The sequence below is a fragment of the Platalea leucorodia genome, assembly GCF_965183815.1.
Source record: "Platalea leucorodia genome assembly, chromosome: 4".
Lineage (NCBI taxonomy): Eukaryota > Metazoa > Chordata > Aves > Pelecaniformes > Threskiornithidae > Platalea > Platalea leucorodia.
The window spans coordinates 71022006-71160583 of record NC_138826.1 but is presented as its reverse complement, the minus strand read 5'-3'; the positions used below and the strand labels follow the sequence as shown (position 1 = coordinate 71160583).

The 138578-nt window shown below is 52.6% G+C and overlaps 7 protein-coding genes across 13 annotated transcripts in view; 1 reads left to right on the top strand and 6 right to left on the bottom strand.

The window, feature by feature from the left end:
* Positions 1–567, bottom strand: part of ATF4 (activating transcription factor 4) — a 3449-nt gene extending 2882 nt beyond the window's left edge. The window contains exon 1 of the mRNA XM_082309096.1: positions 84–567. The gene's annotated coding sequence lies outside the window, so the exon portion shown is untranslated. The remainder of the gene's footprint in view (positions 1–83) is intronic.
* A 9755-nt stretch (positions 568–10322) lies between these two features.
* On the bottom strand, positions 10323–20582 carry MIEF1 (mitochondrial elongation factor 1). 2 transcript variants are annotated; one of them, XM_082309821.1, is made up of 5 exons: positions 20448–20582; positions 19114–19262; positions 18130–18310; positions 15848–16110; positions 10323–14743 (listed from the first exon to the last, which is right to left on the bottom strand). In XM_082309821.1, the coding sequence occupies exons 2-5, from the start codon at positions 19255–19257 to the stop codon at positions 13937–13939; spliced, it is 1395 nt and encodes a 464-aa protein (XP_082165947.1). In that variant the 5' UTR covers positions 19258–19262; positions 20448–20582; the 3' UTR covers positions 10323–13936. The 2 variants fall into 2 exon arrangements, with proteins under 2 accessions (XP_082165947.1, XP_082165948.1); XM_082309822.1 differs by lacking the exon at positions 20448–20582 and adding an exon at positions 19462–19576.
* Positions 20583–20626: 44 nt separating this feature from the next.
* Positions 20627–21263, bottom strand: MIURF (mitochondrial elongation factor 1 upstream open reading frame). Its single transcript, XM_082309823.1, has 2 exons — positions 21125–21263; positions 20627–20867 (listed from the first exon to the last, which is right to left on the bottom strand). The coding sequence occupies exon 2, from the start codon at positions 20839–20841 to the stop codon at positions 20629–20631; it is 213 nt and encodes a 70-aa protein (XP_082165949.1). The 5' UTR covers positions 20842–20867; positions 21125–21263; the 3' UTR covers positions 20627–20628.
* Positions 21264–32460: 11197 nt separating this feature from the next.
* Positions 32461–53166, bottom strand: MGAT3 (beta-1,4-mannosyl-glycoprotein 4-beta-N-acetylglucosaminyltransferase). Of its 3 annotated transcripts, none has more exons than XM_082310046.1 (2): positions 52929–53166; positions 32461–36094 (listed from the first exon to the last, which is right to left on the bottom strand). In XM_082310046.1, exon 2 carries the CDS (start codon positions 36091–36093, stop codon positions 34585–34587), a length of 1509 nt encoding a protein of 502 aa, XP_082166172.1. In that variant the 5' UTR covers position 36094; positions 52929–53166; the 3' UTR covers positions 32461–34584. The 3 variants fall into 3 exon arrangements, with proteins under 3 accessions (XP_082166172.1, XP_082166171.1, XP_082166173.1); XM_082310045.1 differs by lacking the exon at positions 52929–53166 and adding an exon at positions 47360–47533; XM_082310047.1 differs by lacking the exon at positions 52929–53166 and adding an exon at positions 37133–37956.
* Positions 53167–69872: 16706 nt separating this feature from the next.
* Positions 69873–85662, bottom strand: TAB1 (TGF-beta activated kinase 1 (MAP3K7) binding protein 1). 2 transcript variants are annotated; one of them, XR_014228077.1, is made up of 12 exons: positions 85555–85662; positions 84571–84707; positions 84228–84381; positions 83514–83600; positions 82833–82971; positions 82237–82350; positions 79788–79899; positions 79535–79679; positions 78904–79126; positions 78441–78597; positions 77089–77378; positions 69873–72390 (listed from the first exon to the last, which is right to left on the bottom strand). XR_014228077.1 is itself a non-coding variant. In XM_082310834.1 (11 exons), the coding sequence occupies exons 1-11, from the start codon at positions 85585–85587 to the stop codon at positions 77171–77173; spliced, it is 1509 nt and encodes a 502-aa protein (XP_082166960.1). In that variant the 5' UTR covers positions 85588–85662; the 3' UTR covers positions 72759–77170. The 2 variants fall into 2 exon arrangements, 1 of the variants encoding a protein (XP_082166960.1); XM_082310834.1 differs by lacking the exon at positions 69873–72390 and having other exon boundaries at positions 72759–77378.
* Positions 85663–90992: 5330 nt separating this feature from the next.
* On the bottom strand, positions 90993–111480 carry SYNGR1 (synaptogyrin 1; the record flags this gene model as incomplete). Of its 2 annotated transcripts, none has more annotated exons than XM_082310553.1 (4): positions 90993–95356; positions 97816–97961; positions 99453–99690; positions 111382–111480. In XM_082310553.1, 4 exons carry the CDS (start codon positions 111478–111480, stop codon positions 95138–95140), a joined length of 702 nt encoding a protein of 233 aa, XP_082166679.1. In that variant the 3' UTR covers positions 90993–95137. The 2 variants fall into 2 exon arrangements, with proteins under 2 accessions (XP_082166679.1, XP_082166680.1); XM_082310554.1 differs by having other exon boundaries at positions 95268–96638.
* A 3455-nt stretch (positions 111481–114935) lies between these two features.
* RPL3 (ribosomal protein L3) lies at positions 114936–123165 on the top strand. 2 transcript variants are annotated; one of them, XM_082310354.1, is made up of 10 exons: positions 114936–115005; positions 116357–116549; positions 117172–117340; positions 118238–118373; positions 119625–119811; positions 120222–120382; positions 120674–120775; positions 121279–121374; positions 122205–122324; positions 123055–123165. In XM_082310354.1, the coding sequence occupies exons 1-10, from the start codon at positions 115003–115005 to the stop codon at positions 123097–123099; spliced, it is 1212 nt and encodes a 403-aa protein (XP_082166480.1). In that variant the 5' UTR covers positions 114936–115002; the 3' UTR covers positions 123100–123165. The 2 variants fall into 2 exon arrangements, with proteins under 2 accessions (XP_082166480.1, XP_082166479.1); XM_082310353.1 differs by having other exon boundaries at positions 114994–115060.
* Positions 123166–138578: the final 15413 nt, after the last annotated feature.

Sequence of the window (138578 nt, the reverse complement as noted above, 5' to 3'; positions counted from 1 at the left end):
CCCGAAACCCACCTGAAGGGGAGAAGAGGGCGACTAGCAACACACGGGAGAGGGAATACCCCTCCCTCACAGACAATACTCACGCCATGGTTGCAGATGCCGGGGATGTGCTGAGGCCGCCGCCGCTGCTGCTGCGCCTGCTGCACTGGCCGATGCCGCCGCTGGCCCTGCCGCCCTTAAAGAGCCATGGCGGCCAGGGGTGGGGAGGCTGCTCCGGTCCGCGCCGCGCGGGAAAGTGCTGCGCTCACAAACACTCGCACTACACCAGCTCTCATCCACAGACACACAATGAGGTGGCACCGCCCGCGCGCCGCCCTTATATAGGGTGCGCCTGAAGCGAAACAGGATCCGGCCGCGAGGTGTCCTTCCGCCAAGCGTCACCTGCCTCTCACCAGCGCCCGCCGGCCCGTAGCCTAACCTTCTGGGCTTCTCTCCTGCCATTCTGCTCCGCGTTAATCGCAGGAGCCACCGACAAAAGCCACCAGTCCGTGACGGAGCGGAGGAGGGGGGACTATATGGTGTACGTCCGCCTCGGCCGTTTCCCCGCCAGGCGAGGCCGCGTCACGTGACCGGAGCAGCCGAGGACGCGGGGGGAGGACGGGGGACGGGACGGTTTAACCGCCGACAAAGACGGGGAGCTCGCATCAGAGGCGTCACGCAGATCGCCACGTGGGAAGGCGGTCGCTCATTGGCTGGAGGGGAGTTGTTCACGTGCACTGTGAGCTGCCATTGGCCAGGGCGCGAAGGCGGCCAGATGCGGGGGCGCGGGGGGGGGGGACGGATGAGAAGGAGCACCTGGGCAGGGAAATGGCGCCCGGGGGCGGGGGGTGGCTGCGCCTCTCATCGCAGCCCTGCGCCTTCGCTGACTTGTCCCTCTCGAGGCAACGTGTCTTCCTCCCTTTAATTTCCAACGGCCTCTTTTGTTCTCGACACACAGTCCTGCTGAGGTCAGGCGCGGAGCTAGTGGCTGCTGCTGGGGCCGAGGTGCTGGCATGGCTTCCCTGAAGCGCAGAGGCAGCGGGCCGCCATTGCCTCCTGCTCCCTCAGATAACGTGTCGGCCCAAGGCAGCGTCACCTCTCCTCCCCGCCTGGCCCACACGTGCAGCGCTTAGATTATGGCTGCTTTGGGGCACGGGCTCTTGCGTTGGCGTGCATGAGGGCGCCTGCATCTCTGACCTGAGCCTGCCGGCCTTGCAGCAGCCGTGGCGCAGTATCGACCTGGAGTGGTTCGTGCGGAGCTTCACTGGAGAGCCGCGCTGCTGAGCAGCCGAGAGCATGAGTCTAATTAGTGCCTTTAACCTACACAAGAGCTGAAAATGAAGTTGGTTATTCCCCAGCTGAGGGCCGAGAACTTCCTCTCCTGCTATGCAGTTTCACACTGACACAGTTGCTTCTCTGTTTTCTGTGCAGACATTACTCAGACTGATGCGAGCATTAATGGATCACCTACATAGCCTCACAGCTGTGAAGGGCAGCGTCACCTTGGAAAGTTTTTAAAGCGCAGTTTCACGTTATGTTTTATCTGATCTAAACCAATTTGTTGGTAGGAAAGAAGGCAGCCCTCTTCCGCCACCCTGTTCCTGGCTATACAGTCCCACCAGCTGGTCTGGCCCTCAGTGAGCCAGCTCAGCCAGCTAACCCAGCAGGAAACTCACAGGGGTCAACAGTTTCTGCTGGTTTCAGTCCCTTCATCGCTTCACTTGGGTCAGGCAAGCATCAGCCAGCTCCAGCGAGCTGGGAGGATCGGTGCCTGTGTGCCTCCTGACTGTGCCAGAGCTATCCAGCTTCAAACGGTTGCTTTTCCACGTTGCCAACCTCGCAGCGCACCAGCAGCTCTGAGGGCTGCAGTGAGTCCTTGCTTGTTCAAACATCATCATCCTGTAGGTCAAATTGCTCTCGGCTACTTCTGCAAAAGCCTCCACTGTTTTCCAGTTATGGCCTCAGTAGTATTTGTGTAAAGCCACAGCCTTCGCTGAATTTGCTCTGGTGTAACTGCCTGGAACTTATTAAACGACTGATAAATGACGGGTGTGACCCAGTTTCTACTTTTAGCAGTCTGATGTTACCATCATCAGTACAAAGCAGAGGATGTCACTTCACATCTGTAAACTGAACACTAGCTGCTGAATGAAAAAGGTAATTTTTCCTCCATATTGGTTTGTTGGGGTTGTTTTGTTTGTTTTGTTTTGTTTTTTTGTCTAGAAGCAAGCACAGATTTTGGAATGACTCATTAAAATGGAGGAGGCAGAGAAAAATGTCTTCCAATGCCAGAAAACACCACAGTAGCAACTGAGCGATCTAAGATGACTGTTCTGATAAATACACCACCACGGAGCAGGCAGATCTTGCGTCAAAGCAAAATTTAGAGGATGCGACAGCTTTTAAAGAAGCCAAGTGGGTGATTGTCTGGGTGGATGGGTGGACAGCATCTACATGTCCTCACTGGCTAAGGGAGAGCTCTCACATCCCCTGCTGTGCCTGCTTGCCCCTCCTTTAAGTGAAAAGGGTGATTGTACAACCGTAATCGTAGCTAAATAAACAGAAATGCTATACACACCCCATCCTTCATCTTGAAAAGATAATTATAGATTTCACTGAAAGGACTCTGGGTATGTGTGAGCAAGAATCACGCAAGCAAAAATGAAATATGCAATGAGGAACTTAACCCAGATCTGCCTGTTTCCTAGCTGCCTGGTTTCCATTTTGTGTATAAACTTCTGTTGAAATTTGTCTGCGTTATGAGCTCCAGACAGAAGTTTTTTAACAATCCCCAATCCAAAAAGTGAAATCAAGTAACCAGAAGCCAGCCATTTAGTGAACAGCATATTTTTCCCTGTTTCCTGAAGGACTGCAGAATTACTGTTGTTACATAATTTCATGAGCTACATCCCCAGTTCCTTTATAAATCATCTCTGCATTTGCACATATTATGTCAGAGGTTTCTCCTTTGTGGCTAGAGTTTTTGACTGAGGTAGAAGACTCTTCTTTAAGCCCAAGTAACAATTCCTTGGGACTTTTTGTGCAAAAAAAATTAGAAGTATTTTGTAAGCAGAGAGCTACTGGCTACCCACTACTCACTCAAAAATGTCTAAAAAGCATTCCTTTCCAGTATTATAGAATATGTTTGTGGCTCGGAGATTGAGAAGTCTGGCAGCTCTGAAGAAAATTGAATTTACAGCGCAAAAAGGTGGCTTCTGAATGAGTATTAATTTGTGTGCATGCTCGCTGAACTCCTGCTGACACGTTAACAGCTTTAGCACTGTGGATGTTATTTTTGTGCCCTGGGTACTGTACCTCGGCAAAGAGAGCTGCTAAGTAAGATCCATCCTGACCCAGAAGCGAGGGGCCAGCTGCAGGCGAAAGGAGCTGCTCGTGCAGAGCTCGCTGCGGGATAGAGGCCAAAGTGACCTTGCTGGGGAGTGATGAACTGCCCTGATAAATACAGCACTGCAGAAAGCCACCTCTGGCCAAACAGCAGCACCAGGAGGTGGAAAACTAATACTTCTCCATTCACCCTCCTCTGTCATTAAGATGGAAGGTCAATACATGGGCTTTATTTCCTTTTTTTTATTTTTTTAAGTTAACGTTGCAAAGGAAAAGAGGTTTTCTTCTCCGACCAGCAAGTATACAGGAGATAAACATGCTGAAAGCTGTGTTATTAAGCACACAAAAGACAGGGAGGACGTAAATGTTTCCATAGTAACATCTCCTGGCACAGTCTAGACCGTCTGTATAGGATGCTCTCAGGGACTGTCAGTGGGGGGGAAGTACCCGTGGGCCTCTGTAGCAGGGGAGCGAGGTGGGGGGAGCGGGTATTGCTGGGGCCAGGAGGGCAACCAGCAAAAGGAACGGAGATGGAGATGTTTGCGCTTTCCTGGAGTGCTGGGAAAGCCGCAGCCAGGGAGAAGGGCTGGCAGACGCTGCATCAGGAGGGTGGACGACCCCCATGGTGGCACTGGGCAGGCTGCTTTGGGCCCCCGCTGAGCCTCAGTGCCCCGGAGAAGGGGCTTTTGGCTGGCCCTGGGCCCTGCTGGGGTGGCTGGGGAGGAGAGGGCATTGCCTGCTTTGCAGAAGGATGAGTGTGAGGGCAAGTCCCCGAGGAGATTCTTGTGATAATTTTTGTCCTTTGAAGCTTCCATCAGAAGGGACAGGAAGCCTTACCCCGCACTTCAATGAGCAGAGCATTTCCAGAGACCGGCAGGAATTTTTCCTGGAGACAGAGTGCCGAGGGAAACACAACAGAGGAATGAGGCAAAGCAGCTAGACATTTTGAGCGATTTCGAGGGAGAATTACCTACAACCTCTACGGCACAGGCTAATTTGCAGTGCTTGGTTGCTTCTCTCCTCATGCGGCACAAACAGATATCTGAAGGATCTTTTCTGCCAGATTCTCATCGTAAGCTCTTTAGGGATTGCTTTATAGACCTTCCATTTTAAAACTAGATTGAAAAGCAAATATATGTGATTAAAGATCAGGCTGGGAGGTATTAGCATCCATCTTTTATTACATACAAACAGAAAATAAGTTAGGCATATGGTCTGCCTCGTTTGTTTTGGACTAGTACACCAAATGGAATCTCTAATAAATCATTCATTGCTTACCCACCCCCTCACTGTCTTCTGTTTCCATCCTGTTATGTAAATATCACTGACATTTGAAATGAGACTAATAAAGAAAAGGATTAAATCTGCAATTTACATTTGCAACTTACAGTTCAATTATTTTAGACAGATATGGAAACAATCCTGGTTGTCCACCTACATTTTTCTTACTGAACAAACGTGGGCATGCCAAGCACATGCTGGTAGCTTGCAAAATATGGCTCTCCAGAGGCTTAGTTACTCAGAATCAGCCAGGCTGTGGCCAGCTGCCACAAGTAAAAACATTGTGCAAATCTGGTAAGAGGGAGGTGAGTTTTAACTTGTAACTTGCCCAAGCATGAATTTCCTGAGCAAAGCTACAACTGGTTGAAAATGATGTTTAGCAAAAAATATGTGTGAAGGGGGGAGGAAGGGGTGCTGACATTTGTTCAGACCATCGGGGGATTTTTTTTTGTTTTCTCATTGTCCAGCCTTGTTGTATTATGATGAAAGGACTTGGGGGTCAAGAATAATCCCTCGTGTGTATTAGCACATGTGGGAGCCGTTTCGCACACAGACAAAAGCCTTCCAGTTGTCCAAGCAATAAAAGAACAGAACCATATCTCATGGCAACTGTTGTTCTTCACGGGGCTGTAGTTAATGTGACCCCCGCTGCAGACTGTGTGTTCAGTGCCTATCAAAACGTATGTATCTGTACGTTATCAGCATCTGCTGGAGTCACACGTGCCAGGTGCCTGGTGCCTTTCTGTGCAAAAGGATGAAGAGGAGAGTGGCAATGCACATTCCTTCTTTTCTAGCAGTGTGAAGTGAGCAAGAGCTGAGGCCTGACAAGCAGGTACAGATTATGAGACTGCAGCGTCTCAGCCAGCCACAGACACCAGTGGGTGAGTTAACAGCCCGTCGCCACTTCAGTGGATTTGTCTTTCACTGTCTCGGTGCCCCTTAGACTTGTCAGAATGAGGACTCCTTGCCGTATCAGTCCAGCAGCAATTATGCTGCACTCGTGGCATCTAAACTCGCAGCTTCGTCTGAAGCAAGTGGAAAAGTTATTTGAGCTTGAGTTATTTCAGCCTCCTTGTTCAGTCAGGGGGGATGCACAATGAAAGGCCGATAATACCAGACTATGCTCTGTGTCCTCTATCTGGGGATTTGTTTTTAACTTCACCTAACTTCAGAGTGTCTTGATAGGGCCAGGAAGAGAGACTGTGAATGGGTACGCCTTATTAATGAAATAAAACAGAATCCCAGAGATATCTTGTGTGTGTGTGAGATCTCTTTGTCTCTGATGCTGGCAGGCAGCTTCAGCGGGAACACTGACGAACCAGGTAGTTCAGATGAAGCTCTGAAACTCATTTGGGGATAAATCACCATTAAGGCTGTAGCTCCCCAGGTACCTGGGGAGGAACACGGCAAGCATTATTCAGTAATATTTCTTTACTCTTTGTAGGCAGCAGCTGCTCGGTGGCTGGAATTTACCAGCAGACTTTGATCCATTTTAATATGTACTTGTTTACAGAGGAGGAGAGAGAAATTCCTGGTGGATGTTGATGCAGTTGTGATATCATTGAGTTTACAGCTTTTTCCTGAATGACTGTCATTTTCCCTCCTAAGGTGTCTGTGTTAGGAGCTTTGGCAAACGATGTCAGAAAGAAGATTCTTTCAGAAGACTTTGAGGCTGCTCTGCTCCCTGCACTTGCGCATGGCTCGTGGGTGGCCTCAGCAGAGCCTCCTCAGATGCGTTACAGGGGGACTGGCCATGGGCAAGCTGGGTAATAGTCCCCAAAGAAGACTTTGTGGCCGAAGTATTGTCTTGAGTAGATGCTGTGGCTTCTCAGCCCGCTGCCCCTCTTACTGGTATCAGTGTGGCGCTTGGTGAGGGAGGTTCTCTTAACAGGAGGAGGTTTCTGTGCTTGACTGCTGAGAGAGCTGGTTTGAGACTAAAGCCAGGTCTGCCTGAGGAACCAGCCACAGCAACCCACCTCTGCTGGGGAGGTACTGCTCTTTGGGCACTCAGAGGGTGAGACTTTGCTGAGGCCTTGTCCTGGGATCGGGATGATGGTAGGCATCTCCTCAGGGTCTGAGGTAACTGTACAGGAGGGTAAGATTGGAGCTATTCCCCTTAGTCGTGCAGTCTCAGTGAGACTGATTTGGGTGCTGAGCGCTTATCAGGAATACAGGCCTCCCCTAGGCAGGGCAGGCTCTGTCCCACCACAAAAGGGTGAAGTCTGTCCCAGGCCACAGGGCTTGGGAGTCCGGTCTGCCGGGGACACCAAGCGTCTTCCTTTGCAGCGCAAAGTGATGGTCTGAAGACGGACCACTCTTCTTTTTACTAACTTTCTCTACTTACATAAGAAAGAAATGACAAAATTAAAAAAAGAAAAATCCAAATCACTAGCTCATTGTTCAAGAAAAGGCACCGGACTAGATGCTTTCTACTGTCTCACTCACGGCCACAGGTGGTGAAGAGAAGGTTTGTGCCTTGGTCCCACGCTTGCCTCAGCACAAACCAACCTCCACTCGAATGCCAGGAAGCTGGGACCCCTGCCAACACGCTCTCTAACAAGCAACGTGGGAGCTGCGGCTCTGTGGCCTGTGGGATTACTGCGTCTTGTACTACCTTTGCTTCAGCGTATCTCAGGCCCTCTGACAGCGTATCACCACTGCTATAAACAACCAGGAGTTAAACATAATTCAGATTATATTATCTATATAAGTGGCGGTAGTTATTATGTCCAAGGCTGTAACTATCCTCCATGCTAAATAAATTCAAGAATTTGAAGGCAAAAATGTCTCTCTGCCATAGTGCTTCCAGGAATGATCGCTTCTTGCCTTTCAAAGGGGGTAAGGAGCCTGCCAAGGCATTATGAATTTTGAAGTAATGTCTGTCGTGGGACAGGTAAAGAGCCAACACCGTCCATCATTTGCCATCTATGCCCTTGTGTCTGTTGCCTGTTAGGTCTCTGTCATTTGCAATGCTGAGCAGAATGAGACAAGAGTCTTATAGGACTGGGATCATTGTGGTGGGATGTCTGATGGGACAGTATATCACCCCTGTGCTTCTGCGGAGCAGTGACAATTCTACCACAGAGAGGCAGGCAGGGGAAGGGGTGGGCTTGCGCTAAACCGAGGGAGCTGTTGCCTAAAAAACAGAAAATCCAAAACAAAACCGAAAACTCAAGCAAACAACTTTTGCCTGTTATTTGTATGAAGAAAGCTTTTCATGAAGAATGTGGTTAGAATTGATATATATATATTTCCCCTGGGAAGCTTAGCACTGAGTGTTAATAGACAGATCAAAGAGCTACTTAGCCACTGGAGCCAGGGAAATTGAACCAGGGCAGCAAAATAAAAATCAATCTGACTTTTAGTGTGTTTAAAGTGATTTTGTTCAGAACTGACTTCTGTGTGAGTACTTAGGAAAGCTTAAGATCATGAAAAGTTTGAGTTCCGTGACCCAAACTCTGTCTCTCGCTCTCCTGCTATTTGTAAAATGACAGGAACACTGAATCTGAAATTATTTCAGATTTTACCCGTTGGTCTGACCACCCTCTTTTGCCTTACCATTTGCAAGGTTATTCCACAGGATCTATAAAGATATTATTAGCCTGCTCACCACCACATTTCTGGCTCTGCGACTTGTGAATAATGCTGTCCTTCTCAGAGTATGCTAGTAAAACTTTTACACTGTGCTGTCTCTGATTGTGTAGGGGACACATTTGTTACATGAGAGCTATTTTAAGAAGGTGTTGAATCTTAAAAAAAAAAAAAAAAAGAAAAGAAAGAAGGGAGGGGGAGGATATTTCTTGAATCCCTCAGATCACAAACTCGGATCATAACTCAGCCTGACAAGGATAAAGATGATAAAATCCAGATACTTCCAACAGTTCCCCAAGTGTCTAGGCTGCAGCAGTCCTCCTGAGGCTGGAAGCCAATACTGGGTTTCGCTGGCAGGAGTGAGAATCTCCCATTTCTTGCTTGCTGCATCTGTGAGTAAAGCCCAAATTTTCAAGATCCAGTCCCAGATTCAGTGAGCCATGCTGGAGCCATTGAATCATACCTAGTGCGGGTAGTGGGCCAACATACTTTATCTTATCTGGAAGAGAAACTCCTCGTTTGGAAGAGGCTCCTCTTTTTTCCATGAGACTAAATTTAAAAAGCTGCAGCTGCTTGCAGCTTTTCTGACTTTAGAATATTAAAATAAACCTTAGAAAACCACAGAGGTGATTAAGTATTTGGGGAAAAAAAAGAAACATTCATCATACAGTTCAACACTTTAGCATGATCATCTCAAATTTGGGGTACAGTCATCCTCTCTCCCCCAGCCTAAGATTAGTTACAGAATGGTCAGGATGCAATGTATTTATGTATTTTTAAAATGAGGAGATGCAAAAATAAATAAGTAAAATGTAAGCTCCTTCATTTCCAGGACAGGACTGTGGTTATATAACAAAGCGCATGAAATATTTTGCTTTTTCCAAAATTCACCTTCTTCCTAAGGTGTTTGTTCGTTAGGCTAAGAACAAAAGAGATGCTGAGTCTTTGCAGCCTGGAGAACTATTTATGCTCTCTTCTTTATGGCAACCTTTTCCATACTTGAAATAATTATCATGACTCCCCTCAATTATTTCTCCTCTACATTAGACGAACCGATATCTTTTGATCTTTCCTCCGTATTCATGCCGGGACAGCTTTTATGCAAAGGTGCAAACCGCTGCATACATTCAACGTATTGCAAGCTCTAGGCTTTCCAGGCGCAGTAACTGGAGGGGGTCATACCTGGCACAGATTCCACAGAGCGGCTTGTTTTAGCTGTTCCCGTAAGATTCCATCTGACATGAAATGTGCTTGATCTCATGTGATCCGTTTCTACCACAGAAGAGATTAAAGGACAGAAACAAAACAACACAACACAGGCAACGGCTCTCAGAAAAAAAAAATGTTAGAGATGTAGACTCCCTTTGTACCATAACACGTCCTCCAAAATAGTTAAATGTTAATTGCCGAGTCCTCATTAAAACAAGTCTCACAGGACAATGCTGTCACTGTAGCATGTCTTCCCAGAATTAAGGAGCCTGGGATCCATCAAAAGCGGCATCACTTCATGCTTTACTTGTCCCACGCTTCCGCCCCACCTTCCCAAGCAGGCAGATGAAATGGGGTCTTACTGCGAAGAGCTCCAGTACACCAGCCCCAGGCCCCTGGCACAGCTGCTTCCTCGCTGCCTGGAGGCTGATGCTTGGATAAGAGAGGAGTGCATTTGGCAGGGGGGAGGATTGGCACCTAGAAACCAACGTGCGGCTGAGCAAGGGCGGGGGAGTCTGCACAGGAAAGTTTTTAATATTAAAGAGAGGCACGGAAGCCTGTGAAGTCGGGGAGCCACATGAAAGGCAGGTGCCTGTCTGGGCACGCGGGCTATCAGAGAAAGGATGGGAGGCACAGCGCCATAATTACGCATTGTCTTGTGACTGGTGCGAACGCTGCCAGGGGCCGGCGCGCTGCAGTACCGAGCTGATTGCTCTCTCAAGGCAAGTTGCAGAGCGCTGAGCACCCAGCGCCGCAAAGGGGAAGCAGTGAATCAGCAAGGGGCATGTCGGTCCCCAAGCACTGGTGTGGTGCAGAATTATATCAGCATAAAGGCGATGCACTGAGGCAAAAGCAGAGACGCTCCTTTGTTTATAAACACACCAGAGACAACCAGGTTACTGTGGAAAGTCGTTTTATTTCAGAATTTCACACACTCTGTCGCAGACCATGCACTTAAGACTTTCCCCTTTGCAAATCCACAGCCTCCAGGCCTGGGAGAGATGGGGCATCATCTCGCGAGTACCCACATGCTAAGAGTGAGGGCCCTGATGGCAGCTCACCAGGAGGCAGAAAGCAGCCTCTCATTTCCATAATTACTTTTAAACACTGGAAAATAAATCCATCTGACTTGAAGGATTAGTGGCGGAGCTTGGCAGCAATGAAACCCCACTGCTGAGCAAGTTGGTCCTCGCCCTGTGGTTACAGGGAACAAGACGACGATCTCGCGGGAAGCTCGCTTGAGCTAAGCTATAGCAGAACGCACCGAGGCATTCTTGGAGCCCAGGCAGCGACCAACCAAAAGCACGCTCTGGGCCTCTTACAATCAATTTGTCTCTGAGCTGCTCTGCCAGGAAGGTGGCCAGGAGCTGCCCTTTTCACATTCAGCTTTAGGTCCTCCTGCTCTGTGCTACAGCTTTGACTCGGAAGGAGCCTGCCTCTAGGTAAGACAGCCCTTCAGGCTGTACGTCAACATGTGTACTCCATTTAATACTGAAAGGTGCCAGTTCGAAAGACTCTGCAACAGTCTGTTTGACCCACAGGCTGGGTACAGCATTAGTGTTAAGTGCCCTGCATACTTACCCTACTCCTCCTTCCCTGCCTCTGTTGCCTGTTATGCCTGACCCTGCTCTTGAAATACTCCTAGTTGCAGTGTCCCTGTGACCCATTACATCTTTGGCCTTTGCTGAGACTGCCACTGCCAGGGCAGCTATTGCCCACTGTGGTGGCTGCCTGTAGGAAGTGAGCATCTGCCTCCCGAGAATGGGCTTGTGGCTAGTTCAGCAGAGGGAAAAAACTGAAAGGAAGAAATGATGGAAGTGAGTCAAGTGAAGTGGAGCAAAGTCTATAAAGAAGGCAAAAAGGCAGCTTCAGTCTCCATTTGATACACAAATTGAGCTCAATAGCAGCAAGAAATGGCCATAAAATATTAATTCATTAGGTTGCCAGGAAGAAGTAAAAGCATTCATGTAAAAAATCCTATATACAGATATGTATGGGACAACTGTTCTCAAGCCAGCTCAGACAGTGGCCTCCTCCTGCTCATGTCTCACCTTTTTTCTACCTATAGTTTTGATCATTCCAAACCATGTTGCTGCTCAGTTCTGTGTGAAGACCATGGTACTGGAGTCAGCACTGAGTGAGGGTGAGATCACAACGAAGACATGAACGTATGGGGAACTCCTGACAACCCCGATATTTTAATATTTTTGTTGACCTTCAAGTAATTAGAATAAAGGGGAATTTTCCCCAATAGCCTATAGGCTCCAAAGTCTCATCTGTCTGCTTTTAGGGTAGGAAGGCTGACATTAGAAAGGCAGTGGAGGGCAGGGAAAGGAAGAGGGGGAAAAAATCTGGGAAACAGAGTGAAGAGCAATCAACAGCTGACCAACACTGACTGCTTCTAAACTTACAAAACACAAAATCAAACAAACGGAATTTCAGTTAACTTTTTGTAGACTACAGACTTTATATACACACACAAACTTCAAGGTATGCATCTGGCAGTCTAGAAAATACCAGTACCCTAAGGATTAAATAATTTAAAATGCAACGTTGCGTTATCGCTGTATACGGAATACTATCTGACACATTGGCTAAAATGGACGGATTGTCCGAGAAAGATGCTCCCTCCCTCATCTCACCGGCACTGCCTCTAAAAAGAAAAAAAGGGCTAAAGACTCCCCTCCGTGATTCCACTGCTGAAACTCACCTCAAAACTTCTCTGACAAAGGGGAGTAAGTCCTGAGAGGAAAGGAGGATAAAAGGATTCCTGCTCCCTGCATACTCTGCTGCCGCAGTACCCCTCTCCATTGGCTAGGGAGGCTGGACAGCAAGAGGGGGAAGAAAAAAAAAAAAAAGGTGCTAAAGCCAGGGAAAGGCAAGTATGTTTCTATAACGATAGCTGCGCTGGTCTTTTGAGAGACAGACAGCCCCAGACTCGGGAGGATACCCTCCCTCTCCTTTTTGAAGACAGGAGGCCAGAAGGCTGAATGCAGAGTATACAGAGTCCACATGGCTAGTGTAGGAGATACCAACAGTGCAGCAGCTGCCCCCGGAAACCCATACCGCAGTCCAGCAGCGGATGGGAGGGCAGCTAAGGGAGAACGCCCTGACAGCAGCCATAAACTAGAGTGGGCAGAACTGCATTACCAACAGGTCCAAACAGACTGAATGGGAAGGTGTGCCCTCACCAGCTTTCTAAGAGTAATTGTAAACTGGGAGCACTGGAAAGTCAGTGCATGGGAATGAGGAAGGGGACAGACAGCCTCAGTTCTGAGGTGGCTGGGGAGGGGACTAAAACACATAGTGAGAACAGATGGCAAAGCCAACATATCTCTAAATGCCAGCTCTGCATATGTACCCTAGTATCAGTGTATGGGACAGAACCTTGCTGATGACACCAGTTCAGTCCTATCGCCTTCACAGACTTATAGCTGGTGAGAATCTGGCTTACGTGTGCTTATTACAAGGCCCTTTGAGGCATGCAGTCTTGCTTCCACCTCCTATAAACCAGAACAGCCATAAGCTCTTGGGGAAAAGATGAAAAAAAAAAAAAATCCCCGTTCCCATGTGTGTCTCCCACCACTCCCTCATAATCAGCCTCTTCCTCCGGGCCAGAGAGAGACCTCTAAGGAGCCGCCCTGTTCTCTATTCCCAGGGCCATTCCCACCAGCAACACCCTGCAGATCTGGCTAGGCAGGAATGGCAAGCCCTGCTCCTTCGGCCTCATCATATAGCCAGACCACAAAGGTTTCTTCCTCCCCTCCAACAGCTTCAATGAGAACTGCCTATACTGGAGGTTGTCTTGCAGCAGACTGGAGAAACCTCAGCCCTTACTCCTGAACCCAGCTTGCAAAGGATGACAAGGCTCCGCAGGAGCAGGAGCCACGGGCATGAGCATTCTCCTATTCCAAGCTCTACAGCCCTAAATACTGCCAGTGTAATCATTAGCCACACAGAAATACAAAATCCAACCCAAAACATCTCACTCAGTCTGCCCTGCACAACTGGGTCAAAGGGACAACAAAAAAAAAAAAAAAAAAGAAAAAAGAAAAAGAGAAAAGTGAGACAGTGTGGTACAGCAGAGAAAAACAAACATGGGGCAAGTCAGACTGGAGGAAAGGACCTCAATGCAAGTCTGCTAAAATCATCACTGGATTTACCAGCCCACTTCCACCTTCTTCAGACCAAAATGGACTCACTGCAGTAAGTGTACTACAGGAGAAAGAAGTGCATAGTTTGGTTTATTTTTTTTGGTAGACACTTAAACATCAGCAGAATTTATGTGAAGATCTTAGAGCTGCAGTTTTAGCCTCTCTTCCCTAGCCAATGGGTACCTGTTGGGGCAAAGATGGTGGAAATGGACCAGTAGCACCAAGAAATTCAGTGGGAGCACCAACTCCACAGCAGGAAATAATAATGAACCAAAAGGAGACAGAGGGAGAGAGAGAGAAGTGGAGGAGACATATTTCGCAGTAATCAAAGTCCACCTTGGCTGAACCCTATCAAGATTTCCCTAGGTAAGGCCCCATTACGTCTGCAGCAAGACCTCTGGCTCTGACAGAGAGCTGTAAAGGGTATAGCCCAACTCATCCACTTCTTCAGGGGTGAGCTCTGAAAATAAGTTCACCTTGGGGTTCAGAGCACTAGGGAGGACACCTGCCTCCAAGTAGCGGATCAACCCCTTCAGCGCCTGCAAGAAGCGATCAGCCAGCATGTCCTGGGACCAGTCGGACTCTTCTTGGGATAGGTGCAGGATGACATTGGTGAGCTGGCTGGCAGTGAGGTGGCCCAGGGCTGGGTTTGACTTGCATACTGCTTTGAAGATCTTCAGGCACAAGCAACGGCAGCCAGAATCACACTGGTCCAGGGCTCGGAGGCGAGCCGTTTCTGCTGGCCGCAGGCTCAGTCGCCACAGATTGTCATTCTGGGCCAATCGATGGGGTCTGGCCACAAGGATGATGTCACCCAGTGTCAGGGATGGTAGGAAGTCAATAAAAAGATGCCGTTCTGGATCATACTGGACTTCCAGTGTCAAATCTGCTGGGGGAGCTGCTGGACGGATCACATAATCCAAGAGAGTCCCAATTGCTGGCCAGTTGATGGAGCCAGCTACAACTTTCTCAAAGGTGTCTGCTACAGCTTTGGGGGAAAGGTAACCTCCCACCACACAGCGGTCCCAGTAGCTGCTCCCACGGGGAAAGTACTCTGGGTTTTCTCGACGCACCAAGTAGAAGCCAGGAATGTTCATGATGGTGTCCTCCCCGGGGATGCACGACCACAGGTTCTGCTCCAGCATCAGAGGCACAATGAGCTGGATGTGGTCAGCTGTCACTACCTTTCACAAGAGAGAAAAGTCGGTAAGAACAAGGTTTCTCTCCTCACACTCAGTTTTATTCACCACCTTTAGACAGCCTTGGGTTCAAAGGAAAGTGGAATAAGGATTCAGCTGTCTCACTCTCCTCTCTGCGTGGGATTCACAGCCTTCCTTTGTCAAAAGACATTCTTAAGGACTATTTCCCATTGTCAATGGGATAACTCCAAGGTATAACCCAAGCTAGTGCTTATACAGTATGTACTATTTAGAGATCTTTAAATACTTCAGGACCCAACATGGACCGCATATAGACAAACCGTTTTGCCTCCTATTGCTCTGCGTCCACTCCTCAGATGTAAGATGCAGCTGGCCCTGGGCACAGCAACACCACATGATAATTTAAAACAGGAGGCAGAGTATTAAGTTTCTAGACAAACTTAAGTTGCCATGGTTTAATTATTCCATGCTACAACTAGTTACTGCCCTCACCCGGTCTGCCACATTGTTTGGAAAAAGGTCATTAAAAGATCCCTTTTCACCAATGTGATTAAGACCTCAGATCTAAGTTTCACTGGACACTCGACACTCCATTCCAGAGCTCTGACTCAAGCAAAAAAGTGTGCCTCTGAATCACTCACTATAGCCATGGGCATCTTGCCATCAGGGAGATATGCAGCAGGGACTGCTGTCCAATCCAGGTCTGACGTGCATTAAAAAAAAAAAGAGTAGGGAAGACCTACATGAATACACAGGAGTTCTAAGGGAATGTCATTTATTTGGAAGGAGATAGAAGGGACAGAGAGAAAACAGAGGTCTACCAGAAGAACAGCAAGAAACACAGCTACAGAGAGAGACAGAGGGGAAGGAAAGAAGGGCTGAGATAATCCAGAGCAATAAAACAGCAAAAAGCAAATTCTTTGCAGACAAAGCCAGAGCAGCCTGGTCACGCCTGTTCAAACAGTATTGCAGAAATCAACGCCTGGCTCCACGGTGGGAAAGGCGACACCAAGAGCCTTATTACAGAGGAATGTTGTGCTGAGCCAGCGCTGCCAACAAGGAAGCCTGAAATGCCCCTGCCTAGTCAGCCTTCTGAATAATGACCCGTCACGCGGTCCCAGGAATTACCTGCAGATCATCATACAGGCTGCCGCTGAGGTACATGTCACGCAGGGGCATGTCCGGCAGCTTGGCACGTAGGAAGCTGCGCAGCTCAGCACAGATATCCACAGCTGCTTGCTTGGCCCGGGCCTGCTCATCCGCTGGGATAGCTACCTTCCTCCGATAATAAGCAAAGAGCTTCTCTTGCAGAGACAGACGAAGGCGGGATTTTTTCAGCTCCACTTGACTCCTCTTGGCAGATGGCTTGGGCTTTGTGGGTCGGAAAAAGTCTGTGAGACAGAAGGAAAACTGTTGATCGTCTGCAGTGTTTCACTGTGAACTCATCTGCAGAAGAAAATCTGCAGCGCCGAAGTGCAGCCTCCTAGGTCTCAAAAAGCTTTCAGCAGACATTTTGCATGCTTTAAACAGGTACCAGTCAAAAGGGAGGTGCTGAGAAACTTCAAAAAATAATGCTCCAAGAATCAAACCGGATGAAAACAAGTTACTACATTTGGAATTTAGCCGGAACAAGACTAACATTGTGTACAAGGAAGTAATTTTAATGGCTACGTGGGCAGTACCTCAGTTCAATTTCATCAAAAATTCAGCACCGTTACCAGTCCAGAAGCTTTTAACATGATGTCAGACCAGTGGATAAAACACTCTTGAACAACCATCACTATCTCATTATGTTTTTAACATTATAACGGATTTTTACAAATTATCAGCAAAACCTAGTCCTGACTAGGGTATGAGATATAAGAAGATCATGCCACTTGGAAATGAAATAGTTGTCAGGACTCTGATCAATCTTTATCAGGATAGTGAGCTGACAGATCTTGGGGCCAGCAGAGTTCAGGCAGTCATAGCCCCAGTGAAAACCTCCCTCAAGCTTTCACTGGCCAAAGAGCAGAGAGAACACTCTTAGGCACGTATCAGCAATACAACGCTTTACGCTGCCATCTGCGTTATTAAGCGATGTCTAATCTGCACAGATTCTCTAAGCCCCTTTTTTTCTGACTGGTTTCCTAAAGAAATAAGTCAACGCTTCCCATCTATCTTTTAGACTTCTCTTAATATGGACCAAGAGTTTCAGAAGTCATCAACAAGAATTAAGGAAGAATTACAGATCTAAGAGATCTTTGGAAGGGCTGTGGTACTTAACGGGTGCAGGAGAAACCCCCAAGTCAGTGGCCCCATTACGGCAATCAGCTGTTGCACATTTGTTTGGCAACAGGCATTTGGCCAAGCAGCACGTACAGAACGGCTGACCAAGCTGCGCACGGACCCATCTTGCCCAACCTCAGCAGCTGCTGTCTCTTGTCCTACTGGGGTCTTTTGGACAGATTTGAGGGTTTGTGTGAAAAGGAAATAGCCTGCAAAACCACAGGGAACCAGACTTCATTGCCTGTCCATGAAAAAACTTATTTTTCCATCTTAAGTTTTAATTTATTTTTAAGTCAAGAATGCAAGTCACCATCATCAATGGTTTTATTCCTCAATCCTCATTTTTGGAGACTCCAATCAAATTACCTAAACCCCATTTAACACAGATGTCTAGTTATTTAACGTTTCCTCAGCAAAAAATCCATTGCCATCCTGAAGCTGACTTTCTTGCAGAGAATCTGGAAATCAAGTTAAAAGCTTCATTCTGATTTTTATTTTAAATCTCCAAGTGTAAATCTCCCAAAGTGACCAGGGAGAGAAAGTAAAATCAGTGAGAAAAACCAAGCAAACATATAACAAACACTGACAGACTCTAAATTACTTATTATCCCACTCAGAAAGAAGACTGCAGGTCACTTCTTATAGCCTGATGAAGACTAACTCAGTGATAAACAGCACTAAACAGGCAAACGTTATATAAATTATTAGGAAAATAGGAGAAATAATATAGGAAATCCTGTTATAAATTGCCAGTACATTCACAATTTGAATATTCTGCTCTTAAAAAGACACAAACAAACTGGAATGGTCCAAAGAAAGGCAACAAAGAGCTTGAAAGGAATGGCTTTTTATCAGGAAAGATTACACAGATAAGTATTCAGCTGAAAGAGAAAAGACTGAGGGAGAATAAAGCTTAAGACCATGAAGTCATGAGAGGAACGAAGAATGCAAATAGATAGCTATTTTTCACTAGTTCCCAATCTGACTTCTAATTCTTGCAGTTTCCAGTAGACCTGCTTAAAGGAAAAACATCAAAATCCTGGCCTAGCCACAGTATTCTCTTTCCTGCGTTCCTTTAAATGAATACTGGGTTTATGAGCCTGGATGATTCTGCAGTGCAGGAGTATCACCCTGCTCCTTACCTGCGTCTGCGGCTGAAGGATCAGTGGGAAGGGTCTGCAGGGAGCGGCTGAGGTTAGTCTTCATGTCCTGGGTCAGTAAGCGTGAGGAGCCGCCCAGCCAGTTTGGCTCTTCCCAGCTTCTCTTCCCCGACTGACTCAAGCGAGTGGGGCTGCTGGGAGCACTGATTGCCCGGTCGTACATCTAAAGCAACATCACCAGGCACAGTTTGACTCATTAAGGTCCCTGTCGTGGTTTAACCCCAGCCAGCAACTAAGCACCACGCAGCCGCTCGCTCACTCCCCACCAGTGGGATGGGGGGAGAATCAGAAGGGTAAAAGGGAGAAAACTCGTGGGTTGAGATAAGAACAGTTTAATAATTGAAGTAAAATAAATTAGAACAGTTAAATAGGCAAAGCAAAAACCGTGCACGCAAACAAAACAGAACAAGGAATTCATTCACTACTTCCCATCGGCAGGCAGGTGTTCAGCCTTCGCCAGGAAAGCAGGGCTCCATCACGCGTAACGGTTACTTGGGAAGACAAACGCCATCATGCCCAATGTCCCCCTCCTTCCTTCTTCTTCCCCCAGCTTATATATACTGAGCATGATGTCATATGGTATGGAATAGCCCTTGGGCCAGTCTGGGCCAGCTGTCCTGGCTGTGCCCCCTCCCAGCTTCTTGTGCATCCGGTAGAGCATGGGCAGTTGAAAAGTCCTTTACCACTGTGAGCACCACTTAGCACCTATTTAGAGACAGCTTAGCACTACTTAGCAAGAACCAAAGCATCAGTGTATCATCGACATTGTTCTCATCCTAAACCCAAAACACAGCCCCCATACCAGCTACCAAGACGAAAGTTAACTCTATCCCAGCTGAAACCAGGACAGTCCCGATATTTGCATTTTACCCAGCCTAGTTCCAGCATCCCCAGTCTTTTTGTCTCCCACTCCTTCTCGCCAGTGCCCCCGTGCTCAGGTCCCACCCCGCTGTCCCGCACACTCACCCGTTTAACAGCCAGTGTGGCGATGCCCAGCATAGCTGCCCCACCCACGCCCAGCACCAGCCGGGCGTTGGACAGCACGAAGTCGATGGCCGTGCCGATGCCGTTGTCATCTTTTTTCCCTTTGCGGTGCCCAGCGCCTGCCATCTCACCTGGAAGGAGCGGGAGCATGAAACAAACGGGTCAAAATATGCAACCCTAACGCTTCACTTCCTCCTCCTCCACCCCACACTCACAGCTCTTGGGGTCTTAGCACGGAGCCATAGGAAGGGACCACCTAACCCTGCAGCCTTTTTAATTATCTTCCCTCAAGGGGCTGCTTATTCCCAAACATGCCAGAACAGTACTGACCAAGCTCTGCAATGACAGCATTTCTTTGGTTCCAGCTCCGTTTATGACCTGAAGAAAAACATCCTGAATTTGATGTAGGGCTTCTAATCACTGAAGCGGGTTTAATTGGGCAATCACCTAATGCTTTTTAAAAAAGAAAGTAAGATTTACTTCAGCAATATTTTGCAATGAAATTCTGTATGTTGCATAAAACTCTATGACCATTCAGGTATTTTCTTTTTAATTTAAGCTTCTCAACCAAAGCAGGGCTTTTTTAATGCCAATTTATTTTCTTATTTTCAATCTAATGCGTGTAATTTTGCTCACAGACAACGCAATGCAGGGATGGTCAACTGCTTGTCCGTAACAAATCAGGATCTTCCCAAGAGCTGACAGGCAGTCTCGGAACATCCACTCCCAGACTCATTTCTGGACACTGGCTGGTCCCAGATACTTCAAAGACACCCAAGAATCAACAGTAGAGACCACAATGCACCACAAAGGGAACAGCTCCCTTGCTTTCCCTGGACGTTTATTCCTGCCCTCAAGGCTAGTGGGTTTGACTCTCATACAAGTCATGTATAAACTTTAATCTTTTCTTACACATGTACTTTTGTTTCCTCCAATTCCCATTTAACCTGATCTTGCTATTTAAATTTCAAGAGTCTCCCTGGCCAACTACACGTGTAAAACACACTTTGCCACCACTGTACCCATAGGCGGATCCTCAGTGAACCTACATGAAAACACCAGGAAACTCTGCCAGCCTGACTTGAGATCTGTTTTCTACGTCAGTTTCAAAGGTTCAGCGCCTGCCTGACTTGGGTAGCTTAACACTGTCCTTAGGTTTTTCTAAGGCCAAGTTACAATCTCAGGAGGAATGTTCCTGCCTTGATGAAGCAGGAATCCAGTCACTCATCATCCCTGGGCAGAAAAAACTGCACTTTCACAAAGCTAACTGTAATTGTAGCACGAAGAACATGGTTATATCATTGTAAATGACCTACCTGTGACCTAATGCATTTGTAAAGAGAACAGGAGAACCCTCCTGGTGTGCCTGTGGAAGCACCTTCCAGACTTCTTCAAGACAGCGGTGGGCAGGGAGCATTAATCATCTCTTTTGGTTAGCGAGGGGACTTTGGAAAGAAGAGGGAAGTAAGTGGAGCCGAAAGGAGCTACAGGGAATCTCTAAACCAGGCCCCCGAGTTTGCTCTGCAGGAAAGCTTGCCCCTTCTCCAGCTGTCTTTCCTTGTCCTCCAGCCGCTGCAGCCCCCGGTTCTTGCGGAACTCGCGGCGGATGAAAGCGAGGTAGAAATCCCGGTCGGTGTAGCGCAGCCCACGGCCCTGGCGCAGCAGGGCCCGGTAGAGGGTCAGGACAGCCTCCCGGGACCACGCTGCCATGGGGGACGGGTGCGGGGACGGGCGACCTAGAGAGAGGGGACGAACAGCCGGATCCAAATCAGCTTTTCCCTCCCCCGAGGGACGCACCGGCCGCCGCCTGCCCCCCCCGCCCAGACCGCCGCTCTCCGCGGCCCAGGAAGGGACGGGACAGGCTCTCTAACGGCGCCCCGCGGATAACGGGCTCTCTGAGGGCGAAAGGCCGCACTCCCCGCTGCGGGGGAACCGGCGGGCCCCGCGGCCTGGCCCTTCCCGTGGGGGGCCGCCCCAGGGCGGGGACGCTCACCGGGAAGCTCCGGGTCCCTCACGGCAGCCGTTTCCCTTCGGCGGACCCGCCCGCAGCCGCCGCCGGCGCCACCACCTCCCCCCCGGCACCGCTCCCGGGGTCACCCGGCAACATGGCCGATCCGCTTCCGGGTCGTGACCTCGGCCCCGCCAATCACAGAGCGAGCTCGCCGGGGCCCAAACGTCCCTTCGACGGAGGACTTCCGGCCGGCGCGCGCCCGCGCGGGGGCGGCGGCGGCGCAGCGCTGTCTCCCCCTGCCGGCGGGGCGGGGCCCTCCGCCGCGCCCGCCGCCCTACGGCGAGCGAGAGGGGACGCTCCGCTCCGCTGCGCGCCGCCCGCGCCGGGAGGCTGCCCCCTGCCGGCGGGGAGGGGGACCGCCGCCCCCCCGTCGCTCCCCGCTGGGGCCGGGCCGGGCCGGGCCGGGGCAGGGCAGGCTGGGCCCGGCGCCGGCCTGGTTTGAGGAGGCCGTGCCCCGCGGGGGTGCCTCAGCGCGGGTGGAAGGGGCCGGGGACAGCCTGACAGGCTGTGGGGAAGGGCTGAGGGGCGCAGGGGGCGAGTGGGACCCCCAGGGCGCGGCCCGGCGGGGCGCGGCCTGCGCCGGGACAGCCCAGGGTGGGGCAGCCGCTTCCCAGCTCGGCTGAGCCGTCACCGCGGCGGGGGCAGGAGCCTCCCCTTCCCCCTCCGGCTCGCAGCTGGCTGGCGGCCGGGGTGGGCGCCCGGCTCCGTGTTCCCGCCGCCCGGAACTGCTGGAGCGCTAATGGGTTGTTTCCTTTTGTCGCCCTGGCTTTGACAGGGCTAAGTGCCATCCAGCGGCTGCGTGCGAGGCAGGGGAGGGTGCAGGACGCTGCAGCGAGGCCGCATCCACAGCACAGGCTGCCACGGTCGTCTCCGGCTGTGCGTCCTGGCTGCCCAGGGTGATGCGGGGGTACATAGAGAAGGTTTTTTTCAGTGCTTCAGGGTAGGCAGAGAGCAGTGGGTTAATGCTGCGTGTCTGAAGGTGCCTCCGACTACCCTGGTGCTTTTTACAGAATAACTTATCAAATTCAAGCTCCTTGTCTTTATCTCCAGGGAAGCCCAGGGCCTGGTCTGGAACCCTTGAGGGCCCTGGGAGAAGGGCAGTAGCTGGCAGCCTCTGAGGAGATGGAAGGAGCCTCCCAAAGCCAGGACCTTCCACTCCTCTGTCCAGGTGCAAATTCCCCTTTTCCATTCTCCCCTTCTCTACTATATGCCTACTCCGGGTAGTAATTATTCCTCCTTAGCCATCTCCTCCTCCCCAGATCCTACCAAAATATAAAACATAACCGCATGTGCCGTGCCTCCCACGGGGGAGAGGGGGAGAGAAAGAGCAAACCGTGTGTGACAGAGGAGAGCCACATCACTTCACGCACTTCTCAGCGACACCAGATATGACAGTGATAGAATTGAGCAGGAAGAAAACCAGAAGCTCTGGACTGCCTCGCTCCGTGCCAATCTCCTCTTGTTCATTTCCTTTCTGAGATAAACAACCCCAATCGTTTCGATCTCTCTTTGTGAGCGAGTTTGCCGTGCCCCTAATCAGCCCTTTCTGAGAAAGGCTTACTTGAACTGCAGACAGTATTCCCAGAGAGGCCATGCTACTGATTTACATAATAGCATTATCATATTTTCCATATTATTCTCCCCTTCTTCCTTCTGCATGCTAATATTTTGTGTGTGCTTTTCTTTTTAACCTGCAGCTACTCACAGAGCCAGGGTTTCTGTGACGTCCAGATCCTTTTCTGAGTTGCTAGAGACTGTCTGGAGCTTTGTAATTCTGATGTGCAATTTGTTTTCTCTTTTCTGACTTTGCACGTGCCCAATTAAGCCTTGGCAAATGCGTGTTGTTGCCCATTTGCCACATTTGCATTTTACTTACAATCCTCCTCAAGAGTCAATAGCTTTGAGTCATCTCCTAAAAATGTTTGGTATATTGCTCATCTTTGTTTCCAGATCATCAGTTCATATACTGAGCTCTCCAGGACCTCGGAGGCAGCAGTCATATTCCCTACCCTTAACCTTCTGCCAGAATGAAAATCGATCTTTGAACCTTCCTCCCGGCTTCCTGCCTCCTCCTCAGGTTGTTGATCCACAGAAATACTTCACTCCTCACAACAGGGCTCTGTCACTTCTGGGCAGGTGCACTCGTGAGCCCAGTCCCCAAAACTCCCAACTCTGGATCAACACTTGCACAGCTACGTGCGGCAGACCCCTGATGCGCTACGAACGGGATCTGCCGGATCAGGCTGCGCAACGACGGGCTTTCCTTGCTGCCCTCTCACCACGGCAGCCAAGGACTGGGGGCTTCTCTAAGTGCCCCCTCCCCAGCCTGGCCCCCTTGGGTTGTGCCTGTTTTAGTGTTTCTTTCTGTTTTTTTTCCCCCGGGCTTGACGCCAGCTCCCAGGCCCCTCGCCAGCAGCTGTGTGTGTGTGTGTTGTGAACTCCTCCAGCCACGCCATGCAGCGTGCCTCCAAACTGCCTCAGCCCCTCCGGGGAGGCCACTCGCCGGCTCGCCGTGCCTGCTGCTTGCCGTGGGCTCCCCACACCTGTGCCACGCGGGCACGGGTGTTCAAACTGCCCCTTCTGTCTTGCAACGAGAAGGGCGAGCGCAATGGCAGAGTGACCTGTGACGACGTCGTCCCAGCTGCCGTGCAAGTGCCGCTGGACCTCTGGTGACGTGCCAGCGGTTGTAAGCTTGAACTCTGCCTTGAGACAGTGAAGCAACGTCCCCCCTCTTCCCAGCGTTTCCCAACCTGGCTGGCTCCTCTGCTGACTCCTCTGCTGGCCCGCCGCATGCAGCCACCCCAGCAGGGAGCCAGCCAGCAGCCCCAAAGACTTGCGCTGCCCTGATGGGATGCTGGCCCTGGCGCCCTGGCGCCTGCAAAGCCCCGTTGCCTGGTGGCTTCTTTCCCCATGGACCCAGTGGGAATGGGATGCCCCCCGTGCCTCCAGCCTGCGTCCCTGCGAGAAAGGGAATTTACCTGCCCCAAGGACAGGACGGGGCAAGGTGCAGGTGGAGAGGAGGGAGCACACCTTAGCTGTGCTCCTGGAGAACAATAACAACCTTTGTTTCCCCAAATGACTAAGTGAGCTTGTGAAATATCAAAGGCAGCATGGGTGATGGGGCACAACAACCCATGCTGTTACCGGGGATAAGGCACACACATCCCCCCATCCCCTGCCTCCCTCGGAGTCTCCGGAGCCACCACTCCTCTGCCGCTCTTCTCATGCTTGCAGCCAGTCCTCCCACTGAAGTGGCCACTGCCGCAGGCTCTGATGGCCACCAAAAGCAGCAAACTGCTGCCTCTGAGCCTGGCTTGCAGCCTCTGCTCCTGGGAGTCAAGTGCCATCGCCAGGGCTTCCCATCACCCATTTTGCAAGGGCAGCACCTTTCCCAGCCCGGGAGACACCCCTGTGCTGCCTGCCACCAGCCAGCAAACCCTCCCTGGGCAGCAGGGAGGTGAACATGACCTGCAGAGCTGCAAATGGCATCTTGGAGGGTCTCTGCAGGGTCAGGAACAAAACTGCGCTTGGAAAGAGAAGGCTGGCCTCTTACAGGAGCCAGAAAGCAATCCCAAAACGCAAGAGGGAAGATGGGTGGTGACCTATCAATGCCATCTGAGCTTGGGCTTAATATCCTTAATATCTTCCTGTAAAAGGACCTTGCAAGAGGCCTTTTGGCAGTCTAACTGTTCAACAGCTCTCTTTCGTTGCAGCCCTACTTCTTTACTTTTCTCAAGCCTTTGGGCTCCTGCTCTCCGTCTGCAATGAGCCAGGAGGGGCGGAGGGCCAAGGGTGTGGCGCAGGTGGCTTCTTTCCCTGAAGCCCCAGCAGCTTTGATGTTGAGCGCATGTGGGAAGGAAGACAGGTGCTGAGGGAGGAGAGACCACTGGTGCACAGCTTGTCTTTCAAGGGGCATTCCCGATTTACAGCCGAGACCTAGATTTTAGTGACAGAGAGTAACTAGCCACTCTGGGGAGCGGCACTCAGGGTATGTTTTTGCCAGGGAGGAAGAAAAGTTCCCAGCCCAGCTGTTGGTGAAGTGGGGCTTTTCAGCTCCTCAACCTCCAGCCCTGCAGCCTGGGGGGCTGCAAACGCTGGCAGCGGCGAGTGATCTCCTGTGCGACGCAGAGCTGCTGCCGCTGTGAGGGTCTGCACTGACGGTTGCTGAGGAAGCTCAGTTTTATTACCTAAAAAAATTGAAAATGCTGCTGTAGTGTTTTTGCAATTGGTCTCTGCGCACCTTCATTCTCAGCATGACTCATGTTTCTTCAACCAAATTTCCCTGTGGCTGGGTTTAGTTGGGGACTTTTTTTTTATTCCCTGGCTAGTAAGATCCTCCCCCTCATTTTTCACTTTGCACCACTGCATGCTGCAGGTTTCCAGACCCATTCAGAGACCTTGCTTTTCTGAGTGCTGTTATCCTTGCAATTTTGCATCACTCCGACAGCCTCGTGGGCTTTCTATGCTGGAAGCGTCTGCGGAGAGCTGAGAGCTCGTAGCCGGTGGCACCAGCCCCCCGAGCAGGGCTGCGCAGGCTGACCCCAGGCTTTTTGCATGCCTCTGCCCACTGCATGCTGCTGGTGAGGTCCTACCAGCATGAACATGGGATTTTGGCTTGTGGAAGGGGTGTCTGGACTCCCAGCATTGTGTGGGGTTTGGTCCCATGTACATGTATACAACCTGAGAAGGGCAGAGCTGCTATATCCTGCTGCTTTTCTTTTTCTAGGTGAAGGCATCTATTGCACATCTTGTCCCATTAACTCACGGGTCCTTAAGATAGATTTATTTCTGTCCCATTTGGGAAAAGTTGTCTGGTTTTGGTTTTGCAGTATTGACATTCATTGCTGGGTAACAGTTTGAGTCAAATACTTTAAAAACACTGGGAACCAAACAGAAGTGGGTAGATGTTGTCTACATTCTTTTATTTTTGCGTGTGTGCCTGGTTCTTAGTAAGTCTCTGAGGGGGGGGAAAAAAAAAGATATGACTGATGATTTGTTGCTCTCTCTTTGGAAAAGGTCCAGACTGTAAAACAGGGCTAAAATGCCAGGAAAGAGTTTGCTGCGTAGAGGGAGGCTTATAATATTTGATTTTATACACTCTCTGGGCAACATATTTTCTTTAATTTGAGGTCCTGGAGAAGTCATTTTAGATCTTTATTCAGCACAGCTTAGTTGCTCTTCTTCTCAGTTTTCCTTATTTTTAGAAAGGTGAAGTGTGGTTCCCAAATTAAATCGTTACTGGGATGGACTTCAGCCAAGAGGATCCACGGTTCAAGCCGTAAGGCACAGGAAACATAAGGGTAAAACAATGGAGTTTTATTTTGTATTTCATTTGGCAGGGTGAGGAGAGACATGGCTTCGAAAGATTTGTATTCTTACATAGCTATAATGTATTTCTAGGACGGTAAGGACTATTTTCTCTTCTCACTTTGCTTAAAAAAACAAGCACACCCAGAAACGCTCGAAATGTCAGGATTGCCAAATTTTCCTTAGTTCCAAGTAAGGGTTTGTGTCTGAAGTTCTCGGAGATGCTTACAGTAACTTCCCAAACATTGGCTGAAGCTAATCCTTTAACCTTTTGCTGACATGCTTGTCCCTGCTGCAGCCACAGCTTGTAGCAGCCTGACCCCAAGCCAAGCTCTTCTCCCAAGCATCCATGGGTTATATCCCCCATGTCAGCCCTCCACTTCAGTGACCCGGAGCCCTTTCTCCAGATGGTGCAGTTTTGCATGGCTCCTCTGAGGCTGTTTTGCAGCGACAGAGCAAAGCCCTGCTAAACTTGCTCCCAGGTGAAGGTTTGACACAGCTGGGGTACGAGCGTGCCTGTGAGCCACAGAAACACGTGCCACTGCCAGGAGCAAGAATATGCCTCCCTTCTGCCATGGCTGCGGCCAAATCCTCTCCGTTGCGGTGCTCTGGAAAGCAGGGCAGCTGGCGCCGGCAGCTGGGAGCACGTGAGCAAGAAGCCATTTGCTGGTGACGCTCTCCGGGGCTGGGGCGACTCCCTCCCTGCCTGCTGGCCAGCTGAGACCTCACTGCTTCCCCAGCTGAGCTGCTAAAGCAGCGAGATTTAAAAAAAAAAATATATGAAATTGGACTAATAATTAAAAATTAACTGTCCCTTCTAAACAGCATATTAAGCTGTGCCCTTACACGGGGAACAAATGTATCCAAGCAACAAAAACAAACAGCCAGCAAGCCAGGCTCTTGGTATCCCCCTTCCAGCTTTCTAAATGGTGCTCTAAGTTTATATTGAAGTCGCTTTGTTTCCAAGCACCCCGGTGTTTGGAAACAGCATGTCCGTCCCCTGATCAGCAAACCTGCTGCAGGCATGGATCAGGAACCAGCTGGAGCAACCCCTCCGCGAGCCAGAGACGGAGGGGCTGCCTCAGCCTCGGTCCCCACCGAGCAGCGTTGCACGGTGCCCACGATGAGCGCTGCCATACAGCGGGAGTTTGGGGAGAAGCAGCTCATTTCCAGGCAGGTCGTGCCAGAGCCCCTCCATGGTGCATCTCCCTGTATACCGCCTGTTGGGATACTGAAACTCTGCAAAACACATGGGGTTTACTTGGCGTCGGATGGCTTGCACGCTCCTGGTTCAATATGGTGCTTAAGGCTTCATATCCATATCCAGGATGCACGCTGCACATACCAAGATCCCTTCTGGTGTCTTGAGGGACCCTCTGAGAGATGGTATACAAGGCTTGTGGTGGAGCCACGTGCCCCCCACACTCAGCCGACCGTCAGTGCTGCTGCTGCAAACGAGGGTCTCCACCGCAGACTGGTTTGTGGAAGAGTCAACCCCTCGCTCACAGGGGCACTTCGAGCTCCCGCAGCAGGAGCTTGTGCTTTCTGGGGAAAAAGGTGCTGGATTCTGTCAATGCCTTCTTTTAAAACCTCGTAAGAAACTGAAGAAATGCCATTTACATTACTTCTTAAAATAATATAAATGTCAGTATAAGATTTCATGTTGGAGGCAAGAAAAACACATGGGAGAACCTTTGACCTAGTCAACTCTCATTTCTTAAACTGTCTGGCTAAAATGCCATTGGCCTAAGCTTATGTGCTTATCTTCCCCTTCTGAAAAATGGAAAGTTCATGCATTCTGGCGATCATCTATTTTTAGATTATCCCCTCTTCAGGCACAAAAATACAACGATCACTAAGAATACTAAAAATTCTTAATGGAAAATTTTAGTTGTTAATTTTGAGTGGCACGTTTATTCCAGGCCCTTTGCTCCAGAGACAGAAGCAGCAGAAAGGCATTAAGCAGTGCACAACGCAAGTCTCCAGTCTGATGGAGACCCTTCCACAAGAGGAGAATTGAAATCATTAGACTGATGTGGAAGAGAGAAAGAAGAGGGAATGTGCCAGATATAACCATTATAAGGAAACTAACCTAGGATGTTTACAGTCACTCTCTCCAAATGGGATCAGGAATGAACCTGAAGCGCAAGACCCTTAAAAAGGTAAAAAGTGAAATAGCTGTAGATGGCACATGAGCATGTGAAAGGCCCTTGCCAAAGGCACTGCTGAGGCCAGATGCTTAGGAGGATTCAGAGCACGACCATGCTTTGATACCAAATAATGGGAACAGCCAAAATTACATGAGACAGGTTTAAAAATAAGCTAAAACAAGGAGGTCACGTTCTCTCACACAGCATGCCGAAAGTCAGCCACCAGAGAGAGATTTCTGCAGTAGGGAGGTTTAATTTGGGGCTCCAGGGTTTCCACAGCTTTACTTGATAAAGTGGATGCATCCAAGGGAGGGGAGATGGCAACAAGGGACCATTTCACGAGCAGTGATGCTGGTTCTCACATGCACCAGCTCTTCTGAGAGCTCCTTGGCAGCCACCGTCCCCTGCTCATGTGCCTGGACGTGCTCATACTTACCCAACACGCAGAAGATCAGGTCTGACCTGGGCCCACAAAATCAGGAATCATTCCCCGAAACAGCTGGGCTCCCCCTCAATCTCTCTCTTCGGGAACACAGTCCTGCCAAGGTGGGAAGCAGCAACTTCCCTTGCTCTGTTTTCCAGCAGCCCCTCTGCCAAGCAATCAGGAATAAAAGCTGCTACACACACACATCTTGGTTTCCTTTCATACTTTGTAAATTTTTTTTAATTTTTATTATTATCTCCTCCTTTTAAGCATCCCTTTAAGGGTGAAATGAAATCCAACCATTTACAGAGAAAATGATTTCAGAATGTACATTTGATTTATTCTTACAAAAAGTTCATTATTACTTGCTGTTTATAAATTACAGAGTGGAAAGGAACTTTGCAGACACTCTTATTTTCTCTTTTTTTTTTTTTTTCTTTTATTTTATTTTTGGCAAGCCCACGCATTCTTTTGCCAAAGCAGGGTGTTCTGGGGCCACCTCAGGGGCAACACCACCAGCAGGTCCAGGTGGACCCCAGGCTGAGAAGTGCTGCTGGACCACCTCCAGGATGATACTGCATCATCATCCGCACAGGAAGGAAAAAACAGTGGTTTGAATTCTTAGCCTCAGAGTATTTCGGATCCCTTCTTAAGCCATTATCTGTAGTCCCCAAAGCTTTAAATGTCAGTGTATTGCATTAGAAACAGCTCTCCTTTCTTGGTGCCAGATCTGAGCCCCTCCTGCCACCCCCTTACCCCCAGCTCCCCCTCTGTTTCCGTAAGAGCAAGTTTGTCCAATATCTCAGAAATCAGAAGGAAGTTTGGGGGAGAGGGGGGGGCGTGGGGAGAACACAACGATGGAGGGATTCGGGATCCATTCTCCCACTCACCTCCCTCCTTTCTCACCAAGGTTTTAGGTCAGTGAAGCCAAGACAAGCCGTCCCTTCCCTCCTCACCACCAGCGTTCACTAACCGGACCAGGGGTGACCCCGGACACATGTCTTCACAGCGCAGAGGCACAGCAGCCACGGAGATTGCTGTCAGGAGCTGGGAGACAGCGACAGAGCCCAGGGGACGTTTGGGAGGGGAAAAGACACTACCATCCCACAAGGATACACCAAAGGAGGGCAGAGGGGAACAAATACCCATTCTGCTCTGACACTCTCCCCCCCACCCCAACTCATACATTCCCTGGAGGCCAGAAGGTCCCCTCATTTACCTACCACAGAGACATGAAGAGCAGGCTGGCCTGAGCTGCACGACGGCAAACACCTCAGCAGGACACAGGGATCAGAGAAAGCAACAGCAAGAGCGGATTGGAGCACGTCATCCTTCATACCAAACACACAGGCACAAAACCACCCCATCTTTTCTGTCCGTCACTTGGGTACAGCATTACCCCCAGTCCTCCGAAGGGCAAAGACGGCTGACCTGCCCTGTTCCCTCTGCTTTAGCAAGCTCACCTGCTGCGGGTCCACCAAAGCCCACATCCTTCCCTTCACTTGGGGCAAAGGAGGAAGATGAGTTCCCCACCCCAAAGCCACGCATGGGCACACAATCCCTTTTCTAGGTGGAAAGCACAGAGAAAAGCAAGAACAGAGACGGGCAGAGAGAAAGAAGCACAGGGCTTGGGGTTGCCACACACTGCTTCACCTACTACCTGGCCCTCCTTTGCACCAATTAATTTGAAGGTGGAAACGTTTTGAGCAAGAAAAAGCACAGAGCTGAAGAAGGCTGCAGGGAAAGGCTGGCGATGCTTTCCTGCCCTTCACCAGACGGCTTCGCTCCCAGAGAAGCCGCGTGCCTGCTGCTTCGCTGCTCAGGGCTGCAACAACCAACAGACATCAGGCTCTGGGGGTCTGATCCCAGTCCAGCCCAGGACGAGGTTTTTTTCAGTCCTTCCCTTCTCAAACCTCAGCACCTGGTTCAGACAAGATCAAGGAGCTGCAACGCTCACCTCAAAGAGTTCAGCGTTGGGAAATGAGGATCTGATACAAACCTGCCTCCTCCTTTGCCTCTCTCACCACCCCACACGCCCACATGCTTCTGGGTTCCCTCTTGCGGAGGTTGTCTGGGAGGGTGGCTGTCCCCCCTGCACGCTGGCCACAGGTCGCGGCGCAGCAGTACAGGCAAGGCTGGACAGAGGGCAAGCCACCACCTTGGGAAATCACTGTGCAAAAGTCAGCTTGCTAGTCCCTGTCCCCTCCAGGGACAAGAAGGAAGATTTTTACTGACAAGCACTTACTCCCTAGGGATAATAAACACAGGGTTAGCCAGACAAATTAGACAGAAACATTGACTGGTTTGGCCTTAAATCAAAAAATGTTTAAACGATTCTTAAGGGGGGGGGGGGAATGTGTTTCATCTGTAAAGTCCCTTCCTCCCACCACAACAGAAGTCTGTTTTAAATTTAATTTTCTAAGAATAAGGAAGTGACTAAGTCCAGGAAGAGGACAGGGCCAGAGTCCTGCAGAAGAGCCCTGGTGCTGCTCTTCCAGCAGGACCTTCTCCTCCTGCCCAAGGGGGCAGAAGGGAGAGGCAATTCGGAAGGAGAGGCAGAGAATGATGGAGCAAATAATGGAGGAGAGGGGAGAGAAGGCAACAGGCTGTACTTCAGGAGTAGGAGATCCAGATGTTGCAGCTGTGGACTCATCTGAAACTCCCAAGAGACAAGGGCTATACCTCAGCGATGAAAACGTGACTTGCAGTGCACTAAAAATCCCCAAGGATGCCCATGCACAGGAAGGGCTGGTATAAGGGGAGAGGCTGGTCCCACTGTAGAATACAATGAGGTTCAGCCTCAGCACACATGCACTTTATCCCCTGCTTCACAGGGCTCTGGTGCTGCCAAAGCACCCATGCAAAGACTGACTTCTCTTTCCTGTCTTCAGCAAGGCCTGGCACGGGGCTTGTGTTGTTGTCACTGAGATAAGGCAAAGCCAAAGGTCTGAGAGTAGATCTCAGGCTCCCTTCCAAGAGTAAAAATGAAAAATAGCTTCTTCCTTCCATATTTTCTGCTACTGAATCCCATGAGCTAACACACCTGCTCTCCTCCAGCTGCCCCTGGGGAAAGCACGTTCCCCTCGTGCTGCAGCCTTAGTGCTACTGCTCTTATCTTGCTCAACGCAGGCTCTTCCTTTCTCAGCTGGGTCCCCATTTCTCTACAGTCTCTCTATGCCCTAGATCTCCATGCATCTGCTTGGCACAAGGACTCCATGACTGTGACAAGAGTCCCTCCTGCTGCATCAACAAGTCTGGACTTAGAAGAGCCACGGCTTCCCTTGGGGGGAAGAGCATTCTGCCTACCAAAGCTTCTCCCTCTGTTCAGTTCCCAAAAGCTTTTCTACCTGTGGGGAAGACACAGCAGAAGTGAGAACAGTGATTTAAAAAAACAAACAAACAAACAAGAACAAACAACAAAAAAAAGAGTTCCTTCAGTTCTTCTAAGCAGGCATTATGGCACATAAGATGTGGAAGGAGCCAAGATAGATAAACTCCATCTCAGTTTGATCAGAAAAACACGTTCATCTTCATTCTGTTCCAGTCTCAGACTTATTAGGCAATCGAGTTATTTTTCTTATGTTTTTCACTTCTTTAGAGAGGGGAATAGGAGGGTGAAAGAGAGATACAGAGATAGGAATGAGGCACAAGGGTGGGAATGGGCTGGACAACACAGGAATATGGAGCCCCAATGGAGTGAGTTAATGGCAATGGAAACCCTCCTGCTTCAGCACAGCTGGCCTCATGTCAGAGTCACTCTTCCTTATGCCAGCGTTTTCCTCCTCCACATGATCCTCACTTTTCTGCTTGGAACATGAGCCAGTCTTTCCACTGCAAGGCTCACAGAGCAAGTTCATCATGTTTTTCACCCTCTGCCCACTACAGCCTAGGCTCTGGGCACCACATCAAGCCATCTGCTAAGGAAGGGTGGTAAGGGTGGTGACATGGATCTGCCTCCTCAATGAGCTGAAACAATCCAATACAGCAACAGGCCAGATCCTGACTATCCATCACTGGCAAACTCTGAGCAGACACTGGCCCAACCAGCTGCAACTAATGTCCTCCTAGATCCCCTCTCCTCTTCATGGCCTTGTCTGCATGGCCTAAGCTGCACATGTGGGCTGCACATGCTCTCTGGATTGCACGATGGTCCCCAAACAGTCTCTTGGCCCCAGGGGGAGTCTGCCCATGGCCCCTTTTTCCACGAGCTCCCTCATACCCTAAGAACAGACAGATGGATCCTGTGCCTTGACAGGTTTTGTGTTCCCCCACAACACCCATCGCTGACTCGGAGCTTTGCCCTTCTCCTCTCCCTTTTACCCCACAGCAAGAAGGAATAGCCAGCACATGTAAGCAGCAGCCCTGCAACAGGCACAGCCCACAGGGTTGCAGAGGCAGCCAGAGAGGCACGCAATGGTCCCACGTGTATAGCACTGCTATGCAGAGCCAATTGTCCCTGGCCCTCTCCTGTGAATTCCCCAAAAAGTCATCCATGTCGAGACAGAGATCATAGCTTCTGGATCCCATCATTTCCTGAAAGCACGCCTACCCAAGCCCAACTATGTCCCATTCCCCCCCCAAAACTGGTAACGAACGCCCACGTGCATACCAAAACCATGCATGTTAGCACTCATGCACATCAGAAACCATGCACTTGTAAACATACACTCCCACCATCTGATTAAGTCCCCTGCAGCTTATCCCAGCCCCAACAGAAGCATGTACTGCAGGGAAGATGCTTCAGCTTCTGTGGGCCAAGCCAGTGCAGTGTTGTGAGGGCAGGGGTGAAAAAGGAGTTTAAAAAAAAAAAAAACACCAAAAAAACCCCAGCTCTCTCCTCTGCTTCCCATCTGCCTGCTCCAGGATTGGTAGAGCATCAGGGCAAGATACAGCCCAGGACAGACACATTAAGCCTGTGGGAGGAGGCCACATCTTGGGGAGAACGCCTTGGAAGCAAAGTATTTCCCTTCCCCAAAATACTCTGAATATAGAGGTATACAAAAAATAAAGGCATACTGAGATGCTTTTGCACATTCAGTCATCCAAAAAACGCCTGTGACACACATCTGCACACGTGACCACTCGCATCGTTTTGTGCCTGCTGACTCACACGCTCACTGAATAGCCCAGGCTCGCATCTGTGCTTGCTCCGTTCCACAAAGGACGAGGGTGGACAGGAACAGCTGCCCTCTCTCCCCACGGGACCCTCCCAGCCTCCCCCAGAGTAAAATCTGCCAGCTGGCTGCAGAGATTCTCTCCAGCCAGCAGGAGAGGTCCGGGAGATGCAGGAGAGTCTTTACACTACTGCCAGAGTAGGTCCCCAACATCTCTCCTCCTCCTGCCCAGGCCTCCCTTCACGTGACTGAAGAATCCGTGTCCCCAGGCATGGGACATCCCCTGGGATGAAGGGAAGGAGGAAGGGAGGGAGGGCATAGGCCCTGGAGAAATGGCACACCCCACCCAGAACCAAATAAGACAAAAAAAAGAAAGGAACAGACAAAAACACCCGACTCTTTCCCTTTGTCATGAAGTTCTGATTTCCCACGTGAGCCCTGGTGGCCTCACCCAGTGCCCTCCGCTTTTCGGTATGGGTTCTCCAACAAGTAGCGGAACCGCTGGTAGTTCTTGAGCAGGTACTTGGGAGCATACATATGCTCCTTGGGGTCGGCAGGGGGATACTCCTGCGTAGTACCATCAAACCAGCCACCAGTCCGGATCAGTTCCCGGATATAATTGAGGTCTCGTTTATCCTCGTAGTCACCCCAGCGGGGGAAGTCCCCATTCTGAGCTGACACCAGTTTGAAGTAGATCCCCTCTGGGGTGAAACACCAGGAGCAGTGCCAGCCAGCAAAGTGGAGGGGGCTGCCCAGCGACCACTGCACCAGGATGTGTCCTGTGCTGTTCTCATACTGCCGAAAGCCAGGCATGGTGTAGTATTCGCGGCGCCGTAGACGGATCCCGTCGGTAGCATAGACAGCCTGGAGCATCCCCATGGTGCAGCCCGAGACCACCTCCAAAGTGCCTGGCTGCTTCCAGAAGAAACCGTAGAGCGACTTACGCATGTGAAAGGCGAAGGGCTCCGTCCAGCCATCATAGAGCTTGAGGAAGAGCACGCCGTCACGGGCTGGGATCTCATCAGCATCATCGATGATGAAGACGTCATCCGGGCGCAGGTTGCGGAGGCGAGAGATGCCGTCCCGGGTGAGAAAGGTGCGCAGGTAATCATCAGCAATCCAACCGTCCTGGCGGCCGCCTTGGGGGAAGTGGTCCAGGAAGACGTAGAGCACCTTGTGGCGGATGTAGTCGAAGGAGCCGTTGAGGAGCATCTCGCGGAACTTGAGAGTCCGCGGCTCTCCGTAGGCCGTGAAGTTCGACTCGCACACCACAAAGGCGTCCACCACGTCTCCCAGCTCGTGGAAGCGGACGTCCAGCAGGTCAAACTCATGGTTGACGTTGATAGCGTTGATGACCCGTCGGGGGGTCTCCCGCGGCACGAGGCGGTCCTTGGTGGGCAGGTTGGAGTACTGGACCACAGTGGGGACCCCGCAGCTGGGGCCGTGCCAGCCCGGCAAGCACACGCACTCCACCCACTTGCGCCGCTTGGTCCCACTGGCGCTCAGCGGCTTGCGAGCCGGCCGCCCCGAGGCTGCGCCATCTGCTCGCTCCTCCGGCCGCCCTCCCACAGGTGGCTTCTCCAACACCTTGGTGCCTGGTTTAAAGCAAACGCCGCCAGCTTTGGTACGGACAAAATATTCTGTTGTGTCTTCCGGCAGCACAAACTCGACTTTGTGCAGCTCTTCGCTGGCTCTGCTGGGAGGCAGGGGCTGGAGCAAGGGGGAGTGGGAGTACAGGGGTGTGCGGAGGAACTCTGCACCCCCTGGCTCAGGGCTGACCTGAGGTGTGACAGGGGCATTGTTCCAGAAGAAGCTGGAGACAAGGTTGGGACTAAGCGAAGCCAGCTCCCGGGGGAAGGTGACATAGGAAAGGGCCTTGAGGAAGTGCAAGAAGGAGATGAGGCAGAGACCAGCCATGCAGAGAGTCAGAAAGAGCTTATGGCGTCTCATCTTCATCCTGTGGAAAAGCCATGAAAAGGAAAGTCACATTCAATAGTTACTGAGGTGCAAAAAGTTTACCACTGGTAGGAAAACAGGTCAGGGATGGCAGAAAGCTGGTCCAAATTCAGCATGCATCTTTTGAGACTTGAATCCAAGAACTACTCTCCCCCCCACCCTCTGCCATCTTCACTGGGCCTTTTGCCTGGGCTAGGTTACACCAAGCTGAAGCTCTTCTAGATCGGTGAGCCTTACAAACTCACAAAGACAAGAAAGGCACTGGTGACAGAGTAAAAAGACAGGAAATCCAGAATAACAGGAATTCATGATCTAGTGAACTCACTGCACTTGGCAGAATTGTTCCTATGCATGGATAGAAAGAAAATCAATGTAGGCCTCCTCATGCCCTGCATCACCAGAGGATTGGGGGAAGATGGAGAGCAGAGAGCAGGAGGGACGAGAGGGAGAAGGGGGTACACGGTTGAAACATGACCGGTGTAAGAGAGGCAGTTTTAAAGGACCGAGATCGTTAGCCAGGCTGCCAGAGCCAGGAAAACACCTACGCTCCCCAGATCTTTTCAATGTTTGCTCAACACACGCCCTAAAAACCACCCTTGTTCCTAGGCAATGCTACCCAAGTTCACATGGGGAACAGGAAAAGAGAAATAAAATCAAGATTCTGTCACTTTTACTGTTCTCCCATCCTTCTCAAGTCCACTGTATCTCCAAATATTGCCCTTTGCTTTTCATTTTCTGTGGACCAGATGCTGAGGGTTTTTTGCATCTGGATAAAGGCAGCTAAAATAAACACCTAGCTGTCTGCACTGGTACTACTGTGCCACCATGACAGATCCACATCAGGCCAGCAAGACACCAGCACTGTAGAGCCCTTCCCTCCAAACAACACGAAATATTGTCTTCATCCTCTCCCTACACCACCTCCCCTCCTCCAGCCCAGGCAGGGAGCACAGAGCTGCTGTCAGGCAGAGAAGTGATTGAAGACTACAATCCAGAAAAAGGGGGGGAGGGGGGAAGGAAGAAAAAAAATTAAGCTCACCCAATGTTTCGCCAAGGAATAGGAGAAAAGGCACTCGCCTTCTGCAGTTTAGGGAAGGGAAGGTTTGGGCGAAGGCGGGCAGGGGAACAAGGTCATCCAAAAGCCCTTTGCAACGTGGAGGCCGTCCTCTCCTCCCTGGAGCATGAAACCCTCCATGCAGCAGTAGGTTAAGAGGCAGAGACCCCCTCCGAGCCCCATGCACCGCTATGCCCTCTCCACGACATGCTCCCCACCCCAGCACCGTCGCCCTCCCAGGGCCAAAGTTCCTGAGAGGCACCACACACCCTACGCCATCACTTATAAACCCTCCCGCCGACACCTTTGCAGGAGGCGGTCCCCCATCCTGGGGAGCACAGGCAGCCGCCACACGCCACCAGCCCCAGGCAGGGGCTGTCCCGGGGCTCCTCGGAGCCGACACGTGTCCTGGGGCAGGAGCGGAGGGAAGAAGCACCTGGCCCGCTCCCACTGCTTCAGAGGGTATTAACTAAAATACAGCAAAGCGTGTTTACTGATTAACTTGGAGAGAATTTAATACTGAAGTGAAAAGCTATAAAGCATTTAGACAGATGGCAACTGCCCAAAGGAAAACATATCTGGCTCTCTACAGATGCCTCCGGTACGGACTTTAGTAGAGGGGTTGTCTGCAGTTATACCTTACAGCTCAGCAACAAGCATTTCTGGACACTTTATGGTCATCTTTTAGTGAGAACCACTGTCCACCAATGCCATCTCCCATGCTTGGGGGGCAGCATGAGAAGTCCCATGCCAAGCTCTGAAAGGGGGGGCTGCAGTCCTGAAGCTGGCAGAAAAGTTACAGCATTGCCATGGGAGGGAGCGGGGGGGGGGGGGGCGGAAAAATCAAAAGAAAAAAAAAAGGGAGAGCATGATCCTATTCGTTAATATTTATTATGGGTTTTGATATACTTTGACATGACACAGGTCAGCGGAGGGGCAAGGTCCCGGCTTTGTGCACCTCCAGGAGGCCATCTTGTCAGGCAGGCTGGGAAAGAGGAAATGGCGGCTCTCCTCAGGGGACCACACTGGGGCAGGCCCTTGCCTCCTGCACCCACCTGCCATGGCCTGGCTGGTGGGAGGCCATCTCCATAGTAGTCCAGCCATGAAGGGGCTGGATGCTATCCTGTTCAAAGCCATAAAGGACCATCCTGGGGCTTGCTGTCAACCTTTCTTCATGGGGAGAAAACAAGGGGCCCCCTGAGAAGCATTTTTTTTTTGAGGCTCCATTAATGTCTTGCTGGAGCAGCGAGATCACTTGCAAGGTCGAGAAGCATCCAGTGCCTTTTCCTTGCATGTCACCAGTTTTTGCTCTGTCTTGAAGTGTGGGGAAGAAAAGGGCACAAGGAAGCTGAAAATACTGAGTTAGCAGTGACTGGCTGTCAGGAGAAAATGTCCCTCACTGGTAAATTAGTACAGCTTTCTCTGATCAGGTGTCCTGCATTTTCTCCAAGGCATTACCTCCAGACATCAGGTCACTCTCTCAGACACCGAAACCTAGGCGAGATGATCGGCTGGGCTGCGCCAATAAGGCAATCCCAATGGCTGCCAGGTAATGCTGGTTTCACTCCAGTTCCTACAGGACACACAAATGCAGGGCAGCCAGCTTCCTCTGGGCCAGCCCAGGACAGAGGACAGGTGCTGAAGGAGTCACACAAGGCACATCATCTTCTTCCCAGATGGCTGTGATCCTCCACATGCCATGGTAAATTCCCAGACAAAAGGTCGTAACTCTTGACATTCAACGAACTGCTTCACTTTCTGGGATGTGGTGTGCCATGTCAACATAGCAGGACACATAGTTTTAGGAAGTAAAGCATATTTTCCTCACCTGACATTTGCATACGTCCGTGTCTGCCAGGCTCAGCACACAGCTCTGCACCCACTGGAAAAACTCAGCCCGTGCACAGCTGCGTTGCCTCCCTGTTATTGCAGTCTGTGCCTGGGAGAGCCGGGCTGGTGCGCACAGCCCCCCCCAGCAGCTCTGCCAAAGCAAGCTGGCCCTGCAGTACCCTCTGCTGTTTCGCTGCTGACATGTCCCAGGAGGCAATTTTCACTGCTCAGTTGCCTTTGTTAGGGAGTGGGAACATGAACACATTTCCTATCCCCTCCTAAAAGGAGGGACGCAAAGCAGCAAGCTGTGCCCTCTTCAAAACCTCTTCCCTGGGAACCGCCTCCATTCTCACATGCCAGGGACTCCTCTGCCAGGGAGTGGAGAGCACTCATGCACCCTTGGGTGGGCTGAGATGCTAAAAACCATCAGTCACGTATCCCTTCCCTTATCCTCTGATCAGCACTGCAGTGAAAGATGTGCCTTTGAGTGGTAGCTAATTGGAGACAAAGGCCAGCAGGGGAGGAAGATGTTATTACCCACCTTCCCCATCCAGAACATTTACGTAGGGTAGAAATGAGAAAGGAGGTACCAGTCAGGGAGACATCTCAGCTTGTCATAAAAGAGCCCAGCTGCTCTGTCACAAAGCAGCCATCAGTTACCAGGAACATATAAAACAGCAAGAAAAGATATTTCCCTTCTGACAATTTTGAGTGAGGAGGGGGGAAAAAAAGTCAACTTGATCTCAGGGAGAGTGATCAAGTTGCTGCCAGGTTAAAAACAACAGCAAGAAAAGCTTTAATGTTCAAGTAGAAGAAAAAAAACAGAAGGGGTATGGACAGTCAGCTCCATTAAGACAAAGCTCTTTAGGCAACACACAGTTATAAACTGCTTCAGCAACATTCAGTCTCAGCAACACAAGCTGAAAGCTTCTTTTTGTCAGGGATCCCTTTGATATTTCCTTGCTTGAAGTTATGTCTCTACCATGCAGGGGAAGGGCTTTCAGAGAAGGAGGAAAGCTAGAAGAGGTATGCATATGCATTATCCCCAGGCACCTGTTACCATTTTACTTTGCCATTATATCAAGTGACCAGTTGATTTATACCATCTTGAAATCATATCCTGATTTTTCAAGGAGCCAGAGAGAAATATATGCACTGCTAAGAGCTGGCAGTTCACCAGTCCTAATGTTCTCTTCTGGAGGACACTGGCAAGAGGCCAAGCAACAGGCCGCTGGATGCACGATACCCCACACTCCATCTTGTTAGGGCATGGGGCTCAAGACACCCTAGACCTCTCCTGTGGTTACAGGAGAAAAGCTGCTGTGGAGGACAACTCAGAGTAGAAGCTTCTGTTTTTCCCCCTGATACAGAGATGCTCATCTGCTCTGCCTAAAGTTACCCCATAACACCCATGCAGTAACATATTTGCCCATCACTCAGACACTTCAACACAAAGCAACAATTCAAATTAGCATTGCTTTCACACAGCAGATTAAAGTCCAGCATGACTTCCATCCCCCACTCCACACTGAGGGCCAAACTCTCTCTCTGCTCCAGCTAGAGACATATGAACAGGCTCCACACTTCTGAAGTACTAGGTCTACCTGCCATCCACGGGGCACAGGAATCACAACACGTATTGGGATCACAGTACCTCAAAACACTCTAAAAATCTCAAGTTACTTTTGTCCTGCAAACACCCACAAAAGTAAGGGGAAACTATAAAACCTACTATTTGTCTACAACGGAAATGTGACTAGCTCAGGGATAGCAGGACTGTGCTTTGCTTAAGGATAGGAAGAGAAGATTATCCTACAAAGCTGGACGGCAGGGAAAGTGGAGAGAAGCGGGATGTACCAGAAGGTAGCTAGGGCTCAGCATTTCTCTCCCGTGAAGGACGCCATGGTGTTTTTAGGGACTGCGAGCTAGGAGGATATCAGCAGGAAGTTCTGGCAGAGTCACAGTATGAGGTGGTTTGAATGCAGGCAGGTCCGTATCGGCTTCCGTTCAAGTTTCAAGGACGGAATACAACATTCCTCTGCGACCTTCAAGAGCTGCTGCCCACAGTGCTAATGCAGAACAGCAATACCTCATGCTACGTGTTTCCTTTGCAGCTTCGAGGCAACTAACCACAAGGTGCCACTGACTTGCTGCCAGCACAACCAGCTGGAGCAAGCCATCCAGCACAGCTACTCTCCAAGTAAGGTCAGGCTAAAGGAGAGCCAGGCTTTGTCCTAAGCATCCTCCCTCCCTTTCAACAGGTAGGTGAGCAGAGATATAATGTGACCACTCTCAACAGGGTGCCACCATAGCATCCATTTGACTTCCAGAGTTGCCATCCACACACCATTAATGGTTGTCATCAAGCCAGGAAGAAAACTGGATCAAGAACAACAACAACAACAACAACGACAGCTAAAGAGGGAATCTACACAAGGCTAAGGTGAGGTTGGCCAGGGAAGAGTGAGAGCACAGCTGAGAAACCAAGGCATTGCCTTCCCCTTCCCACTGAAGTCAGACACATGATGTACATCATGTCAACCACAAGCCTCAGGATTGCATGCAAGGCCTTGCTGGGCCTCAACTGACCAGAAGCACCTGTGGTCAAAAAGAAAACATGTGTCTTCTACACGCTCTTGCAGGAAACCAAAGTGCTCCATGCCAGTAGCTACTATCTGCTGCATACAGAAACCAAGGTGGATGCAATACAAAGCCTCCAGCTTTTTAAGTACGGTGGCTGCTCACCTCTTCAACTCCTGGCACCACAGTACCTTTGGACTCCACACTTTCCATGGGCTTTCACTGTTTCAACTCTTCTCTCAAGTGTCTTGTCCTGCTCTTTGGTGGACTAAGCCTTGTCTATTTTAGATACCACATCTCCAGCTACAACAAGATAGCTGCATGCTCTGGGACAAAGCAGATCTTAACCCTTCATACAGAGCACACGGGACCTGGACATAAAGTGGTCTTTGTTGACAGGATTTTGGCTCAAGACTGATCTTCCAAAAGTCAGCAGAACAGACCAGCATCTGAACACCTTCAGAGTCCATTATAAAACCCTCCACTCGAACAGATTGTTCTTACTGTAACTACCATAATACTAATAGCAGCATAATTATATAATTCTCCAGCCCCCGGTTTAAAAGAAGATCTGCTTGGAGAAGACTAGAAAACTCTACTGAAATCCAGTAACGGCCTATGAGACACCAATTTAATTTTATCCAAGAAGTACTTGGACATCACAAGGGTACAGTACTGCATACTAAAGAAAACTTCAAGCTGGATTTCCAACTCCACTGGAATCTATCAAGTGCTCTTCTCAGTATCCTTCAGCTGTACTGGGCTCCCTTGTAACTAATCCCTCTCCAGCTAAAGCCAGTCTCACCATAGGGATTTCCATGGTTCCAGAGATGCCTCAGCCCACTCTGATCCTTCAGACACTCTTAGAAGCCACAGTTTTAATTTCTCAGCACCACTAGTCTAGGCGCTCTTTCCGCAAAAGGAGAAGCGGCACTTCTCCTATCCTCTTCTCTCCTTCACTTATGCCTGATATCCTGGAAGGACTTTTCCTCAACCCTGCTTACTGTCTCCTCAAAACATCTGGTTCCACGAAGACTGCTGTGACGGCCCTGAAGACTGCATCACCACTTGGCTCCAAGATCAGGTCTCTCAGGACATCAGAGGGTGAGCTGAGGCATTGCTCATTGCACTCTGCAGTACACACACACCAAGGACGCAAGGCCTTTCTCTCAGCCAAATACAGTACTGCTGCTGCTCACTGCTTCAAGTGTGCAGCAGTTACAGCAGTGCAAAATGGAGTTGGCCAGTTGCTTTGCTTCTTGACTTTGGTGTCTTACAGGGAAGGAATGCTCCATCATGAGACAAGGAATAGGAAAGGAAAAAGGGACAAAACTACACAAAAAAACCAACTTATGTCCTCAGACAGGCCATGGGGTAATCAAAGAAGTATGCGAGAACTCCCAGCTAGTCTTGGCGTCTTGCAGACAGGCACAGGACAAAACCATTTTGTCTGAGGATAAAAGAAAATGACGCTTTCAGAGACCTCAAGCGAGGCATGTCGTAACACACGCTGGTGTTTCATAGGTTCTCTCCCCTCACTCACCACCTTCACAGCTCACCACCCCTCAGTTGTCAGTTGTATGAATTCAAGTTGTCAATCGTATGAAAGTCTGCTTTGTAAAGCCAAATCAGCAGCAGATCTAACTGGGTTAAAAATAAACTTCAAGAAAAGTGCCTAGGCATGGGAACAGGCAGCTGACCAGCAGAAACTTTCTAAATTATTTCACCAGTTCGCTTCTCACCAAAACTGTGGTATCATATAGATGTCCCCTCAGACATGCAAAATTACAGGAGTTTTTTTTAAGCACTGTTCAACTACCATGAGCTTCCTAGCTCCTCCCAGCAGCATCAGGGAAGGAGCACATCTCAAGGAGGGATCTGGAAGAAGCAGCAGCAGGTAACTGCTTTCAAAGCAGACCCTGGCAGGCAGTCCATGCATGCCAAGCAAGCGGAGTAGAAGTCACAAACCCTGAGAAGAGCACCAAAATGGGCCATCAAGATTACCCTCGGAACTGAGGGCCCGCAGATGAAGAGCACATTGCAGACATGTCATACCATGCACATAAACCCCGTGCAAAGGAAAGCAGGAGAGTTCCTGGGGAGCAGGCGATGGCCCAAGCAATAGGGAGATGCAGGTTGAACAGCCCATAAGAAGGTGAGGTGGGGGCCCCATGGGCCCGGAGTGAGGTGGTTAAAGAAGGGAAAAAGGCAAGAAGCGCTTGATGCCATGGTGATGGGTAGAGTGCACAGACCCACGCAGGCAGGCAGGCAGGCAGAAACCACATTGCCTCCAGCTATTTTTGAAGCGGGTGGCAGTTGTTTGTGCATCCCCGGGATAAAAGCTCTCCAAGACAGATCGAGGAGGGGAGTAGTTAAACCCCAGGAAGACAATAAATAAAGAGAGGCCATGGAACAGCAGCAAGATCCTAGCGGCCACAGAGAAGAGCTAGTCCTCCATCCCCACCCTCCTTCCTCCCCCATCCATCACCAACCACTTGGGGTTTGGCAGTGCACTCACTTTCCCACAGTAGCCGATCTATTACTGTTTGGAAGAGCCTTCCCAGCCTCTTCCTTCCACTCCTCCCCCTCCTTTCAGGCCACAGGGGTCCTGCTTGGCAGCCCCCGGATCCCCCTCTTCTCTGAATGTCTGGTGACCAGCCAATCCCATGCAAAGAGCATTAACCCCTCTTCACCGGGAACAGCCGGAGAAACCTGACTCCATGCTGAGAGGTTTCTCTAGGGTGTCTCTCCCTCCTTCTCTCCTCCCCATCCCTGACCCCCGCCTCCGCAGTCTCTCACCTCTTTCCCCTTTCCTTTTATTTCTCAAAAACTAACTCCAGCCCTGGGAGTGTCACATCTTCCCGAGAATGTTACACGAACCCATGGGAATTTTTCTTGGACCAAGAACAGACCCTTATTTATTTGCCTCTTCTGCCTTTGTTCTTCATTTCCTCTTTCAAGACTTAGGCAAGACCTCGACACAGTGCCGCCTGGATCCCCCGCTGCCACTTCACTTTGTTATTATTTTCAGAAAGAAAGCGCTGATAGGCAGAGAGCTCTTCAATGCCTTGCCCCAAGGCAGAAGTGAATCAGCCCGGACTCCCACCTCTGGGGTGGACAAAGGGCACAGACTCAGGGGCTCTGCAGAGCACCTCGGGCTCCGGCTTGCAGAGTCAGCCCCCTGCTTATGTAATCCTTCTGATTGCAGCATCACAGCCCCTCGGATTAAATCCACACAAATCAAATCTTCAGTAACGGCTCTATACCGGTAATAGGCATATGGTACCACGAAAAGGGGCAGTTTCCCAGAATGAAATCAAAAGCCTCCTAATGCACTTAACTCAGGGTCACATAAATCTCTCTTCTGCCTCCCACAGATGGCTGGATCTTGTTTACAGGCATTGCAGCAGGCCTGGGTCTCAACAATATGTTTACTTCTTCTCTACAAACATTCCCTTTCACTAAGCAAAGCAGTACCCTGATCTCCAGATTAAACCAAGTGGAAAGGACTGGGAACAGGTCTATGGGGAAGAAGGGAGAGAGTAAGTCTTCATCAGTGAAATCAAATGCCATCCTGGACATCACACAGGTTTTGGGACCATTTGTCTTCACATTCTTCCCTTAGATTGCCTTATTTCTTGAGAAAGATGAGGAAGAATTTTGCATTTAGCCAGTTGCCACCATCCCTGACATGCGGTAAAACAGTTCAATGAAAGAATGGGTTTTGTTTCAGGCTGAAGAACCCAAGAATCAGGCCAGGACCAGGTGGGACAGCACAGCTTGTCCAAGGGACATCTGGTGACAGCCTGGCCAACTCTTCCCCAAATGCAAAAGCCACAAACTGACACTGTGCAGATAAAAGCAGGGAAACAGCATTTCTGCTCAACAGTACAGTAGACAGAGCAGTTTACTGTCACAATCACTTGATTACAGGCCAAGTTCCTTCCCCTCTCCACCCTCAGCCCTTTCCCTCCCCTTTCAGGTCTTCAGTAACACAAACATTTATATTCAACTCTGTTTCTGAGAAGTCAGCTGCCACAGCCAGGTCAGAGAGGAAGGAGAAGAGGAAGACAAACCTAATGTGTAAGCACATCATGAAAATTGGCAGTGAATGAGAAGGATGTGCAATGCAGGGAAGGAGGCACAGCCATGTTGAAGTTGCCAGGACAAGCGGGGCAGGAGCAGGACAGCCCATCTGCATGGTAGAGCAACCTGCCACAGAGAGGCAGAGGGCCAAAGTGCATTAAGCTCATGTGTGGCTGGGGGTGTGTGTGTGTGTGTGTGCACATGCTCAGCCCGCCCAGCTCATCTTCACGATGCTCCTCTGCTGCAAGAGCCTGTAAAAAACCTGCCCCAGTCTCCCTCTGCCCTCAACTGGTTGCTCTCCAGGGTTTAATCACTGAGAAATGATGGGAATTTCAGCTGCACAGTTTGCTGCTCAACCACCTGATCCTTCAAGTCTTCAGGTCCTGATGATGTCTTGTAAAGCCCAATGGACCGTGTCATGCCAAAGCTAAAAAACACTTTGGCAGGACAAGATGGGCCTTTGAAAGAAAAAAATGCTCTCAAGCACCTGAATATTTTAGAGAGCAGTTCCGCTGATCCCTGCCCCGGCTCCACAGCACAGCACTGTAATTGAGTCAGGGACCAAATCCAAGCACCAGATTCACCGTCTCCAGCTTGACACCCTCTCGACACCTCAAAGATGAGGCTCCCAACTCAGGAACCTCTCACACAGTCCGAAGCCACGGAGATGCTCCACAGTACCACAAACCTGAGTGATGTGGAAACCAGAACTGGATTTTCAGGGCAGTTCAACTGCACAGAGGGATATGCAAACAAACATGGGCAGAAAGGAAACCCACAACACTTCCTCATCACTAAGTGATAGACTCTGGATGCCTGACAAACTTCCCTCCCTCCCTCCCTCCCCGTGCTCACGGGAAGTGAGAAGACTCTGTTCCAGAGCACAACTGCACTATAAATAATTCAAGAGACTGCTAAATTATGCAAAAGCAATCCCATCGTCACCCTGGCCAAGCTGAATGCAGGTGTGGTCAACCCTTCCTCCAAAAGTTGCTGCTAGACAGGGATTTCAAGGCCACAGAGGCTCTCTGCCAACAGCACATATCTGAGAGCACAACAGCCACTTGCTAACAGTCAGGCCTGCACCAAACAACAGCACGACAAGATGTATTTGGGGACACAGGGCTGATGGGGAAACAGCAATTCCTTTAATCCATCTCTTCTCCAGAGACCTCACACAGCCCCAGAAGAAAAGCAGCAAATCACGTCCCCTTCAAGCAAGACTGCTTGGTACACCTTGCCTCCATCGATCATGGTCAGCCAGCGAGAGCTGCAGCTGGACAGCACTGGCACAGCGAGGCGGGGAGGAGAGGACTGCTGGGGCAGGTGGGAAGGCGAAAAAGGAACTGAAAATGCTCTGGAGGCAGTAAAGAAGGAACAGTTTCGCTAGCACAAGTAATGCACAGAGAAGGCTGAGCTGAAAGCAGACAGAATCTCGGTCTGCTTTTCTGCCCCACTCCTTTGCCTTCAGAAGATATTGCCTCCCTGAATATCAGGGCCACCGAGGTTTCCCTCGGCAATGGGGTCATTAAATAACAGCGTGCAACTCACGCTGATCACTCCAGGGCACCGTTCTCCTGATTTACCCTACCCTTTGCTCTGCCTCAGAGCCGGCCCTCGCCCTACGAGCTCCGCAAAAACAGGACTTCCTCGTACGCAGCGAGCACCATCCGCTCCCAGCCCCTGCGTGGGCAAACCCCTCTTCCAAAGGCCTACCTTTCCCGGCTCCCGCAGCCTCCGAGGTCTGTCGTGCCCAACATGGTCAGTCTGCAGAGGCCTCCGTCCTCCTCCTTCTCCTTGCTGCCCAGCTAGAGGCATTCGTGCCAGGGGAAGGAGGAATCCAAAGCGCTACCGTAGCCCTCTCTTCAGCCTCAGCACAACCCGCTTAAAATCTCAGGGCTCTAGCTTACCTTCCCCTTCTTTCTTAAAGGGCTCCGCATCTAGCGGAGAGACTCCCTTTCATGTCTCTTTGCCACGCTGTCTCTCTTGCTTTCTGTTCAGTTCCAGTATTTGCATGCTAAAACAGGGGATCCTAACGCAGATAAAGTCAGCGTAGCAGATACCTGCGTTTAGATCACAGGTTTCACAGTTGCTTGAAGCCGTTATGCAGCGGGTCTAATTTGCATTAGTCTTTCGGTATGCTTCAAATCTGCTTGCTGCAGCTTTGGTATCATGCAAGGCACATGCAGCAATATCCCGAGACAAAAATTACCCCAAAGCCTTAAAGAGATGACAGAGTCTGATTCTGCTCGCTAACCCTAGCCCAACCTGTAAGATTTACACACCGAGGGGAAAACAGCACTCCTAGGGAAAGGCGGCAGGGAGCTGGGATTATAGATTAGGCAGCAGATCAAGAAGCAGGCGCTATCTGCAAAGGGCGGCAGGATCCAAGCAGTGACTAGAAAGTTATCAATAACCCCTGGCTTGGCACCCGCACCCAGCCGTTCTCCAGGACATCCGAGACGGACGGCAGCGAAGCCAGTACGGGAAGTGTCGCGCTTCCGCCGTCGCTCTCCTGCGGAGCCCCTGCCCGTGCCACCGGGCACACCGCAGCCTCGCTCCACGCCTCGCTTTCCCTGGGTGGGAAAGGGGAGAGACGCTTCTCTACCTCCAGGTAAGGGGCCTGCCTAATTAAAAGAAGCTTAATGGGTTGCTTTGAGGCCCTTGGAGAGAATCTTTGCCATAAAGTGGCATGGAGACATGCCTCAGACAGAGGAGTTGCCCCCACTGCCTCTCCCCCTCTGGACAGCCACATCGGCCTCTCTTGCTGCTTGCAGCTTGTGCATTACAGGCTGAAAAAAGACCACTGGCAGGGCTCAGTTTGGTCATACACCACAGCCACAACTGATTGGGTGGGGGGGGGCGCGGAAAGCCTATTTAGACACTGGCCTATCTGGGGAAACAGGGAATGTTAACCGAGTTCATCAAGCTGCCTATTCAACCAGAGGGGGGGTATCTCGGTATGAAAGGCCAAGGCCCCCACAGTGAGCAGCTCAGGTAACTTTTGCTATCCTGAAGCAGGGAATAATCACTTCCTAAATCATGGCTCAAGAACAAGCCCTCGCTTTTTGTAAGGCAGCCAGTTCCCTTCATGCTGCTTCTTCCCTCAGCCTGCCTGATGAGAGCTTGGAGCACAGTGCTACGCTCCCTTTCACTGATCAGCTCTACCAGGCAAGTTTCTGAGCACAAAAATATACCCGCCCTGTTCCAGGTGTTCAGAGGTTTCAAGAGCAGGAGGTACCTTTTGTGCTTCAGGAGAAGCTCAAGGGAAGTAAAGGGTTTGCACTGCAGGGAGCACAAAGAAGTCAGAAAGGGAAGGCAAAGAAATCATGTTTCTGCCTTCCCAAGAGCTGCAACCGGAGTCCATTTCACAAGGACAGAGGCATGGAGTGCTCTTGTGCACCCTACCCTGCTGCTCCAGCACACGGCATCTCTTCCCACCTCCTCCAGGAGAGGGTGAAACTCCGCAGCTCTGCGACTGCAACTCTGCCCTAGCCCCTGAGACAAGCAACTGGTCCTGGCACCCCACCCAGCATTGCTACTGCAGCACAACCCTGACCCGCACCGCCCAGCCCTAGCAACACACTCGCTTAACTCTATCAAAGCACCCCAAACATGACCCGGAGCTGCGCACGATCCCAGGCCTGCCCACTCCACGCAGCTCTGCCAAGGCTTCTCAAGGCCAGCCTGCAGCACTGACCCGACAGCACAATCCACGCGTGCACTGCAGATGTGTCACCACCTTTCCACGAACATCCAGGATGGGGAACAGCAGGCATTCCTCAGACATACCCCCATGTCCCCTTGCATTGCACTGACCCATGTGCCTACCTTCCCCAGATTTCAGATCCCACTGTAATGCTTCATTGTAGTACCACAAGATGCCATCCTATCATCAGGACAAATGCAATGCAGCCTGATCTTTTGTTGCAGAACTGGCGGGTGACAGTAAGGAAAAGCAGGTGGGGACAACTAGCCACGCTCTTCTACTTCTACAGTCAGGGCTGATAATGTGAGCCAGCCCTTTGAGACACCTTACACTGACCTAAAGATGTGAAGATGCCTCTTGTGCCAGCCAGTACCCCCTCCGCCATCCTCGCTGCTCGAGTTATTGTCAGCTGTACCAGCCTTTGTTAGCACCACCTCCTCCAGCTACATCCCACTGATTGGGTCACAGATTCCAACAATGTACAAAGGGCTCATTTTAGAGCAACTAACCCCACCTAAAACCTAATCAGCCTTTAGGAATGAATGCTGGCCCAGCTTGCCCCATCTATCCATCACCAAATTTGCCCCACTTTCTTCCTCCGCTGTTATGATCCAGTGCGGGGGGGGGGGAGGAAAGACGTCAATTTGTGATAGCAGGTGCACCTTAAAAATGCTATTCACAAGATAGGAGGAGGCTCAGACACAGCAAACTGAAAACTCAGCTACAAACCCTGCCATGAGATAAGAGTTTATCTCTGCTTGCTGGCAGGTCAAAGCAAGGGAGGGACAGAGAAACTTGTCTGCCCTAAGGTGCCCTTCACGCACTGAACATGCGCAACAACATTTACACGCACTGTCCTGAACAACTCCTGTACCCATGACTGTTTATAAATGCCAAATTTATTGCAGGCATAAACTCTACAAAAGTCCACGCATTCCACGGGAAGGGCACCCAGCAGGACCTGTGTGCATTGCTACATGCACCTAGCAAACACCCACCCATGTTTGTCACACAAGCATCCCTTAAAAACATGCAATAAGCATGTCACACCAATCTGGCAGGCCACAAAGTCACACCGTACTTGTTGCGCGTGGGAGGAGGAGGAGAAAGGTAAACACAAGGCGTATGGGAAATGCATGAGCACACAAACTTCATAGGTACGCTCCCCGGGCAAACACACTGAGTGCATCCGTGCTTGCTGCTGCGCGCTTGGCCTAGGTTAAGCAGGCTCTGCGACCACAGAGCTGCCCCAGCGACCCTCCAGACCAGCCATCCCTGTCTCATGTTGGGGACAAGTACTCTAGATAAATGTTTACAGTTGTGAGCATCCCCTGAAGCTAACATCTGTGCAAATACATGCACTATTTGCCACCTCCTCTTCTTGACCTCCCTACTAAGGCAACGCCTGTGTGCCACACAGGCAACTCTCTTTTTTCCAACCTTACCAGCATTTACAGGCAGGCAGATAGCAGTTCAGCTCCTGGACCCAGTTTGGAAATGGTCTCCCACACTCTGCGCACCTCAGACCAAAGGTATGCCAGCACAAAAGGCAGCAGCTGGGCCACTGCATTAGGAGCATGGCAAGAAAACTCACCTGCAGCTAGCCAGAATCCCTCCCCTCTCCTAAGGATATAATTGCCATATCCAGGGCATTAATAAACAAGCTATGCAGGTATAACCGAGAGTCCTCACAGGGAGGGAATGTTATACCTTGCAGTGGATTTCTTACCACTACTGCAAAATCACCTGAGGTTGTAAAGGGGCTATAAATCTTACAGGGACTTTTATGACATGCAGTGGCAGAGTCACAGCTTCACTCCTGTTCTGCAGTTTGCAATTGCTTTCATTCAAAGTCTGCTTTATATTGTTACAGGGAGGCTGCAGGCTCCCCGGGAACGGCTCACAGGACTGCTCTTCTCCCACCCCAGCTTGGAGGATGTGTTCCTGGCACTACTACTGAGGCTGAAAAAAACCAGCACAGTTACTATGGCTGTGTTTAGGAGGGCTTTGGAAACTGGAGGTGTGCTGGGGGCGGGGGCCCTATTGGTTTTCCCTCCCCTCCGAGATGGCTCTCCGCTGTCTGAGGGTCAAGCAATGGCAGGTCCTGTTTGATTTCAGCTCTTCCCAGAGGAGCAGGCAGCAACCAGGCTCCAGCAACAGGGACTTGCAAGTGATTCCTAAGTCACAGGCTCCAGCTGGACTCGAATACCACTTCTGCAGGTGGGATTAGAAAGCACGAGAGCCACCTTTTGGGTAGGGGGCCTGAAGAGTTCCTGCTGACTCACACCCTGCTAGGGTGGGGGAGACAGGGGCAGGAGTAGGCGGGAATTTGAAATTCAGTTTGCACAAGGCTGTGGGTTCCTGGTGACTCAAGTCATACTTGTTAGCAGTGGTGCCACTGAGTGTTTTTAGAGGCTTGAACTTCCCACTCAAGGGGAGGGATTTGGAGTTAACTGGAGGGCCATTCACTGGGAGGGGAGGTGCTGAGCACCAACACTGTGTGCTAGAAGCCGGGGAGGCTCTCTCCTGATGCAAGCTGGGCCCTAGGGTGGAAGGGAGAGGTGCAAGACCCCAGCTTCAGCTCTATAAAACAGGCAGGGCTCCTGAGCGACCCAGGCGCAGCTCACGGAAACGCAGCCTGCAGAAATCCCCGGAGGAGAACCACAGGCTGAGGCACTGAGGAGCCTCTTTCCATCCTGCTCCACGCTCCCTCCCTTGCTGAGCTGTCTGAGCAAGTCTAGAGCTGCAGGAGATGCCGCGTTCCCCATCACCCTTGTCACGCTCACCCAGGGAGCGAAACTCTCACAAGGACAGAGCTACGCCAGCCTGTGCCGCTCCGGCAGGACATACAGCTATTTCCAGCCTGCAAACAACCCAACAGCCCTGCACGAGCGGGGAGAACTCGGGTGCCCACGTCCCTTTGCAGCCAGCCCCCAACGCGGGGATTGTAGCAATCCGACATGGAGACGGAGTAGGGGGAGAGGGGCCGTTTGATGGTGATCATACACATCCATTTGTATGTATGCTTTCCCTCCCACGCACGCACTCCTGTTACTCCTTCTCGCTTGCTGCAGGCTTGGCACGCATCCCCGGCCCGTGCCCTCCTCGCAAGCCGAGCAGGGGCAGCAGATGGGCCTTCGCTGCAGTGCCCCGGCCGGGGGTGCCTCCATCCCCGGCGAGCCCGCACCGGCGGGCAGGGGGCTGGCGGCGTCGCCTCCCTCCTCCCCACCGCCGATGCTCCCTAGCAGGGGATGCCGGGATTATGGGGGGGGGGGGGGGGGGGCGGGAGGGGAGAGAATAAAAAAATAACACTAATATAAATAAATAAGGAGCGGGAAGGAGGGGGCTCGGCGGGGGAAGCCTCTCCGGCAGCGCCCGCAGGGGATGACGCCGCACCCCCGGGCCGAGGCACAACTTGCAGGTGGCGGCAGCGGCGGGTGGGGGACGGACCGAGGGGGTCCCGCCGCCGCCGCCCGCAGCCCCGCGGCGGCTCCACCGGGGAGGAAAGCAGGGAGAGCGGCCGTGCGCTGCCCGCCGCCGCCCCCAGCCCCGCCGCCCGCCCGCCCATGCACTCACCCCCGGCCGGCGCAGCGTCGGTGCCCGCCGGGCCCCCGCCGGGGCGAGGCTGCCGCTCGCCCCCGGCCCGCCCGCCGGCCCCCGGCATGGCTCGGCGCCGGCCGAGGCGAGGCGAGCCGAGCCCGCAGCCCCCCGCCGCCTTCCTCCTTCTCCGCCGCGGAACGGAGCGGCCCGGCACCACCTCCTCCCGGCCGCGGGAAAGGATGCGATGCGACGCGGAGCCGAGGCGAGCCGAGCCCCGCCGGCAGCGGCGGGCAGGGCTGCAGCAGCCCCTTTTGTGCCGCCCTCCTCCCCGCCTGTCTCCTCCCCCGGCGCGCCCGCCCGCCCCCCGGGCCGCCGCCGCCGCCGCCCGCCCCCCCGGGGCACGGCCCGGCCGCTCCCCGCACAAAGCAGCGCCTTGCAGGGGGGAGCCCGGCGGTCCCCGGCCAGGCCGAGGGTGCTTTATCGAGCGGGCTGCGGTAGCGAGTGCCGGGCCAGGCGGTGCCCCCCAAGGATGCCGCGGGGTCGAGGCAGAGCCGCGGCGGCGCCCCGCAGCCCTACGGCAGAGCCGGGCCCCCTCCGCCGGCGCGGCGGCATCGCCCCCCGCGCCCCGGCGGGCGGGCGGGCAGGAGCGCTCGTTGCTCGGCGGGAGGGAGGCGAGGCGAGGTGGAGAGGTGCGAACTGCCTTGCCCAGCGCCATCCGTGAAGTTTTGCTGCGGTGCCAGAAATAGAACCTGCGTCTGCTGACTCTCGATCCCGCGCCCCAACCGCAAAAGCTGCCTTTTCTTAATTCAACTTCTCCCTGCCTTCTTCCTCATCAGGCCCATCTTTGGAAAGGAAAACAAAGCCGAGCCAAACCAAAACAGCCCCCCCGGCTGAATGGCACCGCTACAAACACGCTGAAACGCAAGCGTGGGACCTTGCGCCTTGCGGCCAAGAGCTAACGAGAGGTCAACAGGAAGCAGCACCAGAGTACGCCCTTCCTCACGAGTCGACGGGAATTCAGAAAAACAGCGCATTAAAAACAAAACGTCGGTGCCAACGCCCCTCCAACCTGCCATTTATCGGATGGGCGAGCTGGGCGGCTTGCTGGGGAGAAGGGGAGACGCAGCTCAGTTAAACTCCCACCACCTCTTCTCCTGAGCAGTGCTCGCGGCACCCCAATGGGGATGCACAGGAGCCTGCCCCACGGACTGCTCTGCCTGTTCTCCTCATCTTAGCTAGCCGGCACCAGAGAGGGCTTCCTTGGGAAAGGGCCGTCCTAATTTTGAGTTTTAAGGCCAAGATGGAGACTGTGTCAGAGCTTAGGCAGAGAGACAGCATAAGTGAAGGGGAATTTTCCCCGCTGCAAACCCAGCTAGAAGGATGACTAAAGGCAGCCAGAGGTCAGCGGGATTCAGAAGTGCCTTGGGAGTATTGCAGAAGTACTGAGGGAAAGGAATGAGGATGGAGGAGGAAGACAACGATACAGCAAGTGAAGTTGTCACCATACGAGGGAGGTCGTTTTGTGGCAGAACACAATACTGCACCAGCACAAGTCCATGAGGACACCGAAAGGCTGCATCTCGATGACAGCAATAGCATATCAATGGGAACACACTGGCAAGACAACAACATCCCCATCTCTGTGGGTCCAGGATGAGGTTTGCTCACCCACAGGGCAATGCTCTCCGGGACAGCCATGGGTCCCTAGCAGAAATCTGAGCTTGAAGGGAGCCCTCAGCTCCTGCATCCCCAGGGGGAATTTGTCAGCCATGATTCAATTTGCATCAAGTCCATGACTGCTTTTTTTTTGAGAGAGAGGGCTGGCAAGTGACAGCATTAGCCTTGCTTGTGTGGGTGATTTCAGCTCTAGGAGTATAAATCCTATTAGGGATGGACAGCAACCACCAATTCATTTCCTCCAGCCAGCGAACACCCATTACAGAAGGGGTGGTTCGCACTAATGGGAAGAAAACATCACTATTTTGGACCTCCTTGTCTCGCAAAACATTATCCCTTTGCTTCAAATATTATCCCCAGAGAGGTCTGAAGACAGACAACACTTCTCTATGTTAATGTGATAAAACTAAAGGCTTACGGGCTCGCCCAGAGATCGCAAATGTTCAGGAACATCAGACCACAAATCTAGAGGCAGAATAACATCCCTGCTCACGGAGAGGCAGCTGCAATACCACAGCTCCCCTGTCCTGTGACAAACAGTGTTTGCCATGCTGAGTACTCCTAACTAGAGAGACAGGCTCCCGCAGCCTCCCTGGAGGTGTTTGCCCCTGTATTACGCCCTGCAAAGATCTGGGGGGGATTTTAGCTTCGCCTTTCAATCTTTGTGTGAGGAAAGATAAGATTTTGCTCTTCTTCCCCAGGCTAACCCCAGAGCAGAATGATGCAGAAGGCTGTTGTTTCAGCATGTGCTAGTACTTTACCAGATGCAATAGCATGCGTCTGTACCTCCTTCACCCCAACGCAGCTGTATCTGTACCTCCTCCCGAGCGTGACCTTGTTTCCAGATCCATGTGGTGCTGGGCTTGTGGGCCCAGGCAGCAGAAATCTTTTTTTTTTAATGGTATGTGCTTTGATGGCACCAGTCTGAGGCTGTAGGCTTAGATGTAGTATCCAAGCACCTCATGATTTCTAATTTACTTAGCCATCATACCCTCTCCAAGAGTTAAAAACCCCAAAACTTTGGCTCTGTTTTAGCTAAAAGGAACAGAGGATTAGAAAAATTATGTGATTTGCTGGAGGCCAAGCAGAGAGCCTGTGGTAGGGGAGAAATTTGACTGTGGGTCTCGAATTAGCACCCTAACCATTGCTGCCTGTGTAGTGTTTTCTCTCTGCTTTGCCTATTTCAGTCTGAGAGATGCTGGACAAGCTCCCTTGGGATAAGGAGTCATTTTTAGGCTGATTTCTTACAGAAATGAAGCTCTCGCAATCATGTTGTCTCTCTGCCTGTCTATCAGCCGCCCACGATACGGTTTGAATCCACCGGCCAATTTCAACTGAATCCAGCAGGAAGGAAGGGATCTTACAGCAAAGCAATTCGGATGAGCTCCATGATGAGCAGAAATAGGGGAGGGAAGAAAGGGAGAAAGCAGAGCGTGCCCCTGTGTGCCTACGGGCTGCGGGGCGGCCGGACACCGCTCCTCGCATGGCCTGTGATGCTTCCTGCCCCTCTCTGGGGCCAGAGGGAGGGATTGAGCTCAGGGCATGATGTGCGGGGCTGACGAGGCTGGGAAGGAGCTGAGCATGCTGCAGGGATGTACTGGGCCTGCAGCGACTCCGCGCACGAATGTGGCAGAGACCGTTCATCCCACCGCTGGCAGAGCAACTTCTGCTCTCCGCACTCCCTAACTCCCAATGGCTATTCCTCCGGGAAAGCAGGCGATTAACATATTGCAATGAGTTAACCTTAAGCAGTCTAAAAGTCCAAACCCAAGTCCAAATTTGCATGCAAATCAATTCTGATGGAAGAAGTAAGATAAAACACCACCCAGCCACAACCCAGCCCTCGGCTCGGCTTGTTTGCTAGCCGAAACACTCCTGTATTTGCAACCGAAGCCAAGGTGGACTCTGTGGCAATGCGCTCAGCCCCGTGATGATTTGCATCTCTCCACCCCAGGCTACTGCCTTGCCAGGTGCAAGGCTTTGAAGCAAAACATTGTCCTGTGTGGGGTTTTTTTAGGTTTTAGTGGCTGGGATCTGTGACGTGGCCCTGTTTTCTTCCTCTTGGGCAGTGCCAAATGTGAGCGGTGTGGGCAAGAGCCTCTGGGCAGGGCGTCGGGCATGTGCTGGGCTTTATCAGCCTCAGCAGAGTTGGGTGGCTCCGACCTGCCAGCCAAAGGCAGGGGGTGGAAAGGAGCTTCTCCGTCACTTCTGGGTGAACCTGGTGCACATCTGAGGGGCTGTGCCTAAGGGTTTGCCGCTACAGAAAGAGGGAACTCTGCCAGTCCCTCTTCTAAGTGGAATTATAAACACCGTGTGGCTATTGCTGATAAGTGATTCTCGGGCTCCCTGTGTGCAAGTCATTTGACATTTGGTTAACTCCTTCACACTGAGTTACAGAGCCAAGTTAATGGTCACAGAGCCGAACTTTCACTGTCGCCCTTTCCCCAGAAGATCACCAAAAGGTCACCTCTTTTCCCCCGCTTTGGGATTACAGTCCTTTTGACGCCCTTTCGAGCTAGACTCGGCAAACAAAGTCCTCCTTTGAGCCAACCAGACTTGAAATCCAATGCCCTTGTTCATTTTGCACGGCTGGTGGCAGGGAGGAAAAGAGCAAAGCGACATTTCTATCATCTGTCACAAGGCAAACGGCATAAGACAATGATATTTATCTCCTCCTTGAGTGCTCTGAGGCCTCAGATCTGAAAAAAATTACAGTCACTGGCAATCACCATTTCCAGCAATCAGGCTGTAGTCGAGCAAGTGGGAAGATGAACAAGTGCTGGTACAAATACTCAGGGACTGACCCTAATAACAGGATCCGCCCAGAAAAGATGCCTTGTGTGTAACAGAAACAAACAAATGCCTTTAAACTTGCACTGTTGTTAAGTAACATAAAACTTTGCCAGATAAGGATTGTTTGCTCTCACTTGGGGGTTTCTGGCAGCCCTGTTCCTTGGATTATTTGCTGAAATGCATTTGGCTTTTTTTCAGTTTGCAATCTTAAAGGCAAAGCGATCGAGTTTCCTCCTCATCTCCTACTACAGAGCGATCCTGGGCAGCATGAAAAATCCGATCTTTCCGCAGCTGGTAGGACAAAGGAGGGCGGCAGCCGCGGCACGGTTGCCCTAGGCGGTGGACACGGAGGTGAGGGTGTCTGCTGCCACTAGCGCCCTGCCTGGCCCAGGTCACACCACTTGTACCTGCTAATGCCATGCCTCTCCAGCCTGCAAACTCTTTAGCCTGGGCCTGTATTTTGTGTGGTTTTAGACCACTTGATGTATCAGAGCTTCCATCGGTTCCTCTAAGAACAACTGAAATATAGCAAGTCGGTGGTGGCTTGTCAGAAGGGTGAAGGAAAACTTGAGCAACAATTTGGCCTGGCAGCAACAGAGCACGTTTCTACATAAAGCTGATAAAAAAACCCAAACCACCATGCAGTCAAGAAAAAGCACATGCAGAAGTAGCTTCAGAGGCACTTCTGGAGCAAGGCAGAAGAGGTTTCTAACAGCAATCGCATATAAGCGGTGGAGGGCACTGAGAGTCCTGGTGTCACTGGATGCTCTTATTCTGAATCACTTGTTCTGAGTGTGACAGCAAACCCCTTCTTGCAGAAGAAATGCTGCCTGGCTGGGAGCTTTCTGGTGTCTTCCCCTCAGGAGCAACAGCAAACAGAAAAGGAGAATGTCGCCTGCCTTTGTTTCTCTAGCTCTTGTCACTGCTTGAGCTCAGGTTCGCCTGCACCCTCCAGATTGCAGGGGGGTCAGTATCTGCCAGCTCTCCCAGTGGCGGACACACAAGCTAACAAGTCATCACCATTCGGCCTTGGAAACCAACTAAACCAGAGGATTTTTTTTTTTTTTTCAGTGTGCAGAATTGGCCAAAACAAAGATAAAGGAGAAGTCAAAAGGAACGCGTCCTTTCAAGTGATGCGACGACAGGGGGTAGAAGGACTCTTGGAGGATGCTGGAAGCACAGCTTTGGGTGCAGCAGCCCTCCTTTGGGGGTGCACAGAGCTGTTGCTGCAGTCAAGGAGAAGCAGGTGTCCTCCTGGAGAGCGGCAGTTTGCTCCTTCCTTCCCAGGGCTGAGTTTTGCTCTTCACACTTAAGAGTGTCAACTTGGTCTTGCAAACATAATTATCACAACACGAGAGGGAAAAAAGCCTGGAGAAAAGTGAACCATGCTGCCCTCTCCTCCTCACACACAGCACCCCTCAGCTACCACCTGTCACCCCTCTCTGGACCCCAATTCGTTGCAGACACCTACACTGTATTTCTCCCCACTTAACTAGGCTCAGGTCAAACCAACCCATCTCCCTGCTTCTCTGAGCCTGCTGCCTCCCCATCTCGTGTGCCCCTTGCATCTCGCCTTGCTGTGGTCCTGGCCCGCTGGGAGCTCCCGAGGGAGGGCTCAGAAGTACCGTGGCGAAAGCAGGGGCAGCATGATGCAGCAAAGGTGGTTTTCTTGGTTGCCACTTGGGTATAGTTTCCAAAACCCCTAAAATGGAGCTCTGCCTACACATCCGAGAAGGAAGCCCTGGTCCCACGGGGATGCTGAGGGGGAAGACAAGACCAGTGTGTGCTCTCCCCAGCCTTGCTGGCCTCAGTCCTCACCCGAGGGCCTCTTCCAGACCTGAGTTTCAGCATCTCCGTGTCACATTACTCACCGGACACAGTGTCTCCAGGCACATCGTTCCCTCCCAGCAGTGTCCCAGGCAATAACCATGACCAAAACAAAGATATGTTGAGAAACACCTTCTTCTTTCAAAGGCCTGTCCAGCACAGCAGCAGCTCTGTGCTTGGGCATACTGAGGTGTGGCTTAGATTCACTGGTAACAGCATGGGAGAGAAGGAAAATGGCACACTGGTGTGTTTTGTCCGGTGGCCGCAGTCTGGAGGGGTTTTATTTTGTTGTTTCCATTCACTCCAGATAAATCTTCACCTCCATCAGCTTCTGGGGTGACCCGCAGTGCTGCTGATGCTGGCCACATCCATCACCCACAGAGGAGGAAAAGCCTGGGTGCCACAGCACTGCAATGCCCTGGGGCTCTGACCCAGGGCTGGGGGCCGATCTCAGTGTTTAATGCAGTTGGTAGCTTCTGGGGCTGAAGGAGGAAACCTGGGGAAATGCAAGAAGGTGCTGTCAAACTGGATGTGGCCAAATCCCAGAGCCCACGTCCTCCCCGTTACATGAAGCCTGAGTCGTAGCGAAACTCTCGCAACAACTGAAACCTGCAGCTGGGCCGTTTAGCCGCAAAGCCACTCGGCGAGCAGCGTGCTCTCAGCCTGCAGCCAGAGGGATGTGGAGAGTCGCTGGAGCAGTGAGCGGGTAAGAAAGCGGTGAAGGGATGGGTGACGCGTGGTGTGAGCAACCACAGGAAGCTTGCTGTGGCTATGGCGAAGCAGTACTTAACTCTTTGGTGCATGCTGTAGGGGCTTAAAGTGCTCACCAGCAGCACAGAGAGCAGGAGGGATTTGCCTTGGGGCACCCAGGAGGGGATCCTGGGCATTTTCTACAGGAGTTGGGGCTGTTGGCCAGGACCAGGTGGGCTCACCTCAGCCAGTGGGGTTTTCTTTGGCTGCCTGTTGCGTGAGGATGGCCCCAATGCCTCTGAATTGTGACTTTTCCTCCCACGAGTCAGAGGTGGGGGAGCCACATTAAACCACAGCCATCCCCTTCCACTTGCAGAACTCCTGGGTCGGCATTTTCTAGAGTTTGCTTTGAAGTATTCCCCATGGCGTGGTTCCCACCACAGCCTCCCCGAAAACACGTCCTTGCCTCGGCAGTCTCAGGTGAGGCGCCAGTCCAGCTATCCCTTCTGCTTTCCCTTGCCCTCCCCTCTTAGCCCTTGATGCTGATCTGAGGCTCCCTTGATTCGGTATCTTTTCTTGTCTCATCAGGATTACATCTATCGAAAAGCCACAGGCTGGACTTTAACCCACCCAGCCATGCAGAGACATGGTGAGTGGATTTGGGGAGGGGATGAGGGTAGGGCCAAGAGCACTGTAGCCCCCCATGAGCACAGCCCCATGCAAGAAGAGGCCCGTTCTCATTGCGGCCGACCTCCCCGGGGAGCGCAGCAGACGCTGCTGCCCTGCCTTCCCTCGTCGGACCTCCGACATGGGCAAAGGTGTGGTGGGATTTGCAGACGAATGAGTTAAAATGCTGCTGAGAACGCGCTTCAACTGGGCCTGGATCGATTTCCGCAGCCCCCGTGACTGATACAAGCACGTCCAGCCAGGGAGTTGTAAAGAAAACAGGCTTGAAACCAATTTCGTTGCAAGCAGCACCAGCTGCATGCGTTGATAAGGCCTTTGATAACATTGCGGAGAAGAGTTATCGATGTTGGAAAGGGCTGTCTCATAGCTATGGCTCTCTCACTGCTGGCAGAGGGGAGCTGGAGGCAGGTACCAGCAAGCGCTTACAGCACCCAAAAAAACACCCCTTGCAAGTAGTGCGCAGCCGGGGCAGCCTGGTGCCCCACGGCTGCGCTGGGGCAGCGGTCAGGATGAGGAGGGAGACGTCAGCCTGTCCCATACCGTGCTGGCGAGCTGCTTGCTTCTTCCTTTCTTGCACCTGGGTCATATCACTCATGGCTCCTTCACCCTAGGAGAAGATGGTGACATGGAGCAGAGGGACATCTCGGAGGGACAACAGCTGCCTGTCCCTTCAAAGGGGACCCCAAGGAGGGGGCTGTTGTCTATGTGTGGCAGTCGGCAACTACAACACGTGCGTCATTTGCTCTCCCCTTGTGTGCTTGTCCTGTCAGCCCCTCGTTTTATTGCTCTTTTCTGAAGTACCCATGAGATACAAAGGCTTATCAAAGCATCCCAGAGATAACCATTCAGACCGTCTCGGGAGGGGTGACAGGCACAGGCAGGAAGGCCAGCGGGATCAGCAGCAGCAGGACTGCCCTGACCCTACAGCCTCTTATTTGGTAAAATTTGGCTGCATTGACTTAACCGTGCTGCTCACCCTGGCTGCTGTGACTGAACCACATGGCTGGGGCATGAACTAGATTGGCTCTCCCAGGCTCATTAATCTAACTAAACTATTAAACCCTGCTTGGGGTGACAGCTTATTGCAGGGCTAATGTGTTTACGCTGCAGTGAGCTGCTCGGTCTGACCAACATGGCACGCTTTTGTGGGGACCCACAGTCTGCACCTGCATGGGGCCTTTGCAACCCCCTCCAGCTTGCTGGGATGCTGTGAGTGGGCATGGAGCCCTCACTGGAGGTTTACTCATCTTCCAAACCAGGACGGATTCCTGATAGCCCAGAAATGCAAAATTAGGAAAACACCCTGAAAGCAAAACAAGACCTGGGAAGGAAATGACACTTAAAGGTCTGATCCCATTTGATCTGCCTGCAGCTGAGCAAGGTTAAAAGGTAACCGAGCCTGACTAGCTGTCACCACCAGCCTCCCCACCAGCAGGCTCAGCCTCCTCCTGGGTATTTTCAAAATTACTGGCTCATCCTCTCTGTAACCCGTTTTGCTCAAGTCACTCAGGTTAACTGTGACCATTTCATTAGCCAGCCTTCATTTGCCCAGCTAGTGTTGCCTGCGCCGGTGCAGGCAGGGCTTTGCATGGGGAGGGCGGCCAGGAGCAGTGCCGCCCTGGCCGGGGCGGGGGAGGAAGAGGGGACTTTTTGTTGGGGTGCAGCTGCCAACAGATTGAGTCCTGTGCATCAATTAGGGTTCCAAAGGAGGCCTTGGTAGTATGTGTGCCCCAAAGTGCCACATGGGTGTACAGGAGGAAGAAAAAAGGGGATGAGCACAACCTACTTTCATTTTGTACTGCAGCAGAGCTGGAAGGGTGCAGGGAAAGCACCCCATGAGCCTGTCATTAGGAACTGTGAAGTCTTACAGCCAGGGTCCAGCCAGGCTTGCTCCATCTCACCCCCCCAAGTTGCATCACAGGAATTGAACAGTGTGCTTGGGGCCACCTCCATGAGAGCAACACCTAAGTGGGTGCTGCATGTTACCCCTCCGGCTTGTTCCTGCCGGAGGGATACCTGTCCGGGAGCTGCCAGGTCCCCAGCCAGCTCCCTGGCTGGGATCAGCTGGGGGTCAGGTCAGCAGAAAGTGCTCTGTGCAACCGCCAGCCCTCCGGGTGCAACGTGCACTGGCACTGCCAGGCTGCCGCAGGGCCAGGAATACCTCTAAGCCCAAGGTCTAGTCGCCAAAAAGCTCACGAGTTTGCAGAGGGCTGCGTGCTCCCGTTGATGGTGCTCCTGCCCTCCCTGGAGATTTAAGGACAGTGTGGTGACAGCACCGTGGAGGCACGTACACAGAGAGTGGGGCCGGTGCCCTGACCAGGTGTTGGAGCAGAAGAGGGGGCTGGTATCATCTCCAGATGCAGCACCGTGTAACTTTAGCTCCGGGCCATTCCTATTTGTCTTTGCTTCTTGCATGTTGCAGATAGATATTAGCTCAAGCTCAATGGGCTCCACGCAGGTCTTGGAACCAGATGATTCAAGCTGGGATTTGTTCCATTTCTTGGGTTTCATGTGCTTTCTTTAGCTGCATTTTAATTGTGGGGTTTTCCTTTTTGTTTGGTGAGATGTTCTACCCAGGTGCTGTTCCTTTGCAGCTGTAAATATCCCAAATAAATACCCTTCCCTGCTTATGCAAGGGCGAAGAGGAAGTGCCCTACAACATAACAGGTTAGGTTTTTATCACAGCTCTTCGTCTGGAAAGCCATTGGGAATGTGTCCACAGAAAATGTCTGGCGCTAGTTCGGAAAACAATATACAGTGTCAGCAGAGCCCTGGCGAGAGGAGCATAACATGGTTAAACAAAGCCTGGACTGGGTTTAACTCACCTTTATTTCCACCTTGAACCACCAAACCTCTCCTCTGAATGCAGCTGAGCTCAGGGCCTGCTGGGGATGGGAAACGAAATTCTCCGTGCTCTCCTAGCTGCCTGATTTGCGGGTTGGTCCTGACAGGCTGCAGTAACCCACGGGCTGTTTTATACATCCTGAGCCACAAGAGGCCAGGAAGAGGCTGGCGGCCAAAACCAGGGTGGTCTGGTCCTATGTGGACCCATCAAACCTCGTGCAATTAATTCCCATTTCCCGCTGCTTTCTGCCCCGACAGCCGTTTGTCCCCACCAGCTGCAGCAGTTGTGTTTGGGTCACGGAGCAGGAGAGGGGCTGGTGGGTACCTTCAAAGGGGGTCCTGTATTTGGAGGACCTCCCACTCCAAACTAGCACCTTTTCCATCTGCAGGTTGGTGTTGGGAGCCCTCCTGCCCGGCAAGGGGTCTTGCCCCTAGGAGACGAGGATGCTCAGGAGAGCTATTGACTCCTTCCCTCGGCTGTTGTCCTGTGTCAGAGCCGAAACTGCTCTGTCCCTGCTTGCCGCCGAGTGGAAAAAGCAGTTATCCAAGTGGTGTGCACCTTGTGTAGGGAGACAGCAGTGTGCTTGAGCCACCAGTGCCAGCCCCATGTCACTGTATAGGGTCTACATCCCATCCCGGAGCCTGCCGACGACTTGTCCGGGCACGTACAGGTGTTACCAGCACTATAAGACCTTTAGGAGGGACTGGTTTGACAGGCCACTCCTGCCTTTTGCTAACTCCCCCTTCCAAATTCATTTTGGGCAACTCGCCACGGGCAGCCCCATCTCGTGGGTGCCCCAGAGCTGGGTTTCTCTGGTGTGCTTACACACTGTCGGCCGAGGGCCAAACCACTCAGTGAATTATTGCTCCTCTTGCTGCTGGGCTGTTTTAACACCATCTGACGTGATACCAGAAACGTCACGGCCTGGGGGAGTGAAGGATGGTCCCATTCCCATGAGTTGCCCCAGCGCCACGCACACGATGGCACCCGGCTTGGGAAATCATGGCTGGAGTAGAGCACGATGCATTTCTGGGGTGCTGGGGGTATGCGGTCCCCTGCTTCGCCTACTCGCGCTGCTGTGCCCGCCGCATGGAAGAAAACCCTCCTGAGGAAGGCACTGAGCAAGGAGAGCTCTGCATCCCCCCATGCCCGCGGTGCCCTTGTCAGCTCGCTGGATCCCAGCTGATGGATAGCTGCAGGCAGCAAATTTGAGCAGCGTCTCGATGCCAATTTAAATAAATAAGTGAGTCCGAATGCTTCGCCTTGCAGAATGGCATCTCATTCAGCCATTCAAGCATCAAATACCTCCAGGATTCTTTGGGTCTCAATTTGCAGAACTATTTCCCTTTTGAGTGCTCTTTTATTTTTCTTTTTGCTTATTTAAACCTGTTTTTCCTGTAGTGAACAATCCTTGCAGGTGAAAGGAGGCAGGTTTTAGACATCAGCAGAACTTTCCTCCAGATTTAAGAGGGATCAGAGGACTCTATTTAAAAAGGTCTTCTCCAGCCCCTGCTACCCCAGTTGCAGCTGGTGAGGATGCAGAGGGATGTTCCCATGGTTCACTTCTAATTTGGGTCCCCCCGGGCTGCTGGATCGCTCGCACAAAGCCCATTGCTCGCAGCCAAGGCCGAGCAGATGTGCTGGTGCCGAGGGGAAGCGCTCGCCCTCCCGGGGCCAAGCAGCAGCTGCGGGAGCTACTGCTGGCTGGGGCTGCAGCCCCCTCCCCAGCCCCTTAGATGGGTCATGGGAACTGGAGGACGAGAGGAACATGCATGTGTCCAAAATACCACAGATGCCTTAAGGACAGAACAAGCTCAGGCCTGGTGAAGTTGCCTTTAGTGTCAGTGGGATGGAGGAAAGCACTGAGCTGGGGAGGAGGGCAAGGAGGTGATGTCCCCCCGCTGCGGCCCCCCTGCTCTGCCCTTTCGCTTTTCTGGGAGCTTCGGGCCGTGGGGGTTGCAAAGAACCGCCTGGAGAAGTTACCCGAGGCACCTCAGAGTCTGGAAGAGCAGAACACAAATGGAAAGGAGCTGGTATTATTTTCTTTTTATTTTAAGCCAAACACAAGAATATTAAGGGATCTGCTTCATGGTGTTTGAACACCTGGGAGTGATACACAGCAGAGCCTTGTCAGAGGAACAAAATTTTCCCTGCATATAATCTAAAACAAATGTCTTCCTAGCCAATGCTCTAATCAAGGCCTTATGGATCAGTGAATAAATATATGGGCTTAGTTAAATTAGCAAGATTCATGGTGGTGGTGGTGGTTTTATGGCTACCTCATTCCACCCACATACCCCCTTACGTAGATCATCCTCTCCTGCCTTCAGGTATCTGCTTAATGCAGTGGCCAGGGACAGTGTTTTGCAGGTATTTGGGAATAAGCAATGATGTTTTGGGGCAGGGCATGCACACAGGCTCAGGCTCCTGCGAAACAGCTGAGAGCAGTTGTCCGAGAGCAGTTGTCCGAGAGCAGTTTCCCTTTGCTGGTGCTTGCAGCCTCGTGCTTTTGCACCACGCTTTTGTGTGCAGCAGTGCTGCTCTTGTAAGGCCACAGCGGCCTTTTGCACTGGTGTAGGAGGAATGTCGCAAGCAGAGGGTTTATGCTGGCGGCCTTTCTAAGGGCATCTGGTCTCTCTCTAGCAGCAGTCACCATGGTCAAAATTTTGCACATCAGCCAGACCATAAATTAATGGTTTGGCCTCGTGTTTTAGACATGTTTAGTAAACGTAGTGCAAACTCTGCTGCATCCCTTCAGCTCCTCCATCTTCCTGCCAGCTCCCCGCGAGCCCCGGCTGCCTTCCCCACGCTGCGGATAATGGAGAATTGACTCTATCCCTGTTGCCGATCCTCCCCAGGAGCAGCAGGTCAATGCCGTGGGGAGGACACACTCCCCACGGGGCCGATCTCCCCTGGTCTCTCTCATTTCCAGCCAGCCCGCACGCTCAGCATAGCTGGAGCAATGGGGAGCGAAAGCGTCTCTCTGACATGCCTCGGTTAGCAAACGATGGTGCTTGCTCCCTCGTGGGAACGCCACTGCTGCTGGAGTGATAAACTAGAGGTATTTGGGGATTCGAGAGGAGAGCGAGGGAGCCGGGGATGAGCGAGAGATGTTGCTGTACATCTCTGCGAACAGACACAGCCAGTGCGTGGGAGCTGAGAAGTTCAGGAACCAGGGAGCCCTGTCCTTGGCTCTGCAGAAACAGGGACACCACTGATGGGGGGGTCCGCACATCTTTCCTCGGATCTCAGCTGTTAGAAGGGGACTGAATACATTTTATAGTCCTTGACTTGCCAAGCCCATGCTAGCACACCGCAGCCCTCCCTGGCTGCCAGGCAAGCGCCAGCTCTTGGAGCTGTTTGGTGGCAAGAAGCTCTGGGCACCTCGGCCGCAGCTGCGAGTGGCCGGGAGCAGGGCAAGCAGTGCAGACAGTCACTCAGGCCCTCCTCTGCTCTCTGTGCCCAGGCTATCCCTCTCTACCCTCCTCTCTTCAACCCCTTCCTACCCTTGGGGTAGCAAAATGCAGTTTTGCCCGCATCACTGCCCTGCCATCACCCACGCTCTCTCCTCTCCAGTTTCCCGCTCCTCAGAGATGTGTATCTCACTCTGCCTCCTCCCACGAGCGGTCCCTGCAAGGTACCAGCCTGGCAAGGCTGAGCAGAGTTTGCTGCGTCTTGCTTGTGTTTCCCAGGCCCCCCTTGTACCTCTCCAGCCTGCCGTCCACAGTACAGCCCCCGCGGTGGGAATGGCTCCAAAACCGAGTGCTGCAAGCAGCTCAGCTGCGCATGAGTCCATTTGCCAAGCCCAGCTGATCTGGCTGAAAAAATCACTTTTTTTTTTTTTTTTTTTTTTCCCCGGGGTTATTTTTTAACCCAGCTCAGATCCTCAACCTGGTTTCCTCTGGTTTCTCCAAAAGAGCCAAAGGGCAGTCTGGGGAAAGGCAGAAGGACAAGGATGCTACAGAGTTCAGCCCCCTGGTGATAAAGCTGCAACGTCAGCGGCCCAGGGCAAGTTCAAATACCAAACTCCAGACCCATTTCCTTCCCTTCTTCCCCGCAGACCAGGAGCGGCACCCTCCCGCAGAAGGGCTGGTGCCCGGGGAGCGTGGCTGCTGCTCCCGGCTAGCAGGAGCTGGCTTGGAGCAGAGATTCCTTCCCCTCCGCTGCTGCAGCCCTTTGAAATGTGTTTACATACCAGACGGGAATAAAAAGTCAAAATTTCCTTGGTGTTTGGCCAGGGAGTCGTTCTGATTTGAAAACACTTCCGTGGCTTGTTTTTTTAATCATGCTAGCAGAAATAAATAGGACTCAAATGGGCACGGAGCGATTGGTGGACCAGGTTGCTTGGACGGCCCAGCTCTGTAGGGCTTTCTCACCAGAGGCTGTCCGACACGGTGTGTACCACCAAACCCTTTTGGTTTTGATGCCCATTATATTTTCCTAATGTTTCAGTGGGTTGTCCCCACCAAGTCCACATGGAATAGCCTGTTTTTGTGCTACCTCCTGGCCCGGTCCCTACCCCAGATGATCCCCTTAATGCCTTTTAGCAAACTAATGAGGCCATCACGACCCTGGCGTTGCTGCCTGGGGGAGTTTCTGCAGCCACACTGCTGAGTTTCTGCAGCGACACTGCTGCAGCCCGTGCCTCTCAGAGCTATTTTCCAGCGTGGGGTCTTCACCAGCCCTGGATAAATAGGGAGGCTGGAGCAGCTCCCTTTGCCATCCTCCTTTGAACTCATTAGGGAAGATGCCAAGACTTGACTAGATATTTAGTTCGCTGGCACTTCCTTAGGCCTCTGTGCCCTAAATAGCACTCAGCAGTCATTTATCATTGCAGTCCGGGTCCTCCAGGCAGCGTGCTTTCGCATGGCTGTATTTATAGCCATGCCAATTTTCTTTTTTTTTCCAGAAATACAGAAATACTTATATTCTCTGCTGAAATTTCCTATCAAAGCTGCGATGCTCCTGTGGTTCAATAAACATCAGCCACCTCTCAAATGAAGTTTGTCACAACATATTCTTCTCTCATCCCTTGATCTCTCCTAGCTGTGGCTGCTCTTCTTCTGGAAACTACCCTCATTTCTCTGCTACTGGCACGAAGCTGGCTTTCTCAGTGGATGCAGAGCCTGGCTAACGCTTGGACCTCACATCTTTCCCCTGTCCCATGTCTTGGTTTGTGTCACGGGGTGTTGGCTGCCCTGAGAACCGCAAAACTGGCACATATCCAGCCGTGGGGTGTGGGAGAGGCTGTGGCAAAAGGCTCGGTGCAGCAGGGTGCCTCCCAGCTCCTCTGCATGGGGGGTCCTGCTAAGTCACGTCCCTCCCTTGCCCGCAGCGGGTTTGGCAAACAGCCTGCGGAGCCGTCCCTTTCTCCAGGAATCACAGCCCCGCTCCAATGCCCCGGTTCGAGAAATTGGTCTAATTAGAGGAGAGTGGAATGCTTCTCCTGCTTGGAGAGCCACAGGTCCCCAGCCTACTTAAAGCGCCACATAAGACCATTAGCGCGACAACGTGTCTCCCCAGAACTACGCGTTTGCTCGCACGCTTGGCAGGCGGACGACCAGATGTAGCCAGGCTGTCTGGAGGTGCCAAGCATAACAATTAACAGCCACTTTGTGGTGGGATTGGCAATGGCAGCTGCAAATCGCAGGCACGTTCGGCCGCCCACCTTGCTTCCAGGTGCGGCATAGTCCTCTTGCACCTCTCCAAGGGTCACTGCCGGGGGTCAAGGAGATGGCAGTGAGGGTCTCTTGGTGCCAAACACCTGCAGGACCTCGGTGACTTATTGAAACCGAAGTCCCATGGCGAAGGGCACCAGCTGATATGCGTCAGCTAAATCATTGAATATTGTGCCTTATTTCTGTCGAGGTGCTGTATCTGTCTGGTTTTTTTCATGCTGACTCAAGCTGCAGTTCTGCAAACATGGAGTAACTTTATCCAGGTGAACAGCCCTGTGGAGTTTGGGAGGGATGCTACCATGTTCCTCGCTTGCAGCAGCAGGCACAACCTGCTTTATTAGGCCTTAATTACTTCCTTGCTATCCAAAATTCTTAAATTTGTCACTAAAGGCAGATAAAAATAAAAATGTCGCACTTTCGCAGCTCAGATATTTGCAGCCATGAATAATGCACTCACACACTCATTTACTAATGGATACACTTCTCTAATTTCTTTCCCCCTCCAGACATTTGCAAAAGCTCTTTTCATTCCCATCACACCTTTAGCAAGCAGTAAGCCATTCTGTGTTTTGTTGCTCTTATCTCTTCTCTGAAAGCTTTTATTGACTGCATGTTGGTTTTGTCTCCTCACCTTTTCCATTTCCCATCTAGCCTTTTTTTTTTTTCTTTGCTGTTGTTGTTTCAAGGCTTCAGATCTCTGAGAAATCCCTTGTGGAGCTATTTTGGATATTTCTCACCGCAGCAGCTGAGAACTCCTGGAAGAGCTAACGACAGGAGCAATAAGGAAAAGCAGAGTTGGCTTCAGAATATGTTGGGATCGGGGGGTGGGAGTTCAGTAAATTATTGAACTATCTGCATGAAGAATTCATATCCAAAAGCTATTTCACCTTAGTACCTGACTCTCATTTACATTTAAGAGCTGTAAGTATTTTAGGGATGAGCTCTGAAGCTGCTTCTCTGCATATTTCTTGCTTCAAACAGAGGGAAGAGCCTCTTCCCTTTTCATACAGCACATGGCTGCAGGTAAACATGCTGTGGGTCGCAGGAGGGCTGGCTGGGGCCAGCCTCCATGCCGAACCAGCAAGCAGTGCCCGGCGAGCCCATCCAGAGATGAGTTTTCGGTTCTGCCCTCACACCCATGCCGCGGGGGGCACCCACGGCAAATCTTTAACCAAGGTTAAACTGAGTGACCTGGCCGGTTTGCCACACTTTGCCTAAAACTAGGCATAGAGGCATCCCTTTCCTGACGTGGGCGGCTGATGCCCCTTGCATGGGGATTGCACAGAGGGTCTGGGGTGGAGATTTGGTTGAGACAAGCCACCAGGGCTCTCCCCCTCCCTCATACGGTCTCCATCTGCATGACGGCGATGTGAAATCACCCTCTCCCTGGCCGCGGGAGGGGGACCCTGCCCAGCTGCCTCAGAGGCGATGGATTGTCCTGGTTTCAGCTGGGATAGAGTTAATTTTCTTCCTAGTAGCTGGTTTAGTGCTGTGGTTTGGATTTAGCATCGGAATAATGTTGATAACACACTGATGTTTTAGTTGTTGCTAAGTAGTGTTTGCACTAAGTCAAGGACTTCTTTTCAGCTTCCCGTGCTCTGCCAGGTGCACAAGAAGCTGGGAGGGAGCAGAGCCAAACTGGCCAAAGGGCTATTCCATACCATATGACGTCATGCTCAGTATATGAGCTGGGGGGAGTTGGCCAGGGATCAGTGACCACTGCTCGGGGACTGGCTGGGCATCGGTTGGCAGGCACTGGTTGTGCATCATTTGCTTTGTATATTCTTATTATCACTATTTTACTTTATTTTATTTCAACTATTAAAGTGTTCTTATCTCAACCCACGAGTTTTCTCGCTTTTACTCTTCCAATTCTCTCCCCCATCCCACTGGGAGGAGTGAGCGAGTGGCTGTGTAGCGCTTCATTGCTGGCTAGGGTTAAACCACGACGTGGATACACCAGTTTTTTGGCTGTTTCGCTGAGCAGGTTTGCAGCCAGGACAGGGGCCAAGCAGCTCAGGCACCGACAAGGGCAGGAGGAGCCCGCAGCGCACAGGCAAACGAGAGCGGCTACCTGTTTTGCTTCGACTGCCAGTTGCTGTTGGCTGGAGCAAGGGACTTTCCGAATCGCTGATGCATGAAGCCACTAACAGCTCGGCTTTGATCCCTGTACTTTGAAACCAGTCCTGAATTTTCCAAAGCAACCGACTCTCATCAGAGGTCGGAGGCGGCTGTGTTTGCCCGATTTCGCTTCGGTTGGGAGCGCTGCACTGCACCCAGCTGCCTCTAGGAACCTCAGTTTTGGATGACTGGGCTTGTGGCTGCTTTTGGAAACAAACCAACGGCGGCTTCCCGAGATGTTTTGGTGGCTGTTGGCCACCTTAGTGCCACGGTAACCCGAAGGGCTTTGTGCAGAAGCGTTTCCGTAGCTCCTGAATGGAGAGGTGTAGGCTTGGCCGCACTTCCAGAGCTTCTGGCTCTCCGAGCCTTGCCTTTCCTTGCTAGCAGTCCTTTGGACATCAAAGCAGCTGGTTTGCTCAGGACCTTGCTCCGCAGAAAGGGGCTAGCATTGCTCCCTGCTGTCGCTTGTTTCTTGTAAGGCAGAGAAAAACTCTTTGCCCGGCTCAGGCAAAACCAGCAGAAAGAAATGCAGAGTTTCTAGGTCATGCTGTTCTTGAGCGACGAGGCAAAAAGAGAAAACGGGTTAGGAGGCTCTTGAAACACCTAGCAGAGAGAGGGCCAGGCCCAAGCATTGCACAGCCCTGAGACCGAGTCCTCTCTCACGCGCCTTGGAAACGCCTCATCCAACCTGCCTCCTGCTGCGGCCAGGTCCCTTCTCACAGGGCTCTTGCTGTTTGCAGGCCAGCGAGCCCACGGGTAAGCTGCTGCTTGTTTGGAGGAAGCAGAGAGGAGAAGATTCACCTCCAAGCAAGAAGCCGTAACACTGCATCCGTCCTATCCGCCCTGGCTCTCTGGAGCATTCCCAGGCTTTTTCTTTCCATGCTCCACTGGAGTCTAATCCTGCATGCAGAAAATTCCTCATGCTTTTTGCTCTTATTCCTCCAGGGCATCTGTTTTCTCTTCCATTCTGTCTGGCTGTTCAACAGCCTGAACTCAGTTACTCTAATCCCTCCATCTTCAGTGATGTTCTCAGCTCCACATAATAAATATTAACAGCTTACATGTATCTTGGGGTTCTTATGCAAGGACTCCAAATAGCTTTATGGTTCATATGCGCATGGGGCTCGCTTTATGTGCCAGCAAAATACAGCCACCGATGAGACAGCAGTTGTTTAGCAACCTACAGCGACAACACACAATAGTTAAGACGGGAAGTGAAGATAAATATCGTATCCATTTGAAACTCCAGGAGGGGATTGGAGTTGGCAGAATATAAGTACTTGTGCTGAATTTTAGCCAGAATACTCCAAATAGCATTCCTATGCTTACAGAAAGAGCTATAGGATGTAAAATACCTAACCCATCCCTGGTGGTTTATTTACAACTGACGTTAACGGCTCTGACGTTTTAGGATGCCAGCGACGCTCTTAACCAGAGAAAGGCAAGTCACTTGAGTAATGAACTCTACAGGATTACTCTAAAGCTCTTCCTCAGAATTTCTAGGGAAGTAAAAATCAGACTTATATAAACAACTATGTATTAGCTATCAAATTAAAAAATACTTATGTATTTTAGGCAGCTTCACCCTTCAGCTATAGCTATCTCTGTCCTGCGATGACAGGAGGCCAATTGCAGCATGTTTTTTCAGTGGTGCCACAAACCCTTGTGTTATCTCCTAACCCTCAAAAACCTTAATGTGGAGAAAAAAAAAAGGGGGGGGGAGAGGGGAGAGGAACACATTCCTTCCTCTGCAAAGCATGGCAGCTGAGGGAGCAGAGGCTCTGGTCGAGGATGCTGCATTTCCCTTGCATGGTCCAGGGAGCGCTGGTGGCACCGAGTGCCTCTTCCCTATTGGAAAGTCCAGGTGTGCCAAAAGCAACCGAGTGCAAAGTAAGAGGTGAATGGGAACAAACCGGTCCACGTTAGATTCAGCTGCTGCCTTGGCTGTTGAAGAAAAGCCAAGCCCTGCGTGACTTGCCCACAGACCGTGTACCGGAGCTGAGCACTAACTGCCAGCCATGACCCTGCCTGGCTATCCTTCCGCTATTTAAAGATTTTGTTATAAATGGGTGTGCTGCTCAGCTAATGGAGAGCTTAAAATAAAAAAGTCCCCAGTGATCCTTCAGCGGCAGAGACGGTGAGGACCTCAGTTTTAGGTGGCATTGAGCCCCCCCCCCCCCCCCATGCGTGCAGACCCCCCTACCCCAAGGCAGCCTGGGAGTTTCCAGGTCTCCCTCTGATGGCGTATTTCCACCCCAGGCTGAGAGGGACACGACCCTGCCAAGCATTTTTGGAAACCGCCCTTTCTCAGTGCTGCAGAGACCCCCCTGCTTGTCCTGGGAGTGCAAGGTGCAGGGGGGTGGGCAGAAGGTGCAGACAGCTGCCAGCAAGGGCTTCTCGCCAACACCCACTGAGTCCCCTCCACCAGCACTGGGTGCTCCCCACCAGGCTGCTGGAAAGGTTTCTCAGGGGAGGAGAAGCAAGGAGGGACAACAAATTAGGGATGGGAGGGACAATGGGGCATCTTCTGTCTCCCACCCAGGCACTTCCACCTGGTGAGGTGGTAACGGTGGTTTGGGGAGGAGCAAGAGTGCAAGCCGAGAGAAGGCTTTTGGGGATGGCTCAGGACAGAGGCACTGCTTCGACTCCAGAGCAACGCAAGCCCCGGCTCCTCACTGAAACCAGCCCCGACACGGCCTCTTCTTTCGGTCAGCTCTTTCTGGAGGTCCTCAAAGGCAGCAAGGAGTCTACAAAGCCCTTTCCAGTCTTCGCTAGGTTTTCTCCATGCCCCTTGCGTGCAGCGAGGTGCATATGGCTTCAGTCCTTCCCAAGAGCATCTAAAGTCTTTGCATCATCTTCGGCCTTGCCAAATCTTCAGCATGCCGCTTCAGCTCGGCTGCCCGCTCACCTCGCTGCCTGCCCGTGAGCGTTGGGACCAGGACCTTCCCCCAGCCTGTCTCACCAGCCACAGCCTGAGCACCTCTAATGACCCTCAGCCACCGCCTGCGGCTTGGGGACACGCGGAGCGTCCCCACTGCTCCAGTTCCAGGGACAGGGCTTCTCATTTCTACCCTTGTCTCGCAGGGGGACAGCTTTTGAAAAATAAGGTTAGCTGTCTTTATGGCAGACTTATTCTGTATATTCAGATCTTAATTTGCTAGCTCCTCTCCAGCAGTCTTGTGGTGCATAGCTGCACTGTTTTTCTCGCTTTTGCCTAGGACTTTACATTTCTAGTGGTTTTGAATTTCACTACACTGCAAAAAGGCCCCTGCTCTTATTTCTCCAGATCACTCTGGTTCTGTCCTCTTCCATCCACTCCTTCATTTTAAAGGGGCAGGGGAGAGGAGGTTTTTCCACTGTTGTTACAGTCTGCATCTTCCCATCACTCCCTAAGGACAATATTAAATACTGACATTCGCTCACAAGCCTCCTTCCCCTGTACACAACGTTCAGTCTGTTTCTTTGACCCAGACTCCGAAGCCATGGCTTACGTAGCGTGTACAGAAAACCTATTTTCCTCATCTTTTTTTCCAGTGGCTGTACAGCCACAGCTTAGTGTGATCCACCCGCTCCTACCCACTTTATTTTTTCGTACTTCATAAGCTGGTAATTATGCCAAAGAATAAGTTTGTTTCGCGTGATCTGCTTTATATAAGTGCATTTGGCAATTCTTAAACTTTTATCTGGAGCATCCACATGCTGGAATATTTCCCATTGGAACTGTTCTCCGTATAAGTTAGCAAATACCATAGATAAATGGGATGGGGGGATAAGCAAGAAAGACTTGTTTATGCAGCTATCGAAATCCATGCCAGGTTAGTGAACGCAGAACGGGATAGAACCTCTTCAACTCCATTTTAGTCCATACCAGGATCATACCATCCTATTAAATAGCCACACAACAACCTGGAGGAAAGGATAGGATCCCCAGGTCAAATGACATTTGGGAGCGGTCCTGGACAACAAGGCCAGGCTGGGCTCAGATACCTGAACGCCCTGCTCCTCACAGGGCAGAGGCAAGGGCGGAGAACACGGGTGAGGGACTGCCAGCCCCTGCCTCGGTCGGCCTTGGGGACAAGGCACCAAACCTCACACAACTCTGCTGCCTCTCCTCCATGCCACTGCGAACGCCACTTCCCTGGCAGGGTTGGAAGGGTCTTGACGGTAGGCGCCTGTGCCGGCACGTTCAGCACGCCCAGCCTTCCTGGGAACTACGGGAGGGCAGGGAAACGCGAGCTTCTGCGGGCAGCCCAGCAGCCAAGAGCCCCACGTGATTCACACGAAACCCCGCAGGGCAAAGCCACGCCAGCAGGACCTGGAGGGGGCAGTGGCAGAGAGCCACCCACCTACACGCAACAGACGCCTGTTGTGCCTTCCGAGGAAACGGCGCTTCTCACTGCTCTGATCCGGCCCACGTATTTCTCAGTGAACTCAGATTTTGCCTCGGGGCACTCGGTGCTATTTGATTTATCCAAAGGGATAAATCCTCCTCCGCTCCTTTCTAAGCTGGCACACCACAAGTGCCTTGAACCTGCACGCACCAGGGACTGGGTACATGCTGGCCTTCGCTGTAGCATCCTCTGTTGCTTCATCCTGATCTCTTCCCATTCCCCTTCTCCTTCCTAAGGTGACCAGCCTGGAAGCAAAAAACATATCCAGGAAGGAACCCAGGCCGGTTCCCTCACTTGTCCTTTCTCCTGTAATCTCCTGTAGCGCTCTCTTGGTGTTGCCTGGTGCCCTAACACAACTCCCCACGGAGGCACCAGGTGCTGCAGCACAGCGGTCACCCCCCTGAGGCCTCCCCGTGTTTGCTGGGGAAAGGCTCCTTCCCCAGGGAGCCAGCGAGGCAGGCCGAGGGGAAGGCTGGAGCAGGGAGGGAAGAGGCTCGCTTGCCGCCTGCCGTTGGAAGCCTGAACTGAAGAGGAAGATCACCGTGATCCCCACGGCCTCTGCCAGCTAGCCCAGGCCTCGGCTGACCCGATGCGTAGCCAGCAGACCAACAGGACCCCTCCTCTCCTCGCTGCCCACCTCTCTGCTCCGACACGAGGGTGCACATCTGCATCTTCAAGGCAGCCACATCACGATGTGGTTTTGGTTCTATCCACAGGTGACCTCCTGCTGTGCACTACCAGAAGCCCGTACAGGAAAACTGCGTTACAAACCCCACCTGCCCTCTACAACTTTCCAGATGGCCTGCGTTAAGGGAAATGCCCACAAAACGCAATAATCTGAATTTATAGTTGAACTTCAAGCCATAATCCAGTGTGAAAGCTCGGCAAATAAGTAAGTGTTGGGCAAAGACCTTACACTTTTAAGTCACCTGCAAGAGCTCAGGCCACTTCTACAACAGAAGCTTGCCTGCTGCAAGGTGCAACCCCCTATTCTGGAGGAACAGAGGGTTTCACCAGGAACAGCTGTCACACCCACATATGACATTGTAAGGAAGAGAGCAAGCCACACAGGTGCCAATGAGTGTAGCTATAAGTTATTTATTCTGCAAAATAGAGGTATCTTCTATGGAGTTGAACACTGGAATCACAGCATTACGAACTGAGTTGTGGAAACATTATGACAGCACACACACACGCAGGCAGGCACGCACGCATACACCTACACACGCGCACACACAGCCTTAGTACAGGCCCCTACTCTCGCATCACCCAGAGGGAGCCCTCTCTGCATCTTTATTTGCAAAAAACCTGCAGCGAGGGTTGCATTCAAGACCCTTTCCCCTATTCACAGGCCTTCCGAGGAAACAAGGTTGGTCAGGATTGCGTGCACGGCCCAGGCGATACGCGTGTAGAGCGCGCTGCACGCGCTCCCCAGCCCAGTGCTCAGCACGTCCTGGATAGGAGTTAACCCTCGGCAGAACACAGACCTCGGTAGAGCGCTCTCATTCTTGCCTCAGCCTTTGCTCACGCAGCCGAGCGCAGGGTGTCTGGAGGAGGCAGGTTTCCACGTTAGGACACAGTCAGTGCTCCCTGCTCGCCATGGTCCATGTTCCAAAGCCGGTAAAACTCTGCAAAATCCACGTAGGGCTCCACACGTCCGTCTTCATCTGGCTGGAGCGAGTGGGTGGGTCGGGAGCGGAAGAGACCCCCGTCTGAACTTGAGCTGCTACTCTGCGTGTGAGTATTTGTTGACTGGAGCGTCACAGTTGGGCTTTGGCTACAGAGGGAAAAAGGGAGAGAGAACACAAGCATCTTTAGTTTTCCCCATCTGATGCTTTGGACAAGAAAAGCACCAGAACAAGCACCAGCTTCTTCACAGATCAAGCCATCCTTAGCAAACAGGTAAAAAGTTGCAGTCTCTTGCTCTATCAGAGCATTAGAAGTGTTGAGAACTGCTTGGAATTGATGAACGCCAAAGATCTCCGATTCACATTTAACTGGACGGCCTTAAGTACAACCGGGCGTCTGAGAAACAGAGGAGAGGAAGCAGGAAAAAAAAATTTAAAAGAAAAAAAAAAGAAAAAGAAAAGAGGCATGCACTCTGCTGGCCTCCCCGTACCCATACAGCATGAGCTTTACGGGAAGAGTCTGGCAGCAAGGGAAGCTATTCTTGCGTGACCTGCGTTGCAGCCAAAGCAGCTCTAGCGTGTCAGCCTCGTTTCTGGAGCTACCAGAACACAATAACCAGAGAGCTGCTTCACTCCGCAGTGTGTACACACACCACCCTGTGCCAAAGGCTGAACCTAAACCAGAGCCACTAACTAGTATGATCCTGCAAATCGGATCCAAATAGGATCCGGTTCTAACCTTTATCCTTTTTTTTTTTTCTACCCTGGCCTCTGCGTCTGAGCAAGGCAACTTGTGCAGCGCAGCCTCTCCGGCCGCCTTACAGGTGACCTGCATAGTCCTTCTTCCTTATTAAAATGAAGGGCACCCACACTCCCTCCACGCACAGCGCCCAACACACTTGGCACACAAGATCCAAAGAGAAGGGCTGTGCGCTGCCAGAGCGCCCTCCGCCAGCAGCAGCAGATGCTGCTCCCGAGGCATGTTCCCAGAGCTGGCTTCAGAGCTGCCACTTTACTCATTCCCACTCCTCACACAATCGCTTTCCAGCTAACACGTTATGCTGGCTGTCAATACTGCAGCCAGGAGGCCCACACTCCAGATAAGGGAATGATTGACAGGTAACTGACAGGTGTCTCTTCACTTTTCAACCACCTTACACAGTGTGAGGTGCAGGGAAAAAACGCGGGTAGCAAGAGAGCACGACTTTTACTTAGTGAGGGTGGGGGTGGCTTCATCCAGAGTTGAGCTGCTGTGGGCACCGTTGACCATCTGGCCTTGGGAAGGCATGACAAGAGACAGCGTGACACTCGTCTTGCTCGTGCTCTGGGAGCTGGAATACGGCACAGAGACTGGGTAGACACGGCCTCCTGAGAAGGGAGAAAACAAGAGTTATAAAATGTAGTTGAGACATGAGTGACTGGGGTGCGCAGCAGCAAAGAAAGGCCAGAGAAAAAGCCAACGAACCCAGGGATTTATATTAAACTGCCTTTCTTAGATGCTGTACTGTATTCTGTCTAATTGTCACAGACTCTGTGTCTCAGAAGCCAATAGTCCCTTTAATAAGAAGATTCCTTCTACAGAGTATCTCCCCTCCTGATGTTAGGTCAGTCCTGGATCGGTCAAGAGATCTTCCCTTCCACCCTCCACTTGGTTTCATTCTGTCCCCAACATACCTTGCGTTGGTGTCAGCGTGGGCTGGCTCATCTCACCCAGGGGGTACCCAAAATTCCTCACAAGCAGCGTCATGTCTTCATGCCGGGGACAGAACTTGGACCTTTCCCCACCACTGGCAAAAGTGTCGCAGTGGATCCGCTTAACTCGGTCCACTACTGCTTGTGCCACAGCATCCAGTGACGTCTGCTTGGCAAACTCTGTGGCTATCATGGCTGCAATTTCCTGAGCAGAGAAGGAAGAAAAACGAGAGAGAGAGAGAGAGAGAGAGAGAGAGATGAAGGATGTTTAGGAGATTTTGGTGGAAACCTTTTCCTGCCATCTGATCTAAAAGTTTTTGTGGCAACTCATCTGACTGTGATGCTTGCCAGTCTCACCTGCTGGTATGTGCCCCCGTGCCTTGAATCATCCCGTTCCCTTTAATGGGCTACTCCTAAGGGACAGGCAGCTGCCTAGAAGAACTGGCTTGGCAAAGCAGCTCCCATATTATTAGAGACTGGAATGGGGTGGCACAGGCATTCAACCTGGCCAGCACTCACAGGACAGAGGAGGAGGAAAGTCTGTATGAGAGCAGCCGACACCGCCGGAGCGAGTCGATAGCCGCGGGAACGTTTCCCGTGTGAGCGGGCTCACCTGGTTGGCCTGCCCAGGCCCATGAGCTGCCTCCAGCGCTTTGTAGAGCCCTTCCGACATGAGCACCAAGAAGCCAGTCACCCCATCCAGCGAGTGCCCTCCGTGGATTTCAGGCTCTGCTATGATGGGCTTAGATTTAGCAGCACTGGAAAGAGATGGTGTTATTTAGTATTTAATGGTGACGTAGTAGGTGAGAATGGAGGGGTCATAAAGAAAAGGAGGGCTTGAAGCCACAAAGTTGAGTTTGTCTGACCTGAGCAGTTCAATATCAGTATAGCCATATTTGACTTTGTAATCTCCAATGCGCCGAGTGCTTTCCTGCCCACGAATAGTTCCCACTTGTTTTATTTTCCCTGCATCCAAGCCTGCCAGATTGAAAAACAAAAAAGTTTAATTGACTTTGGGAAACTTGCAGAACTTCCTCTGGTTACACTGTCAGGAACGAGAAAAGAAATATCCACAGCTGAAGAGAATTGTAAGACAAAACAAGATGCCAAAGAATCACCAGAAGCCCAACATGGAGAAAAGGAAGAGCAGTTTGCTGTGTTCCAAGGGCCACTCTTTCATTAGTTGTAATCTGGGAAGGAGAGAGGAGAGAGATGCACACAGCCCAACACACGCGCTCCGAATGCAACGGTTGGCCCTAAGACAAAGCCCACATCCTGGTCCAAAGCCACCGGGGGGAGCTGGCCTGGGCACACAGGCATTCGCTGAAAAGGCAGGGGAACATCTGCGCCTCTCGGCTCTGGACTGTGCGATGGGAGGAGAAGGAAGGAAGGAGGAAAACATATGTGAAGGATTCTGCTTTTTCTTCCGCCTATTATTGATCCCAGCTCCTAAACTCCACACGACGATTTCATTAATACACTAGATCACAGAGGGCGAAAAGGACAACTATCTACAAGAGGCATTGAATTTGCTCAAGTGCTCAAACTGATGTCAGGTACTCCTAAAATAAGGACAATGACCAAACAAGTATTTATTTAAATAAATTTAAGGGGATGTACCCCTGGAAGGGGCTAGGAAGGAATCCCATCTTGAAGAAGGTTCTCACAGGGACCACCTGGTGCGGCTACTATTTGAGGCAGGACTCGGAGCAGATGAGCCACCTACCTGGTCTGTTCTGGCAATTCCCCTTTCCTGCTTATACCTAGAGCTAACAGGCAGAAAATGTTATTTTGAGATTTTTATCTAGGGATGACTGTCCTCAGCACAAGGTGAAGGCAGGGGTCCAACTGAAACTCTCCCTCTGAGTCAAACCAAGCCCCACTGCACAGATGGCTCCACACCTACCCCAGCAGTAAGACACAACTCTGCCATCTGCTGCAGACCAAAGCTGACTCATCAACATGGCCTGGCTCATTTGCCAGCTCCTGGCAGAGGGATACACGCTATCGACAGACACAAACACAGGGAGGCTCACAGCACGCCAAAGAGGTTGTGTCTAAATCACAGCAACTCTTCTGGAGCACTGAACAAGCTGCGTTGTGCTGGGTGAAGAGCCATGAAGGCATAAGACCTCTCCCTCCCTTCCCCCAGAAGAGGTGCGATGCAGTCACCATCATTACAAATGCTGCTCTTATCACGGTGCTTCAACCTAGCCCTACAACAACCTCCTTTGGGCCCCCAAAAGAGCCTGGGCACACTGGCTTGTTCCATAGGCTCTCTCTTCTGCTGGGACTGCCAGCAGGAGGGCCACTGCTGCGCCATGTTAAGGTCGGTATTTCTAGCGGATCCCTGTTCTGCTATGAACTGCAGCTAAATTCTGCATTTTTGGCAGTAGAAAGGCAGTCAAAGGGTCTCTTGCCCGGGATTCTTGTATTCAGTCTTCTGTTTCACAGCACACACCCCTACTGCAGGAGTATGAGTAAAAGCAGAAATGGAAGAGAAATAGAATAAAACAAGACCCAGCAGCAGAAAATTACCACGTCAACAGCCTCACCAGGTAAGAATATATCTACCAGGTGAACCTAATGAAGAACGACAAGTTAGATCTACCTAAACAAAAGTACAGAACATAAGTATCTCAATAAGAAGAAATCAGTATTAGCAATCACACAAGTTGTCTGGGCTAGTTCTAGACCAAGAAAGAAAACATGTCAAACACTGTAAAGGAAAAGGGAAATTGCCTAAAGCAAAATGTCAGCATTAGAGTTCAACAGTTACTGATGTGAGAACAGTAAATGCCAGTGCTTGGCCTGGCTCTGTCTGAAGTGTAGCTGCTTTTTTTGCAGCAGCTTGTACAAAGGCATATTGAAACGCACCATCCCGAGGGTGCGGCATCACACAGAACTTAACCCAGCATAACTGTGGTTTGCCTCTAAATGAGCAGTCATATACCGTCCATCCCGCTTCTACCCTCTGGCTGCACGCTTCCACTCCTGCCTTCCTATTGACTCCAGCAACCGCACAGCTGGAGGGCAAATCAATGTCAGTTTGGCAGTTGGACACGAAACTAACTCTCAAAACTTGAAAATAAATGGACAGCTTTCTGCTGGTTCAGTAACCTGAACTTACTCACTCTGTAGCCTCACAATGGCTAGATATGCAAGAAAAGGCAGCACTGAACTTGTCATTTGAAACCACAGTAAGCTTCTTTTTGTGGTCATTTATTGTTTCCAGTGGCTTGAGTCATTCCTGGTGCCCCGGATAAATGGAGGCATACAATGTTCTCAGATAAGAACATGAAACCCAACACTCACCCAGCTGGGAGAAGCGAAAAAGTTCATCCTCATTCTCTGTTGTATGGTCCACGTTGAGCTGAGTCACCTGCAGCCCATCCACCGTGGACTTGCATAACAGTGCCCGATTGGTACCTGCAGTGGGAGCAGCGAGATGAGGCACCAGATAGCTCTGCCGTTAAGAGGGAGAACATATCCAAATGGTAAAGGAACAGGAGAGGGGAATAAAGACAGAAAAGAAGAGAAAGGCTCATGTACTGTCTCATCATGATCTCCAAAAAGTAGCCTTGCTAGCAGCATAGTAGGCCTGCTAGGCAGCTCTTCATCCAGGCCTGAGCTGGTACCTCACAAGAAAGCTCTCCACTTCTCAGTGCACCTGCGCTACTGCCTCTCAACCCATTTTCCCTCTGTTCTTTGGTCATACACATTGCATCAGCCAACATCTCCAGAGATAAAGAGCCAGGCTGATTTCAGGTGCTCCTATAAGTAACAAGCATTATCGTTTCTTGGCCACAGACCAAGAAAACTGTCCCCCACATTCAAATTTATTTCACTTCCTAGAACCGCAGCCATCCTCAGAAACACCTAGACTGAGGTGCTGACAAAAAACAACTCACCCACATTGGCGATATAGAGCTTGTTGTTGAGAACAACAGCCACAATAGCCATGGCTCCTCCAGAGATCTCCTGCTCTACAGCCTTCAATCTCTCCACAATCTTCTGGTACTGAGGTGGCAGCTGGTGGTGAGGGACACCCTGGAATCCAAAATGAGGGGAAAGCTTAAACACACAGTCCACAACACAGAAACCACAGCTGGAATGAAAATTCTTTAGGGAGGGGACTCGTGTTGGCATGTCTTAGGCTCATGCCAAGACTGTGCAAGACATACAATTATTTCTTCAATCCTAACAAATGACACGGCTCTGATAAGATTCTGGAGATGACAGTCCAGTTCACCTGAAGAACAGAATCCAGATCTGTCCAGATGCCAGGCAAATTTGAGGCCTTGCCTCTCATCTGCATCATATGGCTTTGTCCCGGAAGAGCCACACGTACAGTTTGAACTCCTCTCCATGATATGTTCAGTTCCTTACCAAGATAACCAATGATGGGTCTAATTAGTGCCAGTAGGAACAGCAGGAACTCTGGGAAATGGACCAAGACGGTTGCTTTACTTCACACAAGCTCCCAGAAGAGAACCACAGAGAAATAACTTTCCATTACAGCCTTCCTTGGACCACATTGACTAATACACCCAAGACTCATCCAGCAATCTCTGTCGTTAAGGCTACATTACCTCTGGTAGCTGGGACTGCAGGCTGGCCTTCTCTGCCAAGGCATCATCAATGGACTCCAGGAAACTTCTTTCTACCACATCGAAAGCCTAAAAAAAGGCCATAAAGAAAAACTAAGCTCTTATCCAATACCTACAGACCTTTGAGGCTACCCACCCCCACTTCCCTAAGACTGGCTCATAGTGGTTGATCACTACACATACAGAGATTCGAGGATCACTGCGTCACACTGAAACACAATTATTTTAGCGCAACTAGTTAACAGCTTGTAAAAACAATCTGCAATTACTCAAAAGAGGAAACAAAACCATAAAAATCACATTCAAAGCAATGTCAGAGACCTATCTGATTTTGTGTGTTGATTGTAAGAACTTGTCTATCACTCAAGAAAGCGCACTCAGAAATCCATCTCCCCATACATTAACTTCCCCCTTTCACTCATTGTCATCTCCTTCACAGGCTGACTTGTTCCTACATGTCCAGTGAAGGCCAGCTGCAGCTTTCTGGAGAGCTCTCAGCAGCGTGCTGACAGAGGCAGGGGGACAGATGGGTATGAGGCGGGAGTGAAACAAAGCACTACAGCTGCTCAGGGATGAGTGCAATCACAGCCACTGGCAGATGTTTCCAACCCCCACAGAAACCAGATGCTGCTCCCCGCTGGCAAAAAGAGGAGGTGGGTAGTGCGAGAAGCAAGAGCCAGCCAAAAGCTTCTTTACCTGCAGCAGAACTCGACGCACATCAGCATCGCTGTGATCTGCGTGTAGCTGGCCCAGCAGCAATTCTGCAGAAAGCCTCTGACCCACGAAGTTGGTGACTCGATTGCCATCATAGCCATTGAAGACACCATAGAGGTAGCAGTTGTTCTCACTCCTGTCAAAGAGGACAGAAGCAAAGAGGTGACAGATGTCTGTGAGACACAGACATACGTTAACAAGTTCCTCCAAACACCTCCTGCATGCTCGCACCTCATGTCTTCTGAGTCCTGTGTGACAAACTAAATACCACTTTTACCTGCCCTCGTGTCTGCAGGAGTCTGTGTCCCAGATGCAACCCACTTACCTGAATTTTAACCAGTTATCTTCCAAGGGGTGACCCTCTGTTCCCTTGCCGTCTGCACTGTAGGAACGGTTTGGAGCTGAGCCCACCCCAGAGAGATGGCAGGATGGTAAGTCGTCTGTCCAACTGGGCTGCTGTTCCTGGAAGACAGAAAGAGGAAAGAGATCATGTAAACCCCAAGCAGCCTGAAGTGGGGATCCTGGTCCAGTACAGGTTACAAGTCCATCTCCACCCTCTTCTCAACCCTTCTCCCTTTGCTAAGAGGGCAGCGCACCACCCCAGCCAATAACTTCATATTCCCTGCTGCAGAACTGGATCACTTACCGCTGCCTTTCCCCCTGAAGCTGAGCTCTGTCTGCACTTTCAGCTCTTGCTAACAAGAAACCAGAAGTGCAATTTGCACCCGAGTTTTACACTCGAGACAGCACAGCACTAGCTATTCCTTTGGTGAATCAGACCCTCACGCATCCGTGGCGGGGGAATACAGGGAAGGCTCCGGTTCCCCGCTGGAGTACGCTCGCCCGGGACGAGGGGACCGGGGCCCTGCTGCTGCCAGCAATGGGAGAGCCCCCCCGGGCCGCCCACCCCCCGGCGCACAGGGCCCAGGCACACCCGGCCGGCAAAGGCCGGCCGCCCCCTGGCACAGCGCAGCACCCCGAAGCCGGCGGCGCAGGCAGGGCCCCCCCCCGCCACCTGCCGCCCCCCACCCGTCCCACAGCGCTGCAGAGCGGCAGGCCGGACCAGGGTGCGGATCGATGAGCGGGCAGGGCCCCCTCCCCAGGCTGGGACCCGCCGCCCTCCGGCAGCACAGGGGGCGGGGGGCAGCAACCCACCTCCCCGCTGAGGGGGGACGCTTCCCACCCTCGCCGGGCCTCCCCCTTCCCACACGGGGCTGCGGCGGGGGCGCGGACGAAGAGGAGGCCCGGGTCCCCCCTCGCACCCACCTGGGGGGTGCGTGTGCACGGAGGGGGGGAAGGTGCCACTCACACTCTGCAGCAGACTCCTCCTCTGCGCCGCCATCTTGGAGCAGCAGCCACCTCCTCCCCGCCCGCCCTTCTCCTCCAGAGCAGCCGAGTCCGCCGGATAGAGCGGCCCCTCCTCGGGAACCCGCCTTCCCTTCCCCCGCCCCCTGGCGGCGACCCGCCCCGCCCACCGGCGCGGGGGTGGCCACGCCCCTACCCCACTCCTCCCTCCCAATGGGCGAGAGCGGCGGGCTGCGCTCGAGCCCGGGCGCATGCGCGCGTGGGGGCGCGCCCCTAAGCTCCGCCCCCCCGCGCTGAGGCGGCGTCACGCGGGGCGGGCCGAGGCCTCCCCGGCTGCCCCAGCGCGGGGCTCCAGGCCTGCAGCCGCGGTGGCGTCTCGGCTTTGAGGGCGCTTGAAAACGTGGCCCGAGCGATGCTGTGGAGCCCTCTGGGGCTCCCGAAATGATACCCCCCGCGGTGGTACAGGGGAGGCCCAGCGGTGGTGCCCCAGCGCTTGCCTGCGTGGCTGGGGGAGAGAGCGTGGTCGGCTCACCTCGGTGAGAAGTCCCACAGAAGTGATGCATATTTTAAAATTCCCCTGTTGCTACCCCTTCCTCTTATATAGGGGCAGTGGAGCCATCTCTGTTTCTTACCTCGAGGCCCTCAGTCATGACAGAAAGAGGCGCCTTTTGGCCACCACCGCAAGTGTGTGTGGAGGGGGAGAGAAGAGGAGAGGGTCGTGAGGATCCTGTGAAATGGGGTCACCTGGACGTCAAAGAGCTCTGAGGGAGTCTGGTGTTGAAATGTTTTCCTTAGCAGCAGGCCATGTTCTGTGCAACCTCCACGGAAGACCAAGCCAGGGAAAGCTTAGGATACCAGCTCAGCTGCACTGCTGCTCCATAGACACCACAGGAGGCCTCCATTTACCTCAGCTTGGAGTTTGTCTCCCACCGAGGCATGCCACAGCCCTTTCCCACGCTCTTTTGCAGGCCATAACAAGGACATAGTGGAACCATGCCCTCAGGCCAGCGATGGGAAGGTGTCTAGAACAGCTGACAAGTAGTTCTTAATACTCACCGCAGTTTGGAGCACTCCGTGGTCATCTGGAGTCAGGCACAACAGTAGAATTGCTTGTGTGCCTGCCTGAATGATACAGACAAAATCAGAGAGAACTGATTTTGCTCTTCTTTAAGAACCTTTCTAGGTGGAGGCAGGCTGTTTCAGGAGGGACAGTTTCCTCTCAACCAGCTCAGCTGGAGCAGGAAGGAAGACACAAGAATCATTCCCACCGCTTTCTTACGTTATAAATCAGCGGAAGAGCCCTCCAGGTGTGTGAGTGGCATATCTTGGAGCGAGTGATGGCCAGCGGACAGGCTGCGGCAGCGGGGGGCTTGGGGAAGAACACGTTTCCTTGTGTGAATCGAGGCTGAAGGGGTTCCAACGTGAGAGACGTGCAGTTTCAGTCATGTGTAGCAATGCAATTGTGGTGAGGGTGGGAGTGTTAAGTAGTCTTGACTTCCAGCAGTGGCTTGATGCTCTTTTAATGACATCTTTGCGGCAAATATATTAGATTCAGATGCACTTCAGAAATAATTGCCAGTTAATTAACCTTATTCTATGGAACGATGGTTTTTGCTGCAGGGGATCCTGCCGGAGGATTCCAGCTCCCTTTCCTGTAAATCCTTTGTCTGTTGTTTTGTTACATCTCTCTCCCAAATATACAAAGATTTCAGATCCTTCCCCTTCACACAAGGCTCGCAAACACTCAGCCATTCAAGCAGACTTAGGTACATGGGCAGAATTACTTTTTTAAAGGATATATTGGCCAAAGATAGAAGAAAATGCTAAATTTAGAACCTCAATCTACAAACAAGTTTCCACATGTTTAGCTTTATGTATAAGGTTGGCCTCACCGATGTGATTTGGAGTATTCCTGTGGGTAAAGCTGTGAGTGGGTACAAGTAATTATAGGAATGGGTCTCAAGTCTGCATTAAAATCAAAAGTAGGATGGACAGATTTAGTACTAATAAAGATTTGTTTTCTTACCAGAATCCAGAAGAATTCTTGGTGCTGCAGAAATCTGTGTAGGACAGCATTGTCCATGTCATTAAAAAGCCACAGGGGAGTTTCTCCGCTTTAAAACATGATGTCACTTTTTCAGCATTGCAGCAGAAGCTTATGCTTATTTAATGACATTCAAGGTTGCAGTCGTGCACCTTGATGAGCACAGGCAGACCCTGTCCTTGCTGAGAGCGCCGCTGAAATCAGCGAGGCTTCGGGTGTGCTCAGAGACTGCCAGCGTGTATCGCATTGCAGGACTGGTAATTTAGGAGTCATTTCTGTCTCCTTATATCCATAAGCGAGTCCTTCTGAGACTAACAACAGCGAGTCTGTGTGTGGCTGCGATAGGGCAGAATGTGATCTCAATGAGAGAATAAAACAACTTTCCTAAAGATATCAGCTAGAAAAGCTGCCATTTTCCTTGTTTGTACAATGACTAGTCACCTCTTGCAGTTAAAGGTGTGCCCTGTTCCTAATTTAAATGTCTGGCTTCAGCTCACAGTCACTAATCATTGTCATTCTGGTTTTTTTTTTTCCTGCCCATTTGGGCTGGAACACAGACCTGGTGCAAAACATTTTTTTCTTTGTGAAAATACTTGTGCCAGATTCTGTCTGGATTTTCCTGTGGTTCTGTCACTGAGCCTCTGCCCTAACCTTGAACGAGGCAATTAACTACTTGGTCTGCAAAAAGTGAACGGTAAGATTCACCAAACGAGGCTGCTTGCAGTGCTAAATGAATGTTTTTCCAGCATTTTGCAGTCCTCCAAAGGAAAGTGCTACCAAAGCTTGTGTGCTGCTTCATGAATATCTGCATACAGAGACCAATGGTTTTATGCAGCACTTGCAAGATGAAATACTGCACCAACAGGGGGTTGTTGGCTGTATTGATCAAGCTTATTTTTTGCTTTGTTTTATTTATGCTTCTTACCTTCAGCAAATCCTGTTACAAATCACCGCGCTGTATTCTCATACAGCCAAAATCTTCCCAAGAATGCAGGATATCAGTCACTGAACCTCAGCATCCGCGCACCAATAAATGAATTATACAATTCAGTGACTACCAGATCCACAGCTCCCTCTCTCACGTTAAACTCCCGTATTTCTCATTCCTCCCTCTCTCTCTCCCCTTCTCTCCGTTTGTATATTTACTGTTTCTCATTGCTTCTGTGTCCCCAGTGCTAGGGGCTATGCACAGGGTATTTCAGGTGACAAGCTGTACCTACTGCCTTCCTGTTCTTACTGATGTTTTCTCTGTAGAAAAGGAAGAAGCGTGATCACTCTGCTCGGCTGCTGGATAAAAGATGAACAACATGATTGAACAACGTGCCGTGGGGAGCAGGGAGCATAGGGCAGCCCCCGCGCAGTGCTCTTGTAGGCGCTCGGAAACCGCACACAATGGGAAGCAATTACGGGATCGCTGGCAGAAGCCGTCACATCATTTAGTTTCTACTGATCACAAGTGAGCTATGTTTAGGGAGATTTGTTTTCTGCCTTGTTTCAATGATAATGGAGGCTGGGGCTGGAAAGGAAAGTCATGATTTTTGGCAAGGCTTGCATGAGGCGATACGGGAAAAAAAAGAAGGGTCTCTCTGGCAGAGCCAGCTTGCTGCACTTGCTCTGCTCCTACGGCAGGCCCTTGCAGAAAGGGATGGTGGAGGGGGTGGCACTGCAAGCCCTCACGCAGCTCCATCCCGAGCTCCCCCCAGCTGCCTCTACCAACTTCAGCCTGATGCTTCCCACAGGCGCAGATGTCCTAATGCTCCTGGCTCCTCTACAGGCCACTGTTCCCAGGAAAGAAAAAGAAATAGAGATGGAGCAGTCGAGAGAACAAGCATTAAGGAAAGAAAGAGGGCTGCAAACAGAGAGAAGGAGACGGTAGCTTCCTCCCCCCAGCACCCTCCAGAGAGTTGGAGAGCCAACGTGGAGAGCTGCTGCTATGGGAAGGGGGAATGGTGAGGAAGTGCTGATCCCCTCGAGAGAGAGCCAAATATCGCTGCAAAACAGAGTTTGTACAGAGCTTTAGGCCATTTGGGCTTTTGAGGGAGGGAAATGGGGTTGTTTCCGTTGTGCCAAAGCATATGATTTTATTGAATTCTGTGATACACTAAATAAAGTCTCTTCTCCTCGAGTTCTGGGATTATGTGAACTTTTTAAAAAAGACCAACTTTATAATAGAATTGTTTCTAGATGTCATGGCTGCAGGGAGAAGCTTCAAAACATGACTCATCAGAGACTGAAATACCAGAAAGCAAAATTAAAGAGATTTCAAATGATTAGACGAAACAAACAGACTGGTAACGTTGGAGTCTTATTCAGCTTAAATGCTTGCTTTTGGCAACATTTTGTCTCACCAGTTTTTAACTCCACCTGTCCCAACACAGACATTTGCCTTTCTGTGGGCATGATATCTCCACAACACTTCCACCCCAAAAGCTGGGACTGTAGGAAGGGTCTTTGTCCAAACAAAGATTAATCAAGAAACGGATGGGTACGTCAACACTTTTGCATATAATCTGACATGAAGCTACAGCGCGTGTGTGCTCAGTCGTGTCCCCGAGAGGGGAGACCGTTTGGATGACTGGATACAGCCCGCTCGCCATTATGTGCCTCTGCTTAACGTCCTCAAACTGCAGGAGGGTTGGGAAACGCGATACTTGGGTACTCGGGCGACAGGCTCCGTAAAGGGGGATGAGGAGGAAGCTTTACCGAAGCATCGGCACGGGATAGGATTTTGAATTTTATTTTTATTGCAGAGCCAGTTGAAATGAGATCCTTTTTCATGGTGGGCTATCAATTACTGACACCCACTGTCAGCAGCGCCCTGAGAGCTCTTGTTTCCCAGTATTTGGTTATGCTTTGAAAGTGTGTACTATGCTAGACACCCGAGCAATGGTCACACACAGATGAATGGAGGTAAAGACACATCAAACGCATAAACAGATCTGCCTCCCCGGGTGTGGAAATACTGATGTTTATTTTCATACCGGTTTGTATCCTAGATTCCTGGATGTCCCCCATCCACACCTCCTGTAGCCATATCCCTTTCACAGTGAGAGTCCGCTTCTAATATGGCACGTTAAGCTCCCTCCCATGTTTTCCTCCTGATTAGGTAAGAAAGAGACACTTGACGGTGTGTGTGATTTGAAACTTGGGCCAAGCAAAGCAAGCAACCATTAGCTCCTCCTGAAATATATATCTCAGTAAGGGCAGTTCTTTAGGTTTCTTTCCTCCATTCAAGCCACCGATTGTCACTAAACTTGCCGGCCGGCTGTGCAGGAGCACAGGAGCCGTGCTCTTGTAGCAAACCAAGCGAAAAAAGCCATCCCTCCACAAAGAAGAAAATCCAGACCGTTTTTTTTCATATAGTTTGGTTATTTTGAACGTCATAACTTTATTGAGACACCAGTAGTTACCACCTTCACTTGGTTAACCACAAATATATAGGACATTGTAAACACAGGTGCCGAGGTGGCGGGGTTCGCTGTAGTTGGATTTCGGAACGGACGGGGGCGAGGGGCGGAGGGGGAGGAGGGGTGAAGGGACACTCGGGCTTAGACAAGACCACTCAGGGGATCCTGTATGCGGCAGGCCATCCATGAGTCATCGTATATACGTATATATGTATAGCTTTATATTATACATCTTTTTAAATATATATATATAATATATATACTATACACAGGCAGTAATGCGGCGAGGGAAGGGGCAGGGCAGCCCAGGTGGTGTTACAGATGCCACGCAGGCAGCACGGAGTTGTCTGGATGGATGGTTTGGAGTTGCTGCATGAGGTGGCCTCGCTGGGCTCCTTGCCTTGTACCTGCTCTGAGGACCGGAGTCGAGACTCCTGCGGGAACCACTCCGCAACGCTGCCTTCCCGGGTCCTCCCAAGTGCTTGTGAGGGTGCAGGGACAAAGACACCTCCTCCCCTGAGGGAACCGCCAGGAATAACGCGGAGGGGAAGGGTGTGTGATGAGGTGATGAACAGTGCGGTGGGGACCTGGGTGAGCCGGGGATGGGGACATGTCAGGAGACTGAAGCCACAGGTAGAACTGGGGCAAAGTTTCATCATCCCTTTGCCATTCACAGCCCCTGATTCCACAAAACCATCCCTTACTTGGGGGCTTCGTAAGATAAGAAGACATCAAGGGGCCATTGCTCCCAACAGGGGATGCATAATCCTCTGTAATCCAGACAAATGGCAGAGGGGGAAGAAAGCCGCCTTATCGTTTCGCTTATACAGCCTTCCCTCTGATCTCCTAATCCCTGGAGTGGGGCTGATCTCACCCACGTTTAGGATCTAAAGGGACATGTTCCAGCCAGCTGCTCAGGTCTTGCCTACGATCACCAGAAATAGGCAGCACCTTATCAGAAGTGCCTAAGATAAGATAAGCAACCCTTTGGCTAGGTCTGTATCTCTCATCAGCTGCAGAACCAGCCAAATGCCACTGGAAATTGCATTTTAAAGAGCTACATGCAGACAAGGAGAGTCCCACCACCAGGCCTGTCACCACCAACCCTCCACTGCAAAGGCTAAAAGCAAGTCAACCCAAGGAGAGTATGCCTTCTCCCATGAGCAAAAACAAGTTGCCTGAGTATCTACTGTTACAGTGTCCCCTGCCACACCGATGCCTTTCCTATGACACAAAACAAGGAGAAAAGGGACGGAGAGATGGGCAGTAACCCAGGATGAAGCCACCTGGCTCATCTCTCACTGAAGTGCCGGCTCTGAGGGGGAGGCTCATTCCTACCTCAAGCCCATCAGAGCCCATCAGCTGGTTATATGAGGGAAGCAAGCCAAAGAGGATAAAGAAAAGCTTGCTCATTAGTCAGCCCCAAATGGTGTTTAGCCGTCTACATAACTCTGATGGGAGTAGGGGCATGTAAGATGCTTCTGTGCTACACCCCAAAACAGAGCCCCAGATAGACCCCCATGTATGGTCCATACCTCTCCTCATGCGCCTGGTCCCTCACCCACTCACTGAGGAGAGGGGACAGGTGATGGGCAGTTCCTCCCAAAAAGTACAACACGTTTTTGTGCTGAGGGCTGGTTATTTATAGCCACCTCCTCCTCTTGTTTCCCTCCACACACCCAAAACAAAAGCATGAAGGGTGACAAAGATGAGTCTAGGTGAGTACAACTGGTTTTTCTCCTCCTCCACCTCATCATTCGTTCTTTCCTCTCCCCCAGCAGGAGAGATGGACTGGAGGGAGCTCCCCCCACAGCCACAGTCATAACGAACCTCTCTCAATAAAGTAACCCCCTCCCAAGCCTAAATATTAGGCTAAGCCCACAGAAAAAGAAGCCCAAGGGGCTTCCCTCCAAAAAATACCCCTCCTATTTACAGTATTGCTTTCACTCACAGCCACAGAGCAAGGGATGTGTGCCCAGTCCCTACTGGTACGTCCGCGGGGCTGGCTGGTCCCCCTCTCCCATCCTCACCACTGGTTAACCACCAGCAAGGGGGGGCAAGCCATGGGGAGGACAAGCCATGGGGAGAGCCACCGGCAGCACAAGTCTGCTGGTGGGAGCAGGTAGAAACGGTGCCTATATACAGCGGAGAACAACTGCCCCCCCTTCCCTCTTGCGGCCTGCAGCTCGATGTTTTTCTACCCCTTCCCTGTCGTTGTGGGGCAGGTGGAGAGGAGTCGTGCTGGGAGGAGGAAAAGGACTGGTAACCTCGGTGTCCTCCAGAAGAGATGTTTACACAACCACAGGCCAGACCTGTGTCCCGTCCTCCTGACTCCTAAGGGTGCTATGGAGAATAGGCTGGATGCTCAAGGGAAGCACCTATGGATGTTGGATCTGCTCCTGACCTCTGCTACTGGGGCCAGTGTTGCGTGGAGCAGGGTGGCTGCCCAGGGGATGGAGCTCCTCGCTGTTGCGAGGCCTACCCTGCTTCTTGTGCTCTGAGAGATGTCTGTCCTGGGGAGAATTGTCCAGGTGGCTATTGCTGAATTGTTTCCCTTTAGGGACCATCTTCACGCATAGACATTACTTCTATCCTGGAATAAACAGTGTGCTTCCAGAGCTATGTCTTTACTTGAAGCAAAATCACGGGGAGTGTGGAATGATATCCATATGAGCTCTGTCCAAGAGTCACTACTGCCATCTAGGTGAGGCTTTAAAGACAGCCAGGATTTAGGATTCTGCAGAAGACACACTAAGATATAGTCTACGGCACGTACAGTAAGACCAGTTTTCAGAGAGCTCAGTCTGGCCCCAACCAACTCTCTGCGCACCAAGACGTCCTCCCCACCCCAGTGGGAGGCAAAGCGCAGCCGCGCGGGGCAGGACCCTTCCCCGCTTGGTTGCACCCCTGTGCAAGAGCCAGACGCACGCTGGCCATCCCAGCAGCGGTATTTCTTTCCTGGGGGGAGTCCTGCTCCATTCCTGCATGCTACAAAGGTAGTGTCGGCAAGAGGCTTTGCACTGTGGTAGCAGAGGAATGGAGGATGGTTCAGCAGGACCTGAGGAGCGAAACTGGCTTTCTTCTCCCCCTCCTCCCCAGGGTGAAGTGCAAAGCTCTCCTCTCCCCCTCGAACCAGCCCAGCTGGGGACGAGGGCTCTCAGGGCCCCCTAGAAGCCCACCTCCTCCATCCTTCTTCCCACAGGGACTGCGGCTGGGGGCCAGGGACTGGGCATGGCTCCCCTCCGGCCTCACCAAACACTGGTCTGAGGAGAGTGGCGAGCAGGACGTACAGGCGAGGGGAACCACCTCCACCTCAATCCAAGGGGGCTGGGGAAGGAGTGACTCTCATGGCACTGCCCCTCTGCTCTGCCCAGTCTCTTAACTGTAACCTACAGACGTGCCTGTGGTTTTTGATTGTACCTGCAAATCTTCCTCCTTCCCTTCCCATTTTATCTTTGTGCTCCCCCCTCCCAATACCACTTCTCCCCAAACCCTCTAAAAATAAAGCACCCCTCCCTCACTAGTGGGTGGGAGAGAAAAGCCCCCCTGTCTTTGCACAGGGGACGCCATTCCCGCTCCCCTCCAGCCCCCCCTCCACCCTTGCACGCCTGCATGCTGACTCCCAACACCGTCCCCCCTCCCTGAGCCACCAGGCCCTCCGGCCCGATTCGGATGCTCCCACATGTACTCCAGCCTTTAGTGACACTGTCTCTCCTAGGAAGGTCCCCGGTCCCTCTCACCCCTTTCCTTCTGCCTCCAGCACCCTCTCCCCTGCCCTGCTGGGGCCATCGCCCCTCTCCTGCCCACCGGCCAGACTCTGCCCTCTGCAGCAAGGCAGGAGGGAGAGGAGGGAAGGGGGGACCTTTCTGCCGCAATGCGGTGACAGATTTTGGAAGAATTTCATTCTGGCAGGTAATTTTGGGGGGAGGAGAAGGAAGAGGTGATGGGGAAAACTTTTTTTCTTTTTTCTCCTTTTTTAAAAACAATAAATAAAAACAGATGACCCAGAAGGCTGGAGCATAGCTGAGAGCCACCTCTTGTGCTACTACGCACGTGTCTGGTTTGTGCCTCGGCTTTCTGCCGGCAGTGGGAAAGGGGGCAGAAGGGAAGGGGGAAGGGAAAGGGGCATTGGTGGCTCAGTAGTTCTGCGTTTGGTACCCCTGTGTCTCGGTGTCGAAAGCATCTGCCGGAGGGGGCTGCTGGTATGTCCCCACCGCGTCTGTAGCATCCTCCTCATTCGTGTAGGGAGCATAAGGCATGCCGGAGTCCTGGCTTGGGTCCATGTAGTCCTGGGAGAAGAGGGCCGAATCGGCACCCAACTGGAAACGCTGATACGCCAGGAATGCCTGGCCCACCTTTAAGGGAGGAGGTGGAGGGAAGAGATGGGAAGCAGAGGGAAGGGCAGAAAGAGAGGGGGAACGTACCGAGAAAGAGAAACAAACAAAAGTGGGGTTAGTAGTGGTTACAGATTAGTGTGCGAAGCCTGCCTGGAAGATTGCTGGTGAAAAACTCCCGAGAGCATGGAGGTTCAGGCTGCCCCACAGAAAGCACAAGCCCACCTGGAGAGAGGAGGGCTGGACAGGGATGGCTGCGAGCCCAGCTGGCTGCGTGCAGCCTGCCGGGGCTCCCTGCTGCCTCTGGGGTGTGCTGGGCACCTCCTGCCCAGCAGTGGGGTTTCACCGACATGGCAAAGGTCACAGAGGCTCAGACAGCCTGTGGTTATCCCGTTCAGACCCTCCTGCCCCTGGGAAAGGCAATCTGCCTAGGCTCCATCGCAGAAGGTTCGTCTGCCGGGCTGGATGTATGCAGCCATTTTGCCTGCAGAGGCCAGGAAGGAGAGCAGGATTTGACCCGGAGTAGCGAGGTAGTGGTCACCCCCCCATAATCCCTTCACCGGCCAACATCTGCACGGTGCAGCACAGACCTTAGGAAGGAGCAGCAGGAGGCAAGGCGGCTGCTTCCCAGACCAGGGGACAGTTAGCAAGCGTATTGCTGCCTCCTGCCCCAGGCACTGCAGGCAGGACACCCTTTGGTGGACTGAGGGAGCCCGGGCACAGGGTTCAGCATTGTGGAGCCCAGCAGGCACAGCTTGTCATCCCAGAGCATCCCTGATAGAGGTAAGCAGTCTAGTAGGTGACGGGTTAGAGGTTTTTGGGGAATGAGGGCTGGGCAAAATGGAGGAGATGATACAGTGGTGGAGGCAGGAGCATCTCCTGGCTGAAGTATTAGGTCTGAGCAGTCACCAAAAGAAAGGCACAGCGGTGTTACGCAGCATTAGTTAGGGTACGGGTGAGGGAGAGAAGGAGGCAGAGGAGGAGGAGGAGAAATTGCCAGTTCCAGCTCCCCAGAGGGAGATCCCCCATTCAGTGGACAACGTGGCCCACTCCAGTTCAATGGCCCATCTCTTCCCACCCTGTGCCCTGCCATGACTACACATGGACACCCATGGTCAGGGTGTTGGAACTGTCTGTGCTCAGTAACCTCCTCCAGCTGCATCCCTCCACCTCTTCCCCCAAATTCCCCTGTCAGCGAGGGGCACTAAGGCAGCAAGGATGGGGAGTTCGGGAACAAGGTGTTGTATTCTTCCTGAAAAGTAATGTCTCTGAGTCTCCGGAAAGCCAGAAACGTGAGGAAGCCCTGTGAGGAGAGAGAGGGGTGCGGGGAGGAGAATCAGTAAGGAAGAGCAAACCAGAGCATTTGATTGAAATAAAAACCCCAAGGAACTGGAGGAAGAGGATGCCTATTTAGTCACTCACAAGTCCCTTCATCGGGGAGGACCAGTGCAGATGGTAGCACCTCAAAAAGAGTCCTGGGGGACCCCTTGCAAAAGCCTCCCTCCTCATCACACTTTCTGCTGGAGCTTGCGAGGGGCCTTCGGCAGCACTCGAGTGCAGTACACCGCTCATGGGGACATACACACACTGCTGTCCCTTGCCCCTGCTTGGTGTCACCTTGGCGAGGGTGCTGACCGCACAACCCTTTGCAGCCCCCTTCGTCTCTGACAGCTTCGTGGTCTTACGGCACCCTTCCTACCTGGCTCAACGTTAAGGGCTATAGGGAGAGAAGAAGATAAAGCCACAAGGACTTATGCATGGAGACTGGCCTAAAATGCTTTCCTGCTTGGCACTATCCTGTGACTTCAGACAAAAATCACTCGGGCTTGGTGCTTTAAGAGATGGGAGGAAATCGTGGAGAATATTTATATTGCACACCACAGTTTTTCCAGGAAACCAGCAATAAAGAACTGCTGGGGAAAGGGCAGCCTTAAGAGGCAGCACCATCCCCTTCCTAAGAGGCGACCCAGTGAGGCGGCGCTGCAGTCCTGGTTGCAGAGGGAGATCCCAGAGGGACACCGATCGCAGCCGCCTCTTGTGGCCACTCATGACATTTCACGTGACGGGAGCAAAGCAGGGCGGGAGATGGGTGCAACCCCCGGCCTGGAGCTCCCTTCTCTGCTTAGCATCTGTGAGGTGAAAATGCTGTTAAAGTCCTCTGACACACGGGGAAAATGATGCTTGGGGAGCTGGCTTGTCCAAGGTCATATCAGAGGTTTGTCAAGGACACTCCTTACTGGGATATGGGACCCTCTTTCCCATTGTGCTTATTAATGCTCTAGCACCTCCTTCCATGTAAGTTTTTGAGTCCTTGTTTCCCAAGTTTACCTCCTAACCACCTCCCCTCCTGCTTTTCCTTCTCAGAAGCCACGTGAACTGACATCTCAGAGGGAATCACTCTTAGCCAGTCACCTTCCATTCTCCACAAGCTAATACAGTGCAGAGGACACTTGATCCAATATCACGGCTGCTGTACTCACCCAGGTGAAGATGGAGAAGAACGAGAACGTGATGGCTGCTCGGGCTGCATCCCCTCCCTCATTCATTGGGTTGTCCTCTTCTTTCGAAGCTTGCCACTGGTTGGTCAGAAAGCAGAAGCCAACGAACCAGAGGAATGCCCAAAAGGCTGGGATGGACCACCGCCAGCATGCCAAAGGGGAAGGGGAGAGACATCAAGAAGGTATGTGTGAACAGAACATAAACACATCATGTTTCTCTGGAAGTTTCAACCCTATGAGACCCACCAGCGTGTTGCAGACTCGGCCAAACTCTGGCTGTGCAGCCTAAGCCCAAGCAAGCTGGCAGGCTCGCTGATAGCTAAATTGTCAAGGTGACGATAGGTGTCTGCAGAAGGTACCTCAGGAGAGTTCATTTGCTTGTGTTTGGATTGATCACAGGACTTGCATTTGGCCTTGGGAGGGAGCCTGAAGGGCTTCCAGTACAGGAGCGATCACCTGGGCTTTCTGAAACAGCCACTGCTTTGCAACCCTGTCCTGCAAGGACAAGCAAAGAGTAATTCCTTCCAAGGGAGCTGCAGAAGAGCGGGAAGCAGTGGGCCTGCAGTTGCACAGAGACCGGCCTTTGCTCAGGACAGCACAGGCTAAGGGACTCACACCGAGGAAAGGTGCTGAAGGATCATTAACATCCTGCACCCCCGGGGAGAGGGGTGAAGGTAGGGGGGAGCCCCGAGTCCAGACTGGCAGCTGGTGGGGAGGAGTGGGACTCACCGTCTCTGCCAGGTGCAGCCAGATGCCCGGCAGCGAGGGAAATGGGCATTCCTAAGTGGCAGCAAAACAGGGCTCAGTCCTTCCCCTTTTCTTGTTAGCTGTACACAGGACTGCTAGCCAAGGGGCTAACCGTGAACAATCTTGCAAGCCAGAAGTCCTAAACAAGTTCAGATGCTGCACCTGATCCTGCTCTCGCTCCACTCGTGGCCCCTTTGACAAACTGTGGGGGGACCCTGACGTGGAAAAGTTTGCCTGTATGGCCGGAGTAAGCCAAGAGAGCGATTCAGGATCACAGCATGAGAGCAAAGCGCCTCCTCACGCTGCTGCTGACTGGCTTTACACATGCACACGCACATGCACCATCACTCTGTCTGTCACTTCAATGCACTACTGGGGATGGAGAAATCTGACTATAAGTTAGAATAAGCCTCAGGGCTGGATGAGGTCGTGCACAGCTATTCACGTGGGGAATGCCAGGTAACCTAGGAGGACTGGTTTAGTCAGCCTACATGAAATCCTCAACATTTTTTTATGTTAAAATATATGGGGTTCAATCACCTGGAGCTGGAAAAGAAGGAAGTACCATCTCCAGAGGCATCAACACTTGGCCTTAGCAAGCGCAAGCATGCAGAGAGGCAAGACCTGCTGAGCCTAAAGGGCTCCCTGAGAGCCTGTGTTCTCCTATGCAGAACAGCAGAGAGGCTTCAGCCAGATTGGCTGAGAAAAAGAGAAAGGGAAAGAAAAGGAGAGAGAGAGAAGGCCTGAGAGAGTAGAGAACCCAAAGACCTCCCTGCTAGCACAAACCTGGCCTGCAAGGCGGCAGAAGCTCCCTCCCTCTCCCTTGCCAGCGGAGGAGAGGGGCGTTATAGCCAACTGGCCAGGAAGCTCACCCGAGACTCCGATGTCTGAGAGCACTGCCTTTTTGCGGTCCTTGACACTGCTGATCTGTGGGAAGTAGGCATCCAGAGCCAGGTAAAGAAGGCAGCTGAGGAAGGCGAGGACACCCACGGTAATGCCATAGTTGCAGGCATTGCGATTGCGGTTGAAAATGCAGTGCTCTTGTGTCTCGTCCAGGCGGTTCACATACCCTTCATTGACAATGGAGCCAAACACCACGATGGAGAACACCTGGTGGGGAGGGAGGCAGGAGACAACGTCAGGGCAAGCCCCATCTCTATGGACCAGCACAAAGGAGCTGAGCTTTGCGCAGGACAGCCGTCCTTCACAGGCACCTCTCTGCTCTGCTGAGCTCCTGTCCCACTGCCTTGCCTGGGCTGTAGCCACAGGGAATTTACCAGGGAGACAGTCTCATTTTGTTTCTGAGGATTAACTTAAAATAGGACACTTTTAGATTGAGCCTTTTTACCCATCTGATCTAAAGTGATGTAAAGCAGTCGCAGTCTGGAGTAAGGGTGGCTTCCCACAGACACACAGGGAGGCGACGTGGAGTGTAAATTGGGATATGGTTTTCGTGTGGGTGCCTGCGTACAAGGGCTCCAAGTAGCGGAAATCCTCTTAGTCTGCACTTATTCTCCCACGCACTCCTTTCCCTTCTAGGAATTCATTGTTTCTACAACGCATTTGTTCATTAATTTTATCTATCCAGCTACTACGCTCTTTTCCCCATCCGCACTCCCACAGTTCACAGCTCTGCAGCTCCATTCTGCCGTGCTCCCGCTCTCCTCATCTCCCTACACATCACACACCTCTCTCCACCATTCTTCCATCAGCCCAGCCCATGACACCACCTATCCTTCTGCCCACTCACCCGTACGCCAGCACCCTCCAACCTTCCCCAAGGATTTCATGGGTCAGACATCCTCCCTCCAGGTCCACCTGGCAGGGCCACCATGAGTCTTCCCTACCTGTCACCGCCACTGCCGCTGCATGCTATTTTAAATCAGATAGAATTAAGGATGAGTCCAGGTAGAAATGCCATAATCCGCAGTTGTCAGTCTAATCTTTGCTCACAGGCTTAGCCTTCGTCACCTGCCACGAGGCCGTCCCTCTTTGACACAGCAAGCTCACCAAAGCAGAGAGCTATTTACAGCAGCACCAGTCCTGCACCTCAAATAAACAGCTTCCCCTCACAGCCACGGGAGAAAGAGGGGAAGATTAAGACGGCACATACAGATCTTTCTTTGCAGGGCATCTTGAGACCCTCGGTAGGGACTGCTCACCTGCAGGCTGCCTGCGAGGGCCCCAGGCAGATGGGAAATGGGACCTCAAGCATGGTGTGAACATACATATGACGTGCACTAGGATGCCACCAGAGCACTCTGCTAGCCTGGGAGTTGTCTGTGCAACAGGAGCCTGGCACCCTTGGAACCACTGCCCAGTCTCCAAGGAGAAGCAGCACACAAGAAGGTGAGTTGGCCAAGTCTCCTGCAGGGAGTGGAGGTAGGTCTGAGGGTTTGCTAGGTCAGAAGGACCCCAGTACCACTTAACCCAACCAAGCACTGGGAGAGCACACGGCAGACAACCTAGAAAGTGGAGGAGCAGCTTTGTGAGTGCAGGGAAAATTAACTGCTGATTAATACCAACCTGATACACCATCTATCATCAGTGGGGTTGGATGCCTGAGATCCACAGCACAGACCTCTGCTGTTTGACATCAGAGGTCTGTGGCATCAAGAACCAGAAGAAAAACCTTACTCATGGTCCCCGACAGCCCTTGGACACATATTCAACGCTGACCACATTTCAGCTGCCAAACTCTAACAAGTATCCACTGACATCGATACTATTTTTTCACCCCCAGGCTCATAATTGGGTCACACTTGGGTTGCTGACATTGGGCATATTTTTGACACACTAGAGCAAACTAAAAAAGCTGGAAGCCGGCGCTCCTAAGCGTGGAGACTGTATGGGTTCTCTGAAAGTTCACAAGAGCTTTTTAAGCTTGGAAGTAAACCAACTGATTTGTCCTCCTCCTTCTTCTTCTTCTTGAAAAATAGAGATTGATCATACTTTGCAGAAATTACCTGTGAAAAACAAAATCAAATAAAAATCTCTTCTGCCTGAAGCAAAGGTTTGGTCTTCAAAATTTCAGCCTGCATGGTTGGGAAAGGCAGGAAAATTGCACGCAATTATAGCCAGGCTCTTTCAGTGGGAAGTTTTGCACACCTTCACAACATGCTGGGCTGACAGGTCTGCCTAGGACCATCGACAGTAACACTGTGCTCCTCTAACCTCAGAGGCAGCTGACAGACTCCTTGAAGTCACGTCCCGATGTGAGGCTGTGACCAGCACCAATGCTGCCACCTGAAGTACCAACCTCCTTATATTGGGATTACATAGTGGGTGCCCTGTTTTCCACAGCATTAGACAAAAAGCATAACTCCTCTTTGGAAGATGAGAAACAGCCTCAAAAGTTGCATAGCCTGGTGTTCACTTTTGGTTTAGGGCTCAAAACTGGTAAAATGTCGATTTCCTGAGCCAGGTCAACCCTTGCAATGAGCTGTATTGAGAGTCTCTGCTTACTCATTTGGGATGAATGAACTTCTGTAATGGCCTCTCCCCAGAGACACCTCTGTTTACTCTGCTCATATCCTGATACACATCTTCCATCTGCTCTTATCTTTGGGTTTGCTGCTGGCCTGTAAGGGCTCTCATCTGTGAGTGAAGAAGCAGAATCATTCCTTTTTGCATTTGCCCCTTTATATCTATCTATGTTGGCCCTTTGTGAAGACACAGCTCAGAGTCAAGAGACTAGAGGGACATCTCCCTCTCCCTAAAATTTAAGCAGAGGTGGCATTCCTAACTTCCTTTCTCCACCTTCGGTCAGCCAAGATGCCACAACTTCTCTCCTATGAAGAGAAACCTGTTTTACAGCCTGGAGGTGCCCAAGGTATGATTTACTGGCAAGCATCTGATCTTAGGAGTTTTCTGGGGAGATTCCACTCAAGGTGTTCTCACTCGTGAGCAGAACAGGTCACTGCAGATGCTTATCTTCTGTGTCCTGAAACAGCCACCCCAAAGTACTCTTTGTCCTTAAGAAAGCCTTCTACAGACCAAAGCACGGTAGCTTAAGGGACATCTCCTTCTATCCATGTTTTCCTCACTACTGGTATCAGCTCTGGTCCATGCTCTGCTCCCTGGTGCTGCAGAGAGGACAAGGTTAGTGGCAGTGGAGAGGGTTTGCTCCCTTTGCCAGCCTACCACCACCCTCGTAGCACAGCAAAATGGTGTGAGGATCCACTGTGCACAGAAGCCTTGAGCTGGACTGGATAACAGAGACTGGGAAAGAATGGGCAGGCTCAAACCAGAGGTTTCAGACCAACCGGCAGAGCTGGACAGCAGGAGAAGAGGCAATCGCTGCTGCTGCTGCTGACAGGCAGCATCACCCATTTTATCCCAGTGCTGTACCCAGAAGCTGTTGTGACAGGTGCACAGACAAACAATTTTCTAGAAAAAATTATGAGAGCCCAGATCTCGCAGCCCTTGGGAGAAACTGTTGCACACTTAATCCATGGCAGCTACTTCTTGTTGGTAAGGGGGCAGGTGGGTGGAAGCTCACTGACATAGCAAGTCATCTTAGAAAGAGCAAATATTTTTTATTTCCTTGATTTCACAATCCATGCCTGTGCAAAGATGATCCAGACAGCAGGTGCAGTATGAATGCTGCCTGGATTGTAACACAGCACCAAGTCTGCAAGGATGAAGCATTTATATTCCTGTTCCCATCACATCTGCAGCACTTCTGAAGAAATGCCAGCTACCAGCAGCAGTGGCGCAAGCCTCTTGCCCCTCTCTGTTACCATGGCTTGTACTCGTTTGGCATAGTGAATCGTTGCTGCACAAGGCCTCGCCTACAGCTACTAATAAAATAGTCCAAAATACACATCCAGCTGCGAAGAGAAGGTGAGGAGAAGATGGCAGAAGTCTTCTCCTGACTGAGCACCGAGACGCAGGGAAGTGACGTGTCCGAAGGCAGACAGGAGGCGGGCGCAAAGCACTGCACCCCGACACTCCCAAACACAGCCCATCCTTCTGCTCCACGGAGGGAGATCACTAGCCGCTTTCCTACGCTCGGCGATGAAAACCAGCCAGCCATCCCCAGCTTTGTGCACCTCTGTGGCCTCACTTCTTCAGCAAGGCTGTTTAAGTCAGTTAACAGGACTTGAAGTAACTAGATTTTTAGGTTGAGAGGGTTTCCTTAAGCCTGCAAGAGCAACATTAATTGGGTAGGCGTGCGGTCTGTCTGGAGGTGCACATTTAATAAGCAGTAATATATTCGGCTACGCTCAAAAAAAGGGACAGAAAACAGCACATGGAGAAGATCTGACCAGCTCAGTGTTGCTGCTGGGACCTGGCTTTTCTCGACTTCACCCCTCCTTAAACATTGCATCCACACAGGTTGTTGCAATGATTTTCCTAGACTTCTGTTTTCATCAAAGAGCTCTGAGACACCAAGTGAAGCCCAGAGCCAGGCACTTTGCAAAGCTGACAGAGATAGAGCAACTTGCCAAAAGATGCAGCAAAACGAACATAATGCTAAGCACTGCAGGGAGGAGACAGGGAGGGGCTGAGAGTTCCCCTGTCCCAGTTTCTCAAGGGGCTCGTACTGGCCATTCCAGGCGTGTAAGGGCTCACCACAGCAAGAAAAGTGCAGAACAGGCAAAAGGCTGCATCCCACCATAAAAGACCTTTTTTTTTTTTTCTCTCACTGATCTGGGTGATCTGATTTTGCCAGAGGCAAAGGTGAGAGATGAGCACTCAGAGAGGCTCTCTGGTCCCTCCTCACCTCCCTGCTGAAGGCTCAGCCCCGCAGAAAGCCAGGCAAAACCTCCTGAGCATCATGTGAGGCTTTCCAGCACGCTGCCCATCCCCAGCCGTGCATCAGATGCTCCTGAGCATCATGTGATGGATGCACAGCACGGCCAGCCTCCGGCGGTGCACTAGGATTTTCCTGCACCTCATCCCAGGAGTTTGTAACGCTGCCTCCTGACTTCATCCCCGAGACCCCTACGATGGTCATAGCGGGGATGAGGCCGAAGTGGGTTTCTGTCGAGCTGCCTGCTTGGGCTCGCTGCGGTGCTCTCCGGTCACAGGCTCTGTCGCACTGCGTGTTGCCTCTCCCTCTCCCAGACCCTCTCTTTATTCTATTATAGAGAGGAAATAGTTTGGTGACATAATATTCCTCTCCTGGGACTTCAAACCAAATCCACTTTGGGCAGAATGAAGCAATAACCTTTTCTGTGGCTGATCTGGTAATGACCAGGAATAAATCTGTTTAAAAAGAAAGCAAGAGCAGGGGAGAACGCAAACAATAAACTGGCAGAGATGATCTGGCTTTCATTTTCATTCAGCCACTCGCAAATGGAGTCTCTGGAAAGCTTTGGAGAGCCCTGCACAGACATGGATTATTATTATTATTATTATTATTATAATAATCATTAAATCTACTTGTATTTAGTTCATTTTGAAGAAAACATATGCAGCTTTTGATATGCATGGGACTGGCAGCTTGGAAACAGGCGGCCTCTATTTATTCCCTCCAGCCGGCACCCCCACGCAGGCAGCGAACGACTCCTGCCCACGGTCTGGATGGTGTGTCTGAGCCCTGTGCCGGTGCTGGAGGGGGCCAGCCTCCCCGTACTCAATTCCCCTGAGCATGGGATGGGGGAAGAGCACGGGTATGCCAGCACCTCCCTCCCAGCTCACCCTCCCCGGCCAGCAGCTACGTGGCACCAGCTCCCCAGCTGGGGCTGAGCCGGAGCAGGTGATGGAGGGGAGAAAGGCTCGGCATCCCTAATTCCTGCCACGGGATCTGGGACTGGCTTTCCTGGCCAGCCCGATTTTTTTCACACATGGCTTGGCAGCTGACAGGCTGGCCATTAACCCTTCCGCCTCCCACCAGACCTGTACCTGGGTCAATCTTCCCCTCCACAGCAGCCCAAGCCCCGGATGATGCTGGGGCACCCCGGGAGCCAGCAGCCGGGAAGCCTCCGACGACAGCCAGGCTGAGGCTGAGCAGCCATGCCTGCCACCCCGGGCAGGGAGGAACAGCTTTGCAGTGGGAAGATGCCCACTGGTGCAACGGGAGGCTGTGTCCCAGAGAGCAACTTCAGGAAGCTCCGTCCAGTCCCACAGGTCTCATGCTCTTCTCATGGTCAAACAGCTTCTTCACTCCCTCTGCTACTAGTGACAGCTCCCCATGGCCACACGTCCATGGTGGTATCCAGGTCCTTCTGTGCTTTCCAGATGGTCCCTACATCAGGTTGCTGCTCAGCGAAGTGAGCTCCCAAAAGTCGCATCTTTTTCCATGAGGAAGAGTTCGGTTTTCCTTCTAGTGACACATCTCTCCCTCCTTGGCTTGGCTGTGCCAACCTAGGTGGAGGACCGCATCCACTGGCACCTGCATCTGCTCCTCTCACAGCCACACTAGTCCTCTCTGCTGCCTTGTCTTGCCACAAATGTTTGCCTTAGCCACGTCTCATCTCCATGCAGTTTCTCTGCTCCTCACCTGTATCGCTCTCATGTTTTGAAATAGCAGATTACATACAATTATCTTATCTTTTTCGCACATTGCTAACTGCCTTTGGTCCCTATGTGCTATTTCTCATATTTTTATCTGCAAATGCCATTAATGAGAGATTTGTTCCCGCTCCAAGATCTTTCCTGGAAATGCTATGCTGGAAACAACACGACCTGCTGTATCCAACCCCGAATCATCCCGTGGCTCTGCACATCTATTGCTCGTCTTCTGGCATGGCCTCTCACCCAATCCCAGCAACAGCGATCCCCAAAAAACCCTTTTGAAGCCAACCCAAGGAAGGGGATCCCATGAAGAACCATACCTAGGGCTTGACTGAAAGCACGTGCTTTGAACCGCTGCATTTCTCTCATCGTGTGCCAACGTGTCTCACAAGCACGCAGCCAGCAAGCATGGTGGCTGGGGCAAAAATCACATGGAGGAGCAGAGGTAGAGCATAGCATGAGCTATGGTCCATGAACACAGGGAACACCTCAGCTAAATTTAGCTGGGACAGAAAGAAGGTGGAGGTTGCAGCTAGTTCCAGACTAACGTGGCCCCTGGGCTCTAAGGCTTGGTTTAACTGCCACTGCAAGCCCATGCCAGGTGTCCTTTCTGTACGATGAAGGGCGGTGTGGGGGGAAGAGGCAAAGCGTGTCATAAGCAGGGTATTAGCACGGCGAGCCAGGACCCGCTGGCAAGGCAGGAGATGGGGCTCCCTGCCACGCCAGGGATTGCCTCCGTCCTCCAGTTCACAGGTACCAGCCTGTCGTGGCGAGGCTGGGAACGCGGTTCCCGTCCTTCACCTGCCTTGTCTGCTCAGCCGGAGTTGCCTGGGATGTGCTGTGCCTGCAGAGACAGGGGATAGCACTTCTCATCCCAGCTCGAAACCTCTGCACGCTCCCGCCAGCCAGGGGGCACGGTGGCAACGGCAGCAGGTGATGGAGGAGGAGACGGAGGGCAGCCAGCACCTCTCCTCACCCAGCGTCCCTCCAGAGGGGCAGTGGCCTTGGCATCAGAGAGAGATCTGGTGTCTCAATCTGTGTGGCAAGTTTTAATGGGCTGCTTTGCCTGCACGGCTGCGGTTAGAAATACTCTCACTCAAGCCACCTAGCTGGGCCTGTTTCCAAAAAGCAAGTTACTTTTGCCTTGTTAGGCTTTTATATCGAGCAGTGCTTCAGTTTCTCCAGCAAGCAGGTTTCCAAGCAGTCAGGAGTGCCTGGAACAACCTGTTTCAATTAGCATTTTACTTATTTATGGAGCCAGCGCTACATTCAATGTCTGCGGGTTGCAAAGGAGCCTCCCAGCTCCCCCATGCTGGCTGTGGAGAGCACTGCGGGTCAGGGCGCGACAGGATTACACAGGGATGTGCCCACGCTCGCCTGCTTTATTTCAAGAATGATCCTGGAGCCACACACCACAGCACAGCTCTAGCTTGGTGTGGGTCACCCAGCTCCACTAGCTCCAGCTGTAGCACCAGTAGCTCCAGCTGCTGGGTCACCTAAGAAGGCTGAAGGCAGGTCTATAAGTCAAGGTGGTAAAAAACCCACCCATGCACCCATGTCTCGTCTACTGTGGAGCACCAGTTGTGCGATGCAGCTCAGCTCAGAGCATGCCTCCATGTTGCAGCCAGCGGCAAGCGAAGCGGCATGGCGTGGAGCAATGCCTTGAGAGACCAGGACTGGGAGTAAACCCCAGCCACCCATTGCAACAGGGCGAGTTGCTTGACTTCTCTTCACCGCCACTGGGAATAGGGAGGGAGTTGTACTGCCCTTCCCCACAGAGAGGTGGGGAAGCCTCTGGGATCTTCCAGCAGCGCATTGCTTTTGTCGGCAAGCCTCAGTCCAGCCGAATCGGACAAGTCCCCTCACTGCAAGATCCAGGTGCCCTTGGAGGCATCCTCAGCAGAGATGCTCAAGAGGGACTGCTCCGTAGGGCTGCCTCCCTGCACTACAAGGTGCCGCTTCATTCAGGCACGCACATCTGGGGCAGGCAGCAGCAGAGAAATGGCTCACGCTGAGGCTGAACATCCAAACCTGACACGGGTGCTCTGTAGGACCACTACCGCTCTCCAGCACCCATGCCAGGCAACCTTTCTGTAGGGAGACCCATACTTACTCCGCTGTGCTTGACCTCCAAAGGACCCAAGAAACCTGAGCTGCCTCACAACACTGTCACAGTGGACAGATGCTCCAGAATTGCTAACCTCTTTCCATAGTTTAGCATCCTCCTTGTCAAACCTATCCCATCTCCTTCTCAGCAAGGAGCAACACAAATAATCTTCAGTCACCCCATTTGCTCCTGATCCTGCAGCTCTCCCTGGAGATTTGCCGCCATCTCAATCGGGCTGCAAACTCCCTGGGCAGGAGCCAGTTTTGCTGCCTGTTGGTAGAAAGCCATACGCACCTCCGTGCCATCATAATGCCTGCTAAAAGGCAGCATGACTTGAGCACAAGGTCACTGCCTGGGGAAGCGATCACGAGAATTTCTGCTCTCAGTGAAAGCTCATGACGTGAAATGGGCCGAAAGGAGTCTCCAGCTTGCCCTGGGGAGATGATGGACCACCCACGCCATGAGCAGGATAAAGGCAAAAGAGATCTCAGGAGATGGCAGGCAAGGTGCTTCCAGTACGTGGCAGAGTGGGTGAAAGGAAGGACTGTCACAGAGACCACCGGGAGGGAGAGCCCTTCGCCACCAGAAGAGGTTGGCTCGTAGAGCCTAGCGATGGAAAGGCTAAGTGCAGATGTGATCGCAGTCTATAAATATACCCAGGGGAAAACACCAAAGAGGGAAAAGCACCATTTAAACTGAAGGGCACAAGAGCACGAAAGCAAATGGATAAAAAAACAGCCACAAACAGATTTACGGTGGAAGGCCCTGATCGTTGGAGCTGCCAAACCATCTCCCAGAGGGAGTGAGAAGGGCAAAAAACCTATGAGCTAGTCTTTTTCCAGCGAAGTTCAACCAATTTATGGAAGGGGCCATAAACGGTCTGATGCTTGTGACAGCCTGAGATAGGACTTCAATGCCCATGAGGATCCCTCTTGGTCTCAAGATAAAAAAAAGACCAAAACCACAACTAAATATCTGGGGTGAGCTTGTGGCTCCTCGGCTTTGCAGAGGGAAAGATGCTAGGGAGGACAGACAAGACCAAGCCAGTGAAAAAGCAGGAGGAACCCATATTTTGGGAGAGAAGAGGTGCACGCGTAGCCTTGCGCCACGACGGCCAGGCCAGTCTCCCTTGCTGGACTGCTGACCTGGAGCACCTCCAGCTCCTGCAAAAGGACTTTAATTTCCATGGCCAAGTGAATTGCCTGGGGTAAATCCTGTCCTGTCCTCTGTCAAGGTCAGATGGGCAGGGGGAAACAACACGGGGTCCCAAGGAGATGCCAGTCCCTGGGAAGCGCACCTTGCCTGGGGTACGGAGCTGAGCTCGGTGAGCGAGCTAACAGTGCCTGAGATACTCCGAAGCAGAGTAGCTGCCTAATTAAAAAATAAACATATTTCCTGTTCTCTCTCCCTCACCTGGTGCCTCTGGGAAGCCAAAATCCCGCAGTGCTCAGATGAAGGGGAAAAAAAAAACCACCAGACCAACAGGGAGAGGGAGAAAGAGGAAATTCTGCCACAGAGATTAGCAACGGGAGAGCCTTTGTAGGTCACATCATGTCCATCATCCCCAGGCACGCCAGGCTGGCTCTGCTCCACCCGCCCGGGAGCAGGGGGCGCGCATACCCCCTCGCCCGGCGCCCAGCAGCAGCCCCAGCACGGCCAGCCCGCTCCTGGCGTGATGTGCTGCACTGTAAACAAGCTTAGATGGACGGATAGATGGATGGATGGACAGACCACCCGCATTAATCATGTCCTCGGCTGTCTTGGGGCTCTCCAGCCGCCCTCCGAGTCACGTCACCCAGAGGGGACGTCACCCACCCACCCGGCTGGGAGCACAAGGGCTGCCTCCCCACTGCCGGCAGCAAGCAGGGCCATCTTCCCTCTCCCTCCGCATTTCCCCTGCCTGGCACTGCTTTTATTTTATTTTCCCAAAGCCAGCCTGATGCCTTTCCTCCCAGCTCCAGCGCGCATGTGTCTCCTCCGCTCTCTCTCCCTGCCCTCCCTTCTCCGCTCGCGGCCGAGACCTCAATCTCTTCCCCCACCAGCTCGGTGCTGCAGCTCTCGCTCCCTTAATCCCAATGACCTTCTTGCACATACGCGCCGGCTCCACGGGCAGCCATGGGATCGGCGTCACGGGAAGAGGGAGAGACCTTCCCCCTGGCACCCCATGCCCTCCCCACCACCCCCGTTAGACCCCCCTTTCCCCCTGCACCCTTCCCCACAACTTATGGAGAGGAAAGCATTACAGGGAAAGGAGGCGTGAGGGGGGGGGAGAGGATGAGGATAAAACACAGAGCGATGTCCAGCCCCCACAGCCCCCCCCAGCTCACCCCGGCACGGCCAAAGCCCAGTGCCCCCCGAGCCCCGACCTGCTCGGGAGCCAGGCCAGGGCTGCAGCATCACCCCCAGCTCCCCCCTACCACCCCACAGTCCGCTGCCTCCCCACGCCCGCCATAAACCCGCAGCACGGGGGGCCGTGGGGGGGGGGGAAGACCCCCCCCCATCACCCCCAAAACAGCAGAGATGGAGGCAGGGTCACGGTCCAACCCCGCTCACCCCTTCCCTCCCCAGGGAAGAAACCCCAAACCAAAGTGCTCTCACGCCATATGGCCCTATATCTATATGGCCCTATATCCATATGGCCCTATATCCATACACACAGATATATTACGTACACACAGCTGTACATCTGTGTGTGCGCACATATATGTGGAGAGATATATATATATGGAGATATATACATATGGAGATATATAAACCTAGAGATAGATCCATATATCCAAACATACATGCATATATATATATGCACACACGGAGATATAGCCATAAAAGCATATGGAGGCATACACATATATATGTGTGTGTGTGTGTGTGGGTCTAGATGTGTGGAGACCTATCAATGGACATATGCCTATCTATATATGTGGATACATACGCATACACAGGCATATATAAAATGTGTAATAATAAATATATCATACATCGTAGCATATAATTATAATAATATATAATAGTATATAACATATAACAATGTTTTTTTTTTTAATATATATACACACACATATATATACACACACGCAGGCACGTAGAGGGGCCGGGGTTGGGGCCGGTGGCGGCCGCCCGCCCCGGAGGGAGCCCCGCGCCCCCCGCAGCCCGGCGGGACGCCCCCCGCCCCGGTGCCGGTGCCGGTGCCGGTGCCCCCCCGCAGCCCGCCGGTGCCGGCGGAGCCTTACCCAGGAGAGGAGCCGCAGGAGGGTGTGCGGCTGCCGGATGAAGGCGTGCGGGTCGAAGGCGCCGCCGGCTTTCCCCGCTCCGAAGGCGCCCCCGTCCATGGCGGCGCGGGGGTGGGCGGGAGGCGGGCGGGGGGCTCGGCGGGCGGTGCCGGGCTGCGCCGAGCCGTGCCGAGCCGAGCCGAGCCGAGCCGAGCCGAGCCGAGCCGAGCGGCGCCGAGCCGTGCCGAGCCGTGCCTGGCAGCCCGGCGGCGGCGGCGACGAGCCGCGCGCTCCCGCCCACGGGGGCGCGCCGCGCCGGGAGCGCGCCCCCACCCCCTTCCCCCCCCCCGCCGCCGCCGCCGCCGCCTCCCAGGCCACATCGCGGGGGGCGGGGGGTGTCCGTGGGTCAGGAGTGTGAGGAGGGGGTGCTGGGGGCGTGTGTGGGGCGCGGGAGGGTGCGGCTTGGGGCGTGGGGGTGCGGGGGGTGCCGAACACCTCCGCGGTACGAAGGCACCCCACCACCAGCACAAAGGGAGAGGGAGGCAGGGGCGCTGCTCCGCTTTGTTTTGGTAGGGCCTAGCAGAAGTGCGGGGCCAGCCCCCCACCCGCTCGCACCCCCCACCCCCACGTCACCCCTCTGCCAGGCAGCCCAGCACCAGTATTTGGCTTGCAGCCCCCGCAGAGGGGTAAGGCTGGCCCCCTTGGGTGAGACCCAGTCATCCGAGGGGAGCCGCCACTGGTGCTCCCTGGGTGCAGGCAGCTGCCTGCACCCCCGCCGGGCGCCTGCTCGCAGGCAGAAGTGCCTGGTGAGCCTCAAAATCGCAGCAAAGCCTCGGGCTCTCGTTTCTAACATCCCTCACCCCACAGGCTCCGCGTCCCGGGGGGGCTGGGGGCAGCAGGAAAAAGGGCCTTTGTGAACATGGGGAGCCCAGATTTTGGGGAGACCTCCTGACACCGGGAGGCAGAGACTGCGAGATACGCACCTTACGTCCACGGTACCACCATGGCCACCAGCACAGCCGGGAAGGGATCCCTGGGGAGAAGCCGTCCAGCCTTAGGGGAGGCTCAAGTTCCTCGGCCTGTGCCTTTTGCACAGAGGAGCTGTGTACCAGCGGCCCGCTGGCTTCTGCAGGGTCCCCGATAATCTATATTAATAGGACTGAAATTAAAAGCAAGCCCTTGGGTTGTAACGTGGTTCCCTAAGCTCGGCAGCAGAAGCCAAAACTGTTTTGAGTCTGCTTGCCCGCTTCAGCCTGGACACAACCGGAGCTCAACCGCTCAAATGCTTCAGCTGAGCAGAGATGCTCCGCACCACGTTTCCACTGAGCGCACCACGGGACACCTCTAGCTCTTCGTTACGGCGATACTCAACTCAAACCAAGCAGCAGCTTCGCTGGAAGCAGCCAGACGAAGGGCGAGGTGGGAACACTGTGGGCACTCTGTAAGGCCTTACAGCACCAGGACATCTTCGAAGGGCCCAGAAATGCAAAAGTCCCTGCGTTGAAAGCTAAATCCCCATGAATTGGGGGAGATGAATGAAAGAGGGGAGATAAATGAAGAGGGGAGAGGTTTGGTTTTGCTAAATAGGTGTCTGAAACGCTCCGGTGTTCTGGACAAACAGGGTTTGGACCTGGCCAAACAAGCCAGGTACGCAGCAAAACCAGCTGCTTCCGCTCCGGACCCAGGCAGAGCGACGGTGCTGCGCCCGGCCGTCAGCACGGAGGCTGACGAAGCAGAATGACCGGCTGGATGGCTTAGGTCCCGCTCGCCTCCGGGTCACACCTGTGTGGAGAGTCAGGTTAGCAGCAAGGGAGCAAAGGGCAGAGCAGTGGGATGGGGAACATGCTTGACCCCCCTCTAGCACTTCATTCTGCTTGAGTCCGAATCCATTTTCTTGGCAGAGTCTACAAATCGGCTGGGTGACTCAAGAGCTCAGTGCAGGAGTGAGAGGCAAATGCATGGGGGAGATAAAAGAGCATTTAAAGGCCCCCCTTGGTCACCCATTAGGAGTAGCACCCTACAAAGTGAGCAGCCATCCCTCATCCTTTGTGGGGCACCTTCTGAGGGGCAGGTTGGAGGTAGGGGATGGACGCTCCCCCATCGCATCCAGCCAGAGAATCATAGAAGGGTTGGTGTTGGAAAGGACCTTTAAAGGTCATCTAGTCCACCCCCCCTGCAACGAGCAGGGATGTCTTCGACTAGACCAGGTTGCTCAGAGCCCCCTCCACCCTGACCTTGAACATTTCCAGGGATGGGGCAGCTCTGTTTTGGGAAGATGAGCTGCAGCACCAGCACAGCTGGACCCTCAGCCCTCCAGTTCATACTGGTTCCCTTCCCGCTGTCTGTCAGGTTAGGGCAGGCAATGAAACATCCTCCAAACGAAGCACCTCTCGGTCTGTACGGGCTTTTTCATGCAGGTTTGCACGCAGAGCCCCTCCAGCAAAGCCTCCAGCATTGGGTTTTACTTAACCTGCAGGGACCGGAGCTGGGGAGGGGGAAGGTCTCTGGGAGTCGATTAAGCATGTTTAACACTTGGGTATGACCTCCTTAATTATTTAATGCTAGCTGGGTAACCATCCCCCCCTGTGCTGGATGGCTTAGCTCTCTTACTCCTGTGCAGCTGGCAGCGGGATTTGGCTCTGTAGGTAGGTGTTTGCTTGAACTGTTTAATTAATGTTTGCAGTAACTTGATATAACCGTAACGTGCAGCACTTACATCGCATGTTACGGGTCAGCATCCCCGCGGTGGGGATTGGGATGGCTTCCGCGCGGTGCCGCGGTCCCCGGCGGGGGGGGAGGAGGCAGGGCGGGAGCCATCGGTCTCCCCACCGCCCTGTGTTCGTCACACGCGTCCTTCTCCGTAAGCCCCGGGAGATGCTGAGGGCAAGCGCCGGGTGTGCGGGAAGCTCCCGCCCAGCCAGGGCCGGGCGCCATCATCTTCACGGCCTTGGGTTTGCGCCCCCTTTCCTACCACGGGCAGCGGTGGGTGAAGGCCCACGTTCCTCATAATAACACAACATTTTCTACTTCTTCCCAATTTATTCAGCCTCTGGGCGTGGTGGATCTTACCGTTCAGCAGCTCGGTTATTTTCCGCAGATCAGCTCGTGGGTGCGCCCAACACCCCCTCAGCCACCCGGCGCGACCCAACGACGCCCGCCCCGCGCCGCCGTGGGACGCTCGCTCGCGCCTCGCTCCCCTGGCGAGGAGCCTTCCCGCCCGTTCGAGGAGGAGGCTGACGTGACGTACAGCTGAACGATGAGGCGGGAGCCCTGCGGCTTTGCCTGACGTGATGAAGAACCGCAGCTAAACGTGTATGTAAGGGGTTGCGTGTATTTTATGACGTTCCTCGCTTTCCTTTTGCTTCTGTAAAGCACGACATAACGTCATCCGGTATGACCCGTAGGCGTAGGCACTGACATTCCCAAGAAACCCCGCCGGTATTTCGCACGGGTTGTTTCAGCCCCGGGCCCGGCGCGGCGGCCGCGGATGGCCGCCCGCGCACCCTTCTGGCCCCGCTCCCCACCCGTAGCGCCGCCCCACCGACCTCTCGCGAGACCGGCGCGCGTCACCGGGGGGCGGGGCGCCTAGAAAAGCCGCGCGCACGGCAGCTTCCGGCCCTTCCGGCCCGGCGCGGGGACAAGATGGTGGGTGTTGCCGGCGGTGATGGTGCCGCCCGGGCCCGGCCGCGCCATCCCTCGGGTATCGGCGCCATCCCGCCCCCGGCGGCTGCCCGGCCCCGCTCCCGACGCTCCCGGCCCCTGCGGGAGGCGGCGCGGGGCTTATTTCGGGGCTCGGCCGCGACGGGCGGCGTGGGCGGGCGAGGCTTTGCCTTGGGGACGCCGGCCGGGCCTGCTTGGTGCCCGGGGTCTCGGTGGCGCGTTGCCCCCGGCGGGGTTTGCTGTCCCTTTTTTGAGAAGCAGGGGTGTCTTCCCTAGAGAGCTGCCGGCGGTCGGGGCAGAGCGCGTTCGAAGGCCAGGAGCGCGGTCAGAGTGAGACTCGGCTGCTTTCCCCGCTCCTGCGAGGGCAGCGAGGCCGCGGGGGGAGGTGCGAGCAGGCGGAGCGGTCGGTCTGATAATGCAGTTCGCTGCTTTTCTGCTGTAGGATCAAATTTCGTGTTTGATTATGTCACTCGCATGAGAAGGTGTTGTGCTGGCAGCCTTTAGTGTTACGTAGCTGTCAAAATTCCGCTCTGCTGGGCACTGCTACAAGATTCATAATCCTAACGAAAGCTTCTTTTTGGGGCTGGTAAGCTTTGTCTGCTTAAGGCAACTCGTGTCGAGTATTTTTTTTTAAGACTAAGAGATATTTCTTAGCTATTGGTTGTTAGCCCCGTGTTTAGCTGTACACTATTTTTCTTTGGATGTGAGATGGGATGGGTAATTCTTTGTTGGGCTGAGAGTTCTCCGGATAGAACCCAGCCTGACTTGGCACGCAGGTGGCAGAGGGGGGCCGCAGGCTGGTAGTTGAGGAGAACAGCTTAGAATAAAACCTGCACTTCCACCCAGAGTGGCTGACTCAAAGGTGGATGTTGAAATACTGTTTTACTGCAGCTTTTCAAACTGAAATTGTTTTTATAATGCTTATTTTCATAGTGTTATTGATCCGTTGAAACATACTGGAAAGTTATCTGTGCTTCTCCATTTTCTAGGCTTCTGGAGTGCATTGAAATTCCGGTGGCACACTGTGGCTAAACTACAGTTTGTGTGGTTCCCTAACTACAGTGGGACTTGGTGGTGTCTTAAAATAAGCTTGAAAGGGAGGGGACATTGAGGAAATCTAGGAGGGATGTGGTTGGGGCATGAGGATTACGTTCTTATAACATTATAATGGAATTTAGAAGCCAAACAGCTGATGCTGAGAAGAATTTCTAGAATGCAAAATGTCCTGTATATACATAGTATTCGTGTTTCAAGGCAAGAAGAGAATTGGCCTTGGCCCTTGAGTGGGTATAAGAATCTCTGTGGCAAGCACTAAATGTTTGTTTTCTCTCTCTAGTCTCACCGCAAGTTCTCAGCTCCGAGGCACGGGTCTCTGGGCTTCCTGCCCCGCAAGCGCAGTAGCAGGCACAGGGGCAAGGTGAAGAGCTTTCCCAAAGATGACCCCAGCAAGCCTGTCCATCTCACTGCCTTCTTGGGGTACAAAGCTGGCATGACCCACATTGTCCGTGAAGTCGACAGGCCTGGATCCAGTATGTATTAATGTTCTTTTGAATAGAGGAGCTAGGTTTCGTTTCTTTATGAATGGCGAAAGATGACCTGTTTGTTAGTACCTCTGAGTTTTAGTCCTGGCTTGACTTCACCCTGTTTCAGCATCCTTGAGTGGGTGAGGTATAAAGCACCCAAACCCCTCCCACTTCAATGTGAGTGAGGTCCCAGCAGCAAGACTTCATGTCAAGCAGTGGCTGTTTTGTTAATGGTCCTGTTTCTGAGATGTGCAGTGACCTGATGGTTTGGTTTAGCTGTAGTGTAACAGGCTACTTACGATGCCCTCTTCTTGGTAGGTGGACATAAGTAAATCGCCTTTGGCGTTTTCTTGCTGATCGTCGAGTCCTGAATGTAGTTCTCTTACTACCATCCACTTTGCCTATCAGGCTTTGTCTGTGCTTCTTACTGAGCCAGCCTCAAATTTTTGCCAGCATTAAATTATAACTTACAATCGGGTCACTTTACCATGCGTCTTCTTTGCCTTTGTGAAAAGAACTTCAGTCACTTAATCTCTTACAGGAAGAATTTGTGCGTGAGAAGGAACAGGTGATGTTTAGTAGCTGATGCTGGTGTTAATCATTGTGCTGTATGTCTGTCTTCATCCAGAGGTGAACAAGAAGGAGGTGGTCGAGGCAGTCACTATAGTAGAGACTCCTCCCATGGTCATTGTGGGCATCGTGGGCTACGTGCAGACTCCTCACGGTCTCCGCAGCTTCAAGACCATCTTTGCTGAGCACATCAGCGATGAGTGTAAGCGTCGCTTCTACAAGAACTGGTAAGAGAGCAGGGCTTTTGTTGCCTTAATCTCATGCCATGGTTTATTTTTTTTTTTCTGCTGGGTTGCAGGTTATGCTAGTACAGCTTCTTGAAGAGGCTTTTCAGCAATTAGTGTTGGGCCTTGATGAACTGGTCTAGTAATGGCACAGGCTGTAGGAGCGGCTCTGGGAGGGTGACGGTGTAATGTTGGTGCCCTTCTTGGCACGGGGGTGGCAGTGTTGCTTTTTTGCCTGAGATCTCCTTAACAGGCTACACATGATGATACTTCGACGGGCGGACATAAGGAAATCGCCTCTGGCGCTTGTTGTTGAGTGTCGAGTCCTGACTGTAGCCCTGTTTTCTCAGGAAAGGGGAAGATGAGTGTTACTTCTGATTACTGTTCCTGGCACTGTTGTTGCCATTCGAAGTATGCGCATTTGCCCAAGCGTGGCTCCAGCGGGTCTAGAGCTCACAGCCTGTTTATGAACTTGCAGGCTGAGAACACGTGAGAGTAGAGCAATAATGATCTCAAGGGTGTTACAGTAATGACCTTAACTGTCAGGCATAGCTTGGGCTTACAAGGGGGGAAATTACGGTGTTCTGAAGCAGATAGCAGTCATCTGACAATTGCTTTAAAGCTCTGTTTTTTCTGTTATTGTTCAACATCTCTCTACAGTCTTTTGTCTTCTGTACTGTGAATGTTAATGTGCTTTGGAATTCATGGCAGCTCCGCTCAGCTCTGGCAACTTTGCCTCTGTCTGATGAGCTCCAGGCTCCGCTTGCCAGTGGAAAAGAGTTCTTAGAAGCTGGCAATGAGCCGAAACCAGCTGAGGTGGCAGCTCCTTCCGCTCGTCCCCACTTACTGGGGGATTGATGAAGGGCTTAGCCAAACCTTGTCTCTGCTCTGCTCCTGAAGGCACAAGTCTAAGAAGAAGGCCTTCACCAAATACTGCAAGAAATGGCAAGATGAGGAAGGCAAAAAGCAGTTGGAGAAAGATTTCAATAGCATGAAGAAATACTGCCAGGTTATTAGAGTCATGGCTCACACTCAGGTAAGTGTCTGCAGGACTGAAGTGTACGGTGGAAACAACTAAGCAAGCAAGCATAAAGCTTGACCCGTCTCTGTAGGGAGATTTCTGCCCTCCCCTGCAGCCTCACGCTAACTGTTAATCATGATACAAATACTGGTACTCGTCATTCCGTACAAAGCGTGTGCTCACAGGATGCTTGAGGAGCCTTGAGGGCAACCGCTGGCAGTCTTCTGAAGCAGAGTTCAAAAGAGTCTGCACCATAATAGGAACTTCTTGGACTCAGTCCTGTGCTGATACCATGTAGACCTGGGCTCTCTTAATTAACAGGCTGAACGCTTAACTCTGGGGTTTGTGTGGTCAGCATCACTTCAGGCTGTGTTCTGTAGGGACTGCAAACGCTTGGAGGCTTTTGGTGGCTTCTGTTGCTCAGCTGGAGGAGGCGTATCGCTGAGTGGTGTGGTGGTGTCTCCCTTAAACATCAGTGCTCTGCCAGGCTTTCTTGGGAGATTAATTAAATGTTTGGGTTGGCTGTAAGTGCAATAAGATGTCTAGTTATGACACTGCTAATTTTACTAGAATTTGTTTCCCATGTTAGACAGCAAAGGTAATATTGCAGCTGCTGTTGATACTCCTGTCAGTCCCTCTGTGCTAAATATAGCAGAAGTAACTGTAAGTGTGACCCTACCCAAAGTGACCTTTACTGCAGCAGGCTTTATCATAGCTTGGTTTGGGTTGGAAGGGACCTTTAAAGACCATCTAGTCCAACCCACTGCCATGGGCAGGGACGTCCTTCACCAGATCACGTTGCTCAAAGCCCCATCCAGCCTGACCTTGAATGCTTGCAATGATGGAACATCCACAGCTTCTCTGGGCAGCCTGTTCCAGCATCTTACCACCCTCATAGTAAAAAAAATTCTTCCTTATGTGCAATCTAAACCTACCCTCTTTCAGTTTAGAACCATTACCCCTTGTTATCTCCTGTCCTTCCTGGATGGAGTTTGGCTGGAGGCTCTGGGGTGAGAGGCACTTGTTAATTCTGTGTTCCTGTGGGTGGTGAATAACTTCCAGATACTGTGACTTGTCATTTAAGCCACAGTGCAGCCTTTCCTCTTAGCGTAGGGCCTTTTACTTCTGTACGTTGAAGTTGTATATCTTGGAAAATAATATGTTTAGATATAAAACCAGATTAGGCCAGGGCTAGAATGATACTGGGCTAGTTAGTGAGGTCTGTCTCGGAAGAGCAGGAGCTAAATTTTATCCTTTGTTTCCTAGATGCGTTTGCTTCCCCTGAGACAGAAGAAGTCTCACCTGATGGAGATCCAGGTGAATGGTGGCACCGTTGCTGAGAAAGTGGATTGGGCCCGGGAGAAGCTGGAACAGCAGGTGCCTGTGTCAACTGTCTTTGGCCAGGATGAAATGATAGATGTCATTGGAGTCACCAAGGGCAAGGGATATAAAGGTAAACACATTCTCCTCTTTGTGATCGGGATACAGATTTTAATGAAACCCTAGCCTTGAGTTTTCACAGGTGTGTGGGCTAAGAGCTGAGGAGGTAAACCCATAGTGCTGTCACGGTTCAATGATGAGACCATGGAATGAGCGCTGGGCACAGCGCCTGACACCCGTGAGGAGTCATTCCATGCTGCCTTCCTTCTGAGAACACAACCCAGGGACAGCCAGGGAGGGAGCGTGGGCGGTGCAGAGGCAGGGTGCTTCACTGGGAAACGTGGTCAATTCCTGGGATGCTGGGTCTGGGCTTCTCTTGTTGCCCAGGGACAGCAGCTTGAAAGGTGGCTTAAACTCTGGTTAACCAATTTGGTGACATCTCAGCTTGACGATAGTTGGCAACACTACTTTGGTTTCTTTCAGGTGTCACCAGCCGTTGGCACACCAAAAAGCTGCCCCGCAAGACTCACAGGGGTCTGCGCAAAGTGGCCTGCATTGGTGCGTGGCACCCCGCTCGTGTGGCTTTCTCTGTGGCCCGGGCTGGTCAGAAGGGCTATCACCATCGGACTGAAATCAATAAGAAGGTTTGTGTCTCTGAACTGCTGGGAGGAAACGAGAGCTGGCCAAGGTTGCCCACTGCATGACAGTGAATAGAGTGCAGAGTTTTGCTTCGGTAGCTTTGCCCTGTTTGTTTGAATGTAATCCTCAGGGGCAGTAACTGTTATGTTGGATAACCGTAAAATTCTTGTATGGCCATGTGTTTTCAAATTGCAACAGACATTTTTCTCCAATCCTTTGTAGAATTGTTTGCATTTTGGCTGATGACAGGCCCTTTCTGCTACCTTTCGCTAAGTAGAAATTCTTGACCTTTTTAGATCTACAAGATCGGCCAGGGTTACCAAATCAAGGATGGAAAGCTGATCAAAAACAATGCATCAACTGATTATGACTTGTCTGACAAGAGCATTAACCCACTGGTGAGTTGTTGGAGCTGCGTGGGGCGAGTCTGGTTGTGAGCTGCAATCTTAAGAGGCAAATTGGCCTGGTACGAGATGCGAAATGATTGAATGAAGAGCTCTTGAGGAAAAACTTGGCCGCTGTGGGAGGTGGTGTTGCTTAGTCATTCTCAGTATTGACTTGTGTAACTTGCTAATTGCATTTGATGTGTGGCAATAGCATAGAGAGATGTTACAAACCTAGAAATTGTACTAGTAAATAAGGACTAACTTAGCAGGGAAAGCAGCTTTTGCTGTTTTGTCAGCCTCTTCTCGTTGCTGCTGTTCTTAGCAAAAGTCTTAGCAGCAGCAAGTAAATTGTTGTATCAAGAAACTTGACCAGCGAAAGGTAATACTGGAAATGGGATTTCAGTGGATATGGGAATGACTGAGACCCAGAAGCGCTGTGAGAACTTCAAGCCGTAGGCAGATGTGATGACTGGTCCTGCTTGCTACAGAGCACTAACTGTTCTCTCCTTGCTCAGGGAGGCTTTGTCCACTACGGTGAGGTGACCAACGACTTCATCATGCTGAAAGGCTGTGTTGTTGGGACCAAGAAGAGGGTCCTGACCCTGCGCAAGGTGAGCAGTGCAGCCTGCAGCCAAATGGGCTGGACAGCTTACGTTAGCTGCACTGCCTCTGGTACAGGTGTTGGTTGCTGCTGGGGGGATTCATGTCGCCAGCTAGAAAGAAAAGCCTAGAAGACTGTTGTTGGACACAGGCACACAAAGCCACCTCTTGGTCTGTTCAGCCTGGAGGAGACTGAGGGGAGACCTCATCCTCATCGCGGTCTACAGCTTCCTCACAAGGGAAGGAGGAGGGGCAGGCGCTGATCTCTTCTCCCTGGCGACCAGTGATAGGACCCGAGGGAACGGCAGGAAGATATGCCGGGGAGGTTTGGGTTGGACATTAGGAAAAGGTTCTTCACCCAGCGGGTGGTGGAGCACTGGAACAGGCTCCCCTGTGAGGCAGTCACGGTGCCAAGCCTGACGACATTCAAGAAGCATTTGGACAACGCCCTCAGACATATGGTGTGAATTTTGGGGTTGTCCTATGCAGGGACAGGAATTGGACTCGATGATCCTAGTGGGTCCCTTCCAACTCAGGACATTCTGTGATTCAATGACCAGAAGTAGGAGTAGCGTGAGGTACTCGCTCTAGGATCAAGAATTCTTGTGGACCGCAAGGACGCTGGCAGGCTGGCTTGGGCTCGCCTGCTGGTGTGAGCTTGACCAGTCCTTGGCCTTGAAGGCCAAAGGTGCAGGCTGGCTTCTTGGCAAGTGCTCCTTGCGCGTAATAGCAGCTGAAGTGTGAGGTCAGAGGTGTTAGCCGTGGAGGTGATAAGAAGTAGCCAGCATACTGGCAGGCTGAAAGGGCGCTGCTGCGTGCTCACCTGGTGTCTCTCTTGTAGTCCCTGCTTGTGCAGACCAAGCGCCGGGCCCTGGAGAAGGTTGACTTGAAGTTCATTGACACAACCTCCAAATTTGGTCATGGCCGCTTCCAGACAGCTGAAGAGAAGAAGGCTTTCATGGTAAGAACACTTTCTGAAGCTGGCAGCTTTGTGTTGCATCTCTCTATTGTCTTTCAGCTAATGGCAGTTGGTAGCTTGACCTTTGGGCTGCCACAGGGTGAAAATTTCTGTGAAACAAAGTGCGTAGCTTCAGTCGAGAGGGTTCATCCTGCCAACTCGGTTATAGCCACGGGGGCGGGCTGGGGTCTCGCTTCCCCTGTGACAGCGCTTGGCGCCTGAGGGGTGTTGCCATGTTTGGGCACAAGCCGTTCAGGGATGAGGCGTGGAACAAGCACCGAGCAGTATCTGACACCCGTGGGGAGTGGCTCTGCGCTGCATTTCTTCCGAGAGCAGCTCCGGACGATGGTGCTCGCAGCCGGCCGTGGGTGGCATTCTCAATGTGTCACTTGCTGGAGAAAGCAAGTCCTGGGTGCGAGGCCTTGGGGGTTCAGCTGCTCGGGGGCTGCACGGCGGCTTCCCCACAAGGTGGCACCAGCATTTCTTCTCCGTTACGTGTGAAGTCATCGATTTGGTGCAGCGTGGCTGTGCCAAGTTCAGCTTTCCCCCAAAACCTGTAGCTGTGGGGATGGGGCTTGGGATTTCCAGCGGGCTGCAACACTGAGGGCTTTTTTTTGCCTTAATTTCTTTGCAGCAAGAGGAGAAGAAATGACAGCATTGTTATTGGGGTGTGACGTGGCCTTTGGTGCCGACTGCTGTTTACATAGTTTCTTTTTATTTTTTCTCTTTTCAGGGACCACTCAAGAAAGATCGCATTGCAAAAGAGGAGACAGCTTAATGTGCGGAACAGTCTTGTGGCCTGTGTCCTCTCAGACCGAAAAATAAAATATTTTAAAGAAATTAACTTTTCCTCTTGGTTTATGCATAGCTGTGTCAAGTCAGGTACTCTCCCTGCAGGCCCTATGCGTGGGACCAACCGAACCAAAGCAGCAAGTAAAGCTCGGATTCATGAGCATCCAACTCAGAGCAGGGTTCCTGTAATGAGAAAGAAGCTGCCATTCCTGGTTTTGGAGAGCAAAGATTTTGGGGCAGAGCAAGGCTTCTCCGTTTGCTTGTGTGAAATAGTAAAGCGGCAGGAGCCCTAAACATGTTTGCAATTGCTGAGGTATTATTCCATGTATTAATCCTCTGCTGGGTGGCTAGAGAGCTCCTTTGAATCAAACAGGTTTTGAAATTAAAGAAACTACTTCAGACAGTTGAAAGATCACTAAATTTTAGGTAGGTGGCTGATGCCGGCTGTTGCCATGGAAACCCTCCAGGTTTTTTTTCCGTAGGGCAGAGGGGATGTAACCTGTGCGCTGTTGTCGAGAGCGGCAGAAGGCAGCAGGCAACGTGACCCAATTCCTGCCTCGCAGCAGCTCGGTGTTCCTGAATCCCGTCCTTGCTGAAAGGTTCTGCCTGGTGACCGGGCACGGGAGGAGGGTGACTCTTCCGCATCCCCCCTCCAGGGAGGAGGGAGAGCTGTGAGCGCTGCTGGTGTTGCGTGACTGCGTGGCTCAAAATGCTCGGCTCCCGGGGAGGCGGTTTGGCCGGTGTTCCCGCAGAGCCCGATGGCGAAGGGGCTGGCTCCGCGTACGGTACCGGACCGGAGCGTTGCAGTTAGGGGAGCCGAGGCGTGATACCAAGAAAGGCAGCGGCGGCCCCGAGCGCTTGTCGGCCTCCAGCCGCAGCAGTGAGATCACTCGCGCTTCGGGCCGCAGCCTGGCTGAGGCTGGTGTAAATTTAGAGAACCGGGCTGGCGCATCCTTCGCTGACCATAATTGGAGAGGCAGCGGCAATCGAGGCAATGCCCCTCCAGATGCATGCACCACTGTGCGCTGCTGCTCTGAGACGGACCCCGTTTGGTGCCCTTTCTTCTAACCGAAATGGGGAAAGGTGGATGTAGACAACATTTCCTGTGGTGGTGTGTAAGAACCTTGTAAGAGTTAAAAGGTGGCAAGTAGAAGGAAAAACATTTACCTTGTCTCCCTAGAAACCAGACTGATGACTGCACAGGCTGGCTGGCTCCCTGTCAGCCTCATTTAACACATGAACCTGCTGCCTGATTTTGGCCAAGTGTAACAAGAGAGGTCTCACCCACTAATTTTATTTCTTTCCCCCCCCCCCCACAAGTCTTAAATCAGCAGGTAGGTAGAGAAGAGCCCTAAATTAGTATTCCCCCAGTGCAGGAAAGTGGAACTTCCAACCTTGGTCCATCTTGAGGTCACGGTTTTATGAGCAGCTCTCAAGACCGAGGTTTTCTGGAGCCTTAGGTGGTCTTTTTGCTTGGCTCTGAGATGGACAGTTTCAACCACGTACGCGCTTGCTGGCTAGAAAGCGCCTGGCTCTAAGCCAGCCCTGTCTGCTACTGCTGCTTCAATCGAACCAGTCAGGCCTGTCAGAGGGAACTGGGACTATTGGGATAAACGATGAGGTGTTGGGGATGAGCATCCACGACGAGCTACGTGCCACCTCGATGAAAATTTGTAAAGGCACCTCGTTTTACCAAATCAAACCTTGTGGTGAGGGCTCCAGTGGAGGCTGGGGATCTGGTGAATGTATTTTGAAGTGGCAATGGTAGCGGAGGGAAATTTTAGTCAAATTAGCACCTAAGTAGAAGGAAGCAGTCCTGAAGAAATGCTGTGCTTATTGAAGATGTTTGGCGTGTGTCTAGCAGGAGGAGCTGCTTCAACTTGGGACACAGTGCCAGACTTGGGTTTGGTTACTCTTGAAGCAACGGTTTCTGACTGATAAAACGTTGGATGGGGGTAAAAACCCCACAAAAGTTTTTTTTAATCCTTTTCCATCCTGGAATCCTGGGGGCAGGAGGATACCCAACGTCAGGAGGTGGCGCTCCTCCCTCTGTAGATGGTGTGCGGGACACTCGTCCCCAAGGGCTTGCTGGTGGGGCTGGCCTGGAGAAAAACCCTGCTTAGCTGAGGCCAGGTCACCCGGGGCTACGTGGTCCCTCTCGGCCCCTCCGAGGGCTCCCCGAAGCCCCGCGATGCTGCCCGGGCACTTTGCTGGGGAGCTCCTGGGATCCAGGTGTGGGAGGTCCCGGCCAAGCTGTGCAGGTGGGAGGCGAAGCCGGGGGATGCCGAAAGCTTCCTGCTCCCAACGCCTGGGTCTGCCTGGCAGCCCTTGTCCCCCCAGCCTTCCCGCTCCTGCAGAGCATCCTTCCTCTCTTTTGGGGACAGTCCCCAGTGCAATAGGCAGCAATCAGTGCATGTCACACATCAGTCCAGCAGCTCGCGAGAGCCCAGAAACTGGTTTTTAGGGTGGCTTTTTTTTAAAAAAAAAAAAAAAAAAAAACAACCACCTGTTAACATTGAGCTTTTTCTCTTCAGCACGGTCGTCTCACCTCCTACAGCTCCCCGAGTGCCACGGGGGCGCTGCTTGAGTGCACCTTCCCTGCTCCAAAATGGCCAACGACATCCCTGCCCGCTCAGAAAAGATCCCGCGCCCCGGTGATGCTCTGACCAACACGAGAGCCGCGGGAGGACGGGCACAGCCCTGACCCCGCCGAAACAGCGCCAGGCACCGTGGGAACGCGCCCGTCCCAGCTGGTGCTGGGACGGCCGCGGCTGGGAAGCGGGGCTGGGTTTCACCCCCGGCACCCGGCGCTCCCCAGCTGCCGGCGGTGCAGGGGCTGGGACCCAGTGCTCCCGGGTGGGGGCCGCTTTTCCAGCCTTCCCAGAGCACATCTGGCTCCAGTACTGCCTCTCTCCCTCGCCAGAGATGAAACGAGATGCAGCTGCAACGCTGGAGCGAAGATGTTAGAAGCGTGTAAGGATGCCCGGAGGGGGAAAAAAAAGCGGGTTCAAGTAGGAGGTCTTGGCTCCCGCGATCAGCTTCACAAGTGGCCCAGCTGACACCCCTGCCTCCTGCCCCGGCCCCTGCCTTTGATCCCAGTGACAGGCAGGGAGCTTCAAGTATGCTCGACGGGGGAGAGGGGCTGATGAAGGCGCCCCGGGGGAGACGCGGCTGGGTTCATGCGCCGCACGGCGGCTTTTCTGCTGGAGCAGCTCCACTGGGCTTTTCTGAGCGTGGCTTGTGTTTGATTTGCAGCCCCGCCAGTCTGAGAACTGCTTTCGTACCTGACAACTCCTTGGCTTCTCACCAACCCTTAGAAGTGCCTGTGGGACCCGGGGGGGATGGATGTGGCGGGGAGATGGGTCCCCACGGAGGTCAGGCCCTCCCTGCGTGGGGCAAGGGGGTGGTGGGCAGCCCTGCTCCAGGACCGCAGCCCCGTGGGCACCTCGAGCTCCCTGTGCCAAGGCAAAGCCAAAGCTGAAGCTCCCCCATTCTCATGGCCACCACGGCCATCAGGATTCAGTGGTCCCAGTGCAGCGCTGCTCTTGGGCCAGGCATGGCGCTTACAGGAGCCCACGTGAGTTTTGGGAAGTCTTCTCATCCCCCCCACAGCGTGGCTCTGGGGAATCACGTGGCAAGCAGCCGCCGGGCACAGTGGGGAAGACTAAATTTATCTCCTGCTGCCTCCCAACTTCCCCAAAATGTGGTGCGGGGCTGCCCTCCCTTCCCGGTGGGGACAGCCGCTGTGCTGGGGTCCCCGGGGCTCCCTGGTGCCACTCAAAAGGCAGCGCCAGGGCTCAGCCCCTCACTGGCCTCAAAGCACCCCGATGTCGGGCAGCACTCTTGGTGCTACGTGTGGCACTGAATTCAAATCCAAGGATTGAAGTGGGAGAAGGCATATGCCCGGATCCAGCCTGGTGCCGTAAGGAACACAGGGACACCTCTCAGAGGCTGTCACCAGGCTCAGGCATCACTTCATGCCCAGCCACCACATCACGGGGCTTTTTAAATATATATTTTTTAACTTTTTTATTGACACCAGCGGCGGTAGAGGCTAAATTAAGCCAACAAGGGCTGTTCCCACTGCGTGCGGCCGTGTGTGCAGCTGGTGGGAGAGGCTCCCCCCCCATGCACATCATCCCACAGGGACAAATCCCCCCCAGCTCTGTGGCTGGAGCCATCTGCCATGCGCTCTGCTCCTATCCGCCACCGCATTTGAGGGCTGGATGGAAACCAAGGTTCATTTTTCCCCTTGGGAATCAGCCAGCTATCAGGGCCCTGGCGGGCTGGGCCAGTGAGGAGCTGTTGATGGCGGGAGGTATTTATAATCTTTGTTTGGTTCTAGCAAGGCTGGACGCCCACTCCTGCTTCCCTCCATACAATAAGATCAAACAGCTCTGGGACATTTCCTCGCTCCTCGCAGATGAAATCCCTGCATCTGCCTCGCCATTACGCCCTGCCCAGAGCTGCAGCCTCCTCCTTTGCTTGAAGATCTGGAGGGTTGCTGCTGCTGCTGCTTCTTCTGCCCCAAAATGGGGGATTTGCTAATTTTTTCCCACTCCCCCTCCATTTTCAGAGCTCGTGGGTGAGGGGTGCAGGAGGACTGGGACTGTGCTACTTTCCCCACCTCAGTTTCATCCTCTCTCCCACTCCTGAGGGACCTTGGTGAAGACCCACGCCACGTCTGATGGCTCCTGTGCAGGGCGTGCAGGCTGTGGCCATGGATGTCACTGCAGCCAGGGGTGAGAAAGCAGGAATACATCTGCTCCTGGTGAGGGGAAGATGCCTGGCAGGAGTTTATTTCTCTGTCCCACAGCTCCGTCCTCTTCCTTGGTGCCTGGCCCCGGTGTCAAGCAGCGATAAGGGGAGGGTGAGGTCCCAGGAGTGTGGTATGGCTGCGCTGGGCAGGTTGTCTGCATCACCGGTGACGCAGAGGGGAGATGGCATCCTTGCTGTGGGAACCTGCTGCTGCTGACCCCATCCCAGCCATGGACCCTCATCATGCTGCTGCGCTGGAGATCTCCCTAGACCTTTCCCCAAAGGTCATTTTGCTCTGGGGATCCCTCCTGAGGGCTCGCCGGTGGGATACCACTGCCACTGCTGCCAGGGATGCAGGAGGGACAGTGTGCAGCATCCCTGGGGTGGTGACACCAAGCACTGGCAAAGGCCGACTGTCCCCCAGGCTCTGCTTGGGGTGGAGTGGGAGCATCCCCCTGGCACCAGGCCACCAGCAAGCAAAGGCGGCGGTGGGCAAATGCCGGTCCAGCTTCGTCCTCCTCCCCACCGAGAGGGGCTTCCTCTGGGGCAGGAGCAGGCCCCAGGGCTGACGGCTGGTCGGCAGGAGCTGCGGCTGGCCACATCCCAAGCTGGGCTGTGCTGTCCTGTCCATCTCCCAAGCACGTTCCCTCTCCCCTCTCCCAGCAAGCACCTTCCCCAGGTGTCCCCAGTGCCGGGGGGCTGCTGGTGCGGTGGGGGGCCTGGCTGCGGGCAGGGGCTGCGGCTGCTTTTCATGTCCCCCCGCTCCCAGCCTGGCTCACGCTCACTCTTTCAGCAGGTCCCTGTGATCTCAGGGTAATTATGCGTGTCAGGTTCAGGGCAGCCAAGAGGGGTTTTTGGAGGTGGGAGATGGCAGGGAGCAGCAGGGGGACAGCGAGGGGCCAGGGAAGGATGGAGCGGGATGGGTGCGAGCAGCGTGGGTGCTAGCAAGATTTCGGCACAGTTTCACCTGGGTCCTGCCCTGCTCCATGTCAAGGTGCCGCAGCAGCCCTTCACCCCTCACAGTCAAGTGCCAGCTGCCTGTTTCAGGGTCCGCAGCTTCCCCCTTGCAACATACGCAGCACCTGCGGAGACCAGGATGCTCCAGCTCCGTTAATCGTGGCTCCTTGTGCACAGCCTGCCCCCCTCCTTTGCTGCGCACACGCAGCTCCCGCCTGGTGCCGGCCAGGGCTGGGGAGGGAGTGTGAAGATACGAAAGCTGCAGCCCCAAGACAGTTCCCTTCCCTTGGCGACACGTCTTTCCCCCTCCATCGCACGCTGCTTTGCTTCTTTCACCCCAAATTGAGCCAGACCTTCACAGCATCTCCTCCTGGAGCACACCGGGGTGTCAGGCTGTGCTTGGAGGGCCAAAATGCACTCATTCGCCCCACTCCAAGCCTTCGGCATCCCTTCGTCTTCAACCCAAGCCTTCCTCCCAGAGGGAAGCCCTAGGTAAGGCCCCCCCATGCCTCCCTCCTCCTCACCCCGGGGCACTGGGGTGGGGCCATGGGATGGGTGCCAGGGGCCTAGCCGCCGGAGGAAATGAGGGAGACGGCAGCGAGGCAGGGACCCAGGTGCGAACCCGCACAGGTAGCAGGGCTGTGACTCAGCCATCCGAGAGAAAGCGCCGCGGTGCCCCAGCTGCCGGCACGGCCACAGCCGGGAGGGCTCCAGCGGGGAAACCAGACAAGCCACCGGCCTCGCCGTTCACCGGCATTTCCCTTGCCACTCACCAGCGTTTTGCTCCAGCAGCCGTGCTCGGCCACCCTGGGGCCATTGGGGTGCAGGCGCACTGAGCTTCCAGTTTGAGCTCGTTTTGATTCCACGGGGCAAAGCAGCTCTTTCTCTTGGAGACCTGAGAGACGCGTGTACCCCAAAGCTTTTCCTCCCCTCCGGCAAGCCTAATGTCAGAGCCCGATGGGGTCCAACCATGGAGACCCCTTCTCCTTCTAGGCAACCTCCCCTCTTCCTCACCCTTCTCTGCAAAGAGTTAAATCTCTTTCTTCAATTCAGCACTTTTCCCCTCCCTCCTGCCCCCGGGATAATGTTTAACCAAGCCCATTGCTAATTAAATATCGATGACCTCAGGCAGGTTTTGTTATCGTCTGGAAACACCTGATGCATGTGTCACCAGCAAGAGTTTTTCTCGTCTCAAGTACACCGGCAACCCTTGAACTTGGATTGGCTTTTTCCCTTCCTACCCCGCTGCCGGCCGCCCCTGCCCGCAGGCACCAGGACCGGCGGTTGAGGTTTCGCTGGCTGCTGAGCGGCTTGTGTGGGCTTGTCATCGCTGCTCCTAATTGCAGGGACAAATGCGGTGGGAAGGAAGGGTGTATCCCTTCTCTCCTTTCCCAAAGTGTGGCCATTGCTGCCCACCATCCACTGCCGAGCAGGCTCAACTTGAACTTGGTGGACCTTTCTCTTCTAGGCTGAACCTGTGCTTTCCCACCTCATGTGAGCACGAGGATGGCCCAGCTGGGAGCTCAGCTCTCCAAAATACCTCCTGGGCTTTCCCAGGGGAGAAGGAAAGGCCCACAAGGAGAGGCACGCTCCGTCCCCTCTTCTCCTGTCCTCCAGGGCAGACCTGGGGCAATACCAGCAGGCTGAGTAGGCTGGAGCTGAAACCCTTAAAGGCTGCGATGGAGAACAGGGTAGAGAAAAAGGGAGCAAAAAAGAATGACAGCGAGAAAGAGGAGGCTGGGAGGGACGTGGAGATGTTCTGGGAGGGGGTTATGAGTCCATCTTAGACAAGGCAGACTTTTACAGGGGCAGAGCCATATCCTGGACGGGTTTGGAACAACTGGCCCCCTGAGCTGGGTGTGTGGAAGCAGAGGGGACTCCTTGGGAATCGCACAGCAGCTGGGGTTTCCTGCCAGCTCTGCCAGCTTTATGAACAGCCTCTGAGTCTCGCTGCTCAAGGAGGTCTCTCAGCCCTGTAAAAATTCTCAGGGCTGGTTTTCTTTGCAGCGAAGAGCAGAGGCTTCGCTGACATCATTTTCACACTCCATGGTATAAATAGCCAACCTGAAAAACAAAGGAAAACTCCCCACAAAGCCCATGTAAGGCAGAACTACAGTTGCACCATTTATTTATTCGCTCACCGTAGCTATTTCCTGCCTCTGTTGGTCAGAAACCTCCTGTGTTGGCCAAAAGTCAGCTTTTCCTCCCTCGCCAGGAATTTACGATCAGCAGCACCACTGGTAACTGGGGGATTACAACCCCCTGGCCCTGGCAGGACAGACTCACGCCTACGGTTGGCGTTGGTCCCACCAGTTGCTCCAAGGTCCTGTGCATCTGCTGGGCATCTACAGGGTAGGGCGATGGTTATCTTCCCTTGGAGCAGCAAGGTCAGGGCTAAGGCTGGACGGATCAGTAAGGCTGGAGGCAGTGTCGTGCTCCAGCTTTGCTCTGCAAGGCTGGCGTTTGCTGAGTGTTGCTGCAGGAAGGACTTCTTTGAGCTCCGCCATCTCCAGGACATCATCTCTTGCGTTGCACCACCTCCAAGACACCTGCAGCTGCAGTGGGAAGCAGATGCCCTGTTAAAGTGGGGCACGGCGGTGTGGTTTCCAGGCCATAAAGCCGGGAGGGATGTCACTGGGGTGGTTTTTGTTGCCCAGAGTCAGCTTTTGCTGCCCCCCAAGCTGCAGGTCCCTGCCGCGCGAGGCGAAGGGAGCACTCGGTTAGGGGTGAGCAAGCACCTGCGAGGGGGGAGGGCGGCGCAGACACCCGCGCGTGCACAGACGCAGCTTGTTCAACAAGCCAGTGCGAGGCTACAGGCGCGTCTTCTTCGGGCTCCAGCTGTGCTCCTGCTCAGCAGCTCCTTCCCAGCGCCTGTCGCTGCCTCCAGACCTGCCAGTGGATCAGTCCGTGCGTGTGTTTCTTAGCTCGCTTCAGGCAACATCAGCCAGGCTCACTCTTTCCTTGCCTCAGCTGTGCTGGCCAGCTTTGCACAAAGCGAAGCAGGCAATACTTCTCCCCATGGCTCCACCAGCGCACTGGGAGGGTGGCAGCTCCTTGGCAGGGAGCGGTGGTGAGCAGCCAGGGATGGGACCTCCTCCAGAAGCACAGCTAGATCCAGGAGAGGATTTTGTGCCATGGGTGAGGGTTCCCTGAAATTCAGATCTCCATCTGGGATGATAAGCGATCCCAGCTCTCCGTCGGGCATGGCTGGGGCAGATGGATGGACACTCAGGTCCAAGGCTACTGCTGCAGAGAAGCATGTTTGCAGGCATTATATCCCTTGGTCCTGCCTGCAAGCCAGAGCTGCCTTCACCTCTGCTCAGGGATGAAGCCGGATCACAGTTGCCCTTGGCTGCTCCCTGAAAACGCTGTCCCCTGGGAAATGGAGCTGGGTTGGTAAAGGAGAACACGATGTGGTCCCTGATGCTCTGCTGACCAGTGCTGGGAACGGGAGCTGTCATTGGGATGGTCAGAGCTGCTTTGCCTGGCCACCATGGCCAAGGTGTGGGGATGGACAGACCTGCTGGCAGACAGCGAGCCACCCAGGATTTCTCCTTTCCGTCTACTCATTCCCCTACCTGAAATCCCCCCCATGCACCAACGGCCCCAGGGAATGGGAAGGGGGGGGTGCCAAAAGTTGGCGTGAGCCGGCCGGGGCCCCCGCTTGGTCTGGCTCCAGGGAGGGTCCTGTCCAGTGGACTGTCTCCTTGGTCATTGTTATCAGAGTAATTCTCCAGCAGCTCGAATCCTGTTTTTGTGCCGGTGTTGCCTGGCTCTACGGGAGCGAGGGGGGAGAGAGAAACACAGGAAACGGCAGCGACGGAAGCAGAATCATCTCCTGGAGGGAGCGAAGAGTCACTGACGCCACTGAAGGGAACAAAGACGGAGATTCAGAAGGGCTTATGCACGGGCTTGCGCTGGAGACGGCCCGGACAAGTTGTCTCAGTCCCAGCTTACGGCACAGCTCCCGCTCCTCCGGCATGCTGCGCCTCCATCTCCCCCAGTGTGAGCCCCGTGCACTGAGCTCTGGGGTGCAAGGAGACCTGGGGGAGCCCAGGGTGGGGAGAGGAGGCAGCTATAAGCCAACACTGATGTTTTTGGCATGGAGAAGCCCTGGGGAAAGCAACACAGGGGGATGTCCTCTATCTTGGCGGGAGCTTTAGCTGGTGTGACAGAGCGAGAGCAGCCATGGGGACAGAGCAGCATGCAGTCGTGGCGTGGGGGCCAGCCTCGCCACTGTCTCAAAGCTCTCCCTCCCGCCACCCTGAAATGCCAGGGGGGCTGTCCCCGCACCCTGCATGCACAACGGGCCCTCTGTCCCATGGGCACAAATGGAAACTTTGAGTAAAAAGGCCAGAGGCCCTGGCTGCCGGTCTCACCCAGGGCTTGGAGGAGCACGCAAGCCTCTGCCTTGCAGAGTCACGAGCTGCCCCTGTCCACATCTCCATCCACGGCACCTTTCGGGTCCCAAGGAAGCCCCCATGCGCTTCCTCTCCTGAAGGTGTGGGTCAGCAGTGCCAAGGGCTCTTCCTTGGCCCCAGCCCCTCATCCATGGGGAAGACCAGCCCCAATGGGATGTCTGTCTGCATGGCTCTGGGGCAGGAAACCTGCTCTCCTGACATGGGGCAAAGCCCTTGGGTCTCCTGGCCCTGTGGGACGCAGGTGTCCCAGCCAGGCTGGGCTGGGGATCTCGCTAAGCCCTGGCCTCGTGCGTGGCAGTGGAGAGCGATGACAGTGGTCACAGCCTTCTCCTTGACACACTTGTGCCAAGGAAATTCCCCCCATCCAGCCCCCGTATCCCCAATTCCAAGAAAAGGACGTGTACCACAGCTGCCTGCAACAAAGACCCTCCTTTTCTGTGTTAGAGGGGGCAGCACTCACATCTCGGACCCTTCTGTGGCTGAGGAGCAAAAACCTGTCCCAGGCCCATCAGATGCAGATCCCCTTGGTCCATAACCCCATCCCCATGGCACGTGCACTGCCTGCTCCAGAACTGGGGAGGAGGATCTCCCATCAGCGACACAGCTCAGTGCTGCTGCTGCGGGGCACCGCTGACACCTGGGAGAGGACCAGGGACCGTGGAGCTGTGCAGGGCAGCACTGCTGGGGGGAAGCTCGCAGCACACCTGCCCTGCTGCCTGCAGCAAGGACAGAGCAGCCAGGATGGGGCTGCTGCTGCTGGGAGTGCTGCTATTCCCAGGGTCTGCCTTCGCGAGCGGTGTTTATGGCTGGAACACAAGCACCAAAATGTCATCGGCCCCTTATCTGCAACATATCCGGGTCCTTTTCGTACCCACTCAACCTCCAAAAATAGCCCCTGCAGAGGGAAAGAATACATCCCTAAAATAGCACCGCCACTCGGGCTTGCCAGCGCTGGAGCTGACACCTGGTCAAGTGCCCATCGCAGCTTTGCAGGGAGATTTCAGGTCTATTCTCCTGCACTTTCCCAGCCTAAAATAGCAGCCTTGACCTCACTGAGCTGGGAGGCCAGCAGGTGCTTTGTAACCTCTGCCCAAAGCAGTGCCAGCTGCTGCCCAGCCGCTCCATGCCACCCCGGGCCACCACCGGCGATTGCCCTGGGTGGGTCCCAGGCAGGACCCCTCTGCCCATGCTGCCCTTGCTGCCCATGGCGGGGCAGGGAGGTGTGAAGCCACGGAGCGCAGCGAGGGCCAGGTGAGTCACCCCGAGGGATGCAGCCAGCGATGCTGGAGGAGCGGTCTGGCTGGCTGCCTCTCCCGAAAAGGAGAGCTGCTGAGGAGGAGGAAACCAGGAGGAAGGAAGGCCTTGTTTGTCTGTTCCCAGCGTGGCGCAGGAACTGCTATATGAGGAATTACCTGACCTCACTTACATCTCCGGATGCTCTTCACCGGTTTCACCCCCATTTCCCCATTCGAGCCTCCCCCCAGCTCCTGGGACCCTGCCCTTTGCCATGCTGCTGCCGCCTCTCCTCTGAGCTCCCCCAGCACTGGCAGCTGGCTTCCGCCAGGCTGTGAGTCCTCTTCCACCTCCTTATGCTTCAAATTTATCCACACCTGCTCTTCCTCCTGGATGGACCATGTTCACTCCCCATACATGGATCCAGGAGCCTGGCTCTGCCCGGCAGGGAAAGCTGTGGTGGGAGGGGTGGTTCATGGGCTTCCACTTACAGGGAGGATGCCGCAGGCGCGGGGTGGCTTGTGGGATGCTCTGTGGGACCCAGCTTGGAAACTGGAGGCTCAGGAAGAAGGAAATCAGGGCTCTGCATCTATTGCCAACACACGCTGGCCTTTCGCAGTGCATTCAGACCCTACATATCTCGGTTTGCTCCCCGTGCAGCCCCTGCCTCATGCAGTGTTGCACAGCCGGACTTGCCGGCATCTGTGAAGGACAAGTGGATAAGACCATGACGCAGAGGTTTCATGCTCTTTGTAGACTATTGCTTCCTCTCTTGCCCGGCGCTTTAGAAGATCTGGGCAAAGATGTTTACGTAGAATACAAAAGGTTTAAGGATGTGTGTTGGATACTGAGGGATGGAGCCCGGCATGAGATAAATGCTGATCTGGAAGCAGGATCCAGCACTGCTGCTCTTCATATTGAACAGCGTTTCCTGGGGCAGGTGGTGGAGGGGGTAAGGCTGCCGAGGATAGGAGGGCTGGGAATCACAAAGCTAAGATGCTCCCAGGGAGCAGGATACAGCCAGGGGCTGGTGTATCTCAGAGGCAGGGATGGAGGCACATTCTGCTGCAGAACAGACCTGGGGGCTGTCACACGTGTCCAGGAGCAGGGCTGGGAAGGGAAACGTGGAAGGGCATGCAGAGGAAGGGGAGATCGGCAATGATGTATGCTGACTGGAGTTAAGAGCAGGGATGTTTTCAAGATCAGGGAAGGCTTCTCTTTCAAGGACTGTGCTGGCAAGGGAATAGATGCTCAGAGTACCTCCAGGGACAGAGGTGCCCCCAAAAGCAAGCTTGAGCGATAAGAGGGCAATGGAAATGGATTGCTGAGGTACATCAGGAGAGCTGAGAAGGTAGGGAGTGGCAAAACCTCCTCGCCCTGTGTAAAGCTTTGTTTTCCTCCAGGAAGGACCTGTGCAACTGGAGACTCTCCAGTTCTTTGCAACCTCATAGCACCCCATCAACCTATGGTTAAATTAGGGGCTGAGACCACTCCAGGTGGAAGGAGGAGGAAGAAGAGGGTATATGAGTCAAAGCAGCAAACATAGCACCCTCGAGGAGGCTAATTTCAAGATTGGGAAGGATCTTCTGAAATAACAGGTTATTTCTAGACTTAGGAAATGAACCAAGTAGCCCACTGGCCAAGAAGGGACCATGGGGAGGTCTCACATCTCTGAACTCAACAACCCGTTGAGCGAGCTGAGGTCACCGCTCATTGCAGAGGACAGGAACTCAGGGAGAGGAAGAGGGGACCGGATGCTCGGCCAAAATACCTTAAGAAGTGATGTTAAGGATATCCCCTCTCCTCCAGAGCCAAGATGTGACGGTACCTCCCTGGGGCTCCATGGAGAGCAGTGGTGAGGGGGTTGCTTGCAGCAGGTGTTCCCAGGAGGGGTTGCCCCACACCTCTTCCCACCTCCTCCATTTCTCCGAGCCTTCCTCTGCCAGTAGTGTTTGTTTCCCCCCGCCCCCCCATTTTTCATTTTGAAACAAGAACCAGTGATTGAAACCTTCCAAGCCCACGCAAACAGGATACACGTGGGTCAGGAGTGTGTGGGGAGTGGCGTAGTGGCAGAGGGGTGAGATTGCTGACCCGGGAGAGGCCATGGGGATGATGTGATGGGCTTTGGGAGGTCTGGAAGAGCAAACAGGCTGGTGTTGCGGCAGCAGGAGAAGCAAGAGGCCAGCCTGAACTTTGTGCCAGGCCTTTCTTGTCTTTGAGGGACTTTACAAACACATTAGCCTGTCCAATTCCACTGCCCATCTGAATGGGACTTTGCCATTGCTCAAGTCAGCTGTGAACCCTGGCAGTGCTTGCCCAGGGAGGTGTCAGGAAGCCCTGTCAGCATGGGGATCAGAAGGCCTGAGGGGCTGTGCCCATGCTCCTTGGCCTGCCTCTGTCTTGTAGACAAGTCACTGCTGAAGGACTCGGGTCACCTCATGTAGGGAAGGTGGTATGGTCCCTCAGGGTCCCTCCACTCATCTGTCAGACAAATGTGACTGTCTGAACTGTAAAATCCTTAGTAAAGCCCTGTGAACTGCTGATGGTTATCCAAAGAGTGGGGGGAATGTGGTCATGAGCGGGGACGTGGCAGAACACGAGGAGAGATGCACAGCTTTCCTGGTTCCCAGGGAAGAAAGCCACCATCCATTACCAGAAAGAGGAATACCAATGGAAGAGCAACTTAATTAGATAATCTAGCTAATTAAGACAGGTGACAGGCTGCAAATTTCCCTCCTGGAGAGACTTTTGGAGAGACCTCAAGCAAGGATGCTCCTGACCTTGTCCTTTCAGACAAGGCCAAGTGCCAGAGCAAGAAGAGGGGCTGCAGGTCCCCAGCACCCTCCTCGCTGTTCTCCAGCGCTTGATCCCACCGGCTGGCCTCCCATCTGTGGGGGACAGATGAGACACGTCCCCGTGGTGCAGCCACCTGTCTGCAGCTCTGTGGGAGCCAGGCGCTTCTGAGCTCCCAAGGCCCTCACTCCCTCTAAGTACCCTCTCCTGCACAGCACTTGGATTTCTAACCCTCCCCTCTCCTGGGATGGAGATGTGGTGTTTGCAGGGCCAAGTCGTGGGTTGCAAGCTCTCAGTGGCCAGGTGGGACACCTCTGCAGGCCTGGCTGGTCATCAGCACCTGGGGATTGTGGGAACCAGCAGTCAGACCACATCCTCAAAACAAAGCACCCCTTATCTAGGACCAAGGGATCCCACAGCAACAGGCCAGGCGATGTGCAAACCTGCTTTCCCTTGCAAGTCAACATTTGCTGAAGGCCCATCTTACTCAGGCTGCGCTTAATCCCGGCGGCTGCGTCATTCTTCCCCTCTCCCCACCCCCTTTTTCCCCTGAAGAAGTTTCTAAGAGATTTTTTTTTTTAATTGGCATTGTCCATTTAATCCCTAGTTCCTAGCCAGGCAAAACAAGGCATGCATCTTACTGGAGACAGGATAGAGGACTCTTGGAGTTAATCGTTTTTTCTATTGTCTTTCAAATGTGTGCTGAGATGTCCGTAGCTGGGGGACCCATTGTGCTGCCTTCCTGCTTGTTTTTCCAACAGTCTCCAGTGAATAAAAGCAATGCAGAGCTTGTAATACACTTTCCATGACCTCTAATCTTGCTGTACAATCTATCTCAATTGCTAGGTCGCATACAGTATTCATTAACAGTGGTTCCACCTTCATCTCACCTACTTCTCCAAAACCCAGCCCCAAGCTTTCCCTGGCTGGGTCCAGCTTCCTTTTTGTCTGGACCACCATCTCCTCTGCCCTCACCCATACCTTCTTCTCCCTCCTCCCTTCTTTCTGCTCTCCTGAGTGCTCTTTTGCCCTGTTTTACCACTTGGTCTCTGGAGGTGTTGGCACAGGGGTGTGCTGTAGCAGGAAGGTGACTGATGCTATTGAAAGCGTGTCTGTACTTTCAAGAGCATGCTTGCTGAGGACCATGGCATTGCCCTGACCCACTTGTGGTGGGATGAGGAGGTAGTAACTCAGCTACCAGCGTCGGCAGCACAACAGGGAGCCATAGCAATGGCTGGAAGGGACTTCAGAGCAGACAAAGCCTGCGGGTTTGCCTTCCCACCCTGGCTGTGAGCTCACTCTG

Bases quoted from the DNA above. Each gene is read 5' to 3' on its own strand.
- MIURF (XM_082309823.1), bottom strand. From the start codon at position 20,841: ATGGCAGCGTGGTCCCGGGAGGCTGTCCTGACCCTCTACCGGGCCCTG.
- MIEF1 (XM_082309821.1), bottom strand. From the start codon at position 19,257: ATGGCAGGCGCTGGGCACCGCAAAGGGAAAAAAGATGACAACGGCATC. The intron at 18,311-19,113 runs GTGAGTGTGCGG...ATGTTGCTTTAG, and splicing joins CCACACTGGCTGTTAAACGG to ATGTACGACCGGGCAATCAG. The intron at 16,111-18,129 runs GTAAGGAGCAGG...TCTGTCTCACAG, and splicing joins TCCTTCAGCCGCAGACGCAG to ACTTTTTCCGACCCACAAAG.
- RPL3 (XM_082310353.1), top strand. From the start codon at position 115,025: ATGGTGCCGCCCGGGCCCGGCCGCGCCATCCCTCGG. The intron at 115,061-116,356 runs GTATCGGCGCCA...TTCTCTCTCTAG, and splicing joins CCGGCCGCGCCATCCCTCGG to TCTCACCGCAAGTTCTCAGC. The intron at 119,812-120,221 runs GTAAACACATTC...GGTTTCTTTCAG, and splicing joins CAAGGGCAAGGGATATAAAG to GTGTCACCAGCCGTTGGCAC.
- TAB1 (XM_082310834.1), bottom strand. From the start codon at position 85,587: ATGGCGGCGCAGAGGAGGAGTCTGCTGCAGAGT. The intron at 82,351-82,832 runs GTGAGTTGTTTT...CTCCCACTGCAG, and splicing joins GCTCTATATCGCCAATGTGG to GTACCAATCGGGCACTGTTA. The intron at 77,379-78,440 runs GTAAAAGTCGTG...TTCCCTCTGTAG, and splicing joins GCCACCCCCACCCTCACTAA to CCAAAGCCCAACTGTGACGC.
- MGAT3 (XM_082310045.1), bottom strand. From the start codon at position 47,403: ATGTTGGGCACGACAGACCTCGGAGGCTGCGGGAGCCGGGAAAG. The intron at 36,095-47,359 runs GTAGGCCTTTGG...GCTTTTCCACAG, and splicing joins GGCTGCGGGAGCCGGGAAAG to GATGAAGATGAGACGCCATA.